Here is a 103,108-nt window from a genome sequence, read left to right on the forward strand (position 1 = left end):
GACAACTGTTTACATACTGAATGAGTATAAAGAAAAAAAATAATGTAATTATCAAAGCTTACATAATCTGGTCTTGGGTTTGATAACAAATGTTAATTGTTAATGATAAATGAGATAATTTTGAAATCTCAAACTTTTGATTGTAGACTTTAGCAATTTGCTCTCCATCTAATCTTATTCTGACTAGGCGAAACAACAATAAAAAAATTAAATAGGTTTTATTTGTGAGTTCTCTTTCTCATGGGCTTGCAGTGTCAGGCTCGGTCACATTTGTGTTAAGAATGTCCTAATGTTTATCTGAACCACTGTTTTAATAGCTCAGAGGTTGCTCTGTTAGATCTCAGTTAAGTTTATTTTAATGATTATTTATTAGAAATGATTATTATGAATTATTAGTTTTGTGTAACTTTATCTAAAATTCTTTTGGAGAAGCTAAAATAGACAAATGTTTACATGCATAAAAAATATAGTAATAGTTTGATAACAGATTGTAGTTAATTTTGAAATCTTATATTTTTTGCTTTCATAGTGTCAGTTTTGAAGTTGAAAGTGTTTCCTCTGTGTTAAGAATGGTTTAGTAGAACATCAGAGCGCATCAGTGCACTGACCACTCATCCTTTTTGTTTAGGATACACTCAGACCACCACATGCCCAGGTGACAGCGAGGACATGAGGCTAGACTCTCTTGCTCTCTCTCTGTGCATATAAGCGTGTCGAGAAGCTTCAGAGGGTTACAGCAAGCTCCTGCCAGCAAAGGCTGGCTCTAGTTCCAGGAGCCAGTCCCCAGATGCCCAGAGCGAAGAGGGCAGGGTGCCTCATCTGCTGTGCAGAGAATACAAATAGGTCAGTCAGTGTAGAGGAGGGGTGGTCCTGGTCAGGAAGCCCAGGCAGATGAATTCCTCCATCAGACTTGATGGTGAGGGCCATCTGCTGCAAATGTGGGGGAAGTCAAGCATAAGGTTGGGCGATGTCTCCTGTTAGCCTATCACACAGGAAAGGGAGGAGACCGGGTGGGTGGTAGTGAGAAAAACAAGTAAAGGAGTTTGTGAGCAAGGTGCACACATGTCAGTCAAACAGTTAGAGAACTGTAACATTGGATAAGTAAATTAATAGGCAAATGTTCACGGGTCTTTTAAAATTGTGTGACTAATTGAGGTACAGAATACACAATGCACAACCATGCTGAAAGATGATTAAACTTAGAGGTGGGCGAAATGGGTAAAATGATCCACTGGTTTTATACTTGTGAAGCTAAGTCATATATATGTAACATGATGAAATACTTTGCTAATGCTTTCTCTTTTATCGTATGCATTTTTTGCATTTTTGTCTGAGCCATAAATTACCATTTTGACAGTATAAATCAAAGGAAATTTGATTGCTCATAGTCTAAAATGATATCTGATGCTAAATGATGCTGGCTTAATGGACAATGTGGTTTTCCTTTGAGATTTCACACTTAATGTTGCAGCATCATGATTCGTTATTGGGTGTTGCCATGGCTATTTCAGATATATTAGGGACCAGAAATTTAAGCTATTCAGAAAGTTAAAATAATTTGTACGAGACTTTAACTAAACACTTTTGGGTAAATAATATAAAAGAGTCTCCACTCTAATAATATATATACAGGTGGGCCTTAGGCTGGCCACAATATAAGGCCACTCTAAAATGTGCAGTTTTACTGTATTGGGGGGTCAGACACATGTCCTTCGCATAGAGTTGATCAGGTTGTTGATTGTGGCCTGTGGAATGTTGGTCCACTCCTCTTCAATGGCTGTGCAAAGTTGCTGGATATTGGCAGGAACTGCAACATGCTGTCGAGCATCCCAGACATGCTCAATGGGTGACATGTCTGGTGAGTATGCTGGCCATGCAAGAACTGGGATGTTTTTAGCTTCCTGGAATTGTGTACAGATCCTTACAACATGGGGCCATGCATTATCATGCTGCAACATAAGGTGATAGTCGTGGATAAATTACACAACAATGGGCCTCAAGAACATGTCACGGTATCTCTGTACATTCAAAATGACATCAAAAACTGCACCTTCGTTGTTCGTTGTCCATAACATACGCCTGCCCATACCATAACCCCACCGCCACCATGGGCCCCTTGATCCACAAGGTTGATATCGGCAAACCGCTCACCCAAGTATCAGTATCAAAGTGCCAGACGCCATCGAATGTGAGCATTTCCCCACTCAAGTCGATTACAACGACGAACTGCAATCAGGTCGAGATCCGATGAGGATGACACTGAGACGGTTTCTGACAGTTTGTGCAGAGATTTTGGATGATTTGGTTATGCAATTGTTGCAGCAGCTGTCCAGGTGGCTGGTCTCAGACGATCTTGGAGGTGAAGATGCTGGATGTGGAGATACTGGGCTGGTGTGGTTACACGTGGTCTGTGGTTGTGTTGATGTACTGCCAAATTCTATGAAACGCCTTTGGAGATGGCTTATCGTAAAGAATTTAACATTAAATCCCCCGACAACAGCTCTGGTGGACATTCCTGCAGTCAGCATGCCAATTGCACGCTCCCTCAAAATTTGCGACATCTGTGGCATTGTGCTGTGTGATAAAACTGCATATTTTAGAGTTGCTTTTTATTGTGGCCAGCCTAAGGCCCACCTGTGCAATAATCATGCTGTGTAATCAGCATCTTGATATGCCACACCTGCGAGGGGGATGGATTATCTCGGCAAGGAAAAGTGCTCACTAACACAGATGTAGACAGATTTCTGAACAATATTTGAGAGAAACAGGCCTTTTGTGTACATAGAAAAAGTCCTATATATATATATATATATATATATATATATATATATATATATATATATATATATATATATATATATATATATATATATATAAGCATATTGATCAAATGAATGCAGGCTTGATGAGCAGAAGAATCTTCTTTCAAAAAAATTAAAAATAGTAATGTTTCCAAACTTTTGGTCTGTACTGTATATATATATATATTTATATATATATAATAGCATTTAAGTCGTTCTATGCATGAAGGGCATTTGTAATGTATTTTTTTGTACCCAAGAAGTGAGCGTCACTGACCCAAAAATGACCTTGTATGGGAGCTTAACTAAATGCATTTGCCAAGAAAGATCTAGTGGAAAAAGGATTTTTAAAGCTTACTATAACAATGCTCTCATTAACTATAACTGTTCTTGCGTGAGTAGGAAAGCCTTACGTTCAGTTTTGGACCTCTCTTCTGGAAATTCCTGATATGAAAAATTGTGTTTAATCAGAATGTAAAAATAGAAATGGTTTGGCTGTGATGTAATCTAATTGTAATATTCTTTACAGCAATTCACCCCAGGCTTGGCTGCATGCATTTTGAGTGTTTGATTTACATGGGCAATAAATCAAATCCCACTCCTGATTAAGCTCAGTAAAGTCCAAATAAAAATAAGCAGCTTTGAGTGACTTGCCCTGGTCAGTATCATAAAGTCAAAGCAGCCTTCACCAATATGAGACATTCCAGCATTTTACAATGATATCGGTTTTCCTGTTTCACACCCGTGCTGAGTTAAAAACACAAAAAGCTGATGAAAATACAGGAAATAGACCTAGTCAGAGTCAAGGGGTTTGTGGCCTGTGGAATTCTAACCCTTGCCAAAATGTAAATATACATGATCTGGATTATAACGTTTGGTTTATACGCTATGGAAGAAATTATGAAAAAATCAGAATGCGTGCAGAGCAGTGAATCCTGCCTGATTGTAAATATGTAGTGTTCGAGTAAACAGCACTCATGGCTATTGATTTGAGGTGTTTGCTGAAAGATAAAGCTTGTCTGCACTTCTCTTTAAAGTTAGATGTTTGCACACCCGACCAATCGACTCTGGTCTGAAATGAATGCTGTGCCCTTATATTAACGCAGAATGCTTGTGCTCGTAATTACCCCGAACTCTTCTGACAAATGCATTTCTTGTCATTTCTCTTCCAATTTCCCACTTGCAACATAAATGAATCATATTACAATTGAACGAGCTGTCTGCTTAATATGCTCATTTTTTCCCCTCCATTTCACTGTTGCTTTGCAACACATCCGTCTCTATGATTATTTCAACTGGTGCCAGCAAATGACTGTGACCTCTTTAATTTGGCCTGTGATGAGGGCCCCTCCAGTTCTCCACAGTCCCCTTTTAAAGCACAAAAAAGTAGAGAGTGAAAGCAATGTTGTTGCCATGGCTACCTGCTGGCAGCCTCCTCTGTGTACCGAAAGCCCCCACAATGAACAGCACTGACTGTTCCCAACCCTGAGCCTGGGTGGGAGGGGTGGAGCTGCTTGGAAACAAGGGGAGGTCTCTCTTTTACTAAACCATGGCTGCTGGCTGGGGAAAGAGCAACAAAAGGTTCAACACAAACCCAATGCTCTCCTAGTGGCCGTGTGGCTGGGTGATGGGTGTGCTCTGTATACAGTATTTGGCCCTTCAGATGATGCCAGGGGCTGTTATAGTTCCTTATGCAGGTTGATTTAGCGCTGGGTTTGCATTAACTCTGCTGTAACTCCCTAAATGTATCCTTCTTAAAATTGGCCATAGTTTGCACATATAACTATAGTTGAACTGTGGTATTTGTGTTAAGACCCTAGAAACAGCAGGTAAAACCAGCATGGATGGGTCCTACATAATGCTTAGACCAAAATTAACAATGTTTCTGCAGTAAGTGTTACTATACATAATAAAATCATGGTAAATGTTTATAAGGGAAGAGTATGGTTTATATGACGATATTCGATAATGTCTTTTCTAAAACCTAGTGAGCTGCTGTGCTGCCTACACAGTCTTCTTAGGCAGCATCCTAGCTGTTATGTGACTAATTTGAAACTTTGTATGTTGGCAGAAACTCTGCATGTCATACAAATAGGGCTCCCCATGGGAGAAACACCTTGTTTTTGATTTTTGGTAGAGTTTAAGATTAGCTTGTTACTAAGCTTATACCCAGATACCCCAAAAATATTCAACATATAGTATTTTGTAAAATAATTAATACTTTACAGCACTTTAGGAGGAGTTCACAGTTGGCTATTTGAAAATCATCAACCTTTTTTTTTTAAAGGTGTGATCACATTTATTGTTGTTTTGAGAATTGTAATAGGTATGATTGAATAGGAATCCACACAATCTGGAATTTTGCATTAGATTTTGCCATGGTTCAAGTTGGTCACCTGGATTCACTACATTGACCGGCTAAAGGCTGCTTGGTTTGGAATTTATAGCTGTGTGAGCTGTGCTTTATACATTGGTATATATCGACAATAGACTAGGGATTTTTTTTGGCCTGAAAAAGTTTTCTAATGTGTCTAAACACCTTCAGTATTGAATTAGATTTGACTATATTTATAGTACATTTCTCTCACTTCTATTGCATTCTTGGATTATAGTTCACATTGCATTCTGGAAATGTATTCTATGTGGAGAATTTATGTGATCCTGTGTTAGAAAATGTCTAAAACAATGTATCTTGGTAGCTTTACAACAGTGAAAGGTACTAAGCATTACTGTGCAATAAAATGATGCCACATGGACAGTGGAATAGATTTAGGAAAAGAGCATTTATTTCAACCCTTGCTAGCTAAATTAACAACAGTGAAGCCTGTGAAATTCTCAAAAAGAAGAGGAAAATGTGTGAATGACTGTATATTATTTATTAATGAAGTTGGGTAGTCGTATCACTCATCCGCCCATCGCTCATGTTCAGGTGACTTTGGTAGCAGTTTCCTGAGGGTTAAATGTCAGCTCCACCTTTGCTAAGTCAGACCCTGTGAGGGAAAATGATCCATGTAATAGATCTGTGTGGAGATCACATAATACCTAGGCTGCAGTCTGAGAACACATCGCTCTCGCTTGCTACTTTCACAGCTGTCCTTTACAAAGCTCCATTTCTCCAGTAGTTTTGTGTGCTTGTGTATGTCTACAAAGATCAGCTGTGATATGTATGTTTTAGTGTGTGTTTGTCTGTGTCGGGGTTGGCAGTTGCCCACAGAGTGCACACTTCTTCCTTATGCGGATGCAGTTGCTATTGGACACAGTAGAGGTAGTGATGGTATTTAGGCAACCGCCCCCGCTCCTGCCCCTGCCTCTGCTTCTGCCCCGCGGAGATGTGCTGACCTTGGCCACTGCACAAAGATACAGACCCGATTCAGACCCTGCAGCCACACCAGCCAGAGCCCCCTCTTTACAGCCAGGGTCTGTGCAGGTGGACACACACACACACACACACACACACACACACACACACAGCCTCCTGAAGAGCCCTGACTCCCAAGCATGCACATGTCATGTGCTTCTGAACTTCACACTGAAGAACATTTACTGGAATAATACACTTATTAGTCAGAAAAAGACTGCCTGGTTCAGCATAGACTTTACGCAAAGATTATTTTACGTGTCTTTATACTAGTTAAAGTAATAAAACCTTTTTCCCTAAGTCCCTGTTTTCACTTTTACAGTTCTTCTATGGTCTGTGGTCCTTTCTTGGCTTTTTATTGTTGACAACTGGTGGAAATTTCACAGTAAACCTTCCATAACATTTGAAAGAACTGAATGTCTAGATTTTCTGAAAAATAATGTGAGTGGTTCTTGGCTAGGGTGTTGTGAGTGGTTGCCAGGCCACTGCAATGCGGTTGCTAAGGTGTCATAAGTGGTTGCTAGGCTGTTCTGGGAGGTTGCTAACTAGACCAAAAGAGGCACAAGTCTATGATTTTCTGGTCCCTAGATATGGCTCAGCTCCCCCGCTTCAGTGCAAGTATGAAGGATTTTTCGCTTGGATTATCCTCTGACGGGCTAAAATCATGAATCCAATCACATTGAAAATTAACTGCACACCACTGCTTTAAACACTGCTTAATTCGAGGCATAGTTTTCTATTATCTTAGTTTGAAACATATCCGTAACCCAGTAAATGATAGTGATGTATATCAAATGTATATACTGCATATGTATTTGTGTTATAGATCATAAAAAGAGGAATGTTCAAACATTTGAGACTAAAATTGAGTTGAATCAGCGTACAATCCAGGAAACACAAGGTTCCTCCCAGAATTGTAGCAAATCGTTCATTAGGGTTAGTAGTAAATGAGGTGAATTTAGGTACTTTTACTCACCCTCAAAGCATCCTAGGTGTATGTGACTTTCTCCTTTCAGATGAATCTAATCGGAGTTGTATTAAAAATAGTTCTTGTTCTTCCAAGCCTTTCAGTGGGGGTAAGTGGTTGTTTGTTGTCAACATTTCAGAAGCAGTGAAATAAAGTGCGCGCATCTGTAATAAAACGTCCCTCACATGCTCCAGGGGGGAAATAAAGGCCCTCTGTAGCAAACCCATGCGTTTTTGTAAGATAAATATCCAGATTTAAATTTTAATAAACACTTTTTTTCTCACATCTGCTGACTGTGGGATGCAGAAGACATACGCTTCACGCATGCTCCTCTGGGAAATGTAGGAGCAATGAAAACAGGTTTCTTGCTTTAGCAAAGGAAAACCAGTCTCCTCTTGGCTTATATCAAAATCCCCAAACATTTTTCTTTATAAATCCTAGTTTTGTGCTTCTAATTCATGACCGGCATTTGTTTGGTTCTCTCTTTGCACTCGTCCCTAACTACGCAGCGCTGACGTACTACATCATCTGCCTGCACATCTTCCACGTCCCACAGTCAGCAGATGTGAGAAAAAAAGTATTTATTATGTTTGAAATCTGGATATTTATTTTACAAAAACACATGGATTCACTACACCTGGAGCCATGTGAGGGACATTTTATTACAGATGCACACACTTTATTCAATGCCTTCTTAACTATTGACAACAAACGCCCACTTACCCCGCACTGAAATGCTTGAAAGAGCAAGGACAATTTTTAATATAACTCAGATTGGATTCATCTGAAAGAAGAAAGTCACATACACCTAGGATGCGTCAAGGGTGAGTAAAACATGGATGGATTTTAATTTTGGGGTGAACTAACCCTTTAAGAGATCAGAGCCCAAACAAATGAAGTGACCAGACAACATGGAGAAACACCCTGTCACCACAGACCTATCTTTCTCAGATATTCTGGCTGATTTGAGCTGTGGACCTCTGAGCATGGCCTCACCCTCACAATATTGTTTTTATAACTGAAGCAAACCAGTTTGTTTAAATTGTGTTGAACTAGATGCTTCTTTTTCTAAATTAATTACAGCTTATGTTGCACATGGAAGATATGACGGATCTTACATTAAAAATATAATTTTGCCAGTTCTCTCATGATACATTTAGGATTTTTTGCTACAATGCAGCAATGGTATCATGGTAGTGTACATCTAGCCCTTTTCATATATTTGATTTTTCAATAACACCATGCTACTTGTTTGTAAGTGGATTCGGAGTAGGGCTGAACCTACCTCTGTGTAATATAATTTCTAATCCATAATCTAATTTCACTTTGAATCTATTTGTTATTTAGTTTGAAGTTGACCAATAAATATACTCTTAGTAAGTACGTGAAAGCAAAACTGTATTATCATAGTGACAATTGTCAACTGCAGCTGTAAAGGATGTGCACATAATGTCATGATATTTATATTCCAGTCAAATTTGACAGTGAAATGCTGTGAATCAAGTCCTTTTCTTGTTCTGTGCAGAATGTGCAGGGCAGGCTCACAGATAGCGGTAAGTTAACCAGCAGGAGATGCATTTATTGCGCAGCGACCAGGTCTCTCATGTAGCCGGGAAAGCTTTATGGCTAATGCAGAGTCAACACATTTCCCAGCTTCCACACAATGTCGTAGATCGTTAAGTACTTTGTTTATTGATGGCCCACCATTGCCCTCATCAAAAGCTAGTTCTTCACACTAGGACATTGGAGTAGTTGATTTGATTAGTTTTTTGTATTTTTCTTTTCAGTATTTCTGCAGTCACTGTCTAAACATTAAAAGGTTAATCAAAATACAAAAGAAAAAATCTCCCATGCCATTTTAATCCTATTATTCAATGTGTAAAACATATACTTTTTACGTCATATGGACCAGGGGCAGTCATGGTCACCATTCACTTTCATTGTATAGAAAAGAGCAGCTTGGATAGTCTGCTAAACATCTCCTTTAGTGTTTCACACAACAGAGAAAATCATGCAAGTTTGATCATCATGAGAATTAATGTATTAACAAACTACCCCGTAGACATGCCCTTTCTAATGTTAAAATAGATTAGGATTGCTCGAGGGGGTCACGTCTACTTTGGACAATGCTGGTGGAACTGAAAGCTTTGTTGGCATGTTATTTATGGTTGAAGTGTAAATGTGTATATATTGGCCTACTTGGGATTGGTTAATCTTATCACCTTACACCAACTGTTTGCCTGCTGTGTAGTTAACCGTGGTAAACACGGACATTAGAGCCCACCTAATAGCCTTGTGTCCTTTCCGTGCCACAGCTGTAATCAAGGGTGTTCACTCTTTTTCTGTTCACTTTCTTTCTCTCTCTCCTCTTTGCAGGGGAGCTAAGATGGGGCCATGTTCCCTGGCAGAGTTCCATACACAGCTCACCCTCCCACTGGAACGCCTGATTCAGTTCAGCCCTTTACAAGACATGCCAGGACCCTTTGTGTGCCAAGCTGGGATGGGAGTGTGCGGGCAGAGCGGGACTACTTCCTTGATATGTCATTATTGCTGGGGAAATTGCCACTCTTGTCAGAGGCTGCAGCTGGGTGGTATAACATTTCATGAAGAAGCATCAGGGCTTATCATCATTAAAAGCATCAGCAGAGAGGTATTTCAATGGCCATTTTGTCAGACCCAAGTATACGAGTCCTTGTTTTCTCCTGTGTAATTCACCATAATGATATTATCTCACAGTTACAATGTATCTGGTTTATCCTTTGCGGGAATCAATATTACTTAATTATTTTTTAATCTGATCAATTTAATCTGCATGTTTCAAGTGCCTAAACATTTAATGTGTTACACTTCAGTATTTCAAATCAGTATATTTAAGGAATGGACTATTAAGGATGCCACTACACAGAGAGATTGAGTGCAAAATGTAAGTCTTCACAGCATGAAACAACAAATATATATGTATAACTGAATTATAACATAAGTAAGTACATTTTTTTTTTTTTTTTTTGGAAACTAAGATGGGCAGAGTATTCAAATCACTATGAACCCAATCAGTTTCTGTGGGCATGGAACGCAAAGCCTATCAGAGATGCAAATTAGCTTTGTTTCCTATACATTAATTAGGGTTCCCAGGAGAGCAAATCTGCCTCTTGAAAACCGTAGCTGCTTCTTCAACAAACCATCATTGAGCCTTCGCAACATTGCCTTTTACGTGCTTACATGAACAGAAATAAATGGCTTGTGTTGAGTTTCAGTACAGAGACGTATAATCTAAAAGGGAGCAGTGTCTGATGACTAATAGAAATTGAGCCAATTAAAAGCTGTGTGTTGCTGGCATTTATATTTTATATTTACATATTCAGCAGACGGTTTCTTACCGAAACTTCTTTTAATGCAGGCACAAAATCTAAATGCTTGATTCTATTTCTTATTATGTTAAATGTCTGCAGATAATTACTTTAGGTTAATAAAACCAAATTTTTATATGTTTTCAATTTGTGATAAATACAGTAGATCAAATATGAATCTAAGACTAAAATACAGCATGAAATGTTTAACAATAATAATAATAATAATAATAATAACGATTATAAGAATAATAATCATAATATGTAGGCTAATCATAATTGTAATATAAATTATTATTTACTTTTAAAACATTAATTTAACAAAAATATTTACATGCTTTCCTTTTCTAAACTTAAAATTTTTTATTGTCAGATTCTAAACTTTTGTAAAGTAGGGCACTTTTTGTGAGGAAATGTACCTACTGTCTCTCTCTCTCTCTCACTCTCTCTCTCTCTCTATCTCTCTTTCGCTCTTACCCTTTAAACGGGGAGGTAGTCTAGCGTTTCTCCACTCCCTGGGCTCAGAGACATGTCGGAAACCTCCCACGAGGGGCCCCGTGTAATTTGATGCATGCTGTTAAAGCTTAGAGTATATTGTCTTCTCTTGCTCATGAAGCCTCCACCCACCGGCCCACCCTACATTTAACAGATCATGTGACCGTGGTAAGTCATTTGCAAGTACAACAGTTCTCTGTAAGCTCCCATTCATTTCCTGAGAACTGCCCTGAGCAGCTGAGAGGAGCTGAGAGGGGAGGGAGTCACAGAGAGAGAGAGAGAGAGAGAGAGAGAGAGAGAGAGAGAGAGAGAGAGAGAGACAGAGAGGACTGTATAAGGAAGACAGTTTCTGTCGCTCTGCAGCTCCTGGTAAGGTCTGTGTATATTTGATCATCTTTTGCTTTTTCTCGCTGTTCTTTTTCCTCTTCTTCTTTGAATGCCTCCGTCTTGCTTGTTTGTCTCTGCTCTGTGCATCTTGTTCAGCTGTCACTGTAGTGTTACGCAAATGACAATTCTGATGCAGTCCAGCCTTCTATAACAATCGTGCAATGCAGGTGGCCAAAGACGTGATAAAAAAACATAGTGTGATTTTTTTTCCTATGGTGTTCTTTCAGTTTAAAATGTACATTAAGTGCTATACACAATATAAATGTTCAATAAAGGGATTTGAAGTGTCTCAACAGAGTTAAACAGTTTTTCAGGTTCACAAAGTGTGTGTAGAATTGTATAGAGGTGTTTTTAGAAAAGATCATTTATTTTAAAAACAGACAAAGTGTTTTTTTTTTCTGGGTTAAATATTGACATGCTGTGAGAGAAGTGTGTGCGAGGGAAGGGAGTCGGAGGTCTCTGAGCGGCCCCTGTTCCACTCTCGAAAAAGTTTGATCCCCCTCGTTCGGCATGCATGCATGAACGCAAGGGAGTTTGAGCATGTATGTGTGTGTTTCCGATGGCACGTGCATCTCCGAAGCGATGACAGGCTTCCCGGTGAGTGGGGTTACTGTGGTGACAAACTGGGGTAGGAATCAGAGACTCAAGTGGTGGAGGAAGGACAGCGAGGGGGCGGGAGGCAAGTGTTTGTGTGTGTGCGCCGGGGTGTTGCAGGGGTGGTGTTCGTGGATGTCATCCGCTCCTCAAGGAACAGGCATTGGTATTGAATTGATGGCTGGCTGTCAGTAGTGACAGGCTCCTGGCTTGGTGTGCCATGTCTGTGGGCTGGCCCGTGGCTGTTGTTTTCAATTACGGCGGACCTGGCCACAACTGACAGCGAAGGCATTTGTTCGCGGAGAGAGTGATGTGGAGGTCGATGTGCATTTGTGTGTGTGTAATTGTGGGTGGAGGTAGGATCCCCTATGAGTGCGTGCGTGTGTGTTTGTGTGTGTGTGTGTGTGTGTGTGTGGGTGTACTTTGATACAGTAACTGTGTCCTGATCTGTGTGACTCTACACAGTGCAAATGTTGGTCACTCAGCCTTAAACTGTTAGGCAGCCACTGCTGCTCAGGGCAATTCTGCCAGAGAGATGATGTTATTTAATGCTCTTACTGCGGTTAAAAGACCTAAAGTTAAAGTGAGTGTATGTTTGTATTGTCCAAAACACTAGTAGTAAACAATACTATTGCAGCTGATACTGTAGTTCATGTTGGCCACAAATGGAATTTAGTGGTGCTCAGTAAGCGACCATTAACTTTCATTATTCCTCATTTTTATGGTCAAGCATTTGAGTGATGCCTCAAATTGGGTGGCTTGTTCAGCAGAGTTGTACTATGTGAACAGATTTACGGTATTCACCTGGAGGACCATAAAATGGGTGGGAAAAAAGCCCTTAGATTTACACAGAATAAAAGATCTTTGTCTTTGAGGTGGTCTCTTATGTCTTGGGTCAGTATGTAACCACCTAGCAACCACTTAGAACACCTTATCAACTGCATAGCAACATGCTACAAGCCTCTTAGAACATCCTTAGCAACCGCAACCAAATCCCTGGCAACCACCCTGAACACTCTAGCATTGTGGAGGTGAGTTTTGCACAGACAGCACAGAAGCAGCACCTTACGTTGTCGTAATACAATAAAAAAAGATAAGTTTTTGTTTTAGCGTGTTTTTCATGTTCAAATCTCAGTTTATATTGTTGTTATGTAACTGTTAATGTTCATGACATCTTTTCAAATGTATTAATTTAGATCATTTTAGATCCAAATCTTTGTTTTCATTTGAGCTATATACACTGTACGATTAAAATCTGAGAATCTTTTTTTTTAATTAAAAAAAGGGATGCATTAAGTTGATCAAAAGTGACAGCATAGGCATTTATAATGAGACAAAAGTGTTATAATTTAAATAAATGCTGTTCTTTTGAACTTTCTATTCGTCAAATAATCTTAAAAAACAATCATATAAATTGTAAATGTTTTCAACACTGATAATAAAAAGTTATGTTTGAGTACCAAATCAGCATATTATAATGATTTTCTGAAGGATCATGTGACACTGAAGACTGGAGCAATGGCTGCTGAAAATTCAGCTTTGCCATCACAGGGATAAATTACAGTTTACAGTATATTAATAAATAGTGATTTTAAATTGCAGTAATATTTCACAATATTGCTGTTTTCACTGAATTTTTGATAAATGAAAATGCAGACTTGGTTCGCATAAGAAATTTAATTAAAACATATTGACATCTTACCAACCCCAAACTTTTGAATGTTGGCTACTGATATATTCAAGAGCATATTGGACATATTCTGATAAAAATAAAAGCTTCAGTTTGATTCCTTGACTTTGTGAATTCTATTCCCTATCTGAAGAGTATTGAAGGATTTCATCCATGGCTCAGTGATTGCAATCAGACAGATAGAGGGCTCAATAATGGGACCCAATAATCATAGGACAGCGTATCTGCCTATCACCTCTGCTTTATGGCTGTGCTGGAGGATTCCATTAAAAGAGTCTCTATAGCCACACAACTGGTCCCTGCTGTCCATGTGGATCGGGAAGTAAAGTTTAGACCCCTTCTGCTCAGAGGAGCTTCACACAGGTGGGCTGGGGTTAGTGAATTATTGATGGGACTTGCCAGAGACTGGACACCTTGCTGAAGGAATTATCTGGTAAACCCTTGAAAGATACCCCCAGAGCTTTAGCCCAGGAAGTGGGATGGATTCAGTCCCAAACTGGCCTCATCTGTCCCAGGCTAAACCCAAGGGACTCAGGAATGCCCCTGTGGTCTACATTGCTGTCGGCCCCAGGTGATCAAATGTTCAATCCTGCTTTAGTGACAAACCGTTAAAGAGACACAGCACATTCATATTTAACAATTTCAGGCTGTTTTCTGTTTGCTATATGTTTCTAAGAAAAGGGATGATTTGAGATTGTGACCATGAATGTATTTATTTATTAATCAATTGTAAGGCTTTTCTTTTTTTACATTTGATATATTTCTAAGAAAGGTGACAAACCTGAGATCATAATCATAAAATGTATTTAACAGTTTCAGGCCATTTTCCAGTTGCTCTGTGTCTCTAATAAAAGGGACCATCTGAGATAAGCATACAAAAACTAAGAGTAGATGAAAGAAGGGATTGTGGGTAACAACGTGGATCTGATGATCCCTCTCTTCCGTCTCATTTCGACATTTTGCTAAGCTGACAAAATGTTCTAGTGCATGTCCTCTGGTGTGTTCAACCCTTGGCCCTGGTGTCCAGCCCTGGTTTGTTTATTGAAGCTGTTCTTGGTGAGGGGGGAGGGATGATTGTTCAACACTCTGACACAGAAAGCAAGGCATGGAATTCTGCATCTACTTCAAGTAACAAAATGATTCATGAAAACTGTCACTATTCAGTATCAGTAACTCTGGATATACCCTACACTCTTTATTTCTGTCATGTACAGTATTCAGAACAGTCTTTATGGTATGAATGTCTGTAGTGATGTATTTACATACGCTTTTAAGTAATTAGACATGGTATGGCTCTGCCTGACAAAGACGACCAGACCTGTGCTGTTCTCTGCCTGTCGTCATGACAACAACTTTTATGCACCTAGATGGCGTCCCTTAACCTGAGATGACTTTTGGAAACTTAATGGAAAAAAAAAAACCAAATAATTATAAGGAGAGTCCCTCAAAGCACAACAATTTAAGGATTTGCTCTGAATTCTTTTATTATTATTATTATTATTATTATTATTATTATTATTTAATTGGTCAATCAGGGAACTCAGAAACCATGGGTAGGATGCTCTGAGATATGCATGAACTTTGTTAGCAGTTGTAGGTCTGGGGATCGAGGGGTTGAGAAATTATAAAAACAACATATGGAGTCAATTACAATCCAAAGGCAAAGCACAGCATGCATGGCTCAGTTCTGAGAGACTCAAACCTAAGTCCATTTCATATAGTATAACTACCCTCTGGCGACTAGCTCAAACCCTTACCTGGCGCCTAATGCTCGACAACGTGGAAAAGTAAACTGAAAAACAGATGCTGCATGTGAAGCAGGAATTTAAACCTAGCTGCTTATTCTATTAAGTGAGGCTATGGGTGCCATAATTTTTTATTTATTTAAATTTATGCATTTAGCAGACGCTTTTATCCAAATGGACTTACAGTGCATTCAGGCTATTAATTTTTACCTATCATGTGTTCCCGGGGATTCGAACCCCCAACCTTGCAATGCTCTACCAATTGAGCTACAGGAATATATTATATATGTGTGTGTGCGTGCGTGTGCGTGCATGTGTGTATGCGTGTATGTGTGTGAAAATATACAATCTGAGATTATCCTGAGAATTTATTAATTTAATTAAAGAACAGATTTGGGACATTTATATATATATATATATATATATATATATATATATATATATATATATATATATATATATATATATATACACTCTAAACATGGTTTAATCTGAGACTATCACGATCATAAATTGGATTATTTATGTCATAAACAATTTTAGGCTATTTTCCATTTGATGTTTCTGAGCAAGGTGACTCCCTGAGATTATCACAATCATTCATATTTATTTATTTGTCTATTTATTTGTTAGTTATATATTCTATTTTAATTTTATTCAATTTATTTTATCCGTTTATGCTCAAACTCATACCTGACATCTAAATCTGGATACTAGCAAAAAACGTGGAAAAGTAAACTGAAAAGCAGGCACTGCATATGAAGCATGAACATAAACCCAGCTGCTGATTCTATTAAGTGAGGCTATGGGTGCCAGAATGGGTCAAATTTCAGGTTAAAAATACCCTCACAAGGACTTCCTGTATTATTAATGTTCAAGTGAGTTGAACTCTGAATTTTTGCTCTGTAGTTGTTATTTCACTCAGTGTGGCAAGAGCGCTGGTTATAGATTTGCAGAGAAAAACAGAACGTGCGAGATGAGTGTGTGCCTCGCTTCGTTTGTGTTGTGATAGTGTGTTTTCTTGTTTGGCATAAATGCCATTGCTCAATCAGAGAGTGTGTGTAGGAGGTTCTACAAGAGGATGTGAGCTCTGTAAACATGCACGTTCCGAAATTGTGAATCTGGGTTTACGCAAGGGAGATTTTTGTGTAGCTCCATTCTGTTCACATCTAACTTACTAAAATTCTGTAGGTGTTTAGTTGCAAACTAGAAGGCAAGTTTGTGTTTGTGCATTCATACCTGGTTGGGTGATCTGAAAGTGTGTGTTTATGCGTGTAGGGGGAGGGGGCTGGTGCGCAAGGCATTGAAAGGCTACAGAGAGGCGTCTTAAAGAAGCTCTTCGCCAATAAGGCTGGAGGATGCAGCCGCCCCCCCGAGACATTAGGAGTGGGTTATTGTACTGATCATAATACACTCCACCACCTCCACCCACAGATCTCCAGCCCCACTGCCATCCACCTCCACAAACACACTTAATTAACAGACTCACTACATTGTATAACCTGCACTACTATGCATACTGTAGTACGACTGCTCTTATTTCCATGTGATGTTCGGTGACCAATAGAATGACTATGAATGTAAAGGCAATGATGGCAGTTGTGTAACTGCAAGTGGCATTTAAGCGTGCCATTGAATTGCTATTATTTATAAAAAAAAATCACAAGTGCCGATTCAAAAGCATGTGGTACAAAAAGACTAATAAAAATTCGTTATTAAGATGTTGCACAATGATACACAGAACTGTTGGAGTGAAGCGGTTATAGCTGTGCTGTATCGTGAATAAAACACAGCTGCTGACCAATCAGAATCGAGGAATGGAACTAACAGTTTTATAAAATGTTACATTTCTATTTCAAATAAATGCTGATTTTTAACTTTGAAAATGTCTACTAAATATTGAGCAGCATAACTGTTTTCAACATTGATAATGTTAAGAAATTATTGTTTAGGACCATGTGATCTAAAGAGTAATGGCTGTTGAAAATTAAGCTTTGCCATCCCATGATTAAATTACATTTTACATAATACATATTAAAATAGAAAATAATGATTTTAAAGTGTAATTTTTTTTCGACTGTGTGTTTTGTCACATAAACACAGCCTTGATGAGCACATTTAAAAACTTGTACCGACCTCAAGCTTATGAACACTAGTGTACATAATATGTATGTGCTTTTAATAAGCATTTGGTTGAGTGAATCCCACTTTACTGTTGTAAGTATAAAGGTGAATATTTGCTCTCTGACAGTGCACAGCTCGAGTGTGAAACCGTGTTGTTGTTTGCACATCTGTGTGTGATGTTTCGTTTGGATGGAACTTCTACCTTTCCAGCAAACAGACCTTCCCTGCGGTCCACAGCTGGTACAAATGCAGATGGCCCTTAAAAGTTAGCTTTGGGCAACTTTTAAATGGATTTACTTGAATGCTGGGGCAGCTGTGAACGCCTTCTTAGCAGGATTAGGCTTTGAGAGGTGGGGCATTATTCTTAACTGTCAATCACATCACAAGCAATTGTGATTGGATGACAAACCGGACGTGCATTACTAATTGGAAAAGCTATGTTTTTTCTAATGTTGGCTTCTTAATTTATACATGTAAATAATAGTCAGGGGCTTTTCCAAATAAGCCTGCAGTAAAGAACTTTTTTTGTAAGACTGATAACCTTGGGCTGGGTTCATTAAAATTAAAAGTGGATTAATAACTTGAATCAATGTGAAATTAGTTTTTTCAATGTGAATGTGATTTAAAAAAATATATATATGTATGTTTTTAGCTTTTTTTTTTTTTTTAGTTTTAGTAATTTTATTACTTCAAATTAAATGTATTTCATTCTTATGGATAAAAGGGATAGTCCTTGATTATGATTGGGTGAGCTGCTTTTGAAGCTTTTATAAAATACTCTACAAATACACATCTGTGACCTCATTACATCAGTATTACTGCACTGCTGTGACTATATGTTGCTTGATAACCATTCTAATAAACATTGTGGAAGGATTATTAATGGGTTATCAATAAATTATTACAATTATTATTATTATTATTATTATTATTTTATTTTTTTAGGAAACCTTGCCAGCTACATGTAGTAACCCGTTAGTAGCGACAGGTGAATTAATGACTTCTTGGGGAAAATTGCTTTATTTATTTATTTTTTCGTTTACATTTTTCATTTAATATTAATATTTTGTTTTATTTCAGCTTTATTTCAATTACCAAAAATGATCCTTATTTGTTTTCATTTTTACAATACCACTACTAAAATGTCCCCGGTTTTCATTTGGGAAATATGGTCACCTTACAGTACACCAACTGCAGACTTGAGACGTGACACTCTGATAGGGAGAGAAAGAAAAAGAGAGCGAGCGCTGTGAGGCATTGCTGGTCAGAGGCAGTTCATTAGTTTTCTTTTCTGAATTGGAGATGAGGTTGGATTTCCAGTTCCTGTGCAAACCGAAGGCTTGGAGGGAGAAAATATGAAGCAAAAGCAGCATATCAGCACATGCACATTCCTTATTGATCCATTGAGTCCACCTCTCTGCAGCTAATACCCTCTGCGGTGACCACTCCGCCCATTCCATACCTCTCGGAGCAATTGAGGTTTTTGTGTCAGGTCTATTTTAAAGCACAGGCCACTGAGACCACAGCACTTTAACTAAAGGGGGAAGGGAAGAGGTGTGCTAGCATTGGCTGGGGTCGCACCTCCCTTTTGTGCAGCCTACCATTGAAGATTAGTACTGTGTAGGTAACAGCAGATTTCTATGTATTTAATTTTAGGGCTGGGCATTATAGCTAAGTAATTAAATCTTTTGTTGTTAAATTCTATTCTGAATTAAGAATAAATATTTTATTCCACACACCATTTTACTTTTTATTTTACTGAAACCTTAACAACCAACAATTGTTGCAGAATTTTACATCGCCAGAAAAATCACTGCAAATTTATTGTGAATATTTAATATATCATCCTGCCTTATTTCAACTTTGTTACTGTTAAACCAATATAAAACTATACTGAGATGAATATACAGTGTACGTATGTGTGAATACAGGGGTGATATGTTGGAAAATCATGAGAAATTTGTCAGAGGTCAGACAGATTTGGCAGAGAAACCAAAGCTCAGGAAGCCAGACAGGTTTACGAGAAGCTGCAAAACCACGTGAATGAAAAAAACCCACAATGCCTTTGCTTTAGCGGTAAAGACGCCCCTTTGCCGCTCAGTTAAAAGCCTGTCACTGTACATTCTGAAACTTCAAACAAAATAGCTAAGCTCTGACTAAATGTGTAACGGATGTGTTTACTGACACTAAGCCCTTTAATTCTGCTTTCACAAACTTTGAAACAGATTCTTCAGCTGAAAATGCTGATTAGGAACAGGTGACCAGGAAGATGCACATATTGCAGCTGTGTAGATGATGTATATTTTCTCAAAAACAGTTGTAGTATTTTTCTTAGCATTTACATGGATTCAGCTGAACGTTATTTTTGTGGTTTTAAAAAATTATGAGTCGACTCTGTCCCCTCTTTTCTCCTTGATTACCTTTTACACGTTTATCTTGTGCTATCATTTATCTTGTAATATCATGTACTATGGGAAAGGACTTTTTTAGATTAGGCTAATAGTTGTGAATCATGCTTATGTTTGAAAGCCTAATGGCCATTTTAATAACCAATTTCTTTCCTTTTCTGAATTCTGAACAAACTGAGTGGCAGAAATAGCCATGATTTCTCTTGCGCCAACAGTACCAGAGTTTTACAGTGTCCAGCCGTTTATTTGCAAGTGGTGCAGACTGGGCTGTTTCTCTTGGGCTGAGCTGTCTTATCCTCATTGGAACACTGACACAGGATCTCCCCGTGCAGAAATAGCTAGAGCCCAAGGGCAGCTTGCTAGACTACGGGTGCTTCCATCAGCCTATGTTTTGGAAAGTTGGCCTAGTGTTTACAAGAGCCTCAGCGTTCTATTAAAGGTCTCTTACTTCCTATCAGGTGTGTGAGGCCTAGTGATGGGGGTAACGGGGTCAAATTGATGTACAGTTCAGCCTTTTGACAGCTGGCAACCAGCATTTGACTGTGCTGATGGGCTTTTAGGGCTTCTTCTGGGTGAACTGGATAATACTCTGTGCATCTTGATTGCATCGACATGGCTCTAAAACCAGTATTTGAGAGTAGTGCGTTCCCTTGTGACCTCATTTTTTTGTTTAGAAGAGTTTATCTGGTCATGTCTGAGTCAGAGTACATTTGTCACACTCAGAAATATAAAGAGAGCTACAAGACAGCAAATCTGCTATGTTGGGGGCCCGAGTGAATGACAGGCATTGTTGTGTGGCTGTTTTTAGCCAGAGGAAAATGGCAAAGTTGGCTCCCTGAGGTGAAGCACTACCGTCCGGATGCGCAGGGAGGAGAACACACGCTCATGTTATTTATCCACAAACTCGGCTGGTACTGAAGGAGCACATCTCTCTAGAGCTCGAATCAAAGGTCCCAGAAGCGGCCAAAGTCTTAGGGCAGACTTGCCTGCCAAGGAAAATGTGCCTTATAAAATGGAAAGTCTGAAGTCATTCACAGTATGCCAGAAAATATTAACCCAGAAATACAGTCCACAACGAAGTATGTGAAGCATTGGGGTTAGAATCCACGAAATCCACCAGAAAGAGATGTGAATGTGGGTGTGATTGTATGCTATGATGTTTTCTGAAATGCATTCGCTGTTCAGTTTGTGTGAGGGAAGACGTTTTGTTGGCCATCAAGAATTAAGTTCCTCTTCAAATGCAGTACATGCTCAGACAATACACGACCTTAGATGTGTGAGATGAACTTGATGTTTCACTTCTGAAAAGTTTTCAAGTGTGCAACAAAAAAAGTGAAAGTGTCGGATGGTAGTGCTTTAGTATTACATATGCATATTCATATATATAAGTTCTTGATAGTGAAACATTAAGCTTATCACAAAATGAGCCCTCTGTCTTGATAGGCTAACTAATTAAGAGTTACTTTGTCCAGCATGACAGTAAATGGAAAGGTGGTATTTAGCCTGCATGTTCTCTGCTGGGGACGACAGAGTGCTGACTCGTCATATTTGCTGTTTATGAGGCCTCTAAAGAGGGAAGTGAGCTTGAGCTTGAGCTGAGTTCTGTCTTGCAGACGTTGTCTGGCAGTGGCCAGAGGAAGCCTTATTCTCATTGCATCATGTGGGGTTTTTGTGTGTAAATAAAATTTTTGACTTAAGTGGTTACAGGATTTTTATGAGGAACATCAGCAGGAACTTTATTTTTATAAAATGCATTAATAGTATTTTGACTTTGGTCCGTAGCTTTTTTTGCAAACAACAAAAGACTGTTTGTCTAACCAACTTCGTGAAGCCTCCTTACAGACAGTCAGTGTTTTAACAGTCTGTTGGTAGCTAGTGAATCCAAAATTGCAAACTTCAACTTTAATATTTCCAAAGTGTTCGTTTTTTGCAACTCAAATGACAAGGTAATCGATTTATAAGAGCTCAGTGGGGAGCAACTCTCAATAGCTCTTCTCCTCAGTGTGGAGTCTGATGTTATGTAAAATGCTGTTCTTTTGCTCTGGTTGAGCCATAGAGGCTCACTTGGCATGTTTGAGTTCAGTGTTCTTGTCTGGCTCTTGGCTGGGCTCCAGTGCTTAAATCTCCCTCCCCAACCACCTCCTCCTTCTCCTCTCATCCCCATCCGCATTTCCACCCTTCGGCCCATGGCAGCAGGACCAGCCTCTGTGCCACAGATGCCCACAGTTGCTCAGGGCTCTCGACATGGGAACAAAGCATTGGCAGGACCAAGCCAACCCGTCTGTTAGTGTGCTACTCCTCCAGTGCAAAAATCTAAAATTTCAGATATGAAACGCCTCCAAGCAGTAGGAAGATAATCCTGCTCCTCTTTCTTTTCTGCTCATGTTCCAAATTTACTTATTTTTTCTTCTTATTCTGAAATTTTGGAATATTTTATTCTAGGTTATATAATATATCGGTATAGTAGCATGTCATTTATCGGCTGATATTACACTTTTTTTTATATTGTTGAATATATATTGGCCTACTGTACAGTATATTGACTATTCTGTTGTTCATGGCAGTGTTGTTGTTAACTAAAACTAAAACTATTAATAGTTTTTTTGCTAATTGAAATAAAGCTGAAATAAAATTTAAATGTTAGACTTATTTTACTTATTTTAGTTAGTTACCAAGGCAAAGTTGAAGTACTGAAATTCATTTGCAAATGAAAAATGAACATAGCCAAATTACTAAAACTTAAATTTAAATTAAAAAGATTAATATCAGACATAGCACAAAATCAATTATCTGCTTGTCTGTATCAGCCAGAATAGATGTCAAACAAGTTTTATACATCTTAAGCCTCAACAGATTTATATAACTCTAGAAATACCTCCAAACCACTTAAATAGAGGCTTCTGTGCACTGCAACACCCCTCACATCAATGGCACACCAGGCTTGGCTAGGCAGAAAGTTACACAATGAGGTATGCAACGGGCTTCAGGGGGACAAGTTGAATGCTCTTTAAATCACTGTGTAGCAGGGTCAGCGTGGGGTCCAGGAAGGTCAGGCTTTTCCACCCAGACCTGTCACCTCATATTGATCCGGTCATCATTCGTCGGGGTCTGCTTGGTGATTACGCCCCCTGCGCAGTGTCTCTGCCGGCACCCAAGTCTATAGGGGAGTTCTGAAGCTACGGCTGGGCATGGAAGTGCCAGCCAATCCCCTCCCCTGGCTCCCCCATCCTCAGCCGGAATCAGATCCCGGACGGGCCCCCTCCCTGTTGCCCTGTTTCCAGTTGAATTGCCCTCATTCTTCTCAGCGAGCCTCTCGGGGGACGGCTCCAGCCGTGCATGGCAATGAGATGCCTGAGCACTCAGCCACTGCACCTCCCATGCTCATAACACTCACACCTGGGATCACCATTTCATTTCAGCATCCCAGTGAAATGGAAAGGTGATCGTAATCTCTCTCTCTCGCTCAGTTGCTCTCTTTCCATTTCTTCAGGTCTTTAAAGCAATAGTTGCCCAAAAATGAAAATTCTGTCATCAATTACTCAACCCTGTGTCATTCCAATCCTATATAGCTTGCTTTCTTCTGTGGAACACAAAAAAGGATATTTTGAAACATGTTTCAATGGGTTTATTGACCATACAATAAAAGTCAGTGGGGTCCAAATTTTTTTTATTTATAGTATGGATAACAGATGAAACATCCTTTAAAATAAGAATATCTCTTCAAACCGGTATGACTGACTTTCATTTGAGGAACAAAAAAGATTATATATACTGTATATATAAAAAATTGTCCATAAAGTGAGCGTGGATGGGGTCCAAAGCTTTATTTTATTTATATTATTGATAAAAACTGATGAAACATTCTTTAAAATAAGAATGTCTTTCCAAACCACTATGGTTTTTTTCTTCTGGTGAAAACAAAAGAAGATATATTGAAAAATGTCCCAGTTGTTTTTTTCCCCATGCAGGGTCCGAAGTTGTTTTTATGTATTGTATGGATAAAAACAGTTGAAACATTCTTCAGAATATCTTCTTTTGTGTTCCCCACTTGACGGAAATGCATACAGATCTCTTGTTCTCTGTGTTTGATCAAATTGAAGTCAGTCCATGGCAATCAAATGGTATTAAAAATAAAGATTATGCGTGATCCATAAACAATATCATTACATCGAAGTCTTAATGTGAAAATTCCTTTGTTAGGGTCTTCAGGGTAATACACTGATAATATACTTGATTAGATAAATCACACCGATTTGACGTGGAACATTTGCACAGTTTGGAGGAGAATGGACCTAGAATTAGTCATCATTACTCTTGCCTCTTGCATCACCTTGGCACTGTTAACTACAGTTGGCGATACACCATCCTCCATCACAACCTCTTGATTAAGTGTTAATCAATTGGAGCTAAAATAGACAAATTGTGCCTAAACGTTAACCTCATGGAACTGTACTCAATTATGCTAATAATCTGTTCATTTGATGGTTAATGAAACAACTGAGACCTTGCTCATGGTATTGATTTCCCATTTTGAGCTCTCTTAAGGGACAAGGTTAGTTAGGCAAGAGGTTGGATCATTTATCTGATCTAATGATCAATGTCTCAGAGTCATATGCTTACACAATACACATGAGTGTGATGACAGCTCCTTGGACACACCAAAAAAATAGTCGGCTCTTGAACAGCGAGTGCCCTGGTCAACTGTGAAACCTTGTCAATCCAGAAGGACAATAACCCTCTGAGCTCCAACTTTAGTTGCCATGGCAACATTATCTCAGCCTACCACTACCTGCAGCCATTGGACATCCTGATCACAATATCAATCCAGTGCACACGGATTAGCTTGGAAGCACACTTGGTCAATGACGAACGTTGGGTTAACATCCATACAGATATTATATTTTGCTTTTAACTTTACATAAATAAAGACATACATAAATAAATAACAAGAAAGCTTGTTAAATACAGTGCAACTGCTAATGGTTAACATCCTTAAATAGTCTCATATACTCACCAAGGCTGCATTTATTTGATTTAAAATGCAGTAGAAAAGAGTAATATTGTGTAATATCATTTCATTACCTTTTAAAACAAAAGTTTTTCTATTTTAATGCATTATAAAATGAAACGTATTACTGTAATGGAAAAGCTGAATTTCAGGCAGTCAGCCCATGTTTTGTCACACGATGATTCAGAAATCATTGATATGCTGCGTTGATAATAATACAAATATTTCTTTCTTTAGCACCAGTGTTAAAAACATTTGTGCATTATTTTCAGGATTTTTTGAAACAAAGAAAGGTCAAAAGAACAGTGCTTATTTGAAATAGAAATCTTTTGTAACATGATACATTTCTTAACTGTCAGTTTTGACCAGTTGAATGCCTTCTTGCTGAATAACAGTGTCAACTTATTTCTGTTTCAAAATAAAATTCTTCAGTAGTGTATTTAAAATGTTTTTGATATGGTCAGATGTTTAATTGTTATATATTTTTTAAAATGTTGGGAAATAGTTTGATCTGTTTACTGTTTGACACAGGGTTTTGTCATTTTGCGTGTTATTTTTCTCAGTAAAACTATACCATTTTACCACAAATGAATACTTAAATTATTAAACATGACATGACAACATATTAGTCTTTTTTTTTTTCTCATAGCACAATGACTACTAAAACAATAACTGTGTGAAAAATGAGCACTGCCTGTAAAAACATGAAAATGTTGGTTCATCCGGTGGACCGTAGTGTTCTCTCATCTTCACCAGAATGGGTTCAGCCCAAGTGCTGAGTCGAGATCTGGGCCTCATTTCCTGCCGCCCATGCCAGGAGTGAAGTGTAATAGAGATGTTTAGAGCGTATCTGCTTGCTTGCATTCCATCATGTGCTGCTGCTAAAATAATAAGTGCATGGGTTACTTCGGGACACATCCCTCTGAGCCACAATCGCATTGTTGTGATTGGCTCTTTCATGAAGTTCCCTTTTTCTAAGAGTCGTAACAACTCCGAAAGCCACACTGACCATGTTTGCAACACTCTGTCACATCTAAGAAAGTCATTTTGACAGGCAGAGATTCTCTTTTCTATCCTCAAGACAAGTCATCTTTCTGTTTTTTTGTGTGCGAGCTTGTCCCTTCCGACAGGAGAAACCCAAACAAACATGAGGAAACATGAATATTGCATTTCCCAAGATGCCCATGCGTCTATTAATGTGCCTTTATGGTGTTAAACATGGTAAATTGAGTAGACGGGGGAGAGAAACTGTCTCGGTGGGAGTGCTGGAGCGTCTCATCTCCCCATCATGCAGTGCTCCAAGAGCCATATTAACTTGTAATCAGATTCCACTAGTTCATTAAAGCTGTCCTTGTGCATCCCTTGGATGTTTAGGGAGGTGGCCACTGTTTCATGTGTGAGAGAGCTTGTAGAGCAGAGCCCACTGTAAAGCACAGAGCTGTAACAAGGCTGGGGTCTTTGTTCCGAGACTTAGATGCCGGAGGGGAGTTTGCACAAGGACATAGATTCTGTTAGAAAGTCTTGTCATTTGTGTGAATATACAAGAAGAGAAATGTCAGGAGACTCTGATGATAGCAGTTTGCGTGCTCGTATGTAGATGTGTTTTGTATGAGTGTGTGCACGTGTTTGCTAGCATAGCTCTATACAGACATGCAGCTGGTCGCCTAGGTGATGCTACATGTTCTTTCCTATCTCCTCTCCACCTGTAGCTGGTGTTTGGTGAGTGCATTGGCTCCGTTTTCCTGTGGCTGCCGTCACATCATCCAAGTGGTGGTGGTTTGAGGAGAGACCCCTGCATGATTGTAAAGCTTTTTTAGGTGTACAACATTACACAATAAAGTGCTATATAAATGTATCATTCATTTAATCATACCGGCCCCCTTTACACCTGACATTAATTAGTTTCAGGTGAACGGATTATTGAAAAACCTTTCAAAAGTTGGTCTAGGATGGATTTTGAAGGGTTTTTAGAACATACATCCTATTAATTATTCAAATATTTTAGGAATTGGCATATTAATAGCCAGTAAAGTTGTCAATGATGATGTGTTTTTTTTTTTTTTGTGCAGCAAGACTTTATTTATACTATATATATTTTTTTTTATCATTTTAAATAGCCTATGTTATACAGAGTGTGCGGATTAGCTGAGCTCTATGTGTTTTATATTTTACTCTATTTTTTTTTCTGCATAACAACACCAGACAGAGGGACCTCTGAAAAATAGCCTTTTGGCTAATTTTGGTACTATGCATTTACTTGAATATTTATTAATGTACAATGTCTCTTTTTAAATAAATGACTGAATCAATCAACTTACCAATCAGTTTTATTACTTTGGATATAACTGGTTACCTTGAATATAATTCTGTCACATTGAGTTGTGGAAGCAACATTTTTACAAAGTCAAAGTAAAAAAAAAAAAAACTGACACTAACAACTGATTTTCTTAGCATTATTCATTTATTTATCTACTTATTTGGCTGGATTAGACTCATTTATTTTCTTTTCAAAGGGAGCGTTTGTAGCATGTGAGGATGCTGCAGGTGACAGATCATATATAGGCTTTTGTCACATCAGCTGGAATAATTCAACATATTTTGATGACGAATTGTAATACAGAAAGGTAAAAACTACAATAATTAGTGACAACTGGGGATTCACCTATAGCCAAAAGCAAAAGACGTTTTAAGCGATCGTTAGGTTTAATCACCATTTGTAGTGCTATTTATTGTAATGCTTTTTTTCCTCAGTTGGTCAGAACAAAAGTGGCAGACATGTTACTTGTTCAAATGACATGTTCCAGTGAAAATTTTAATTTGGTCATACTTCCAAGACATAGAATCTGTAATTGTGAAATGCAGTATCTACACCGGTGCGGTGACTGACAGCCACACATACTCCACAAACATTAGATACATCCGCGGTGAGGAGTCATGGCTATGCGCAACTCATGTAATGGTGATAATTCCACAAATAACTGCAACTGAAGGTTTCAAACGGAGATGGCGACAAAGAGGCTAAGCTGTAAGCAGTTCTGGGTGGTTTGACCAAAAATCTTTAGCACTGGGTTTTTTGTTCCATGATTTATCACGTTTTTTCCCTGACTGTGCCTTTGTCCGAATCAGAATACATGAAACAGTTACAGAATCACTGCATTTTAATCACGAGCAGCATGAGCAGTTTTGATGTAAAATATATTTTATAATCTCTAAATTTAAGGCAATAACAGAATTGTTTGACCTTTAGCTTTGTGAAAGTGTGCAAACATATCTGCATGAAACAAAAACAGCACACGGGCTGAATAAGTTGTAAAAATTCACTCTCTGGCAGCAGGTGGCGCTTATATAACAGCAGCATACAGCTGTAAACAGCACCATTGCACTATTTAATACTAGATATGTTGAAAAGAAAATACCATTTGAACTTTTCTGATGACAATCAGTTCTCCTGACTGTCAGACCCCCACCCCCAATTCAGGATTCAGGTTTTTTTTTTTTTCTCCAATATTTTGCGCATGGTGAATTGAGTTTGCTCTGCCTGTAGCATCTTCAGCGTCTATGGTTCTGTTAACTGTCATTTACAGTTGGTTTATTTGCCCAGTTAAAGAATTTGTTGTGTGTTATTAATAGTTCTAAATGTTCTCCAAATATTAGTCAGACGTGTAATTAACAGTTAACAAGGATTTCCTCTCAGTTCACAACACTGTTTACCTTGTTTAGCCACTTGTATGCCACGGTATGCAGGTTTAAAAAAAAAAAATTATACCATGTTTGTAATTCAAACTAATTTACTGTTTGAACCAGTATATCACCCAGCACTAGCTATTAGCTTGCTAACTGAAGGCTGATAAAAAAAACAAAAGGTATATGTTTAATATGACCGTTTTAGCTTCATATATAAATATATGTGATATGTAACTAAAAAGTATCAATTTTGATTGATTTGATTGATCTGACAGGCACAGAAACATGTTGCCTTAGCTGATGGAGTGGCTTTGGAATTCAAGGGGGATAGAATTTTCGGTGTTTATTCACATAAAATCATACTTCATTCTGTATTTATCCTGTATTCCTTCAGCATTGACATGATTGAGTGTTATGGCTTTCTTACTATGCTACATTCTGTGTCACTCAATCTTCACAGTCATTTAGATGTAAAATACCAGCCAACATACAGCCCAGATGCGTTTGTTTACCCTCGGCCATAAACCAGGACTGTTTACTAACTGCATTCCTTGATGACATCATTGCCTGTTGCATTGTAGCCTGTGCTATTGTTCGGAGCATGCTAGGTCTGATTCAGTTGTGGAAAAGGTGAGAGGAGTCACACGCAGCAGCATTCTCATGCCTTTCTCTTTTTATCTCCCTCTCTCTCGGCTCTCAGACGCCATCAATAACAGGATGTTAATGCTAGACGGAATGCCTGCAGTCCGAGTCAAAGCAGAACCTCTGGAATCTGAGAGAGGGGTAAGAGAACAGTTGTTTTTCATACAATTTTTGTCCTAACCTCCAATCTACACTCCCATACCACCCTCTACTTCTTTCACCCCTCACACGCTCACCCCCTCACTGTTATACCCCTAATTACTCCCAGGTGCTTGTGTGTGTGGAGCAGCCCTGATGTGGAGGGCCACAGCTGGAGCAGGAATGCATCCAGGGCTTATAGTCAGGGCCACTGCAGCCAGGGCAGCCATTTTGGCAGGGTTCAAGCACAGATGCAGAGACACTGCTGTGGGGAGTCATTCTCTCTTTTTTGTCATTAATTCTTCATATGCTGCTTACCTAAGTGCACTTGTACTGTACATGATCATCCAGGCTGTCCTCCAGGCATTATCAGAGTATGTACTGTTTATACTATATATTAGGGACCCCAAGGGGCCTGTAAGAGGGTGCTGCACTCTCATAAACAGCCCTAAAATATACATAAAATAAATTAGTCTTAAGTATCTTTACAAAAATTCTTGCTGAAATACTTCACACACTCAGAAAATAAGGTAAATGTATTTTTAAAATGTATTACTATGTAGCAATTAGGTACTAATATGTACTTTTAAGGTACTAATGTGCACTCTTTAGGGGTACAGAGGTGTACCTTTCCAAAAGGCACTGCCCCAGTGACAGCTTTTGTACCAATTTTTTCAGATCATGTAGGACAACTGCAGATCATTTCAGAAATAATTGTAAGAGAAACAAATGGCAGAAATATATGTTATGTATTGTATACTTTAGGACTGTCAATTAAAATTATACTTTATAATTAATGATTTAAAGGGGGGGTGAAGTGCTATTTCACGCATACTGAGTTTTCACACTGTTAAAACCCTCTGGGGTTCTTCATTTATGAGTCACACTCAGGACCTTCGGGTCAAAAATGACCCAGAGGGCGGGATTCAGGTATACTTTTTTTCAGTAAAATCAATCAAATGTATTTTTGTTCAATAATATTTTTTCTTTCTTTTTTGGTGTTTTGAGAGAATTTTATGATAATAATGAATTTTTATGCAATAATTATGATCCATTTTTTCCCATTGAATATAATAGAAAATTTATATATATATGTATTTTTATTTTTATTTTTATTAATGGTGTATTTTATTTTAAAGTACAGCCAAGGCCTATAGAAAACAATTTTTGAAATTAGATTGGTGCCATCTGGTGGACAAATTAAGCGTTTTTATCATGCAATAGCACATTTTTACCACTATAGAGAATTTACAGCTCTCTGTAGAAAGGCTTGTGAATTCTAGTGATTTTTGCACATATTTGCCTATTTATTTCAGGTTGTGGATTTTAATATATAATCACAGATTCTCAAAGACTATTTTTGTCAAGTTTTTTTTTTTTTTGTTTGGTTGATTTAAATGGTAATTTCAAGTGCCAGTTTTACTTTATAATACAGTCAAACCTGAACATTGCACTAGAAAGAGAACAAATGGAAAGCATTTTGTTACCCATTGTTTTAATTCTAACTTAATAAAAAAAATTACATTATTTAAATCATAACATATTTTTATTTACCTTTTATTATAAACATTTCCATTAAAATTATTTTTTGCAATTCAATGAACAGTAACTCTTCAAAATTGCCAACAGCAATTATGAACAAAAAACAAAAATAACAGCAAACGTATAATCATTTTCAAACAGTACATGTAAATGGAAAATAGAAAAATAAAAAAGTGTTTTAAATATTATCATAACTAAATATTTACATATTATTATGTCCATATTATTTAAATTGAATGAACAGTAACTCTTATTCAAAATTGGCAACGGGCAATTATGAACAAAACTAAACTAACAGTTATCAAACTAAATTAATTATACTAAATATAAACTAAAAATTATCAAAACAGTAAATTAGAAACTAAATTAAACTAAATTAGAGAAAAAAAAAATATCATTCTAACTATATTTACATATTATTTACAAACTAATTATCACAGTTGTCACACATCACAATAGAGTGTCCCTTACAAATTGGAATGTGGCACTTTGAGCAAACGATTCCTGTTTTCAGAGTGTTCAAGAGAGAGAGAGACATAATATGTGCCTTTTGAATTTTGGACCCAATGTCTCCCCTTTATTTTATTTATTGATTTTATTTCACATATTCTCATATTTCTCTGTTACAGGCTCACCAGTCTAGTATTTCCTTGTGTGTGTGTGTGTGTGTGTGTGTCAACAGATGCTGTGATTGGCTTCTTGATTTTATAAACAGGTGCTGCAATAGGCCTGGAGGATACTAGGGAAGAATTCCATCCTTTGACCTTACTCTGTTTGTGCGTGTGTGCGTGCGTGCGTGCGCATGTGCTTGTGTGTGTGTTTGTGTGTGTGTGTGTGTTCAAGAGAGAGACATGGTGTGTGACTTTTGCATTTTGGATCCAATGTCTCCCCTTTATTTGATTCATTGATTTTATTTCACATATTCTCTCATTTCTCTGTTACAGTTTCACCAGTCTCATATTCCCTGTGTGTGTGTGTGTGTGTGTGTGTGTGTGTTTGTGTGTGTGTGTGAGTGTGTCTATTTTGCAACCTTGATGGCTTACAGCCTCATGCTTTCATTGCTGTGCACTTTATTTCTTACATTGATGAATAATTGCTTTTATTTCACACATTTCCCAAAATTAGCTTTTGCAATGACACACTTTCATTTGTGTGTGCGTGTGTTTTTGTGTGTATAAGTATGTGTGTGTGTGTGAATTTTTTTTGTCTGTTTTGCACTCTTGATGTTTTAGAGATTCACCCCTTCACTGTTGTGTGCTTTTTTTCTGCATTGTGGCTGATTTGTAGATTGTACACACAAAAGAACTCAGTATTTTCATATGTTTGCCAATTTCCCATTCATTTCCTATGGCGGGTCATTTTTGACCCGAAGACCCTGAGTGTGACTATTTTTTTTTACGACCACTTAGACTTTTAAAATCCTGTCCCCAATTTTTTGGGGTGTTCATATACCAAGTACCAAAAAAGTCACCAAGTTTCGGACCATTCCGATGAAGCTACGATTTTTAACATTTTTAAAAAAAAAAATTTCGGGTCATAAATGACCGAAGAACCCCAGAGTTGGATTCCCATGCTAAACATTGACAAAGTTTCAAAAATTAAGTTGTACGTTTGAAGGAGTATTTTTGTTCCAAAAATACCTCTTCTGGTTTGTCACAAGTTTCGTAAAGTTTTTTTCGAGTATGGGTCTGTGTGACGTTAGATGGAGCGGAATTTCCTAAGAGCGCGCGCTCCCGTAGAGCAGAGCAGAGACATTCATTGACCAAAGCGATAGACCGAAATGTCACAAAAGAAGTGTGTTTTTGGTTGCCAGGGCAAGACAACCCTGCACAGATTACCAAAAAAAAAAAAAAAAAAACAGCATTAAGGGACCAGTGGATTGAGTTTACGACGGAGTTGTGCAAGTGTTTTTGTTTGTTCCCTGCATTTCGAAGATGCTTGTTTTACAAACAAGGCCCAGTTTGATGCCGGATTTGCACATCGTTTATTTCTTAAGGATAATGCAGTCCCAACGAAAAAGGGTCACGATCGTGGGTTGGAACCGCATGCGGTGAGTAAAACTGCTTCAAATATCTCTGTGTTGTTAACTTAGCTATCGGCGCGTAAGCACATCAAGTAAACAACATGCGATGTTGTCATCAAACTGCACTTTCCACATGTAAAGCTTAAAAATAAATACGAAATAAAGTGGAACTTAACCTAACCGCTAAGCAAATATATACAGTTTCAGTACATAACACATAGAGACGTCGTTGCTGATGCTGCTCTTGTTAAATTTCAGCCTCTGGATCTGATTCTGGATCATAAATATACGTTGAATCTGACTGTTAGCCATGGTTTGTTTTGGATGTGTTTTTCCTCACGGTAATGTCACAGCTTCCAAATGCTCTCAACGCAAAAGCTTACTGGCGCTCGTGATTCTTTAGCTCTGCCCACACGTCACGCCTCCAGTCGCTCTGGTTTGTCCGGGAAAAATCGGTACAGACTATCTTTCTCTTATAAATATAATAAAACTAAAGACTTTTTGGAGTTATGAAGGATGCAGTACTACTCTATAGGTACTCAAGATTAACAGGATATTGAGTGAAAACGAGCATTTCACCCCCCCTTAAAAATTTTGTAACACATTTACTGACTTTGACTAAGATTGGGGTCAGTAATTTTTTTATTGTAATTTTTAGGTATTCATAATGGTGAGCGTAATTTCACCAAGTACAACATGTTCCTGGATCAACATCCTTGTTGATCCTGGAAAAAACATTCAAATCAACCAATCAGAATTCAGATATAACTTTTCAGGAAATATCTGTTTTAGGCTTAAAATCAAAAGATGTTGATCCAGGAACATGTTGTACTTGGCAAAATCACGGTGACCATTTAAAATATATTTATAATTTAATTAAAATTATTTAATTTGATTTATTTATTATTTACCTTTATTCATCAAGAATGCATTCAATTGATCAAAAGTGACAGTAAATACAATTTGTTAAAAAGTAATGGCTGATGAAAATTCAGCTTTCCCATCACAGGAATAAGTTATATTTCAAAATATATTCAAATAGAAAAGCGTTATTTAGAATTATAATAATATTTCACAATATTGCAGTTTTACTGTATTTTTTTTTAATCAAATATATGGAGCCTTTGTGTGCATAAGAGACTTCTTAAAAAAAAAACATAAAAATTGACCAAACTTATGAACAGTAGTGCATCTTAAAGATAAATAAATAAAAAAATGTATATATTTAGTTTTTATTTGTTAGTGTTAAAAGCTAGGGCTGTCAATATAATAAAAATAATCATGATTAATCTAAACAACATTTATATTTTAGAAAACGGGTTTGTCAGACCATGGTCCTTTGCATCAAAAAGTAAAAAAAACTAAAAACACCTGAACTATATAACTAACCTGTCAGCGTTATCATTAAGCTTTTAACTCAGCAATGCATGGCTTGGCATATAAAGTCGGTTCTGTGCCAAGTACATGAATATATTGGTCAAACCCAATTCATAAGTGATAGAGTAATTCAGTCATTCATTGTGATGCACCATTCAATGAACTGCTCCAAACTATTTGATCAATTAAAGAAAACCACAAAAGCTGATATGGATAGATGCACTATTTTCTTGGAGAGAGAACTTGTGAAAAGCTGCGTCTGAGAGCCAACAACATACCCTTGTTGTGTTCTACTTCTCAAGCCAGCAAAGCAACACCTTTCTTCCTTGTTGCAAAAGGCTGATAGACATATTTATCCATATGCGTAAAAATCCTGCCAAGCGCCAGGAAGTGTCCAACCTACACGATGACTCTTTGAAGTGCATCTCATCGCTCAAAAATGGTGGTTGTTCTGGTGGCCACTTGCCAAGACCTTACTGAGAATTTTTTGCCCCAGTTAATATGCCCTCACCAGCTAGACCGATATCTCACGTAGGATCCCTGAATAAAGTGAAAGTCATCAGTAAAGAGCCAAGGTGGAAAGTACAGAGGAGAGAGCTATTAAGGTTTGAAAACCTTTCTGCAGAAAGTGATGTTCAAACAAGAGCAGGAATCTGCCTCATTGCCTTTGATTTACACTTTATTCCATATGAAAGGAGGTCATGTGTGATACAGTAAACCATAGTTCACAGTTTCACTTTGATACAGTTTACAGTTTCATCTGATTTTCTTTCCTTTACACATTTCATCATGAATCACTGTATGATGTGTTCAGCCTAATGGATCAGCCAGCGATACCATCTGAATAATTATGAGCACCTCACGAGTGCAGTTCTTGATTATCTGCATTTTTATCTTCAAGTGCTTCGAACCTGCCTTAGAGCAAAATAAAAAAGTGACTCAAAATTCAGATCTCTACAAGGCCAAACTGACTACAGTGAAAAGAGATGAGATCTATTTGAGAAGGAGGTTTGTCAGAGGGGTTGCAAAGACCTGAGGCTACAGTACAAAACAAAAAATCTTATGCCGTGTAAAGCCTCTTAAGCATACCCTAAAGGGTACATCACAGAATTCAATAGAACTAGAGAGAGAGTTCACTACAGACACTCTACTGAGTGATTTATAATTTTTTTTCCCCCCAGCAGGAATCATGGAGATTGCATTACTGCTCCAAGGTGTTTTTCTGAAGGAACTGACCAGAAACATGTTTTCCCTTTTGCTAGGAACACAAAGGATCTCTTAGGTACTACTGAGGCAGATTTTTCAATTAGATAGCGAGACTGATGATGCGGATTGGTCATTAGCGACACCTCCCTTCCTCTTTCATACAACCCTCATTAGTAGGTTGCTGATTGCATGCTATGCTAATAGAAATTCACTCACTGGGTTTGATTACCACCCTGTCTGTGCAGCTGTGCAGCATTTTTCAAGACTGAAACACTAAAATTCCCTAAAAATCTGACCGTGCTCTGCATTTATAACAGAAAAAAAAATTTACATGCAACACATTTCCTATGAAATAAAAAATAGAAGTAAAAAAATCAGCATTCCACCTAAGGGTTATTATTTGATTTGCGACTGAATCAACAGATATATCAACATTTTCTCAAAATTTTTAATTGTTAACCCATGTTTTCTGTATTTGTTTAATAACATCTTTCCATTTTATTTGTTATAGAATATTTGTATTAATTTATTTATTTTTAAATTCTTTTGATTGTTAAAATGCTTAAAATGCAGTGAAGTTATGGGAAAGGGTTAATGGGGTTTGGTGTAAAAATGATTGTTGAAGAAGCAGAAGTTTTTCAAAAGGAAAATGTAAATATTTTAACTGGCCCACAATAGAGAAATGATTTGATGAATGGGTTAAATGTCACACTTTGCAGAAAGGGGTCTCTGTTCTAAAAATACTGCTCCTTTCCCTGCCCAATCAAATCAGTATTGTAAGCCTGACCTTGAGGTCATATTGTCCTGACTTGTGAGCTGTGGCAGTGCACTCTGAACCCTGAATGACCCAACCTGGGCTTTTATGAGGCATGTCAGCATATTTAATTGCTTGACATTTGTTTATTTTTGGATTCAAATGCAGTTATATTGTACAGCATACTGCTGATTCACGAGTCGGTAAGTGACTCCACGTGTCCAGAGTAAAAATAGTATGAGCTCGGTGCGGATTTGTTACAGGCCCACTCAGTCTGCATAAAGAAAATGGAGTCTATAAACAAAGTCGAGATGTAATTCTGCAGCGAACCGTTTATCACATCTGCCGTCGCAATTGGAGAACTTTTCCCCTCAGTTTAATGAGCTGCTCTGTCATGATTAGCTGCCTGCTCAGGAGCGATCATTTCACCGTATGCACTTGCTGCAGAGAAGAATGCTAGCACTTTATTTACGCTGTGTTCTTGTGCAGACACCCATGTGAAGTTGACAGAGACGTCCCCACAATGATGTTCTTTTAGATGTGAAAGCTGCATTTTGTCCATGTTCCAGACTAAGACAACAGTTGCGAAGACGTGATGATATATTTGTGAACAAATGACTAGTTTGAATCTCATTTATTTTTTTTTAGTTTCCGTCAGAAATGTCATTAACAAAACATTATGTCTTTGTTTCTTACAGTCACCCAAAGTGCACGGCTATCCTGATATGGAGGCTGTGCCACTCCTGCTCAGCAAAGTGAAGGCCGAACCTCCAGAAGACCTGCTCTCGTCCGAGCAATTTCAGACCCAGACAGAGCCCGTGGACCTGTCCATCAACAAGACACGGACATCATCTCCTTCATCCAACAGCTCACCCATTACCTCAGCCTTCTCTCCATCTTCCTCTTCATCATTGTCATCCTCACCTTCCGTCATCACCTCAGTCTCCTCGGGAATGCCCTCCATTTTGACACCCGGGCCCTTGGTGGGTTCTGCTCATGGAGTTAGAGGCCAGCAATTTTTGCACATCATCCACCCCGTCCCCCCTTCCAGTCCTAGTAAACTTCCCAGCCAGGTGCACCGTATCCCTGTGGTGGTGCAGTCACTGCCCCTCATGTACACCACAGCCATACGTTCCCCTTCAACCCTCAACTCCACCATCATGTTACCTCTGCTGGACGAGGCCAAGTACCATGGCAAAGGTGAGGACCACTTTCTGGATTGTTCAATAATTCCTGTTGGTTCATTTATACTTGCTGTACACTGCTTTTTTTATGACTCAGTATTTTTATCTAGTTTCCAAGTACAAATACCTAAACATTCTTAAAACAATATATATCTACTCGAGAAGCAAAATGAACATGAACATGAACTCTGACATTGTCAAAAAAAAAATCTTTGAGTTTATGCCTAAATTAAGTGAAAAAAAAAAAAACACTTACTCAAAGGGAAACCTAGATTGTTCTTACCCCCTTGATATAGTTTTTTTGTTTGTTTGTTTAAAGCAAAAACTCACTTTATTGATACATTTTCTGGAAATATGACACTTTCAAGTAAATGCATCTTTATTTAAAAATGTAAAGATATTTATATTGAAAAACAAGGCAAAAGGTGCTTATTATTTTTTGCAGTATAAAAAGGTCGGAGGTTTGCAAGTGGGAATAACTTGACAGTTTGAGAATGACTTGATCACCAGTGTGCCCCTGAGTGAAGCACTTAACATCAGCCTGCCCCAAGGGGAATGTTGAAATCTTATGAAATGGTGATCACAGGGGAAAATAAATAAACTGGAATTGGGAAAAACGAAAGCTGATTAAAAACATCTGTTTCCTTCAAATTTGTTTTAGGGAAAGACTAGCTTCAGACAACTGCATCTCTCACAGAAAAACACCATAGTACACATAATGATATGCAGATATGGGGTTGTTTGTCTTCAGCTGCATGTGTACTTCCTGCTGTTAGGGAGTATGTGCTGGGTGACAGGCCTTACACACTGTCTGCTTTTGAAGTGGTGGGCATATAAAGTAAAAGATTAATTTACTTTGCAGAAGTTAAAGAATTATTCTGGAATGCACGTATGTCCACTGATGGACACTGTTAGTATACAAATTAAATTAACTAGTAAGAGTGTGAAAAATTATTGTCATTTTCCAAAGGGCTTAAAGTCCCCAAAGTTGACAAAACAACCATATATGAGTTTTATACGTTTATACTGAAAAAAAAAATATTGTAAAAAAAGTTGTCTGGAAGGCAAGAAATGAAACTTGCCAACCTAAAACTACTGTGAAGTCCATATTTGTGCACTTAAGATCAATATATGTTGCTTTTCTAACAAACAGAACATTGTTTACTGAGATGAAAGTGGTTTCTGCAAACACAGGGTCTGCAGACAGGTCTCGGCCCCTCGCCGCATGCCCTAATCAGAAGCACGTATCTTGCATGGTGCCTTCCCAAACTCTGGAGACCTCACCGATGGTACTTTGGGTCTGCTGTTTAGGGTTGGTCTTCCTGAAGGGCGAGTTTTAATACTCTGGCGCTAAGCCATGATGCTCTGGGTGTTGCTGTCAAATGGTGTTCGGCCCGAGCGAAGGGGACAAGGCAGCTGTTTGTTGCTCAACCTCTTGTTTATCTGGGAAGGGTGTCTGTCCCAAATGGTTGGGCAGGGCTGGGCATCCTGCTAGAAGAAGGATTTAAATACTGGGTGTCTTGCTCAGCTTCAAGGAAAGAAATAGAGGAAAAACAAGGTTAGCATAATGGGGTGGGGCGGATATTGAAAATGGGTGGCACTGCGAGCAGTCAGGCACAGAGCAACATGGACTCCACCCAGAGTTCTCTGGAGCAGCACAGAGGAAATGGGGTCAGACCTGGGAGGGGTCAACATGGTAGCAGACGATGATATGCTTACATGATAGTTAGTCAGTCACTGTCATGTAAGCATATCATCGTCTGTAACATTATGTCTGCCACCAGTAACATTACAACTATTTAGAGACACGAGTATGAACCTTATGTTCGGAAGTGCACCGATCGGCAATGCTTACAAGTAAACGTTCATGAATAAATGTTTTCGTCATGGCCAGTGACAGCTGGAAACACAATGGACAGCGCACACTTTCATTTGCACACGCATACTCATGTACAGGTTGCCAGGGGGAGGGGGGGGGGTGTGCCCTTCTCCACAGCCCTGTCTCCGGCTGAGTTACCATGGAAACAGGCTGTGGCTGGAAACAACAGGAGAAAGAAATCATGGGGTTTGCTTCACCACCTTCATGAACTCTGCTTTTGTCATTGCCTTTATATGGATATTGTTTTAAGGAATATCCGGGCAAGCAATGTACTGTAGGTAAAGTGAATGGATTATGGGGGAGACGGTCCACAGAGACAGAGTAGATTATTCACAGTAGCTGTCTACAGCATCCATACTATAGAGTATATTCAAAATTAATGTGTTTTCTTTTAAACAGATTTAGTTTAACATATTTTATGTAAAGTATATAGCACATTAAAAAGTGCTGCACAGTTCAGTAAAGAAAGTTATTAAAAAAAAAAAATTAATGTAAAAAACTACAATTATACAATTTTAATAATAATATGCAAATTAGAAGTTAGAAAAAGCATTTATTGAACTAAAAATAATCAGGGGCATTAACAGAATACAAGTATGATTTTAAATCTGTTTGAACATAGCTTCTGCTATAACTGATTTATGTCTAGCCTGAGTAGACAGAATGGAGGAGGAGAGAGAAGAGCTCCGGGCTCTTGTAATGTGTCCAATTAATCTTTCATTGAAATCCTCCATCAGTTTTGCTGAGCGTTTGTGGCACTCTAAAGTGGATGTTTAAACTACCCTTGGAAATGCATAGAATACGTTTTGTGCTGAATTTGATAATGACTAACAGTAAAAGGCAATAGGTATGAAGTTAGGACAGTGCATGTGACATTCAACTTTTTCGTGACTAGTGGGTTCTCCTCAAAAATGGTGTGCTGGTCTGTTCTTATAGCATTGCTATAATACATATAACAGATATACTGTACATATATACATACACTGCCATTCAAATGTTTGGGGTTGGTAAGTTTTTTTTAGTGATTTTTCTTTGCTAATTTTTATTATTATTATTAAAACAGTAATAACATTCATTTTGTGAAATGTTATTACTATATATATATATATATACATATATACATATATACATATATATATATATATATATATATAGATAGATAGATAGATAGATAGATAGATAGATATTTTAAAATGTCATTTATTCTTTGATGGGGGAAAAAAAGCTGAATTTCATAAGCAGTATTATTCCAGTCTTCGATATCACATGATCCTTCAGAGATTATAGTGTATATGAACATGAATTATATCAGCATGTAGTCTGGTTTTCCTGAGGTCCATTGTTTGTAGGAGCAGCTCACAAAAAATTGCTCTGATGGTAGGAAATTTGTGGAATTTGGGTATGAGTCAGACCCAGGGTATGAGATTTACTGTGTATTTTTTCTTAATCATGTCATTTTTTTTCAGTAATCAATCACACTATAAAACCACTGACAATCGACAGAGACCTAATTGTGAGTTTTACTCAAAAATGCCCCTGAGACCATATAGCTGACATCGTAGGTGTTCTTATCATTCATACAGAAATTCATAAATTGGCAGCATAACTATGTCCAACACCCGAGAAACAAAGGGGAAGTGGCAGCATAGCTCTGTTGCCTTTAGACGTTCTCTGGGCATCTGATCGCCTGTGCTGGTGTCATACCCGCAGGACACACTGCCCAAGGCTGATTGGGAGACAGCACGGACACCTCTGATCCGGGATCAGGTCTGACAGACTGCTGAGAGAGCAGCGAATTAGAAGCACAGCCCTGCAGCCTGAGCTAACCCACATACAGTGATATTAACAAAGGACGCTGCTCTCGTTCTGTGGAGAATGAGTTCAAGTAATCAGAGATGGGGTTTTGTGATGGCCAGTTTAAAGCACTGACATATACAGGTGTGTCTGAACCTGTATTTAATGACAAAGTCACAAACAAGCAGACACCTGAAATGTATCATGTGGTATAAAAATAACTGCTGTATTAATATTACATTGTTACCATGTGCAACATAATAAAGCAACACGTTTTTTTCCTTTACATCTCTGGCCTTTTGGGTGAAATATCATTGGTCCGAAACGCCTCTCCGCAAATCTAAACACATTAAAACATCAAATGGCTGGGATTCAGTCGCTTCACACCACTGCTGTTACCAGTGTGTTAACTAAAACTATTACAAATAATTTACGATAACTTAAAGAAAACAGAACTATGATGAAAAATAAATATTAGATGAAAAATGTGTAAAACTTTTTTTTTTTTTTTTTTTTTTTGATAATTAATAGTATTTACTGTCTTAATAGTATATGCTAAATTACTGTAGCTAGAAATCCTGATCTATTGTGTCTGGTTAATACCAATATGTTTTAATATCATAATATTAATATTGTATTTGTTGAATATTAAATTTGTTCCATTTAGGCCCTGTAGTCATTTATTTAATAAACCGCAGGGTCATTTTCACCATCTGAAAATAGTGTTCTGGGTTTATCAGCATTCTGTGGTGGAAATGACATTGTATTATTATTATTTTGGAGCATATGAAAAGTAACAGATGTAAATAATGAAGCCATGATAAAGTTTCTAAGACTATTGATGTGACCTTAAAGGACTGAAATCTGTTCCTTTGAATGAAAATCAACACTTAAAAAAAAAAAAAAAATAAATAAAAATAAAAATCAACAAGGTGCCAAAAGTTGAAGGGACAGCCTGAAATGCTGTGCTAATTTGTGCTCAGTGTCATGCAGCATATTGTAAGCTTCTGAATAGGCCTGAGAATAGCCTCGGGTGATACTCGTATTACAGACATATAACTAACCTCCTCCTCTGTTGTTCTCCCCCTGCGGCAGCACAAACAGACCACAATGGCCTGTCGCCAAGACAAATCAAAAGTGACAGTGATGATGACGACCTGCCAAACGTGACCTTGGACAGTGTTAATGAAACAGGATCCACTGCGCTGTCTATAGCACGAGCAGTCCAGGAGTGAGTATTCTCTAAAGACACACTTTCGCAAAAACACACCAGTCTACACTGGAAATCAAGCTCCTACATATGCACACTGACTGTCTTCAACTAATAGTGTATTGTACATAGTGCTAACGATGTGGATTCATTTTGTATGTTTGGAGATTCTGCTTTGTAGTTTGATTGAAAACTCCTTTTTGAATCCAAAGCCCACCTTTGTCCAAGATAATATTTGAAGGCTTTCCTATTTATGCTGATATGCACCTTCTGTTTTCATTTTTTTTAAGCATTTTTGATTAAGAATATGTTAATAAAGCTAAATATAAATAAAAATGTATTAGGTCCAATGTGGGCCGGGCCCCCTGGTTGAGAAACACTGCTTTATAGAGATAGTTAACCCAAAAATGACATCATTTTTATGTTGTTCCCAGCCTGGGGTGCATTTCCCAAAAGCGTAGTGAGCAAATTATAGTGACGAGTTCTGTTGTTTTAGCATAGTTCAATGATTTGGTGTTTTGTGAATCCATAGTTGCAGCAAACATTTGCAAAAAGCATTTAAAAGTTTTGTAGTTGTAGAACTACAGCTCTTGATCTGTGGTTACAATCATAGTTTCTTGTTAGTATCACATCTGGACTTAAATGGATCATACACTTAACAAATTAAGCAAGCTAACGTAGTGCAATCTATATCTTTCATTCCATATATATATAAATTTCATTCTATTACTTTTAGTTTGTTAAGAGAGTTAAAGTTCCATTTTTGAAAAGTGCACAGATGCATGTGGGAACTTTGGAGTGAGATAAGAAAACCTACAAAATCAAAGGAGAAGAAGAATAGGGAAGTAGTCCTCAGATGCTGTGTTTATTTACAGCAATGATCTGACATTAATTTGATCTCAAACTGATTAAGTTATCACCCCACCACCTGCTTGACGTAATAAATGACAGTTCTAACCAACGTGGTTCAAACAATGAATGTGATAATGTGACAAATGAATGAATGTCGTGACTAGTTCCTTTCTCCAACAATGCAACGTTACGTTGATGTTTAAAAAACAAACTACACACTGACCTTCTTCTGAGGAACACATTGAAAAATTATTTTGAAAAATGTATATACTGCTTTGTCCGTGAAATGAAAGTCAATAGGTTCCAAACAGAGTTCTTTTGGAACCCATTGACTATCATTGTAAGGACAAAATCAGTTGAAACACTCTTCAGAGTATCTTCTGATGTTTTCCACAGAATAAAAGAAGTCATGCAGGTTTGGATTGACAAGGATGTGTATACATGATCACAGAATGATAACATTTCAGTGAACTATCCCTTCAATGGATTAAAGAGTTGAAAATGAATACCTATCACAACACTTTTGCAAACAGTAAAGCGTTTCTTTGAAGGCCATTCTTTGTTAAACCAGCTCTTCGGTTACATTAGCTATCACCTCCCATTCTTGGCGGCACAACTCCATGTGTCTTCACTCAGATGAGGTATAGTCTTCCCATTAAAGACAGTGACATGATCAAAACCAGAAGCCTCTCGAGCCCTGCAGGCTGTAGAAAACAGCCTAGGACTTCTCCCAAAGAGTTTTTCATGATCCGGCCCCCCTACCAGCACCCTGCCGTCCGAGCCTGTTATTTAGTCAAATGGTTTGGAAAGTATTCCAGGATTCCTCTGTATGTCAAAGCTTCGCTCTGACACCATGTAAATGTTTCCCTTTGCTCCGAGTGTGCTGTGGACGAACACTACTAGGACTTTTACCCCCAGTGCAGCAGAATACCAAAACACAGTTTAACCAGATTTACAGGAATGGTGTTACTGGGAGAGCTGCTGCTTTTGGCTGTTTACAGAGAGAGAGAGTGAAAAGGAGAAAGAGGGCATGTGTGCAGCTGTGTTCATTCTAGTATGTTAAATAAGATAATATTGTGGGCAGCGTCGCCACAAGAATAACACAGATAGCACGGCAGGCTCAATGGACGAGAACAAATGAGCATTTATCACATCGAAGAAGTGTTTGATGAAGAATATCGTCATTTAATTGGGTCAGTGTTTCTGCACAATAATCGAACCAGAAAATTACAAAGGCAAGGCAATAAAATGCAGTCTACAATGAGACTGGAGCATCTAACAGTAGGAATGATGCCTTGTCTTGTGAGGCGAATTTGTGGACGCAGAGTTTGGCTGGCACCGCGAGGCCCCACGGGACTAAATAAACCCCCTCGGCTCACAGACTTGTCAGAGGCCAGTCACATCCGACCCAAAATGACTCAGTTTCCACTATAAGGCCGTCCTCACCACCAGACGAGCCAATTTAGGAGGGTGAACTGCCAAATCTGCACTTCATTTAAATATCCACGCAGCTAAAGAAGCCCTGTATCACACAACACAGCACTCTGAGTGAGAGGCCAGAAGCCGTTATGTGCTGATATCTGCCTTTAAGTTGCTGATATCAGTTTCAGATAAACAGACGAGAAGTCATTGGCCAACTTTTGCATCTCTGAGAGCTTCTTAAGTGACAAATGCATCTATGTGGGTTTCTGTGTTGGGTGTTTGGGTGTGTTGCATTATCCATGAATTCCTGTTGGAATAATATTATTATTATTTTTGTTGACTGATATTGGACACACATTTCTACAGATATTAAGATTTTAAATAAATTTTGCCGTCATCTAGCACTGATTTAAAAGAATAGCTCTATCGTAAAACAAAGAATTTAAACCTTTGACAGCACTGAGCTCCAATCCCAACCATAATATAAAATAAGCCCCTTTTCATTCAGACTTTTTCCTTTTGGTTTAATAATCCTATATTGCATACCTTATATTATAATGTAGTAATTTATAAAATCACTGCAGCATTACAATTTATTTATTAATTTGACAATGACCAAAATGTGAATTATTTGTGGAATTTGTTATTTATATTTAATTATTGGTAAAATATTAATATTTGTAATATGTAAAATACATTTTATAGAATATATTGTTAATATTTTATATATATAAATAATTGTGATTTATGTATAAAATATTACTTATAAGTACTTATTTAAATAATATTCATATTTATTAATTCTCTCTGTATATAATTGTATATTTATATGTATAGTTTTATATATTATGATATATATTCATTTTTTACAGCACATAGAGTAGACTAACAGTAGTACAGTAATCTTGATTCTTTCTGTCATTCCTCTCTGCAGACTGGATGAGATACAGGTCTTGTTGTGACATGTTTTAGGGAGTATATCAGAGAACACCCTGAGCCCTGAGCAGAAAGCTTACTTCGCTGGTCACTCTGATTAGAAACAAAAAGACTAAAAGCTCAGTTCATTCTGAGCCATTTTCCAACATACAGAATAATTCATTCATCCCTCCACACAGAAACACAACGACAAAAGCACAAAGCCAGGATGACAGGGGTATGCAGGGTTCACACAAGAGCTGTTTTAAAGGTCTAGGCATCATCTGGGCGGCAGAGCTCTGCACAAAAACAGACATGGTTGAATCAGTGGTTTGACCCAACAACAAACTTAGATTTAAGTACAATTTTAAGTAAAAGAGGGGATAAAAGTGCCAGTGGAGTATGAACTATAAGTAGCATAGTGTCCTCTTTGTGCTGGGGGAAGTGAGGGTTGAACTGGGCAAAGTCAGGTTCCATCCAACCGGGGGATCATCCCAGTACCAGCCTAGCATTGTTGCACCACACCTGAATCTAGAGGACATCTGGTGCCTGTGCACATTGGTGTTGTGAAGGACCTGTGTGAGACATGATGCTTAGTACATTATAGACTGTATATTTTAGATCTACCAATAATGGATTTAGCTGGTATTTATATCAAATGTGGTCCAATTGTAATACAGAAATCCATGTGTATGTTTTAAGAAAAAAGAATTCCCCTCCAAAATCCAAATTATAGCCATCGATCAATCAATCAATCAATCAATACAATTATATATATATATATATATATATATATATATATATATATATATATATATATTAATTTGGACAACATTTAAGGTGATTTTCTTTAGATTTTAGACACCCCCAGATTCCAAATTTTCAAAAAGTTATATCTCGGTCAAATGTGTCCTATCCTAATAAAACATACATCAATGGAAAGCTTATTTATTCAGATTGCAGATGATATATAAATCTACATTTTGAAAAATTGACACTTATGACTGGTTTTGTGGTCCAGGGTCATATATATATATATATATATATATATATATATATATATACACACAGTAAATATACAGTAGATATAGATATATAGATATATTGAATCATTTATTGACTGAATCAAAAGATAAATTGGTTGATGTGTACTGGACTTGCATCTAGACATGATGATTTGAGGTGAATCCCTGATTACATCAAGGAGAATAACCATCTGAGCCTGTCAGGTGGATCTTTATTTTCAAGTCATTTTCTGCGAGTCAGACTTCTGTTTCACTATTTATGTCAGTGGCGTCCCCTCTGAAATATATCTGACTGTAAACATCCTGAGAGTTCTCCGCTGAAGTCTTTCCACAGTAAATCCTATCACTCCCTTCGTGCTCCCTCGCTCCCTCTGAACTCTGCTTCTAACATCAACCCCCCTCCATTTTTATCTGCCACCAACTAAACTCTCTCTGTGACTCTCTCACTCTCTTGTAATTTCCCTGAGAGAAAAAAAGCAAAAAGAAAAAAAAAACAACCTGTTTGGCTCATTGCCTCTTTCTCCGCTTCTCTTTGTCTCCTCTTCTCAATTTCACTTCTCCCCTCCTGGGTCTCTTTCTCTCTCTCTCTCTCTCTCTCTCTCACCCTCTGTGTGTGTTTGCTCGAGGCAGTGAGAGAGAGTTCAGCCTCATTTCTGACACATTGGCTTATTTCCGCTAGGCCTTCGCTTGGCAGCAAATCAACACCAACAGGTGACCCAGGAGCAGGGGAGAAACAGGAAGTGGGCTGCATGTGGTGGAGACAGTTCACTGGAGGGGTTGTCTGGCTCCGCCCCCTCGGTCTTTATTGCCAGGCCCAGCCTATGCCAATCAGCAAAGCAGGGACATAAAGCTCTTATTACCTTAGAAGGGAAGGCGAGTGAGGACAATGTAATGTAATTAGACTCTCCTCTCTTTCTACTTATGGGAGAAATGGAATAAAATGACTCTTACACTCTCTTGCTTTCAGACACAGCATGTCCTCACACTTACGTGGCTCTCCGCTCTTCTCCAACAGTTCAGTGAGCTCATTGGTTGATATGTACAGATCCTCTCAATGAGAGCCAGCGTTCAGTCTGAAAGCTAGTCCATTATTCATTTTCTCACAGCAATCACAACAGGCAGCATGTTAGTACTGTACAGTTTTATTTATTTGATCGTATAATATTTTTTAACATTGACTGGAATAAGTATGTTAAGACATTCCCTTGGATGTTGCTAAAAGCAAACTAACAAGCAACAAATGTCACATCTCTGTAAGAATTATGACTTGTCTTGTAAGAAAAGAAAAAAAAAGTTGGCCTCTTGAGTATTTGGGTTGTGCCATCAAAATGCATCAGGTCTACAGCACCATCTAGTGATATATTATAGTAGAACATTAGCAATGTGGGCAAGAAATCAAAGAACCTTATTTATTTTTTTAGTTAACAATATGTAAAATGAATAAGTGATGAATGCATTTCTTTTTTATATATATATATTTATATATATATATTTTCATATATTTGACGGATGGCAAATTGTGAAAATGTGTGTGCTAATAGTTAAATCTCTTTTTGAATTTTTAAACTTTACTAGTTTATTTGTAGTCAAAACTGTAGTCAATAAGATTGTCATTAAAGAAATTAATTCAGCGAGAATGCATTAAATTGATAAAAAAAATGACAGTATAATTTCCATTCAAATAAATTATGCTCTTTTGATATTTCTATTCAACAAAGAATTCTGATATATATATATATATATATATATATATACATTTACATATACATATATATATATATATATATCAAACAAACAAATTTAACAAGAATATTAAGCAGCACACCTGCTTTCAACATTTAGAATGATAAGAAATGTTATGTTAGCAGCAAATCAGCATATTAGAATGATTTCTTAAGGGTCTTGTGACACTGAAGACTGTAATGATGCTAAAAAATCAGCTTTGCCATCGCTGGAATAAAATAATTATAAAAATATATAAAAATAGAAAACCGTTATTTTACATTATAATAATAATTCACAATATGACTTTTTTTGATCAGAAATATGAATTTTTTTTCATTATAAGATAATTATTATAAAAAAATATATATAAAAAAACAAACAAACAAACAAAAAAAAACATTAAAATCTTAACCCACTTTATGAGGAAAACACATGGTCAAGGTCTTAACTACTGCTTGGAAAAGTTGTTGTTTTATATTATGTTACCACATGATGGCAGCAGTTAGTTTATATACATGGAGCTGTCTCAGTTAAAATCTTAGGTTGCTAAATAAAGTCAGCTGGCAATATTTGAATGCCTTTAAGATTAAAATATCTCTCTCTCTCTCAGTTCCATGTCACCATTCAGTATTGAGAGCATTCGACGGCCACAGCCACCTGAATCTCCAGACTCCAAGAAACGACGCATCCATAGGTGTGACTTTGCAGGCTGTAATAAAGTTTATACCAAGAGCTCCCATTTAAAGGCACACAGGAGGACACACACAGGTTTGTCAGCACACAAATCCAATCTGTACACCTAGTTTCACTATCAGTTTATTTGAATTTGGAGTATTGTTTCTGGTTAAAGAAATAGTTCACCCAAAAATTTGCTGAAAATTTGGTCACCCTCAGGCCATCCAAGATGTAGATGAATTTGCTTCTTCACATTTTACAATTTCCTTAATATTTGTAAAATAACAGTGGTGTTTATTTTTGCCTAAGTAAGGTTATTATTTCATTATCTCTACTAGGTGAGAAGCCATACAAGTGTACCTGGGATGGCTGCACATGGAAGTTCGCCCGCTCGGACGAGCTGACGCGGCATTACCGTAAGCACACAGGGGTCAAACCCTTTAAGTGTGGGGACTGCGACCGAAGCTTTTCTCGCTCAGACCATCTGGCCCTGCACCGTCGCAGACACATGCTGGTCTGAACCCATCCACTCATTCACACACGGGAGAGCTGGATCTCCCCCAGTAGTGTTCAGCTGGGCTGGACACAGACACGGCCATCCCTGCCCCTGAGAAAGAACGAAAGAGAGGATAAAGCAAGCAGTGGAGGAGCATGATGCTTTCCCCACATCAACAGAGCTAAACAGGGTCCATTCAGGGAGGGACATGGCTCATCTACAAGCCTGAAACATTTGGAGTCCAGGATGTTGATTGTCTCATGTCTGTTCAAAGGATTATTTCACACGGACAAATGGTTTGTTTTCTGATTTTCCCTTTCCGAATCATCCGTGTGGTGTGTTTTCACATGGCTGCTTGTCACTCATCTACAATGTGAAGCAACGCAGAGTGGAATGGCTCTACGTGTTCTTCAGACAGATGCGAAGGGGAGCTTGACCGTGAGTGGTATGCTTGCACAGTTTTTTACATTTACATCAAGAGCCAGACTATTTCAGAAGGATTAAGTCGATCTTCTAATGCGAAGACTTTGGGCCAGTGATTCCAGAGGTTTCAGAAGTTGCCATTTACAGGTTAACACACCAGCGAATGAGATTACACAACAAACTATCTATCATAATGTTCATTTTGGGTCATTATATCTTCTATTCCTCCTAGCTGATGGTTTTAATGAATGAATTTGATAGGAAAAATGCAGGTGCAGTCTATTCTCCACATTTGTCTGAATTGTATCACATTGACTCAATAATTAGGAAAATACGTGTAAATCTGGATAATGAGGGTCTTGAGGCAGAAGAGCAATATACTCATTCTGAGCACCACAGAGGTGAGCTGGCCTGGTCCTCCTCACCCTGTTACACAGTCCAAACTTTTGTTTTCTATAATTCTGATACCTCTTCTATTTATAGTGGATTTCTGGAGGTGTAGTCTCTCAAAACTTTCTAGGATATGCTCTGTTTTCTTTTCATTTTGTGAGATTGCTTTTGAACTATGAAGCCTGATGTCATTTATGGTCAGTACAACAGCACTGTTCATTGGCTTTGTCCTTCACTTTGTATTTATGTGCATCTTTGCAAACATCAGTGTGTCCAATCGCTAATTATTTTGATGACACTTAATTTAATTAATGCATTTGGTAACATTGGTAACTAACAATGTACTGTACATTACCATTCATAAGTTTGGGGTCAGTAGGAATTTTAATGTTTTTTAAAAGTCTCTTAGGTTTACCAAGGCTGTATTTATTTAATAAAAAAATAAGAGTAAAAAAAATATTATAATAGATATTAAAATGTAAAACAACTTACAAAAATCTAATTTAAAGGGGGGTGAAATGCTATTTCATGCATACTGAGTTTTTTACACTGTTAAAGAGTTGGATTCCCATGCTAAACATGGACAAAGTTTCAAAAATTAAGTTATACGTTTGAAGGAGTATTTTTGTTCCAAAAAAACCTCTTCCGGTTTGTCACAAGTTTCGGAAAGTTTTTTTCGAGTATGGCTCTGTGTGACGTTAGATGGAGCGGAATTTCCTTATATGGGTCCTGAGGACAATTCTGCCAGAAGAGTGCGCTAGCAGAGCACTGAGAGGCTGAGCACAGCCTGCTCAGAGCGAGAGCGTCGCGAAAAGTCAAAAAAAGAAGTGTGTTTTTGGTTGCCAGGGCAAGACAACCCTGCACAGATTACCAAAAGAGAAACAGCATTAAGGGACCAGTGGATGGAGTTTATTTTTACAGAGCATCAGGAGTTGTGCAAGTGTTTTTGTTTGTTCCCTGCATTTCGGATTGCACATCGTTTATTTCTTAAGGATAATGCAGTCCCAACGAAAAACGGTCACGATCGTGTGTACATGCGGTGAGTAAAACTGCTTCAAATATCTCTGTGTTGTTAACTTAGCTATCAGCGCATAAGCACATCAAGTAAACAACATGCGATGTTGTCATCAAACTGCAGGTTCCACATGTAACTTACAGCTTAAAAAAAAAAAAAAAGACGACATAAAGTGGAACTTAGTCATTTTCCAAAACCGCTAAGCAAAGATATACAGTTTCAGTACATACCACATAGATACGCCTTTGCTGATGCTGCTCTTGTTAAATTTCAGCCTCTGGATCTGTGTCACAGCTTCCAAACGCTCTCAATGCAAAAGCCTACTGGCGCTCGTGATTCTTTAGCTCCGCCCACACGTCACGCCTCTAGGCGCTCGTGTTTTTCCCGGAAAAATCGTTACAGACTATCTTTCTCTTATAAAGACTTTTTGGAGTTATGAAGGATGCAGTACTACTCTATAGGTGCTCAAGATTAACAGGATATTGAGTGAAAACGAGCATTTCACCCCCCCCCCCCTTTAAATAATCATATATTTATATATAATATAATATTCATATTTATATTATAATATAAAATTATATTATATTTCAAGCAGCCATTAATGTCACATGATCCTTCAGAAATCATTCCAATATGCTGATTTGTGTGCTTAATAATTTTGTGGAAACCCTGATACAGTTTGTTTCATGATTCTTTAATTAATATAGAGTTAATTATTTGAAACATACATCTTTTGTGACTTTCTAAATGTCTTTACTGTTGGATTTGATCAGTTTTATGACATCCTTGCTGTACAAATGTATTCATTATTTTCGTAAAAAAAAAAAAAAAAAAAACTTTTTCAATCATCCTAGCATGACAGCAATTGAACAATCCCTAAAGTCACCAGGAGAGGGCAGCCAGTGAGCTGAATTACAAAGGGATCCTTGATATGATCTCTTAGTGTTTTTCTTCTCTTTTTCTCTCTTTACATTTTCTTCACGCATTCTAATGTTGGAAAGTGATTCAAATATTTACTGAGCCATATCTGTTGATATTAGAATCTTAATCAGAAATGTCTAATTTCTACCTATTATTTATCTATCCATTCTAAGCATTCTTAGAGGGATTTAATGAATAGGCCTATATATATATTTAGACACACTACACTAAGATACTGAAAAAAGCAATATGCTGCACTTGTGTGAATACAACTATTTCTTTTACATACTGTACCCTGATCAATTCACTGTGCGTTCCATGTTGTGCCGTTCATATAGGTTTTCACTGAGATATCAATTTTTTTTTTTTAAAGGAGAGCTGTCAAAGTTTTCTATCCCTGTGATCCATGTGCACTTTCAAGTGGCCACAGAAAGTCTTGTGACTGCTTTTCAGATGATTAGAACTTACATTCACTTTTAAGTCTGCCTGTGCATGCAGGGTGATCAAACATGCTGACTTAATCTACAATCAATCACAGTTGCTGGGGCATGTGAGGGTTTTCATCACCAACAAAAGGAAACTGAAGTCAAATGCTGTGAAAGGAAACGTCTCAATAGAAACATTCTTTTCTTAGTAACCATTTGTCCATGACCAATCCATTTCTTTGTTTGTTTGTTCATTCTGAAGTATTATAATCCACCATGTTTTATGTTCCTCGCTATGTATTTGTGTACACACGTGTGTATTCTGTTGTGTACGGGCTTGAACATAACATGAGCACCTTGTTTTTATGAAGTATGGAAGTAATTATTTTCAGACAGACATGACATTAATCACCAGTGTGTCTTGTCATCATATTCTGTCTTTTGAAATGTGTCTGTAATGTGAGGCACTTCATCTTCATATGACTATTTTCTGTACAAAAAAAAATACTTTTAAAGATGTTGTAATATATGTGAAAGTGAAAAGATATTGCTCCGTTTTACAGGCTGTAAATACCTAGTAAAATAGGGCTTTTTAAAAAAAAAAAATTAAAAAAGGGATTATCTTTATATGTAATATGCAGATTTTTCAGAGACATTCATTTAGCTGATATAATAAAAAAAAGTGTTCAGCTGTTCAGTGTGTGAGAACAATGAAGGCTTGACATTTTAAAGGGTTACTTCAGCCAAAAATGAAAAATCTGTCATCATTTACTCACCTTCATGTCATTCCAAGCTTTTATGACTTTCTTCTGTGAAACACAGAAGATATTTTGAAGTTTAGACTTTTGGACAAAAGCATTCTTCAAATTTATTTTTAATATTTTGTGTTCTACAGAAGAAAGTCAAACAGATTTGGAAGATCATGACGATGAATAAAAGATGTCATAATTTTTCATTTTTAGCTGACGTATCCCTGTAAATGCACATGTAGGGCCAGTTTGAGTGCAACCGTTTTTTATGAACAATCAAATCAAAAGTTCAGCACATTACAGTATTCAGGCACTGCTGCCTCATTTTTAGTAAGTTCGATGTTTTTATACTGACTCTAAAAATGTGAATAAATCAAAAACAACCCAACAAAACACGTGTTTGCAACAGTATTCAAGAGTCATGATATCATTATACTGGTAAGATTTCATTTCTTTTTTCAATCTGAAAAATAAAGGGTTGTTTTACTCAATTCTGCATTACTTTCCCTCCCCTTTGGCATTCTTATGTTTTTTTGTGGCATAATTTTGTAAAGGCAAACAGGGTCAAAGTTATGCAATAATGACGAGTGCCTAGTATTATTAAGATTTTCATGGTTTAATCACCCAGACATGACACAAAGATCTGTTCTTTTGAAATGCACTGAGCCTTATGACCCATTTTAAAGCTGTAAATATCCCGGTTGGTGTTTTGCAGACATTCTTTATGTGTCTCCTATGGAAGCTGCATAAGATTTACATGGTATTCTCCCCCATGGAAGGACACAATTGTTTAATTAACAGGACTCTGGTTTACCTCTAACTTTATAAAGTTGTGTGAACTTCTCATGCGTCGCCAGTTATGGAAATCGAGCAGTCACAGGAAATATTCTGAATGTTAAAGCACTGGTGGTACGGCATAATTCCTCCGTGAATAGCATTTCCCCTCTTGAGTCTCTGTAAAATATTGCCTTTGTTTATGTATTTGCTTTACTTTCTTTGAAATCATGTATTTACTCAATGGCCTTTTTCTTGTTTTGCTGGTATTCTGTAATTATCTTTCTTGTATTTATGTATAGTGTGTGTATTGTAAATATGTTGAGTTTTTCTTCTTCTTGGTTTTACTGTAAAGTTGTGATATTTTAGCTCACTGCACTTCAACGGGATTCCCTTCACCACTGAATCCTGTTGGAGGATGTCACTTCCCAAACGTTTGAAAAAGGTTGAAAGTGTTTCAGCTTTATTTTACTTCTTCAGGAGTTGTCTAAATATTCTGTGCTTTTTGCTATTCTCTGTATTTTCTTTTCTTTCGTTCCTTTTTTTTTTCTCCAGAAGATTGAGCTGTGAATTGAAATTGAGGTTACACATTATACTTGTTTGATAATCTAATCGGAGGCATGGAAGTTAATAAACTTGCATTTTGTATGGAACATATTGGAATATGACATGATTATCATTTTTGAACCATGGATTCCCGTGAATACTTTTAATGGATTTTTGTAAAATAAATGCAGCCCTGCATAATTTTAAAATCTCTCAGATGGAACAAAATATAAATAGAATAACTAGTTTTTTTTGTTGTTAATGTGTGAAACATTTCCATTGACTTTGCTTTGATTCCAGTGTAATTTTGTGGGAATAACTCAATAGTTTTCTCTTTAGGGTATGAACATCATCACAGTGATCCTATAAGTGCTTTCAGTAAATGCCATTCACTAAAGAGGATCACAGCTGAGCTACTGTTTGATCCATACTCTCATCTGCAAAGATCATCTAAATGTCAGGTCAAATAGTGAATAACTATTGTTCCTTTCCATGAAAGAAAATAAATGAGCCCCCTATTGACACAAGGCTTTTCAAAGGAACATGAAGGCATTGATTTCACGATAACAATCTTCCTCAGAGACAAAGCAGCTGGGCTTGTTAAACAAGTATTATATTACAAAGAATCTTAAAGTTACTAGCTAGCAATCACTAATAATCAAATAACATCACTCTGTTTGTCCAGCGAGTCTTGAGGCACAATGACTGTGCTGACTTCGCATGCAGCTAACATGCTAACTCTGCTAAAAACAAGTCAGACAGATTAAACTCACACCATAAGCTGGACAATACATCCTCAAAAGTGGCAATTGTCTTGTATTTTATTAAAAAAATTAACCTTTATTTGATCAATACAAAAAAATCCTACACCTTTGCATCTTAGTATTTGTTAGCATATGCTTCTTAAGTTGCAGTACATTATCTGCGATATCTCCATTTATAACCCTGGAGTTTAACAATATAATATTATACAGTCGATTCACTTTGTGTTTTAGGCATATTTGTTCCCATGTGGGCCTATCTGTTATTTATTTCTGAACAATAGCGTATACTAATAATATACTAAACTAAAAAGTCAGTTGTTCAGAATCAGTTGCTTATGTAAGAACTGATACAGAAAATAATATACACCCTAGTGATGAAAAGAATGCATTGTGCAAATGTCAAATTATTTCCCTGACTGAGGCCTTTCTCCTGTTTCTCAGTGATTTGTATACAGGCAAGATAATTATAGTATCAATTTAATTGGGTGTTATCACTCAACACTATCAACTTTTAACTCTGTTATTTCAAATCTGGCAGCCTGTATTAGCAACTTTAACCACACCTCCATTTATTCACCTAATCACATGTGAGCCATGATGTCTGGATATTCCAGTTTAACCCAACAGACTAAGACTTTAAAGATCTGCTTCCATATTATGTGTAATAACAGTAATGATGTATGTATTTAACATTAACTGTACTCATCTAAGTGCTGCAAATTGGAGTGATTAAAGGGTGTGTTTCACACTTCAATCTTAAGCAATTTGAACTTTAAATCACAGAAATTAAAGTTTTTCTCTTTCTGTTTTGGCCATCAAGTGAAGAACTTCTAGTTAGAAATCTTGAACATTGAAAACTGTGGATCCTTGTATTACATTACAAACTCCATATGTACCCAAACTATTTTACTCCCATCTCAGGAACAACATCAGCTTGTCATCTGTAACAATTCTTCTGTTTACCTTCTTGTTAACCCTTCTGTTATGCATTTGCAATCTCTGAAAAATAAGGCGGTAATCATTTTTATCACTGTAATGAAAAATAAGGTTTTATGGAGCCACACGTACATATGTAACACACACCATAAGCCAAGCCATCTAATGTAAACATTCAGCTGCCACATTGTTCCACATAATGCGGCCATTAGAGCATTATTATCTTGAACAAAGATTTCTAAAACCACTTCCCAGTAACCCAGTGCATATCTCATGTGGGCACTAAGTTACATTTTATAAAATAGAAAAGAAAAAAATAAATCTGTGCAGAATAAATACACGTCATATGTACATTTAAAGCTATTATTAATCCCCAAAAAATGCATAGTAAGGAAAATAAACAACTAATCGATATCCGACCTTGTCTTGCCAGGAAAAATACAGCATTTGTACCCACTTATTGCATTTCAGTAAAACACAGGAATTAACATAAAGGACTTCAATCAATCAAATTAGATCTCTTTCAAACATTTTGCCTAAATAAAGTGAATCCTCTTCGAAACGCATCATATTTTGGACTTCATCCAACTCTTTGGTGATCTGAAGATACATTTAATTTTCTAATTACCTGGTGGCTCCCCCGCACAAATTTCTGAAGTGTCTTATCAAGTGCTGCTTGAGATGTTAATTCACTATGAGTCTACGTTTGTGGCTCACGTTCTCATGACTGTTCTTCAGTTTGGTTCTACAACTAAGACTACAGCTCATTTTATGATTTACCTTGTGATACAAGTACGAATAGTCATTTACGAGAATATTCTGGGTTCAATAAAAGTTCAACTCAGTTGACAGAACTTGTGGCTTAATGCTGATTCCCACAAAAATGTATTTCAACTTTCAAAATCTGATTTGTTTCAATACTATAGCCACATAATGTAAACAATAAGATTTTAACATGATCAACGTTATGCCACAAATGATGTCAACTAATTATAAATTGTATTAAACCTGAAATATTGCTTTAAAGAAGAATAAAATTGCCCAGAAGTCATTGAACATTGTACATTTTACGTGGCACCTCAATTCTACAAGGTAAAAAAGGCACATTGAACATAGTCATAAAAAAGATGATCTCTATATGCAGACAAACAAAGAAAAAAACAAACAAGTCATGAATGTCAAGAATGTCCCATCTGGCAAATGAGCAGAGTTCTCATCAATTAGCTGGTTTTGTGACCACAGGAGCCATACCGACGACCGGGTTTGGTCCTGTTGTACCTGATGAACTGCCAAAACCCAAGATTAGCGAACACACCCAAATCCTAATTAGTATCATCAACAGAGGTCCTGATAGCCCTCCTGCGGCAACGTCAGAAAAACGAGAGCAGGCGGCTCTAGTTCTGGTGTCTTTTCATGTGGAGGGCCAGGTGGTCCGATCGGGAGAAGCAACGGTTACATACGGCGCACTGGAAAGGTTTGGCCCCTGTGTGCTTCCTGAAGTGGCGCGTTAGCTCGTCAGAGCGGGCGAAACGCCAGTCGCACCCCTCCCATGAGCACTTGTATGGCTTTTCGCCTGCAATAAAACATAGGCCAACACAGGTTGAGGGGTGAGCACCACCACAATTTGATGAGATAAAGCACTTTGTACTGCGTAATAATGGCAAGATGAGGTCTTTCTAGAGTCACACTCATAGGCTGTACACAAAAACATACAGTCTGACCAGTACAGTCTGGTTCACAAACAAATGACAAATGTCTAATCTGGCACTTTTTAATGAATCAAATAAATTGAGCACAACAACTGAAGTACATTTTATGACCAAATGACCCTTATGAGCCAGCCCTTTTAATGAATAATTCACAATGACTCAGTCAAGTAATCATTTGAATAAGTCTTATGGATCCTACACTGAATATCTGTGACTGATGGAATTGGTCACATTAAAAAATACATAAATAAATAAAAATGTATAATATTTTATTTTAGAATGTTTTACAAATAAATACATTTCACAGATCACATCAGTTGGTAGAGATACGTTTTGATTGTCTTGTATATTTGTTAAATAAATAGCAGTTGAACTTTGTTGACATATACACCGACGATTGCGTGAACAGCTCTCTCGTTTGTGTGATATTGCTTATTAAATGTCTTACCTGTGTGAGTACGTAAATGAGCCTTCAAATGTGAGGACTTGGTGTAGACCTTCTTACATCCTGATGCACAAGAATACAATAAATGTTAATACATATCATAACTTTTCAAATTAAAGCTCATATCTGTTATATAAACTTTAAAGGGATAGTCTGTCTTCTGAGGAACACAAACGCAGGTATTTAAAAAAAATTGGGTTTTTGTTCATAAAAAAGTTCTTCAAAATATATTACTTTGTGTTCCACCGAAAAAAGTAAGTCTTGTAGGTTAGGAATGACACAAGGGTGAGAAAATTTCGTTTTTGGGGTGAACTATCCCTTTGAACTAATTCTGGCCCACTCTGACATGTCCCGCAGCCTCATACAGTATACCATGTCAAAAGGTTATACCATTGTGTCTTAAGCCTTTTAGTCAAACCTAGAGACCGGTAATTGCCCGAAGTTTAGTCATGTTAGTCCACAATATCTACTCAACAACATTAAATCATCTTAATAGCCATTTAAGCCTGCGTTGCGTCATATAGTCTACATGGAAAAAGCTGCAGCTTCCTTTTTAAGGCCTTGAATATTATGTCAAATAAAGTGTATGCTATAATCGCATACTGAAGTGTCTTGATGCTAAATTCAATCTCACCTGGTACATCACAGTGGTGTATTCTCCTTTTGTCTAGATCGGGATTGTTTCTGCGGTTGTATTGGGCAGGAACTGCTTGTGTTTGGACAGAAAGTGCTGGTCCAGGGGTAAGACCTGCCATTTTAGATGCCATGCTGGCAGCATATGACGGAGGTGGCGATAAGTTCTGTATGAGTTCCTTCCTCCTGTCAGGGCTGCCCGGTTCTGAGTTTGGAGGGGAGGGTGGTAGATAGGCCGCCCTCTTCTGAGGATGCTGACCAAACTGGGAAGGTAGCAAATATCCACTGCTGCTCATATTACAATGCGGTCGTTCTGCAATATGGCTGGGTTGTGGGTGAATACTGTTATACGCTGGCATTGGAGAGCATGTGGCATTGTGGGAATCGGTGTGGACACCAGGCACACTGGGCTCGAGCTCCGAATTCAACAGTTGAAAAAGTGGAACGTCTGGGAATTCGAGGGATGGCGTCTCCTGCTTGATGTGAACATTGCTACCCGTTTCCACAGCTGGGCTGTAGAGGTTTGTGTACTCCGGGTGCGTTGTGGTGGGCGCAACCGAGCCGTGGCAACTGGAGTAGTTAAAAGATGAGTGCAGAGGTTCCGTCTTTACCTGTGGTGCCGCAGACCTCACAGGTCTACACATGCCGGTCCTTAGGTAGGTGACGTCCGGTAAAAAAACATTCATATTTATGCTGTAAGGTGTGCCTTGGTCCATCGTCATGGAATTTTCTTGACTAAACTTCTTATGGTCTGACAACATGTGAAACTGAGGTGGCAGGTATCCATCCATGTCTCTTCTGATCTAAGGAATGAAAAAAAGGGCTTTATTCACCACAAAAAATATACAATACATAACCAGAAAAAAGTTTGTTCAACTATACCCAATAATTTATCCATGAATATGTAGCAAAAGTCTACGTTAAGCTGGTTAACATGTCCCTGTTAGCCAGATGCTTTAACTGTGATCTCGCTGTATTCAAACAAAATCTTAAATATTTAATTATTTTACAGTTTTACCAGTGTCTGATTCTTTTTTCAGCTTTTAAAAGCACAAATTGTGTTCACATCACAGTTCAGAATGTTTGCTCAGTGATGGTTTTGGGACTGTGTGAGTTTTTATGGTCCCATCAGCATGACACTACAGTCAATGGTCACATGGTATTTACCACTCAGCTGATTGGCTCAAAACATTGCATTTTTCCTGCAGAGCAACTGCCATTGACATGGAAACGCTACTGGATAGCTTTCTTCACCTATTACATATATCCCTTTGGCATTAATGCTCTGAGCTTGATAGTAAGCAAAGCAAGTTCAAAGCAATGCATCTTCAAACTGACTGACTTTTTTTTTTTGTTAGATCCACACTCTTAAACTCAAAAAATAAAATAAAAATTTCAGCCATTTTCAAGTCAACTTGTGTGCATCTCAATATAAAAAGGCTTGTTGCTACCTTACACCAAAGAAGGAACCCCCATACAAGCGCTCTCTCTCTCTCTCCGACATCCATAAACTAGGAAATACTCAATCTGAATTTAGAGCCTACAGCTGCTCTGCTGTTATGGAGTTTTCAGATTAAGGTCAGTGCAGAGTTCAGCACAATTCATCTAGCATGCTTCATATGGAGAAACACCATTAGAAAACATTACTGTAAAATATGAGCTGTGCAGCGATTATGTTATGTTTCCGATCAAAATCATAAATAACACAGGCATTTCGGAAAGCTTGCCACCCAGCACTGTTTACCAATGTAACATGCGATTACAGATTCACTCTACCAGAATGTGATGCTTTGATGGAGTGTCATTAAATCCACTGTAATCGTCTTCTCTCAATGCCTCGATCAGTTCTTAGAGGGGTTTTAATCTAGCCGTGGATCCTGCTCAACAAAGCGTTGCCCATAACCGCGTGTCCTCTGCTGAAATAAACTGGAGATCACGTCATTTAATACATCGCAAATGAGAACGACAGGACAGCCAGCCAGAGATGTCATGCGCTTAACGCGTTTGACAAGACAAATTACGCAACTGCCTCGTTTTAATGCCTCAAAAAGGGCGGGGCTCTCTCTTCATACATTTAATAATGGACCCAAACAGGTTTTTAGGATCTGTAATAGTCTTGTGAAGAAAAAAAAAAAAAAAAACATGGTAATGCGCTGTAAAATACACAAATAAGTTTGTATGTATTATTATGTATTAATTAAACTGGCCGCTGTAATTGCCAGAACTTTATCATACAAATACAGATATTTAGGTATTGTATATTTTTAGTGGCGTATTTGTAATTAAATAATGTAATTTTTACTCACCAACCTATTTTAGCTATTAAAAATGTTTGTTACTGTGAAATGAACTTATAAAAACACAGATGGAACCCAAAGTTCATCAAAATTGGCCTGTCCAGCAACTGTGAAAAGTACAAATTTATTTTTCCCACATACAAATACAAAACACCGTAATAACATAACTGACAATTAATGCAGTAAACATCAACTAAAACATACAATAAAACCCTCCAATTCAGACAAATGTAAGGATCTCCACAGGGATCCCCCCCCCCCATAAAAGGTGGGTGGGATAAGGTGAAAAAAATATAATATAATTTTTCTTTTTTTTTTTTCTTTTTTTTGAAAACGGCAAATCATTTCACTATAAGACCCTTATTCCTCTGCTGGGATTGTGTAGAGCCCTTTAAAACGGCAATTTGGACCTTCAGCCCATTGGCCACCACTGAGGTCCATTATATGAAGAAAAATCTTGGAATGTTTTCCTCAAAAACCTTAATTTCTTTGCAACTGATGAAAGAAACACATGAATACAGTATCTTAAATTACATGGGGGTGAGTAAATTATCAGGAAATGTTTATTTTGGAAGTGAACTACACCTTTAATGATTACAGACCTGTCGCTCTAACATCTGTGGTCATTATTTAATTTGAGAGACTGGTGCTGGCTTTTCTGAAGGACATCACTGGACCCCCTTTAAATAATAGTAAAATAAGTTTGCTTATCGAGCAAACAGGTCTGTGGATTGGACTGCATTCTATCCTACTACAATATTTCGACAAACCAGAGGCTTGTGTAGAGATCCTGTTTGTGTACTTCAGTTCGGCTTTCAATACAATCAACTGAGTACTCCTCCAGATCAAACTAAACCAGCTCTCTGTTCCCTGCTTCATTTGTCAATAGATCACCAGCTTTCTGACAGATTCACACCTTCAGCACTGGAACCCCTCAGGGATATGTTCTCTCCCCACTGCTCTTTTCCCTCTACACCGACTGCACCTCTACTGACCCCTCTGTCAAGCTCCTGAAGTTGGGAGACAACACAGTCATCGCTTAATCTAGAACAATGATGGGTGTGCATATAGAAGCGAGATTGAGCAGCTGTCTGTCTGGTGCAGTCTTAACAACCTGGAGCTGAACACACTCAAAACAGTGGAGATGATAGTGCACTTCAGGAGAAACCCACCTGCACCACGCATGTGTTATAAATTATAACACAGTTATAGTGTTTATAACAGTTTCCCCAACAACACTTGAAGGTAATCAGACCAGATAAGACACACCAAAAACTATTCTTTTGTATTTGATTTATGAAATCCTTAATCCACATGATTACAGTATGGAATTCCATGGAATGGGTTAATTCACATTTATGCCACCACACTCCCCCCCCCTTTGGCCATATGTGCTGGTATGCAAAACTGCTTGACTGCACTGCAGCTGCCTGTGTGGATTGCATGTTTTATGCCAACATGCTAGGAGAAGTGTTGAAGTAGGCTAAGTTTCTGCCAGGGACAAATATCAGGAATGTTTTGATTAAAATAGCACATGATCATAAATGATCACTGGAATGCCTTGGTAGGCTGATTTGTGGACAAATTGAATGTCACTTTAGGAAAATTGAGTTCATAAAACCAGTTATTCTGTAAAACCAATAAATTAATTAATCAATCAATCAATCAATCAATCAAAAAAAAAAAAATACAGTTAAAGGAAGTCAGACAAGCATGTTTGTCTGGCTTAATTATGTAGGAAATGTTAACAGTGAAAATGTTGCTAATTATTAGTGAAAATGTGCCTGGAAGTTTCATTTTATTAAGAAATGAAATCAGTGTTATAATAATTGAAACATAAAGTATGTGTCAGCATGACAAATGAGTCATGATGTCATTAATATGTGAACCTGCATTGTCCTGCTTTACAGATGTATTTGTAAATCAAACATATTAGCAAAACACAGACACATGTTGGACAGGTTCAGAGATTTGACAAAAGGCTGGACAAACCACTGAAACTGGAACAATGCAATGGACCTCTGATGTGTCTTTTTGTGAAGTTTGACTTGGTTTTCTGAAAATTACTATTGATTCACATATGCAATCAGATCATTTTTAATAAATAAGTGTAAAGTTATGACATACAGCCAAGTATGGTGACCAATAATCAGAATTTTTCTGTGTAAAATACTACAGTAAAGGCATAAAAGAAAATTCTGTCATCAATTATTCACAATCAAAACCCGTATGGTTTACAACTGTGGAACATTTATTCAAGATATTTTTTGAATGGTCTTAATTTATTTATTTCTATATTTTTTCACTAATGCTTTTGACAAAAAAAAAAAAAAAAAAAAAATGAAATACTGCTTGTGATATTGAAGAGCATAAACAAATGTGCAAAAACCTGATTTTTAATTCATTTAATTTCACTGATGTGTTGTCATGAAGTCTTATTTGTGACATTGTTTGTGAGATACATGCTCAAACATTTTGTTTTGCAATGCCTATGCTTCATTGCCAAATGTTAAATCAAGATCCACTGATTCTAGTTATGTTTTGAATGCGATTCAAAGGCGAGTATTTTCTGTTGCTCATTAGAGAATTGAAGGATCATAGCAGCTAGGGAGCATCTGTTGATGTTGGCACACGGACATCCGCATATGAATGCAAGTAATTCATGTTGCATGTCATTAAAAACTCAGGATATGCTGACAACTGGATGCCAGAATTCAGAAAATGCAAAGCATGTGAGTGAGCATCTACTGTACATGAACTAATAAGGTGAAACTCACATGATTAAAAATTGTTCTCCACGGACGGAATGTGAATTTTTATTTTTTTTATCATTTACTGTTTCAAATCATAGTAAAAAATGTATAATGCAAATGTATTCTGTTTTAACAAAGCATTCATGGCATATACAGAGTGAGGGCTTTGGTGTTTTGAAAGCATTTGCATTAAGCGCTCAATTTCTTTTTCAAGATTAGTAAAAATCGATGCACAAGAAAATGATCCTGATATATTATCCTAAAAATTCAATACATCTATTATTAAGGTTGTCTCAAAAGGATTGTATTGATCACCAATTGTGTTCATATTCTGTGATATTTTAAAAAGAAGGTCAGCAGTTAAAAAGATTTTACAGCAGTTATGTGATAGAGAAAAAAAGTTTGGAAGAAATTGGAATACTGATGTTTATTCCGATGACGACTCAGCAGAAATATCAAAGTCATCAGTCTTTTTCAGTCATCAGAGGTTCAGTGTGTACTCCAAGTGCAATTTACGACAAAAGCTTATGTCTTTTAATAACTAAATTGACTGTGAGTCAATCCTAGGCTTTTGATGAGGATATTTATATGATTATGTATAAACACTTGTCAACCCAATTAGTCTGATAGGAGATATCAATCATTGGTTACTCTCTTTCTCTGGGGCCAGACTCACATGTAAGACTCACTTTTAAATCTGGCTGAGCAATAATTGGGAAGCAAAACTGAGAAACTCTCACATTAGCTGGCTAGCATCATCATCTGTTGCCTGGTTATAGCCTCCTGAGAACCAGAAAAAAAGAAAAGCTTTGTGAATTTAGTATTTTTCCATGTTATTACATTGTTTACAGGACATCCAGAATTAAAACTGTGACATGTGAGGTCTCAGATATATTCACTAAAATACAATGTCCACTACAGAGACACACTTGACACACCAATAAATTCTGTCAACAAAATTATATTATGGAGTGAGAACTATATAGAAATACTAACTGTTTAGACTGTGTTGGTGAAAAAAACAATGCATCTATTTAGAACTGCATATTTCTGATTAGGAAACAGGAGCAAGTAGGCTTTTCTGTTTAAACCTATAAGCCATAACCAAAGTTTATGCCAAGTTTTATATCTAAGTTTAAAGCCTAATTTCTGTATAATATTGTGGCTGCCATAATTTTCTGGATCTTTGATCTTTCAAAGTCACTGAGCCTAGCAGTAGAAAAAAATATATAATTCATTATGAAGCTGTTTAGGCAAAATTATGATACTTTGAAAGTAATAAGAAAAGCAATCATGTGGAAATTATTTTTAAGTTTCCCAGTCAGACTATTCATAAAACCAAAATAAGTTTTTTTGAACTGTTAAGATTATTGAAAGAATAAGGTCTGTGATTAACACAAGCTGAATATATTTCCATGCTTTATTTTTAAGTATTACTAGTAAAATGCATCAGTAATACAACCTTTAATATGAAATATCATCATGTTGAATGTGTAAACCTCTTTACCACTTTTTACATACTTATAGTGTTTATAATCACATTCTTGCAAACTATTTTAACTCAAACTTTCAAGACCGAAGGTGTTGTGGTGGTGATGTAGGAGTCGGTGGTTTAGTTTGTTTATAAGCCTACTTTTAGCCTTTTTGTTTGTGGCAATTGTATTTAGTTATAAAAGTTTTGATTATTGGTGAAGATTATAATGATGAACAAAACATGCAAGCTTTTGCTGGTCACAGGTCTTCTTCTCTGCAATAATTGAAAAGCCAATGTAAAATGTGTGTGTGTGTGTTTTTCTTTTCTCGAGGGTACAAAGGTGATACTGACTTGTGGTTTGGCCTACAAAAATATGTTATTAGTGTAGTTCTCTGTAAGCAACTGGATTTTGCTAAGGGGTCAGGGTTTGGCTGAACCATTTAGCCTAAGCTGGTGGAACTACACATGAGCCACGAAGAGCTTCCATGAGCAAACATGGCAGCAAATAATTTAAATGCGAATAATAAATAATATGTTATTAGTAGGCTAAATAAAACAATATATGTTTTAAGATATAGAAATTAATATACAATAAATCATAGAAATTATTCCGCTGCAAAATTGCCATAAAACAGTTCTTTTTCGTATCAACATTTGAAACATTCCCGAAGGACTTCTATATTAAATAATCCCATCCCAAAGAGACCAGCTCTTCAGCTTTCCTCAATGAGATAACGTGAGGTGGTCAGTGAAACGCTTTCTCGGTGTTAATGATGTTTGCGTTTTGACACTTCTGTAATTAATTTTGTACAAGTCTTGATTAATATACTCACAATATATTCACACAACATCTTCAGTCCTGACTTCGTCCGCCACTGTTTTTCCTGATGACATTTGATCCATACCACAGGTCTTGTCAGAGTAGGTCAAACTTACTGAAGTGTCAGCCCGCTGCCTCTAGATGGCATTGTTTAGTCGTGAGACAGCCAGTCATCCAAGATCTAACTCTGAATATAAGGATAAAAACTTTTTTGTTATTAATAGGATTATTCTATTTTGCTTTAAGATGTATTATTATTATTATTAGTAGTAGTAGTAGTAGTAGTAGTAGTAGAAGTAGTAGTAGTAGTAGTAGTAGTAACAATAATTAGTAGCCAAATTGTAGTTGCATTAAACTAGTAATACATTCTATATAATTTATTTGATACAGTGAACCCAAGTGTGAGCCTTTAAGCCAATCTAACTGCTTCTTTGAGCATAATGTAAGTTGTTGTAATAATTTAGTGATTTGAATACATTTATAAAGCTGCAGTGTGCTGTCAGAATGCTATCAAATTGAATTTGCAAATGAGGAAACCAGATCTCTCTAGAGTAGCCCATTAAGGTATGAAAAAGTTTTCATCCAATTATGTTTTCCCCCGTGCGTCACAATCATCCGTGATTGTTTTACAACAAATGACAATACACACTCTATTGGTTTGTCTTTGTCTGTGCATTTTATTGGACACAGTTTCATTCCCTTCTGATCTTTGCAATAGTTTCCACAGCATAATTTTTGCTTGTTTGTAAGAGAGAACACAATGTTGCTCAATTCAATATAATTTGTTAATTAAATGGATTAATTTAATTACAGTAGCGCCAAAAACATTCATCAGTATAATTGTTCCTCTAGCTCCAATTTAATTCATGTTTAAGTGAAAACAAGTCTGTTTCAAATGTACATAATACTTCCCTACATGCCCCCCGCCCCTCACCGCCTATTCATTTTCTCTCTGATCCTCATCGCACAAAAGCCTGTCAGTGTTTGTTTGATTTTCAATGATACAGCGTCGCTGAAACCAAACATTTATTACAGCAATTTAATTTAACCTCTCAACAGGCTTTTACAAGACGACCAGAGGGATAGTATCAGTGAAGGCACGCAGTGTTCAGTTATTAATCTCCTGCCGCCGTTGTCCCTTTCATAAAAGGTAAGTATTATCCAAACTCCAAGCATTCCACTGCCATTCAAGCTGTCTCGAATTTCATCACAATGCAGACCAGATCGAGTTCAATTCGTCCATGCAGGCCAAAATAATAAAAGATAATTTTGGCTAATCTTCCCAAGGAATGTGGAGCGTTTGATGTGGACAGTGGTGGATCTTCAGTTGAAATAATTGCACATTGATTCGGTCAGGACGGTTGGCTCAGGTACGCTCATCAGTATCTTACAGGTGTTCTCCCTGCTAGACAACGAGTCCCTTGTTAAGGAAAGAGAGAGAGAGAAAGGAGACAGCAGAAACAGCTTTTTGTTGAACACAGAAATAATGAACAAAATGATGTCTGGGAACACTCAAGTGTATCCAAATTCAAAGTAGCAAGATAGTTAAAAAGTTCCCAGTCTGGTAGTAATATTCTGGTCTCATGAAAATTGCATATTTTTTATTTGCAAACTGCAAGGTATACAGTACCAACTATAAGATATATAAACGTAATATATATATATATATATATATATTAGTTTTGTGTCTGGAATTAAATGAAATGTGCAATTGGACTAATAATTCCCATTTTTATTTCCTTGACAAAACCAAAAAATCAGTTTACTTAATTTTTTTCTGCCATAGTATAATGTTTAATAATCTAAAGGAGACATATTACATTATATCACAGTATGCAATTGCAAAAAATACAAATGAAATTAAACATAAGAAAATCATTGTCTGTCATATAGTTTTTTGCTCAGTTAAGAATTCTGTTTTCTTATTGGAACAAATTTGGAGAAATGTGGCATTTCGTCACTTGCTTCTCAATCCTCTGCAGTAAATGGGTGCCGTCAAAATCAGAGTTCATACCACTTGATAAAAACTTCAAAGTATTCCACAAAAGGTTAACATCTACTGTCTTCACAGAATTGTAATTTAGACATTGATACCCACTCAAGAAAGTCTCTTCAGGAAATGGAGATGATCTGTGTTGAAACAGTAAGCTAAATTTGTCAGCTTATTTTTAAAAACAATGTATTTACCTCTTTGAGAGGTTTGTATATTTGAAGCAATTAAGAAATGGCAGAGCAATGCTTTAGTCAAACATACAAAGCTTATCTACTCCAGCATAACGAGTTTCCACTGCTACATGGGTAAATATTTGTAAGCCTCATGGAGGACGTTTTGTAACCAAAAAAGCGTCAAATCGAGAGAACATCTGTCCAATTGCTGCATCAAATGAGTAAGATTATAATGCTGTAATTTTCACTGAAGGCTCAGATCATTATGCCTCTATTCAGCTGTAAGATTGCAGGAGACAGCTGCCATTTTTGAGGGCAGCAGGAAAAAAATCCCCTACACTTAAGCCACACTTAAATTACCAAATCATATTTCATTCAGCCAAATGGCATCTGCAACAAATGATTTTCATCTATCTATCTATCTATCTATCTATCTATCTATCTATCTATCTATCTATCTATCTATCTATCTATCTATCTATCTATCTATCTATCTATCTATCTATCTATCTATCTATCTATCTATCTATCTATCTACAGTCGATTACATTTATGGTGTAGATATATACAGTCTCCAAAAACATTTTAGGGCTGCTATAACATTTTAAGATTCTGTTGCTATTCTATTACTATTTATTAACTATTTCTATATTTAATATTTATGGACATCTGATAAACGATCTAAAACCAACACTTCCCCTGTTTTCACTGTTTATTTAGAGGCAATATAAGGGAAACAACTGTATATGATACACGAGTAGCTCTTTAGCTGCCACATTCCGAGCCATTAGCTGATCTGTCCACACCTCCTCCTGTTTAGTCATTGGCCAGATTCCTTCAGAGCAGACCACTAATCACATGACAAAGCTGTCTCTATTAGCCTCTGTCTACTCCTCCCTTCTCTTCACTCGTCTCTGTTCAACTTCAAGTATGCACAAATTTGCCTATTATTATTCTTGTAATTGTTTTGCTAATGAATTATTTGACCAACAGTGTTATTTACTGTCATGTGAAATGCACTGGTTAAGTCATGAAACTGATGTGGAATACTATGATAAAGCTAAGCCACTTCTGGCTCAAATCAATAAAATCTGAACAAAGGGGCACCTTCAACATTAAAGCCATCAGTGCCTGGTGTAAAACAGACCTGCCAATCAATGGACTGCTCCGAAGGCATCTGGTTAAACATGTAGTGCATTCCTAGTGAAATGGGGGGAAATTAATTAGGTTCTATTAGAAGCATTGATACAAAGACCTCTTTAAATAGACTCCAGTGTTCCCTGTGAAATTTGATTGTTCTGAATTGAGTGTAATCATATCAAACCAAGTTGCATTTGAAAACAAACAATAGAGTTTTCCTCTCAGAACTACCCTTTTCTGAGCTATTTTTAGTGGGACATTCATGTGTGCATATTGTATATGTTTATTTTATGTAGTTATTTAATATAATATATTAATATCCTGTATCTATGCCAGGTAAGGTTTTATTTATTTATGGAAATATAAGTAGGCATATGTAAGTTATAACAATTTCATTTTAAGCATCTTGTATGCATTACGGCATTTAAACATGCTGGCTGGTATACCATTTAAAAAACACAAGCAGTAAGTTATCAAATAGCTATCCAATGAGAAATGATCACAGTGGGTCATACATTAGGCTGCATTATTTGAATGGTTCTTCCATCACAGGTCAGAAGAACAAATTGTCCAGAGTACAAAACTCGCCATGTTTCTTGATCGCTATTCATTTGTCGAGTTTTACCTGGGGGCATCTTACCTTTCCCTTCATAATTAAGAACGCCTTAGTATTAAATAGTACAGAGGTTTCTTCAAAGGTATTAATTAGGACTTTATTTATGCAGATCCCCGAAATAATTTGCATAAAATCTATTCCACAGATGGGTTTATGGGAGTAATGAATGTGCAATGCTGGTATAACATCTGGTATATCATAACAATGCTTGTCCTTTGGAAAAAAAAAATATGAAGACACATTTGTGGGAATGTTGTCTTCTACTTTGTTTTAAACAAGTTTAAAGACATATCAGCAGGGACAGTCATGTTAAATTTGCTGATTTGTCCATCTTTTCTCTCTCTCTATCTCTTTCTTTTTTTGGACACGCATGCTTTAAAATCTCTGCTTGATATATATGACCATCTTTAATATCTTTATTCTTCCCCTTTTTTGGTAATATTTTGTATTAAGGATCAATATTATTGTTTATTCAAATGATTAATGAATTTATTTAATGACAAGGCAAGACACTATATTTAATGATAAGGCAAGACACTACAGGGTAAACAATGAACAGGTTAAACATTTTATAATAGATATTACCATATTTTCTCCAGTTCCCCAAAAACTTTGAGAAGAAAGGAATTAAATAGGAAAATTTTGTGTATGTAAATGGTACTGAAGTAATTAAAATCTTAAGGGCAAGTAGATTAAGATTAATAAAATAGAACCACTACAATGTGTACTTTGGTTGTTTTCATAATACTAATCTAAAAGAAGACAAGTTATACAGAAAAATAGCCCAAAATCTCAAAATTGACTAGTGCCTGAAAATACAATAGTTTTGCTTTTAATGTCCTCCCTTAATATCTATATACATTCCATTTGTATAAATTAGGATGAGTGTATCATGAATGAACAATAGTAGTATATTTACAAATCAAGTTACAAAAATGTTGTTCATTAAACCTTTTTGTTTAGTGTAGTTTTATCTTTCTTTAGTTTTTTGCATTTGTCAAAGAAATCCACATGGCAAGCAAACTCCCTTCTTTTGGCCGATGCGCCACTTGGCACAGAGACCCAAAATGTGGATAGTTTCTGGGCATTCAGCAAGATTTGCTCTCATCCTCCACCGGCTACAAGGTCACTGGAGTATTGATAAATCACACAGCTGTGATTCCCCCCTGACAGCTCAAACTAACATCAACCTGGATGGGAGAGAACAAAAGACCATCAAGCGGCCCTTTTCTTGACACTTTTATTCAATCACGGCCAGATTGCTTACGACAGCAGCAGCAGCTGTTTTGTCTTCATCTTTCCCCATTTGATAAAGTGTGTCAAGTCATATTTTTGTAAGTATTTCACGTCACCCCTGCTGCGTGAAAGCGGCTCCCGTTTGGCATATGTATTCCACATGAGGGAATCATCAAATGGGTCAGGGTTTAATGACAACCCTCCCAAGGTCATCAGCCATCTAAAAGGGAAGCTGCCACAAAGCTACAAGCTGAGGGTCAAAGATAAGAGCAGGCTGGGAGATATCGCAGATAAAAAAAACAGAACATTAAACAATGAGGGAACGCGTTCTGATTGTGTTGTTTGGTGCAATTGTTATTTTGGGTGCACCAATTCACAGAGTGTCGGTGTTAACCTTGTCCTCTCAGGATAAAGGTTACTGATAGGACTAACATTGTTTGTTTTAGAGCTCCCAGGAATGGGATTTCCATTCCCCTGTTTGGGTCCAGTTATAGATTGCATTTGCAGCAGTTGTTTTGTAAGGGTGATGTGTGATCACAATTACAGATGATCGAATGCTCTCTGATGGGGTGAGTGAGAGGTGAAAGGCGGTTTGAAATGACAGAGGGTCAACGTCTTGTGAGATTAGAGCACGTGAGAGTATAATTTCAGAGAGACTCTGCAGTCCTGGTGGGTGAAGTATTTATATAGGATATTTCTTACCAGTGGGTGGTGCTGAAAGCTATATTGTTTTAGGAAACACTCATGGTTTATTCAGGGACTTGTGTTTGAAGAGACAAATGAAAATGGTCTAATGGTTTTTTCTTCTTCTTTCTGAATTGCTTTCATTGTTTGGTTAATGTTTCCAAAGGCGAACACTTGCTCATGTTAACTACTTTATGGCTGCCCAAACTTAAAGTAGCCTTGAAGTGGCACTTAGTATTTTTGTTGATAGCAGTTTTTTTGTGTTTCTGAACATGAAAACAAATAACACTTTTTGAGCCTTTATGCAACATGAAACAATATCTTTGAACACTAGTGATTAATTAAGTTTGAATGGTCAAACATGCAATCTGGAAAACACACACCATTTATCAAGTGGGGACAACTTACTTTTGAGTTGGACAGGATCCCAGTTTTAAGCTCGACGTAGAATCGCTCAGCTCGCCGAAAAAAAACAGATGCACTGTCCATATGCTCACCTCCAGAGAAGGAGGATTCAAGCAGCCGATCTCCTTCAGGTTAAGAGATGAATGGCAATCAGTCATGAATCCCCTGATATCCCCTCTGTTTACGCTCCTGGATTGCTCGCCAATACTTGTATTCTTTTATTCAGCTTTTTAGCATTTCAAAGTCTTGACTGTTTAAAGCACTTTTGTGCGTGTTTTATATGTATAACTGTATTATAAATCTCTACTTTGATTTTACTTTTTGAATAACACTAAACAGAGAATTGATGTGCTTGTAGTCTTTGTTATTCCATATGCTACTCTGGAAAGGATATTCATAGCAACAAGCATACTTTAAATTCTATACTAAAGTAGTTATGTTAATATAAGTAAAATTTTGGATTTGTTTCAATGGATTGTGCAACAGTGGAATTCAGGGAGAAAAATCATATATTTTTTTTTTTTTTGCTATTTGATTCTTTACAAAACTTTCAGGACGGACTTATTATGAGATATTTTATGAGATATTTAAATGATTGTATATGCTTTTTGAGAAAAAGAAAGAGGAATTAAAATTCCAGATCAAAGGCCACAGAAAAAAGGGTTCAAAACTATAGCCAAAAAATAAGAAACAAGTAAACTATTCTGTAAATGTGTTGTTGTGTTTTAAGCTTCTTTGGGAATGACAAGGTCAACCACGAACCAGTGGATTAATTTTGTGAAGCCATAAAGTCTATGTTTCCCTCCAACTGAGGATTTATCAGTTCACATCCAGTTTAAATCATCATATTTTGAATACTTTTAAGACTGCAGGCTAAGGCCAGTGTTTGTCATTGTAAAATATATGTCGCCATAGAAATTACACAAAGAATTCTGTTTATTAGTCCTCAAGTATTATTTTATAATGTCAAGCATAATAACATACTGCAGTGAAATATAACAGTGCTCCTGTATAATTACTATTCTGTTAATGTCATTTTACAAACACGACACACTGTGCTATTCATATACATTTACGCCGTCAGGGACAATGCTTGGAAATTGTCTGAATATTCATTAAGGGATACATTTTCACCAGCTCAATGACATCTTGCATTTCACAGAGTGAGACGTTTAAGATAAAATACTTTTTTTTTCTCTTTTTCTAATAACAAGTCTGTGCCCAGCATTATCAATTCATAATGGTTTTCTTTACAGCATTCTGCAGCTATACCTTATCAAAGAATAGCAGCCCTTCTGAGCTGGGGACTCATTTAATGTTGAGAAAGGCCTTTTTTAATGGCACTCACAATATTTCTGTGAGTGCCATTAACTGCCTACAACATTTGGAGACGGTTACAATGACAACATGCATCTGTGAAGGAAAGTTTGTAGCCTGTATGAAATTCTTTGGATTTTTCTATACATGGCTTTTGAACTGTGATATGATCTTTTTGTAAGTAATAACTAAAGCTGATATTATTTTTCATTTATTTTAGGAAGCTTTTTAGGTCTCACATATTGACTTATGCTAAACAGGAGATCGGGTCATGGCACAATCCGACTTTATCAGGTTTACTTTGGTGCTCGTATTTCTATGGCAAACCACTGAAGCACTGCTCGTATTCAAGATAATAATAATAAATGGCATACTTTTATTTAAAACATGATTTGAACAATCAAGATCATTGAAAGAACAATGTTTTACTAGCCATATTGAGCAATGACAGGAAGAGAAAATCTATGATAGATAGATATGAAAGTGCAATAGATATAAAGCTCTATGATATCGACAGCTTTAAAATGGGGGTAATTTGAGTCAGACGGTCCTGTCAGTTCAGCAGAATTCCAGATAATTCCAAAGGGTTCACCAACTTTCCCGTACAGCTAAAGTGTCCAGCCTTTAGAGTTTCACAAGTATTTCCAAAGGTGATTTTGACAACCTCTGTGGTCTTTTTTTTAGTACATGACAGTTATTCTCATATGACCTGGCCAACATTAAACAGTAACTCCTTGCTTTTTTATGGTCAATACACTTCAAAACAAAGCACCACTTTTGTCCTGTAATTCCAGCTTTGGAGGAAATTAATGGCACTGCAGATGACTCGGACCAACTTTGAGGAGCGCTAAAACAAAAAGCCATAAAATGATCACCAACGCTCCCTGGAATGACAAGTATTATCAACAAAAATTAATCAGCCGCATCTTTTCATGAACTCAATTAATAATGTGCAACAACAGGGTCTTTTTTTTTTCTTTTTTTCTCGGGATGAAAATTAATTAGCAGTGGGAAGGTCACTCCGAGACGCTGACATCACTCATCAGAATGGTGTGGCAGTTCTAATTATTTGTCTTCCAGGCTTGGGTGGTCAAAAATTATTGCGATACCTGAGCAACATTTAGAAAAAGCCGTGTTTTAAACCCGTTTAATTAGACGCAGCTATTTGATTAATGCCATGTAAGCATTGTAGTTCAGCCGCTTATCAGCGTTCTGACAAGTTTTGTGGTCACTGTTCTGTGAAAGACGTTTCATTGACGCTAACCGACTGTTTAGTATCTAATTTACTCATTTTGTAACAATTAAAAAGCTATTTGCTAGGAGAGTACTTGTTGATATAAATAAAGATGTTAGGAAGTTTGACAAACCACCCACTGTCACAGGAAGCGAGCACAAATGCTAAACGTCAAAGTTTATTCAGCCAGAATTTTTGTTATTGTTGTTGTTGAATCCCTTTGACTTAAATATTCACATGAAGAACCTCCTGAGATTTTAAGTTAATATTTAAAAAAAAAAAAAAAAAAAATTGTGTACTGTTTTATTTTAATTACATTTTGCATTTTTTTATGGTGTCTTTGATTTTAGCTTATTTTTTTTTTTACGTTTTTTTTTTAGCTCAACTTACTAACTCCAGTTTGGGAAACCCTGTTTAAAAACCTATTGCAGGTACATTTACAATATTCTATTTAACATTTTATAGCTACCAAACATTTTTATTTTGTTATGCGCAAGTCAATTGTAAATTGTTTTAAATTATTGTATTTTTTTTTTTTTTTTTTTTTTTTTTAGAATGACCTGTTGAATCCTGTATGTTAAAGACCAAATGAAAATTAAGTCCGCACTCCCAGCAGTCCCAAGTCCAACTGCACTGTCGGTTCAAGTAGTCCCTACCATAACCACATCAATTCATATTACCTGTAAATTAGTGAAGTTCTACTTTCAGGCGCGTGGTACATTTGATCCAAATAGACTTTAAATGCCATTTCTGTTCCTATTAACCTACGGAGCAGTATGGCAGATATTTCCATGAGGGTGTGTGGATGAAAACAGGGGGCTAATGGCTTAGTTGTGACAGCGCGTCTCATGATGATTTATGATACTGTGTTTAACTTGATTACTCCACTGCTGACTCTGAATACTATTTCAATTAGAACACTGAAGGTCACATCGCAAAATCCCTCCATAATCTATTCCTATTAACACTAATGCAGGGAGTATCCATATCTGTTCACCCTTGTTGATTCAAATCATCCTTGTTCCTAACAGGAGCCTTGTTTACCAGTTTACTGGTTTAGACATATCCGAGATGGCAATTTCCAGCTCTTAGCATTTCATTAGCACTCTCACTTTTGACACACCACTGGAAAGGACATCTCAATAGAGCCCCTTGATATTTGAATACTTTCCATTTGATTTTTTTCCAAAATCAAATTACTTTTTAAATTCATATTTTTGATTCAGCGGGACTGGCCATTTGCGTCCTATTTTACTTTAATAATGCACTTTTATTTTTCAGAATATAAGAGAATTTTCAAAAAGAATTTAGATAAAAAGTGTGGTATTTTTAAGAATGTAAAAAAAAAAAAAAAAAAAAATCAGACAATTTTGTCTCTTGCTTCAAAAAAAAAAAAAAAAGATATTCATTTTTTTATTTTTTTATTTAATGTATATATTTATTTGGGGAAATTGACAACATGTATGCATTTAATATATGTGAAATGTACTCAACATTTCTGCTTGTACGCCAGAATGAATAATAACAAGAGTATTATTTTTTTGTGTGTGCTGTTACTTTAAACAGTAAAACTTGAGAAGCTCTAAATATGTATTGTTCCCAAGCAGTTTATTTGTGAAAAGTTCAGTTTAGAGATCCCTTAGTCGCCCGTCATGTGGAAAAGCCACTTTTTATAAAGCAAGATGAAAGTGCTGACATTGACACGGGATGACAGAGCCCCGTCAAGGGATAGGTGAAGCACTTTGGCAAAGTGACATCAATTTTCAAGATGATTTACTCTAACCATAACGCTCTTCTGGAGATGGGGCAAACTTTCCAAAGTCTGATTTACCCCCACTGCTAGTCGCACAACTCCCACAACAATGTTTCCAAGGCTACTAGCGAATGACGAGTGGTCATGTCTGTAGAACCGTCCCCATTGCTTTGATTTATGGGCAGGAGATCCAATAAAAATGGCAATCAAATCAGCCCAGCCACTTTACAGGTAGTAGGCTGTCTGATTAAGTTGTCGAAGGCATGGCTAGGGTTCAGAATGATTATTCCAAGGAACCAAAAATGGGTCCATTCCCACTGCCAACAAGGACACCATTCATCTCCCGCTGTGTTCTTACCCCTCTGTGATACATATCCAAAATAACTGCACATCTACTGCTCACGTCCTCTTACTGAAGGTTATTTGTTGTCTGAAGGACTCCTCTTGTCAAGATATGATGAATACCATGTACACAGACAAGGGAGCATCAAAACCCGGATTAGCCGGAAAACTCACTGATCTGTGAATAACCTAAAAAAGAGGAGCTGAAGATTAGCGACAACGCTTTTAAGAATGATCCATCAAACTCAACTACCAGAGGAGTGCGAATGAATCATCCGCCTTGATTCTTGAACCCACTCTCTGCGATTCCAGCGCCGTCATGTAGCGCCGAGAAACCGTGGGAGAATGTTATTAAATAAGCGCTATTAATTCCCACCCAGATAATTTCTTATCTGGCCTTCAGAATGAATTATTCACGCAGTGATGTCACAGATTGCTAAATTAATCTCGACTCTTTTTATATTAAACTGTGTTGACCCGAAAGCCTAAAGCAATGTCAATGATTTGGCCCATGTGAAAAACAATGGTTAATGGAGAAAGGGAAAATCCCTTAAAAGTTTGTGTGACTTATTTTCTCTCATTCACAATACAATAGAAGTAATGGCTGTGTTAACCATTGGGAGAACGAAGGACAGTGGTAAAAATAAAAGGGCATTTCCCAAACCATGGGGGTTATTTTTTTTTCTTTCAGAAGTATATGCTAATTCTACACGTCCGTATGATTTCCTGTCGTAATGCCCCTGTGGTATTCAATGATCACATGGCTATATTAACACCATTGTCTCAAGATTTGCCTTGGCAAAATGTGTAGGTTGGAGCACTGCTACACCAGGTCTGCTTTCTTTCTAGGTCCAGTGGGACCCAGGCAACAGGTAAAATAATCAATTTGAAATGTTTTTTGCTGCTCTGAAGTAATGACAGCATAGTTACTGCCTGTTTAGAAAGTCCATTGCAGGAAGTACATTGGATCAAAGTCTGGGCAGCTGGTTTAGTAGTTAGTGTGTGAGATAAGTCAAATGAAATCACCCTCATTGTTACATTGGAGTGACTTGTCTCAGTGTCTAACAGGAAAAAAGCAGGAAGAGGAAAATGGAGCTGATAGTTAGAGTAATAATTAAAAAAAAAGGCCACGGGCAGCCCTCCAAGTTGGAAACAGAACAATTGAGCAGAGAAGCTTTTGTGATAGCAACACTATCACCCCCAATAAATAATACTCCTGTATGCAGAACAGAAACAGGCAAATCTTTTTAGACATAAATCTAACCAAGCACCACAAACATGGCAATTATAACCATGCTTGGCTGTGATGTATTTTTTTATTCCTTGGCAGTAATGTTTTTGTTTCTATAAAAGAATAAGAAAAAATCTGATAATGTGATATCTTGTTTTCTTACAAATTTTGCCATAATTTGGAAAAAAATAAAAGTAAATAAATAAAATATATAAGCAAATGGGGTCTGGTAAATGTGTTGAAACATAATCAGGCCCAAAACATTAAATATACATCTATATTTTAATTTACAACCAATTCCTTGCTATTCCCATTCCTTGAAATTCTTAATCATTCTTACGTCAAAACCTTCATCAAAAAAATAAAATAAAAAATAAAAAAAACAATAAAAAAAATTATAAAAATTCTGAAGACACAAGACACTGAAACAATTATATTGTTTACAACAGATGAAAGTAAGACATAGGTTTGGAGTAACATGGAGATGCATAAATAATGACAATAAAATTTTTGGGGGTGAACTATTACTAAATCTTTATTTGAACTAGCCATTGTTTCTCCCTTTTTTACAATGACGTTGCAATGTCTTGAAGCATAATTAAGTCAGAACATTAAATATGCATCATACTTTACATTTACAGCCAAGTCCTTGCTATTCTACAAGTAGAATAGGAAATTCTTAGAGATTCTTAAAAAAAAAAAAATATATTTTTCCACAGGAGAAGAAAGTCATATAGGTTTGGGTAAATGACAATTTACATGGTGAACTATCCTTTTAAAAGCACTTGCCAAGTTTTTAACATTTTGATTGTTAAATTGAACAGTAATTCAAACTGATTTTTTTTTCTATTTCACATAAAAAATGCAAAGTGCAAATTAAGCATAATTTGGCCAAAAACATTAAATATGCCACTACACTTTACTGTAAAGTTACTTAGTGTCTTAGTGACATTCATGAAACAGGAAATAACTATTAATTGATTTCTTTTTCCAGAAAGATAAATTTAATTATTTCTTTGTTTTCCAAGTACAATGCTCCAAAGCTTCTTGAAGCTGGATATATTCTGTACAACAAAGAAGAAAAGAGGCTATTAATCAAATGGTGTTGGTGCATGCACATGTTGTCTTGCACAATAGAGAGAACTTAAAGTGCTCTTGTTGTGCTGCCAGTCGCACATACTAACATACTAACGTAACCTCGGTTCCCTTAGATACGGAAATGGTACTACATCTTAAGCAATTTAGGCTAAGACGATATTGGAAAAGTCCTTTTCTCCAATTTCTGAAGCCTTTTTTCAATCACACAGTGAAATTGCATGACCATTAGTTTGTGGAGTTCGATAGAAATGTACCAATGGTGGAGCGGCACGAGCCTATGGTGAGCGAGCCTGCCCGAGCCCGCCAAAAGGAATATCCAAGTTGTAGAACCTGACAAATGTGCTAGGCCCAGCCGGCTGCTGCAAAGATTTCTGCAATAGACACGCCACTAGACCACGCTCACGAAGAGGCCATGCCCCTTGTGTAGTGTGCTCTAACCTCTATCAGACATTGGAGCCTGGAGGAAGAGAACCTAAGTTAGCAGTCTGAAGCGGTTCGAAGGGCAGCTCATTGAGGCCCCTAAGAACTGTGGATAGGTCCCATGTGGGGATCGTGAAGGGGCGAGGTGGGTTCAGCTTTTTGGACACCTTCAGAAAATGAACAATCATGTTGTTCTTGCCCACAGACTGGGCTATGGGAGTATGAGAGGCTGTGATATCTGCAACATAGGGAGGGAGAGGGAGTACGGCCCCTATCCATTAAGTCTTGGAGGACAGACAATATCTAAGTGAATGGGTCTTCACCCTGGGCTGTGCACCAGGCAGTGAAAACTGACCATTTAAGGCTATAGAGGTGCATGGTCAATGGAGCTCTAGCCTGCAATACGGTCTTCATGACGTTCTCTGGGAGGTCTACTTACTCCCGTCTAGAAGCCATACATGAAGAGCCCCCAGCTCGGGTCTGCGGTGCCATATTGTTCTGTTGGCTTGAGAGAGGAGGTCCCGTCTCAAGGGAGATCGGGCATAGCTCTGCTAGCAACAACTGTGATAGGTCAGAGAGCCATGGTTGGCTCCTCTACAGTACCTTGTTTGGCATCTTCACTGATTCGTCTGATGACCTGGTGGATCAGAGCGATCGGGGGAAAAGCATTAAGGAGGAGCCTGGGCCAGTCATGGGCCAAATCATCCTTGACTTTTGAAAAATAGATTGGGCAATGAGAATTGTCTTCAGAGATGAAGAGGTCGACCTCTGCCCTCCCAAATCCTTTGAACAGTCTGGGGATGGAGCCTCCATTCCCCTGAGGTTGCTCCGGGACAACATGCCCACCCCTGTGTTCAGAGCGCCCTACACATGTGCTGCCTGTTGTCCAACCAGACTAGGATGTGGTTCCCTGCCAGGAGTGTTAAGAAAGCGTAGAGAGCTCGACATACAGCCAGCATTTCCAGGCAGTTTATATGGAGCTTGCTTTCTGCACTCGTCTAGATGCCAAAGATCAGATGGCCTTCGCACAGGGCTCCCCAGCCCATCTTAGAAACATCTGTGAAGATGACTTTCTGCCTGCCAACTATCTCCACCGCTGCCCCCTGCTTGTACCAGCCAGGGTTGTCCAAGCGACCTTGCCGCCAGTCCCCAAATATCGAGTGCTGGGATCCTCTGCCCCACTGTTTCTTCCACACAGGCTCCTGGGAGGACAGAAACGGGAGGGTGTGAGGGGCAGACTCATATCCATGCAATGTGGATAGTTGGTGTCAATGAGCGCCGCTTCACCGTGGGACTTCCCCAGGGATCCCACGCACTCATCGTGCCCGTCATCACTGTGCAGGGGGGGGGGGGGGGGTGGGGGCTTTGCAACAATGCAGCGAAATTTGCATTAGGAAATTAGCTCTTTTATAAACCTTAACAAAAGCAGGTGGAAGCACTGAAGCATGATCAATACTGCAGGTGGCTTGCGAGTCTTGCGCTGACCGGGTGCTTGTGAAACAGTGTGGAAGCAGAGCTGCTGGGGAGAAGCGAACTGACCCGGCTGCCGTTAAGCAGCACGCCGATCAGTGGCTGCTCTTGGGTGGCGAGCTGAGGTGAAGAACTTTGAGGGTGGCTGGCTGCTTGAAGTGGTGTGCTGCTTGTGAGCGGTGAGCTGCTGGACCACGTCAGACTTCTTACTTCCGCTCAATTTCAGTTCACTTCTGTACTTCTGTAAGTAGCAGAGTTTGGTATTACCAGGTTAGAATGGAGCCTGGCTGAAACAAATAAGAACTGATGGAAATATTTTGAGATATGACATGGATTTTTCTAAGCCATCTTGTGGAACCATGCACCTAAATATTTCCATTTTTATTATTTATTTCAGAAATTTAGCTGAACTCGGTCAATAACTTATTTTAATAGCATAAAAATGCATATTGCAACTGTACTTTTGACGTTAATAGTCTTCAGACCCATATTCAAGTGATGCTGCTTACTGCAAATTACAGAATGTAGTATGAACTCTGTGTCCCTTTTTATTTCTCCTGTATTTTTATTCTACATTTCATTCCCATCACTTATTTTTTACTGCCAAAGTAACATCACAGGGAATATGGATGTCCTTTCCCCCGTCTGGTGCAGTGACAGCGAGCGAAAGTGATACCTCAGGCTTTATCTTGCATCTGCCTGTTTAAGATTCATAGAAAAGGCTATCTGCCCTAATCAATATCTTCTTGAAATTTTAGTTGCATAATGCATCACCTTCACTGGCATGATTTAAAACATCAGCACAAAGTATTCTTAATTTTATTGCCTGCTGTAAATTAAAATTAATGATGCTGACATCCACAATTAACAATGAAAAATGCAGATTCCTATAATTACTTTAGCCATAATATAAAAGTTTTCCAACAAAGACTCAAGGTGCAGCTGCCCAGCTCCTCGACATTCCGCAGAACACAAAGAGACAGCTTTATTACATCTAACTTCTATAGGAAACAACAACAACAAAAAAAAAAAATGTTTTATTCGCAATAGAAAAAAAGGAAAGCTAACAAAAATCCTCAGCTCCTTTGGGATTCTTTCGCCATGCATAATTAAGCAAATTTGATTGGAATTAAGCATGGTTGAGTTTTAATGAATGCAAATCAGGAATCTACATCCCTATAAGATTAATTTCAGCCAATTAAAAAAAACAAAGCTTATTGGAAAGTGTAAAAGTGTTCAAAGCTGGGTAGCAAAGCATTTTCCTCTGTTCGTCTCATCCTCATAACTTACACTCAGGAGATTTTTCCCCTCTCAACTTTGATCATTAGTGTAGAGTTGCGAGCAAGCCCTCTGCATTCAAATAGTGTAGAAAAGCGCAATACTCTAACTGCAAAGTAACTCCTGCACAACCCCTAACAACTTTGTTCTGTCACACACTCTGATACTTTCATTAGCTGCCCGTAGGATTGCAGAACAGCACAGTCCTTTACTTGAGAGATGAGTACACAGTGAAGAAGATCAAGGCCATGAAAAGTAGTTAAGTAAAGGAATACTATACAGTCCGATCATCATTATTGCAGAATAAAGCCACCCAGGATGATACAGGATCACACTTCTGAGGTTTATTTTGCAGAATAACTCTACATTATCCCATTTATTACACAGCTATGTGCCAAATAAATTGCTGAAATTTTAAATATTATTAAGAATATTATTTTGTTATGTGAGAAGAACAACAACAAAGTTATACAGTCATTATATTAATTTAATTATTATTTAAACATTAATGTTAAATTAATTAATATATTTTTAATTGCATATATGTATATTTATCATTTATAATATATATATATATATATATGTGTGTGTGTGTGTGTGTGTGTGTGTGTGTATAATAAATTCATATTTTGAAAATAGTTACTCATACAATGAACAAATACACATATGCATATGTAATAATTATATAATTTGATGCATACTAGTATAGTTTTTATTAATATTTGAAATTTTGAAAGTTTTTATTTTTATAATATTTTCCATTTTGATTTTAAAGTTTACATAATTTCGTTGTGTTTTTCATTCATTTTAATTACAGTTTTATTTTTAGTGAGTTTAGTACATTTTAAATTAAAATGAAAAATATTGGCAACTAGCTAAAATAAAAATCAGTCAGAATAAAGTATTCCAGACATCAGCTGAACAAAGTAAAAAACAAGCAGAATAAATTTCAGGGTAAATCATGCATAAAAACATTTTCTAGGTAAATTGTCAAATTGAATTCTTACTGTATATGTACAAATGGTTTTGAACGATAAGAATTTGTTTTGTTAAGAAATTTGTTCTGTGTTTCAAGATTAAGGCTGTTTGTTGCTTAATTTTTCAAACAAAACTTGCATAACTCACGAATGCATAACTGCGACACACTGTTGTGGGAATAAGTGGGTGATATTGGCCATTCTTTGAGGACAATGTGTATTGTAGGTTTTGAATTTTGTTTTCTTCTTCAAACCACTCTTCATTTGGACTCTTCTCATATCTCTCTATTTATACTGCTTTAACTTCAGAAATGCACTTAACTCTTGGCAGTGTATCTCGTATAACCATTTTCTGCTCAAGCGTTTGTTCACTGCCTGGTTACTGCCAAAGCAGTTTCACGTTCCTGTTTTCTTCCTTGGGTGACTCTTTTGAATAACTTAATCTTTTAAAAATTTTACACACCTGCTAATGTTTCCCTATTTCAAAACACATGTAGCCACTTTATAATTGAGGAAGCGAAGGGGACCTTTCACTCAGCCCAGGAGAACGATCCTTCCAGCTCTCCACAAGAAAACTCCGGTAAATCCTAGTTATTTGGGGCAAAAGGTCATAAACACTAATGATTTAAGGCAAGCAGACACCTTCGACTCTCTGAGATGAAAAATGCTAATCCCCATCTCCCCCCTCGAAGCATGCTGTTCCACGAGAGTGTGTACAGTACATCGATTTGATCTCTCACATCAAAAGACGAACACTGATGCGAGTCAGCAGTTCCTCTGTCAATGTCATTCCTTGATGTGATTCTTTCCACACACATCTTTATGGAGCCTAAGGATCGAGCTTTAAGCAATCACAACTATTGGCATTTTTTAAAAGTAGATTCATGGGTGTGGGGAAGGGGGAAGAGCAGACACGAGGTCTGTTGAACCTGCCAGCCCAACTGGAGATGCTCTGCGCTCGGATCGGATGCCGCTAATCCCATTGTCTTAATATGTTATATGTTTCATTTACGTTGTCTTTCAGGCTCAGCTTCTTGTAGTGGTTGGTGGGGGGGGGGGGGGGGGGGGTAAGTTTGAATATGCACAAAAAACAAAAGGAATTGAATAGCAAGGTTCAAAGCAGCCTGTGAAAGTCCTTTATGTGTGCCTTAATCATGCTAAAACACAGGCTGGTATGCCGAGTGTGTCGCGCTGCAGCTTTTACTTGGTGTCAGGGAGAATTAATATTTGGCCTCTGATGCATTTTTTTGGAAAGGAATAAAGAAAGTAAAGAAAAGCATTATCTATTCAAGTAGCGCAGGGAATAGCGTACGCCAGGCTCCCTCTGTTCGAACTGCTGTGTCTCATTTTGTCCAGAGAAGATCAGAGAGCTGAGGACTGGAGTGGGAAATGAGACGGAACTTAGAGTTTTCAATCCTCTGGGGCGGTTTTGAAGGGGTAACCAGATTTGTATCGCACAACTGGCTAAATATACTGCAAAGTGATATGCAAGTATGCAGATAATGAAACAGCGGAGCTGGTTTCACCCATTTGTACATATTTTAGACTAGTCTTTGTTGAATTAAAGATTAAAGATGAATAGTGTTTTACGTGTGCTAATAGCACAAAACTCAAAAGGGGTTGTAGAACAATATTGGGAAGTAACTGAATAAAAATAGTGATGAGCTTGTTTTAATATGGTAGCCAGTTTAGCGGTTTTCAGTGTCCTGTAGTTTTTTCAGTAACAAGCTAATTTTTCCAAATAGTAGGTTTAGTGCAAGCCAATACTCATGTGGCTATTTTTATGTGAGGTAATGTCTAATATGTAAGTCTGGACTCTGGACTGAATAATCAAACATGCTCACCTAAATGGGCCTCAGGTCTCTCCATTTCTCATATATAGCACTGAAAGTCAGATTTATCCTAAATGATTTACTCTCATATGTAGCGTTTGAAAGTTTGATTCATTCTAGTGAATCAGTTCATCCTAAATTATTCTCTCTCGTGTCATTTTAAAAAGTTAATGTAATTGATTGAAAAGCAATAGATAAAAAATATGAAATAAAAATAAAAATCGTTAAAGAACTTAAGTGTGTTTTTTTTACTGTTTAATGTAAATTAATAACTTACAAGTTTTATTGTTTGATGTTTTTATTTAGTACAAATTAGAGTTATTACATCTTCAACTTTGATACTGTTGTATATTATTTATATGTAAGTATAAAAAAGATTAAATTAAAGATTAAATTAAGATTTTAAGGTTCTCTCAGTTTTTGTCTTAAAATGGTCACTAATTTTTGGCAATTTGTTTGTTCACTTAATGGGAAATGGTTAAATTGGCCAATAAATCCATCAAGGCAACTACAGCTTTTTTATGTTCAACAAAATTTAAATTAGTAAAACAATAAATTGATAACTTTAACCCTATAACAGTAACCATATTATTTATTAATGTTACAGTGCATGCTGGGAATTAACAAATTTCAGCAATTGGCAATTGTTTCTTTAGAAAACTGTTTGACTAGACAACATTTGAAGGAATTCTTTTAGTCTTGTGTGTTTTTATTTTATTTTATTCGTTTTTTAATACAGTTTATTAGCATAAGAAAAGTGTACTGCAGCTTCCCCAACACTGTTAGAGACAAATATAGCAGATGCAATAAAATGGAAGCTAATTCAGTCACTTTAAATCACCTATGTATATACTTTTATTCATAACGGTGCATGCTTTTTCCTTAATGCCCCAGGCTTGGTATCCTATTAGACAAAGCATCACTGCTAGGCCTTATGTTTCACTTTATGCACCACAGACTACACATTCAAGTCCACTAGAGCAGACCCCGGCCTTTAAAACGCTTGAACCACGTCGATATGAAACCACAGTGCTCATATAGTTGTAAAGCTACAGTCGCAAATCTTCTATTGGTGCATAAACGGTCTTTCCACATCGCCGGGGAAAGTATGTGTCCCTTTTATTTCTGCACACAATGACATAACAGATGTTTATTATTCATAGGGTGAAATCAAGGAAATGCTATTGAATCCATTTGTTTAAGGCCTCAGTAAAAAGTGGAATATTTTGCAAAGTCTTTGAGAATCATCACAATCAGCGGTGGCTTTAATCGCATTTTAATTAATGTTCCTTAAATTGCATGCGAGCGTTTAAAAGGAGCCCGTTCACTGCTGAATCTTCTGGGTGTTATATTGTGTGCACGAGAGATGCAGTTATGTGTTGGGAATCCCAGGGGACACACAGGAGGACAATGCCGATCCTCTGGAGGATCTGATGCTGCCGAACTGAATGTCAATGCATAAAAGAAAACTCTGCAGCAGTGGGTAATAGGGCACAACATGGCTTGTGTGCCTTCTGTAATCAGCACAGAATATGACCGAATTCTCAGTTTGATCTTATGTATGAGGGACTTGGGTACTAGATACAGGCTCGTTTGAACTGTTATTCAAGTTGCACAGGAAAGAAAATAGTTAATAATAAGAGAATAGATTGTTTTTATGAGATTTGCTTTCTTGTTTGCTTTAGACAAAAGCAGATACATGCAACGTGAGCGTCCACCATGTGCTCTTTGTCGGCGCAGACTACACCCCTTTATTTGCTGCTTGCCTGCTTTTCCTGTTTGGTCTGCTCTCTTTGGTGTGTCCCTTATCTTTCCATCAGTCATTCCTCCTGCTTGATACAGCACTTGGCTCTCCCTCATGTTGTTTGGCACCCTTTTTTTCCTACCCCCTCTCTTTGTGAAAGACACTTTGTCCTCCTGTGCTAAAGTTTAGAAGCGAGGGAGAAACGTCTTGGCAACACTTTCTGGGTTTGCTGCCATTACACCTGGATGTGGCCAAGACTTTGTCTTCAGGGAGATCTTCTCCTGCAGTTCTGGACAAATGAATTCGTCTTTGTTTATTTTGCACCAAACAACAGAAGAAGCGACAATGACAGATTCAAAACAGTACTATTTAACATGACTATTTATCGCATTTCAAAATATTATTTATTTACAATGTGGAATTTGATTAATAGATACATAATTGGAACCTTTAATTAGAAGAATCACCAGAATAAAAGTTTATGAAATTGTTTGGTTAATTTTTTTTGTTATTATTAATTAATTATATTTTATTTTGAAGGAATATTTTGAAAAGTATATTACAGATGAATTATTAGTCTTTTAGGTAACACTTTACAATAAGGCTGATTAGTTAATGTTAATTAATGTATTAAACTAAAATGAAAACAAAAAACAAAACAATGAACAATACATTTATTATATTGTTTAATCTTTAATGTCAGTTAATGAAAATACAGTCATTCTTAGTTCATGTTAATTCACAGTGCATTAACTAATGTTAACAAGCACAACTTTAGATTTTAATAATGCATTAATAAATTATGAAATTAACATAATCTAAGATTAATTAACGCTGTAGAAGTATTGTTCATGCTTAGTTCATGTTAGCTAAAGTAGTTAACTAATGTTAACTAATGAACCTAATTGTAAAGTGTTACCGTATTTTAGATAATTATAAAAATATATTTAAATATTAAGAGGCTTGAAGTATTCCACATGCAACGGAGCCTTCAAATTTGGTTTTAACTCTACACTTCTATTCTCTGTTTTTCCCCCCTTTGAGGAGTTTACTTGCAGGAAGTCAAAAATGTGTCTGGGTTTTCCAACTTCAATCCCTGTAGAGGTCACTGTTGCTTGGCTCGGCTGAAAAACAACTGAAGCTCAAAAGGAAGGTAATTAAATCCAACATTATCTGGTATTGACACATACTTTAATATTTCAAAAAATGATGTTGATTGCTTAAATAACTTGATCCCAGCATCAGTCGAGAAACATCCAGTATAGTTGCAGAATTACCTGCAGCACTGAATCTGAATCATCTAAACATGCGTCAGGAGATTATTTGTATTTTTAAGATCAGATTATTTGTGCAAGAGCTCTATGATGGTAATTGAATTCCATGATATTTGTGTTTCAGGAAATGATTACAGGCTGTAATTAAGTGTGCGACTTTGTTATGGAGCTCTAAAACGAGAGATATTAATATGCTCTCTACTTCACTTTTGTTTGTGCCATTTAATTCTGAAATCCACACACACTCTGTGCGGAAAACATGTCTGAATCAACTCTAAATCATATTTATCGCTAGGAACACACGTCCAGATGGCAGACTCTTAACTGAGCTTGGATTAATGGGAGGACGGGCAAGAACTGCATCAAACTCCTTTAAGGACCTTTGAAGAACAACATTGCTAATCGCTCATAAGGACGCTGTAGAACATGTTTGTTGGATAAAAATAAACAAATTAGGCTTTGTTTGGAAATACATTGTCAGTTTTAATTGCCATTTCTGATAGATATCCATAGACTGTGTGCGTTTACGGTGAAATGCATATGGTCTGACCTGCATAAGCCCTTAGTTAGGATTCTGTTTAAGTGTTAAAATCAATTCCGAGCAAATAACGTGGAAACCTTTGTGTAAGCACTTTTTACACTCTTAATTCTCGCTTGTTAAATTAGCCTCAGTGTTGGAATGATGGGACAGCAGATAAAGAAGAAACCACAGTTTGCTGATACTGGAGCAAGTAAAGGTCTGCAACTTCAGAAGTTGAAAATGTAAAAAGATTAATCTACCAAATAGTTTCATTATATATATATATATATATATATATATATATATATATATATATACACACACACACACAATACAGTACTATGTAATCATGAATGTTGTTCAGAATTTGTATATAATGAGGATAATGTATGTCAGATAATAGTTTATTGGGTTCTCCGATTGGAAGAAGCAGTTTTTATCTGAGAGATGTATCATTCTGCACTGATAGGAAACGTGGCTGGGGTGATTGCTTTGTCTTCGCAAGGGTCTCTGTATGCTACCCCAGTTGATTTCCACATCTAAAAGGACAGGGCATCTCATTTCTTGTCACTGTGTCCCAAATTCCTAAAGGTACAATTAGCATTTTGTCTGACAAAATGTTAAAAGGTTCATAGATTGATATTTGCAAAAATGCAGCAAGATGCTTTTTTTTTGTTTTTTTCAGAATGCAAATTTTGACATTTATTAACTTTTATTCCAGATCTGTTTATGGATTGTAAAAAATGTGCATACATTTAACGAGAATCAAGTGAAATTACAATGTTTACACAGTTGCTATTCGATGCGCAAAGTGTGTGATTTAACACAGAGGCAATGAAATTTTTTTACTGTCTTTGATTTATGTCTTCTATGGCATTTCTAATGAGAGGGAGCAGCGTTTCATTGAAGAACAGCACAGGAAACTACATTTATTTCAGACCTTTTTTTTCTCAGGGGTGCTTTTCCCCCGTGAAATAATGTCAGCACTTTCCCACCTTCAAAGTCCTTTTGTTTTTCTCAGTCTATTAACAATTCTAATTGTACAGCACTTGTTAAGTAAGCATGGTAAATAAAGCAGGAAACGCATTATTTCCCTTTAGTGCAGATTAAAGGTAGGACTGTGCTATGCTGAAACACATTAGTGAACACTAAAGACAGTGAACAGAAACGTTCAAATGAGCTTCTTAATGTTAAAGAGTCCTTTCTGTGAGAAAAAATAAATACCTTATTCCATCCACATATATTAATGAACATATCCGTGCTCTGGAATCTTCAAAAGGGAATAAATCACTTTAAATTTGATTAAAGTCATACATATTAGGTTTTCTGTTTTCTTTGTGCCTTTCAGCTAATTAAATAGCTTTGTATGGGATCAACTGCTTTTCTTAGACACAACACCCCAGTTCAAATTTTCATGGTCTGGACAGTCATATCTTAATTGGGGATCATTTTGCGAATGTGGTTCAATTTCCTTTACATGACAGTTACTGTTAACTGCTATTTTAAAAGCCAATAACAACGTCAAAGCTCGGGATGATTAAAGCAATTAAAGTTTCCCTTTGTTTTCTGGATATAGTGAGATAGGCGGCCGTGTTTGAATAACATTTATTAAACATTTACTAAATGGAATTGAATCTGTCATCGCAGAAGTTTTTGGAGACAAAAACATTTTTTTTTTGTATAGCGAGCACGCTTTCGTTTAGTGACTGTTTTAATTTTTATATCCCTAAATAGCCTTGCTATTTTAATCAAACTTTACCCTTAAATCCACACACAGTGAGAAGAACTTGTGTGTAATTTTTTCAGACTTAGCATTACCCAATTAGCATACTACATTTTCTCCACTAGATAAACTGTCTTTTGAGATCTGACTGGTTTAATCTGTTTAATGTGCGTGTAAACTATAATCTCTCAATTCTGCAGTTTCCCTTAAGGACATTATTCACAGAGTCTTTGTTTTTGAAATGCACAATCTAGCACTGCTCTTAAGATCAGAATTAAATGCTGATTAGAAGTCGGGTATTTCACAGAGGTTTTCCTTTCTGGTCAGAGGGAGGGAGCATAGTTGCGTACAAGTAATCAGAGACTAGTTTTGCCACAAGTTTAAGAGCGTTTTACATCCAGACGTGTTGCTCGAACAGCACCAGTGTCACATACAGATGTTACTAATCAGTGGATGTACAGAGAGCAATGCAAAAAATAAAAAATAAGGAAAATAATTCAGGGAAATGTCATACATAATCATTTTCTCAGACCTCTGTTCCCCATGCAGTGAATTCTGGGAAGGCTTAGCATACTAAAAATCAAAACAAATGAAGAAGGGTTTTGGATGCACAATATATTTCTTTTATATAATGCAAATGTATTGAGTGATGCAACAGACAGCTGAAACTTGAGTTCGATATGTAGCGCAGATTCTGACTAGAATGAGTCTTTGTGCAGGTTCCCTTTGAAGTCACTTCATTGATTACCTCAACCCTCTAGGAAATGGCTCATGCATCTCATGTACATTATAACAAATGTTCTCTTTGCATTACAATTGAATTGTGATTGTTATGTTCAATCAATGGGAAAGGTCAAAGGATTGCCACTGCCAGCAATTTAATGGAGAAGTCGATGGAGATTCATTTTAATCACTGTGGCTGTTGCCGAACGAGCACAACAGGCCCTTTGAATGGCATGGTAATTACTACTGTTTATACAGGTTTACCTTCCAATTTAGACATCCACAAATCTCTCACCTGATATAAAAGTCTGTGTGGCTTTAAACAGGGTACGGGGCACTGCAGAGTAATTGTGCAGTTATCAAGCGGCTACTTTTGAAAAAATCAAATTAGCTCTCTTTTAAAGACTGATAACACCAGAGGGGCCGTATTTTACATACGGTTGGACGTTTTGCCAGCTCAGCTCACAAGACACTCGGCTGGCATCTTTCCAGGTGAATCCTGAGATTTGCAGATATAGTTGCAGACCGGATGCACACAGAGAGAGTTGTAAGGCAGGATGGCATCATCATAACAAGCGCACAAATGGATCTGAGCTTCAGAACAGCTTGACATCTGATAATTGTTTCATGGCAGCATATCTCTGTAATGCACATAATGAACCACTGTGTTCCAAGTTTGTTCTAGGAAGCTAAACATTGATGAGAAATTATGGTAATAATGTACTTTTGCTGTACATATGCATAAACGCACACAAACAAACACCCACACGCACTCCTATGCACTCCTATATATATGGGAGTGTATATAAATTGTGACTGCATCATATAATAATTATTAATTATTAATAATATTAATAATGTTCATCGACTGGCTGACTACGTCTTTTATTAATTTTCTAAAAATCCTGCCATACGTGCACAAACTGACAGTAACCACTTATAAGCTACTGCATAATATTGTAGAAACATAATTTTCTGTAAAGTTGCTTTGTAACGATTTTTATCGTAAAAAGGGCTATACAAATGAATTGAATTGAACATATATATTCACTTTTTGAGCTTTGACGATAGTTAAATTCCTCTATCCAATGAATGCAGCTCAGCTGACTTTTGTTAAATAATCTGGGTTTAATTTATAAAGAACACTTATATTAAAAGGAGTTTTATCCATCTTTTACTGCTAAATTTGAGTTATTTTTAATTAAATGCATTGTGTTAAACAAATGTAATTAATCAAGTGTTACCCATTAACTTTGACAGTCCTATTTTATGCCAGTATTCGTAGATGCAGTTAAACAGACTTTTATCTTTCGGATTTCATGCATCCTGTAAACAATAAAATCTGCATTCAGTTATGAGGTTCCTTCATAATTTGTATTGACAAGCAACATTCCAATCAGGGACTAAAAATATTTGCTTTAATTATGTCTCTGAAGGTCATACCTGATTTGTGCTGGAACTGCTTTATGGAAATGAGCCACTAGAAGATCTGTAGTTTTATTAGAGCACATTTGGTCTCTGTTTACTCTCTGATCTCATCTGTAATGTGAACACAACAAAGAGAGCCGTAGTTTTGCTTTGTGAAACATTCCGACGGCAGTGAACTCAGAAAATTTCAGTCTGGGGAGAAACTACATTCTCATTAAGCAAAGAAAGTGTGCTATCATTCTCTCAACATCTAATTTAATGACAGTCATAAAGTTTTCATTCAGACGTCTACTAAATGAGGGGGCTCTAATTGGGAGTCTGTGTATTAACTCTGTTCTTTTGTGTACCTGTATAAGAAAAGCCAAAATATGCTTTTCTTTAAAGGAACAAATGGATAGGAAAGACAGCATCCTTTCTAGGTGCAACTTTCTTTTCTTTTCTTTCTGATAGACCCATCTGTAAAGCTCAAGCACCCCTTTATCAACAGTAATTAAAGTTTTCAATATATATATAATATATATATATTCCTACAAGTGTTACTGTGCTGTATATATATATATATATATATATATTAGTGCTGTCAAAATTAGCGCGTTAACGCATTCGATTAATTTGAAATATTTAAAAAAAAAAATAACGCAATTAACGCGGTTGCAGTTTTTTTTTATTTCCAGTTGTGGCCTATGTGTGTTCAACGTGCAAAGAAATATGGATAAGACCAAGGAAGGACTTTTAGACGGAAAGTTTCAGTATAAAACTCTGCCGGATTACTCTTCAGTCTGCCACAAGAAACATTACTCTTCATTTAGTCTGCCACAAGAAACAGCAACATTAAAATCATGAACTCAAATGTCATTGTTAAAAAAAAAAAAAAAAAACAATGACTGTAACAGTGCGTAAATCAGACCTTTCTGTAACGCTAACGTTAATAAGCTTAAACGAAAATAACGAAATAATTGTGTAGCAGAGTATTTTTTGTACACAGTGCCGCGAACTGTCAATCACTCCTGTACGCGTGCATCACTGTCCTCCTCAGCTGCAGCAACTTGCGCTCTCTCTCTTCATCAAGCTTTAAAACAAAAAGGGGACAAAAAGATCATATTGTCTTTGTGCATAGGCTATAGATTAATTACATAAATGAATATCTAAATTTGTGCCTTGCCGTCTACGGTATTTTTTTAGAACTTAGAAAAAAGATGCTGCAGCCAATGAACAGCCAGCGGGGGCTGCAGGACGACTCAACCTCCGCAGACAGTTTTTAATGTTTATCAGACAATAAATACTCAAGATTTTGCTTTAGTATAACTCACAACGAGTTTCACACACCTTCTCCGGCCACATTGAGTTGTTGACACTTAACAGTGGGAAAAGCGACACATGCGCTATTCACTTGTATAACTTAAGGGTGAATGGGTAATGTAGTTTCTGCTCTGGGTGGGATGAATTAGGAAGCTTGCATTGTGAAGGGCGCTCTGAAAATCGGCAGTGCAGGTAAAAGATTAAAACCTCTATTAAAACAGATGTCCAAATGAGCGTACCGGTACGCTACAAGCACGTTCTGGGCGCACGGAGAGGTGGCGGTACGCTCAAGAGCTATATTTGGAAGTGGCGGTACTGAGTACTGGTGGGTACCGACCCACTTAAAGCACTGGCAATGACTATACTTTGGAATTTTTTTGCAGTCCACTTAGACTTCAACATGGAAATCATTTTTGTTTTTTATTGGCATTGATTGTTTTGAAATTCAAATGGTACTTACATGCCTGTGTTTTTATTTCTGTAATAAATATGGCTTTCAAGCCAACAATTAATTTGGAGGATATTGATGGTTGTGATGGCCGAACCTGTGGCCACACATTGATAAGGGTAACATCAACGCATTCATTCATGATACATACATTCATTCACATACTGATAGTTCTTTTCCCGCATTCATTCACGATACATATATTCATTTACATACTGATAGTTATTTTCTTCCTCTTTATCATTCATTTATATTTGAATTTATAGTATAGGATTTAAGGTTTATGTATAAGAAAATCACTACACAGACTTTGTTTGACAAATTGCAAAGCTTTATTTATACATGTTAGTACTTCGTTCGTTGGTTTGGAGTGCACACTTACTGGCTTGCGTTGTACTATTTCTGTTTCCTTATCCTTGTTTCTATTTGAGTTTAAGTTACCGTGGCATGGAGGTTGGATGAATGGCGTTGACTCAGGTGTGCGTCTTTCCGTCATCGCGGTCTTGACTGACAAAAGGCTGAGGCGCGTGCGGCAGTCAATATTTATGGTCTGAGCATTCCGCTGGACGATACAAACTAGATGCTATGTCATGGGGGGGTGAAGAAAATGAAGTTATATTTCTGATTGGTTCCAATTTATTTTTATTATTAATATTTGTTGTTTTGTATTATTAGATTGTTTTGTTTGTTACTCTATTTACTTTGATTAGATAACTTGTAACTAATTTGTTGATTTATAAAGTGTTGATTGTATGTTTTCCCCTGTCTTGTTTAAGTGAGCTCACCGTCTGTGATAAATACCTGTTTGTTGTCTCATTTAGGGGGTTAGTTTTGTTCTGTTCAGTTCTCCTTAAGTTTCGTTATATTGAATTAAAACTTGTTTTGTTTACTTTATTAAAGTCTAGCTAGATTATTTGTTAGAACAAGTTGATTTATTTTGTAACTGAGACCTTTTTCTTATTTTTGGGTAAAATAAAACCCTTTTTTGTTGGCAATCCTGTGTCCTCGTGCCTTACTACTTGGCGATATCCGACATATGGTGGCAGCGGTGGGATGAGCCAGTAGAGAACACAGGTTTTTTTTTTTTTTTTCTCCTCTTGTTTAATTATATTTTTTGAGGAGTTATGAGTCGACCGCCAAAGAAAGGAGTTCCTAAGCTTGCTCCAACTGAGCGAGAAGAAAGAGATGAGGAGAGGACTATAGACGAAGAGGTGTTTGATGGGGAAAAGGAGGCGGCAAGTAGAGAACCATCATTGGGTGATTTGACTGGCCTGTTTCGAGCCCATATGGCGAAAATGGATGCCCGGGAGGCAGCAAGGAAGCAGGAGTATGGAGAACAGGAGCGACGATTCAGAGCTCTCCAACATCAATTCAGCTTATTACAGACTGAGGTTCAGGCTCGTACCTCCTTTACTCCTGAGCCACGCCCGACTGATTTAGATTATCTTGATGGCCAGGGTGGAGATGCAGATCCTGGAACCCGACGTTCTCCTCACCAGTTTACCTCCCACACAAGGGATGCTGACCCTAATGTTAATTATTCTGGACCAATGTGGCCTCGTGAACCTCGACTGGAAAAGTTAGCTGACTCTGATGATATAGAGCATTTTTTAATAACTTTTGAGCGAATCGCCACAGCTTGCCGCTGGCCCAAGGCTGATTGGACTTTTCACTTGATTCCGTTATTGACTGGCAAAGCAAGGGCTGCATATGTTAATATGGATTTGGATGATTGTATCGAGTATGAGAAGGTCAAGGCAGCCATCCTCATTAAATACGATATCAGTCCAGAGACCTATAGACAGAGGTTTCGCTCCTTAGATGTCTATCCATCCGAGAGTCCAAAAGAACTGTACATAAGGCTGAAGGAACTCTATGGCAAGTGGATTAGACCCCGGGAGAAAACCATCGAAGAGGTGGGTGAAATGATCATTCTAGAACAGTATCTTCGCATGCTTTCTCCTGAACTCCAGGTCTGGGTCCGGGAACGGGACCCTAGGACCGCAGCGGATGCCGCGTCATTAGCTGATGTCTTTGTGGCTGCAAGAAAAAAGAATCAACCGTGGAGTTGGACAACTGGTAGTGACTCCCGACGGGCCCCGTTCCATCAGAAACCGGTGCCTGGGGCGGGTAAGTCTCCCAAGGGAGATTTTCCAGAAGTTAGACGGCATAACATTTTAAGAGGACCAGTCATTTGTTTCCAGTGCGGACAAGAGGGCCACACAAGGCCAGCCTGCCCACAAAATGCTGCTAAACTAACTAACTTGTGTTATGTTCCCAGAGGCAGCGCAGCAAAGATAACCAAACCAAATGTACTGTTACAGATCAAGACGGTGACCGTAAACGGGAAAGAACTGAAGGCCCTAGTGGATACTGGGAGTGACCAGACTCTGGTGAACAGGAAATTTGTGGCTCCATCTTTAATTAGGGCCTATAATAAATTACCCATCTGCTGTGTACATGGGGAGGAAAGAATGGTGCCCACTGCAGACCTATATATTGGGGTTGAAGGTCAAACCTCCCTGTTAGAAGTAGGGGTAGCAGATAATCTTCCGTATCCCGTAGTTCTTGGTCGTGATTTACCAGTGCTCCTAGATCTGGTCAAGCCCGTGCAGCAGTGCAACATAGTGATAACAAGGGCCATGGCAAAGCAGCCGGAAGAAGCGATACAGACTCTTTCGACACTGCCCTTTTATGACGTAGATTTAGCGATGGGCATCCCAAAATCAAGAAAATCTAGACGTCAAAAGAGACGAGCAAAGCTTGAGTATAATGCCTCCCAATTGCCCGTAGAGAGCACATGCAATCTAACCCCACATGTCCAGCTGCCTACTAACATAATTGCATTACAGCAAAAAGATGTTAGTCTTGCTGTTTGCCTACAGAAAGCAAACCAGGAGACCACAGGGGAGGGACCCACTAATGACAAGGGTGAGCATTTTGTATTTGAACAGGGCATACTCTACCACCAGATCGGACTGGTAAAACAGCTGGTGGTTCCGCAGGATACTCGAGAGGTTGTCCTTCACCTGAGCCATTCCATTCCCTGGGCTGGCCACCTAGGGAAAAAGAAAACCACTGCACGTATCAAAAGACACTTTTACTGGCCCGGCTTGGAAACGGATGTTGCCCAGTATTGTAAAAGTTGCCCTGATTGTCAAAAAGTATCCATCAAACGTCCATCAAGAGTGCCCCTCCAGCCCCTTCCTGTAATCAGTACACCATTCGAACGTCTGGGCATGGATGTCGTTGGCCCTGTGGAAAAGAGCTGTGCAGGTAACCGGTTTCTACTGGTGATCACCGATTATGCTACGAGGTACCCAGAGGTATTTCCTTTAAAGTCTGTCAAAGCCAAATATGTTGCAACTTGTCTAGTCCAGTTCTTTTCCAGAGTCGGACTGCCAGCTGAAATTCTCACTGACCAAGGGACCAATTTCATGTCCAATCTCCTGAAACAAGTCTACCAGTTGCTGGGTATTAAGAGTCTGCGGACAACACCTTACCATCCTCAAACTGATGGGCTCACAGAACGATTTAATCAGACATTGAAACAAATGCTGCGGAAATTTGTTGGTGAGACTGGCCGGGACTGGGACCAATGGCTCCCGTATCTTCTTTTTGCTTATAGAGAAGTACCCCAGGCTTCTACCGGGTTTTCTCCGTTTGAGCTCTTATACGGCCATGAAGTTCGGGGACCTCTGACACTACTTAAAGAAGTCTGGGAAGGAGACCATGGTGAGAGTGAGCCTATTAACATTGTGTCTTATGTCTTGCAAATGAGGGAACGTCTGGAGAAAATGAGGACTTTGGCTCAAACCCACCTGATGGAGGCCCAGAAGCACCAAAAAACATGGTACGACCAATCGGCACGGGAAAGAGGCTTTGTGGTTGGAGAAAGAGTACTTGTGATGCTGCCGAGTCAGGAGAGCAAGCTGTTGGCCAAGTGGCAGGGCCCCTTCGAGATCAGGAACCAGCTAGGTCCCACCACGTATGAAGTGGTCATTCCAGGGCAAGATCGTGCTAGCCGAGTACTTCATGTCAACCTTTTGAAGAAGTGGGTATCCCGACCTGAGCAGAGAGCGCAAGTGATGATGATTCGTCATGTGAAGGAGGAGGAGGAATGGGAAGACCAGTACTTGCCTCGACCAGTAGCTGGAAATATTCATCTGGAGCATCTGCCTGAAGATCAGCAATCCCAGGTGAGAGCTCTATGTACCCCTGAAACCTTCTCAGAATATCCTGGTTTGACATCTTTGATACAACATGATGTGATATTAAAACCTGATGCAGCTGTTAGACGTATGAGTTACAGAATACCTGAGAGACTCCAAGAGGACTTGAAGGAGGAAGTGAACTTGATGCTGAGACTGGGAATTATTGAACCCTCTAAAAGCGAGTGGTGTCATCCGGTGGTCCTAGTACCGAAAAAGGATGGGAGTATCCGGTTTTGTATTGACTTCCGGTACTTGAATTCTGTATCACAGTTTGACTCATATCCTACTCCCCGTATAGACGCCTTAATTGATCGATTGGGCAAAGCCAAATACCTGACGACCATCGATTTGTCCAAAGGGTATTGGCAGATACCACTGACACAACAGGCCCGTCCTTTAACAGCATTTAGGACACCATGGGGGCTATTCCATTTCCGGGTTTTACCCTTTGGCCTGCATGGGGCACCGGCTACCTTTCAGAGACTTATTGACCAGGTGTTACATGGGCTAACCTTTGCTGCAGCTTATTTGGATGACATAGTCATCTACAGTACTACCTGGGAGGAGCATGTTCAACACCTTCAAGAGGTTCTACAGCGTCTGCAAGAAGCAGGCCTCACAGTGAATCCTGCCAAGTGTGCTGTAGCCAGGACGGAAACCGAGTACCTGGGCTTTGTCATTGGCAACGGGGTAGTGCGACCACAAGTCAAAAAGGTCCAGGCATTAGAGGAAGCTCCCATTCCTCAGACACGTAAGGAACTCAGGTCCTTTCTGGGAATGGCGGGATTTTATAATCGTTTTATCCCTCACTTCTCTAGCAGGGCTGCCCTGTTGACAGATATGGTGGGGGTTCGATGTCCAAATCAATGCCAGTAGTCAGAAGAAAGGATGACGGCCTTTCGAGATATTCAATCGGCGTTAAGAGAAAATGCTGTGCTGTACAGTCCAGACTTTGATCAAGAATTTATTGTGCAGACGGATGCCTCTGAGAGGGGCATAGGGGCTGTGCTGTTACAGGGACCACCTGGTGAGCGACGGCCTGTGGCTTTCATTAGCCGCAAACTCTTTCCAAGGGAAGTCCGCTATTCGACAATAGAGAAGGAATGTTTGGCAGTTAAATGGGCCCTAGACTCCTTGAGATATTACCTACTTGGAAGGGAGTTCAAGTTGGAAACGGACCATAAAGCTCTCCAGTGGCTGGAAAGGATGAAAGATACCAATGGGAGGATCACACGGTGGTATCTGGCTATGCAGCCTTTCCGGTTCACTGTCCAGCATGTTCCGGGCAAGTCCAATGTGACCGCTGACTACTTCTCTCGTTGTATCCACGAGATGCCTGAAGGGAGGGGGTGTGTGATGGCCGAACCTGTGGCCACACATTGATAAGGGTAACATCAACGCATTCATTCATGATACATACATTCATTCACATACTGATAGTTATTTTCTTCCTCTTTATCATTCATTTATATTTGAATTTATAGTATAGGATTTAAGGTTTATGTATAAGAAAATCACTACACAGACTTTGTTTGACAAATTGCAAAGCTTTATTTATACATGTTAGTACTTCGTTCGTTGGTTTGGAGTGCACACTTACTGGCTTGCGTTGTACTATTTCTGTTTCCTTATCCTTGTTTCTATTTGAGTTTAAGTTACCGTGGCATGGAGGTTGGATGAATGGCGTTGACTCAGGTGTGCGTCTTTCCGTCATCGCGGTCTTGACTGACAAAAGGCTGAGGCGCGTGCGGCAGTCAATATTTATGGTCTGAGCATTCCGCTGGACGATACCAACTAGATGCTATGTCATGGGGGGGTGAAGAAAATGAAGTTCTATTTCTGATTGGTTCCAATTTATTTTTATTATTAATATTTGTTGTTTTGTATTATTAGATTGTTTTGTTTGTTACTCTATTTACTTTGATTAGATAACTTGTAACTAATTTGTTGATTTATAAAGTGTTGATTGTATGTTTTCCCCTGTCTTGTTTAAGTGAGCTCACCGTCTGTGATAAATACCTGTTTGTTGTCTCATTTAGGGGGTTAGTTTTGTTCTGTTCAGTTCTCCTTAAGTTTCGTTATATTGAATTAAAACTTGTTTTGTTTACTTTATTAAAGTCTAGCTAGATTATTTGTTAGAACAAGTTGATTTATTTTGTAACTGAGACCTTTTTCTTATTTTTGGGTAAAATAAAACCCTTTTTTGTTGGCAATCCTGTGTCCTCGTGCCTTACTACTTGGCGATATCCGACAATGGTTTATTGCAGGTATGTTGTTTACATGAGAAAATCTGTGTTACAAGTTAAACAAAAATTCCAATAAACAATCATATTTTGAATTAAAATAGTTTCTTTGTCTTGAGTTTACATTAATTATTTACATTTTACATTTACATATCCAAAAAGTTTCAGTCTTTTAATTGCGATTAATCGCGATTAATTTTAAAAAATTGTGCTTTTAATTAGTTAATTTTTTTTAATCGATTGACAGCACTAATATATATATATACACACAATACAGCAGAAATACAGTAAAAATATAAAACATACTGTATATTATGGTTTCCACAAAAATATTAAGCAGCACGACTGATTTCAACATTTACAAGAGGATTTATAAGATAAATTAGATAAAAATATTTCTTGCCCACCAAATGAGCATATAAAATTATTTTATGAAGGGTCATGTGACACTGAAGGCTGCTAATGGCTGATGGATGTTGAAACCATAATGCATTTTAATTTTTTCATTATTCTTTGATGAATAGAAAGCTAAAAAGATCAACCTTTATTTGACACTGATTTTGTAACAACTTTTTTGAACTTTCCATTTATTTAAAAATAAAAATATATTCCAATAAATAAATAAATTGAACAGTAGTGTGTGTGTGCATATATTTGTTTTTCTTTACCATATATATTACTGACTTAAATAAACAGTTATTTTTATTAACTAACAATAACAAATATTCATAAATAATGTAACACATATAACATATTAACTAACATTAACTACTGGGACCTTATTGTAGTTATTACAATTTTCCTTAAAGGGTTACTCCACCCCAAAATGAAAATGTTGTCATTAATCACTTACCCTCATGTCATTCCAAACCCGTAAAAGCTCAGTTCATTTTCGGAACACAATTTAAGATATTTTGGATGACAACCTGCATCCAAGGCTTGAGACTGTCCCATAGACTGCCAAGTAAATAACAGTGTCAAGGTCCATAAAAGGTATGAAAAGTCAGTGTCAGAATACTCCATCTGCCAAGAAAACAAAAATAACGACTTAATTCAATATTTCATTTGTCAACGGTCTCCTCTGTGTCGCTCCATATCACTGTGCTGCGTATGCTCTTCTGTGTCCTCCGCGCCACAAGAATGTGCTGTTTCTACGTGTATTTAGCTTTGATTTGAAATGAAACAGCGCATCCTTGTGGCTGACGATGACATTTCATACCTTTTATGAACCTTGACACTGTTATTTACTTGGCAGTCTATGGGACAGTCTCAAGCCTCCAGGTTTTCATCAAAAATATCTTAAATTGTTTTCCAAAGACGAATTGAGCTTTTACGGGTATGGAACGACATGGGGGTAAAGTGATTAATGACAACATTTAAATTTTAGGGTGGAGTATCCCTTTAAAAACTGAACTGGATGTGAGTAATCATGCGAGTCAGTGTTTGTAATTGTTTTAATAATTTGGCAGGCTTAGTTTTTTATTATACTATTCTAAACTTGTTATTTTTGTTTTACAGGTTCGCAGTCCATCTCTCTCACTGACCTATAGGGTGGGTGACGTTTCGGCCAGCCTTTGGTGAGCTGCATCTGCCATGGTGTGTGTGTGCTTGTGTGTATGGCGTGGAGTGTCTCCAGATGGATGGGGTCAATGGCCTGCGACCCTGAGGAGACAAATATTCAAGATCAATAAGTATTTGTCTCACTCTGCACTGTGTTTGTCTGAGCAGCATTTTAAGCTGCATCCTCCACTG

General features: G+C 37.4%; 2 protein-coding genes across 8 annotated transcripts; one reads left to right on the forward strand and one right to left on the reverse strand.

Annotated features, from left to right (window-relative positions):
• The first annotated feature begins 11,054 nt into the window (after positions 1 to 11,054).
• Positions 11,055 to 54,817, forward strand: LOC128019908 (Krueppel-like factor 12). Of its 6 annotated transcripts, none has more exons than XM_052606251.1 (6): positions 11,062 to 11,342; positions 29,309 to 29,391; positions 36,989 to 37,489; positions 42,239 to 42,378; positions 48,907 to 49,064; positions 49,310 to 54,817. In XM_052606251.1, the coding sequence occupies exons 2-6, from the start codon at positions 29,326 to 29,328 to the stop codon at positions 49,489 to 49,491; spliced, it is 1,047 nt and encodes a 348-aa protein (XP_052462211.1). In that variant the 5' UTR covers positions 11,062 to 11,342; positions 29,309 to 29,325; the 3' UTR covers positions 49,492 to 54,817. The 6 variants fall into 6 exon arrangements, with proteins under 6 accessions (XP_052462214.1, XP_052462215.1, XP_052462211.1 ...); XM_052606252.1 differs by having other exon boundaries at positions 11,062 to 11,337; XM_052606253.1 differs by having other exon boundaries at positions 11,071 to 11,342; positions 36,989 to 37,490; positions 42,243 to 42,378.
• A 1,678-nt stretch (positions 54,818 to 56,495) lies between these two features.
• LOC128019910 (Krueppel-like factor 5) lies at positions 56,496 to 61,211 on the reverse strand. Of its 2 annotated transcripts, none has more exons than XM_052606259.1 (4): positions 60,974 to 61,211; positions 59,199 to 59,995; positions 58,568 to 58,627; positions 56,496 to 57,983 (listed from the first exon to the last, which is right to left on the reverse strand). In XM_052606259.1, the coding sequence occupies exons 2-4, from the start codon at positions 59,986 to 59,988 to the stop codon at positions 57,805 to 57,807; spliced, it is 1,029 nt and encodes a 342-aa protein (XP_052462219.1). In that variant the 5' UTR covers positions 59,989 to 59,995; positions 60,974 to 61,211; the 3' UTR covers positions 56,496 to 57,804. The 2 variants fall into 2 exon arrangements, with proteins under 2 accessions (XP_052462219.1, XP_052462218.1); XM_052606258.1 differs by having other exon boundaries at positions 59,199 to 60,000; positions 60,974 to 61,210.
• Between the last annotated feature and the right edge of the window lie 41,897 nt (positions 61,212 to 103,108).

Source organism: Carassius gibelio, chromosome A9 (genome assembly GCF_023724105.1).
Source record: "Carassius gibelio isolate Cgi1373 ecotype wild population from Czech Republic chromosome A9, carGib1.2-hapl.c, whole genome shotgun sequence".
Classification (NCBI taxonomy): Eukaryota; Metazoa; Chordata; class Actinopteri; order Cypriniformes; family Cyprinidae; genus Carassius; species Carassius gibelio.

What these genes read in the sequence shown, in the direction of transcription:
- LOC128019908 (XM_052606251.1), top strand. Translation starts at nt 29,326, where the DNA reads ATGTTAATGCTAGACGGAATGCCTGCAGTCCGAGTCAAAGCAGAACCT. An exon ending in CTCTGGAATCTGAGAGAGGG is followed by an intron (nt 29,392 to 36,988) that starts GTAAGAGAACAG and finishes TGTTTCTTACAG; the next exon opens with TCACCCAAAGTGCACGGCTA. An exon ending in ACACAGGAGGACACACACAG is followed by an intron (nt 49,065 to 49,309) that starts GTTTGTCAGCAC and finishes TATCTCTACTAG; the next exon opens with GTGAGAAGCCATACAAGTGT.
- LOC128019910 (XM_052606259.1), bottom strand. Translation starts at nt 59,988, where the DNA reads ATGGATGGATACCTGCCACCTCAGTTTCACATGTTGTCAGACCATAAG. An exon ending in ACACCACTGTGATGTACCAG is followed by an intron (nt 58,628 to 59,198) that starts GTGAGATTGAAT and finishes CTTGTGCATCAG; the next exon opens with GATGTAAGAAGGTCTACACC. An exon ending in TCATTTACGTACTCACACAG is followed by an intron (nt 57,984 to 58,567) that starts GTAAGACATTTA and finishes GTTTTATTGCAG; the next exon opens with GCGAAAAGCCATACAAGTGC.